The 135143-nt window shown below is 35.8% G+C and overlaps 4 protein-coding genes, 4 long non-coding RNA genes and 1 pseudogene across 8 annotated transcripts; 5 read left to right on the forward strand and 4 right to left on the reverse strand.

Annotated features, from left to right (window-relative positions):
• Positions 1-12078: 12078 nt before the first annotated feature.
• LOC131609319 (uncharacterized) lies at positions 12079-13766 on the reverse strand. The gene is made up of 5 exons (XR_009286086.1): positions 13475-13766; positions 13224-13316; positions 12981-13036; positions 12789-12870; positions 12079-12706 (listed from the first exon to the last, which is right to left on the reverse strand). It is a non-coding gene; the product is annotated as an uncharacterized LOC131609319 (long non-coding RNA).
• Positions 13767-34762: 20996 nt separating this feature from the next.
• LOC131609312 (probable glutathione S-transferase) lies at positions 34763-35851 on the reverse strand. The gene is made up of 2 exons (XM_058881000.1): positions 35443-35851; positions 34763-35329 (listed from the first exon to the last, which is right to left on the reverse strand). Exons 1-2 carry the CDS (start codon positions 35761-35763, stop codon positions 34976-34978), a joined length of 675 nt encoding a protein of 224 aa, XP_058736983.1. The 5' UTR covers positions 35764-35851; the 3' UTR covers positions 34763-34975.
• A 4960-nt stretch (positions 35852-40811) lies between these two features.
• LOC131609316 (uncharacterized) lies at positions 40812-42285 on the forward strand. The gene is made up of 4 exons (XR_009286083.1): positions 40812-41337; positions 41440-41702; positions 41798-41876; positions 42041-42285. It is a non-coding gene; the product is annotated as an uncharacterized LOC131609316 (long non-coding RNA).
• A 19698-nt stretch (positions 42286-61983) lies between these two features.
• Positions 61984-63799, forward strand: LOC131609315 (uncharacterized). Its single transcript, XR_009286082.1, has 4 exons — positions 61984-62351; positions 62454-62716; positions 62812-62890; positions 63055-63799. It is a non-coding gene; the product is annotated as an uncharacterized LOC131609315 (long non-coding RNA).
• Positions 63800-65868: 2069 nt separating this feature from the next.
• Positions 65869-67196, reverse strand: LOC131609313 (probable glutathione S-transferase). The gene is made up of 2 exons (XM_058881001.1): positions 66801-67196; positions 65869-66500 (listed from the first exon to the last, which is right to left on the reverse strand). The coding sequence occupies exons 1-2, from the start codon at positions 67119-67121 to the stop codon at positions 66147-66149; spliced, it is 675 nt and encodes a 224-aa protein (XP_058736984.1). The 5' UTR covers positions 67122-67196; the 3' UTR covers positions 65869-66146.
• Positions 67197-79620: 12424 nt separating this feature from the next.
• Positions 79621-80226, reverse strand: LOC131614132 (uncharacterized). The gene has a single exon (XM_058885758.1). It carries the CDS (start codon positions 80224-80226, stop codon positions 79621-79623), a length of 606 nt encoding a protein of 201 aa, XP_058741741.1.
• Positions 80227-82875: 2649 nt separating this feature from the next.
• On the forward strand, positions 82876-86757 carry LOC131609314 (uncharacterized; annotated as a pseudogene).
• Positions 86758-104704: 17947 nt separating this feature from the next.
• LOC131609308 (probable glutathione S-transferase) lies at positions 104705-105654 on the forward strand. Its single transcript, XM_058880997.1, has 2 exons — positions 104705-105110; positions 105189-105654. Exons 1-2 carry the CDS (start codon positions 104706-104708, stop codon positions 105531-105533), a joined length of 750 nt encoding a protein of 249 aa, XP_058736980.1. The 5' UTR covers position 104705; the 3' UTR covers positions 105534-105654.
• A 13122-nt stretch (positions 105655-118776) lies between these two features.
• LOC131609318 (uncharacterized) lies at positions 118777-119278 on the forward strand. The gene is made up of 3 exons (XR_009286085.1): positions 118777-118843; positions 118933-119028; positions 119114-119278. It is a non-coding gene; the product is annotated as an uncharacterized LOC131609318 (long non-coding RNA).
• Positions 119279-135143: the final 15865 nt, after the last annotated feature.

Raw genomic sequence — 135143 nt, forward strand, 5'->3', positions numbered from 1 at the left:
GGTTGAAAACAAAAATGGTGAAAGCCTGGTACGACATCCGATGGAAAGAAAAAGGTGAGATAAGGAACTGTATCGCTACGAACGCCTACATCTGTTGGGTAAAGAAAAGGGCAAAGGAGTTTCAAATGCCTTATGATTATGAAAAACCCATGTTCCCTGTGGTACCTCAACGACCCAACATTCCCGCTATGGAGGAATACCAAGACACTTTGACCAAGATGAGGATAGAAAAAGACGCTTGGAAAGAAAAATTTCGAAAAACTGATGTGGAAAACAGAAAGTTGAAGAAACAAGTGAAAGAACATGAAGAAACTCTCTATTATCAGGATGGATGGCTCATGAACAAAGATGAGAAGATCCGTCGGAAAGATGCCGCAATCAGAAGATACATCAAAGAAAGCAAGAAAAAGCTTGCTGGCTCAACAAGCAACGCTCCGATACCTGACAATTGGAAGAATGTGGTTGACAAGCTGAGAGCTGAAAAGGCCGAGTTGAAAGCTTACTATGGGAAAGAAATCATGAAGCTCAAGCTGCACAATGCATTTGGTTCTTCGTCTGATGAAGATGTTTAGGATTTGTTTAGATTTTCACTTATCATTTGCTTTTGTAAGGAGCTACGCTCCAATGTTGTAACATTTTCCCATTATTTCAATAAAAGAATTGTTTGTGTTCAAATGTTTGCAAGGAAATAATCTTTAAAATGTTTGGAAAAATCATAGAATTTCTCTTTGCATACATCATTCTGCATATCGAGTCTGTTGTATAGAGTCTCATCTTTTGGATCTTTCTCCATTAGATCGTTAAGCTGTCGCGTCTCAAAGTTTCTCGACCGCGCTCGCAATCAGATCACAGATACAATACTCGTTCAAATAGAAGAAGAGTAATGGAACACTCTGAACAAGAGAATATTGAGCTCCGTGGTACAGTGACCACCCTTCAGGAAAAGTTGGAAAATCTCACTACTCTGGTTGACTCCTTGATGGCCGCACAGAATTAGCCGCCACCACCCAACAGTCAAGCAACGGTAACATCTGAAGTCACTACTCCAGTTTCTACAGTTGCATTCGGTATTCCATCTTTCTCTATGCCAGAAGGTTGGGGCCCGCCTTTCAGCTTTGGTACAGGTTTCCGCCATAATTTCTCTGGGGTTCAAACAGCTACAACTGAAGCGCCTGCTGCACAAAGTTCACAGTTCACTCCAAATCAGGGGGTAACTTTTTCCCAAATCACTATAGCACTTTCTCAACCCACTATGACAGTTCCGACCCCTACGGTTCACACTGTTCCTTATGATGGCAATGAGATTTATCATGATCAAGGTGATAGCACAAATCAGCGTAATCTTGTGGGAGATCTCCAAGAGCAGTTTAACAAGATGCAGTTGGAAGTCAAAGCTATCCGTGGGAAAGATTTGTTTGGAAAGAATGCCCAGGAGCTATGTTTGGTTCCCAGTGTACAAATACCGGCTAAGTTCAAGGTCCCTGACTTTGAAAAGTACAAAGGAAGTTCTTGTCCACAAAGTCATCTTGTGATGTATGCCAGAAAGATGTCTACTTATGCAGATAATCATCAGTTGCTTATCCATTACTTTCAAGACAGTTTGACTGGTGCCGCACTGAAGTGGTACACAGGTTTGGATAGCACCAATATTCGAACTTTCAACGATCTAGGTGAGGCCTTTGTCCGACAATACAAATACAACTCGGATATGGCTCCAGACAGAGATCAGCTTCGGTCCATGGCTCAGAAAGATCATGAAGCTTTCAAAGAGTATGCCCAACGATGGAGAGAAACTGCTGCTCAGATTAATCCACCATTAAAAGAGAAAGAGATGACAAAGATCTTCTTGAATACTCTCAGTCCATTTTATTATGAACGCATGATTGCTAGTGCTCCAAGTGATTTCACCGAAATGGTAAACATGGGGATGCGTCTAGAAGAAGGAGTCCGAACCGGACGTCTAACTAAAGAAGGTGGATCTTCAAGCGGAACCAAAAAGTTCGGAAGTGGTTTCCCAAAGAAGAAAGAACAAAGTGTTGACATGGTATCCCAAGGGAGGCCAAGAGGAAATGTCAGTCGTCAACAACAGGTTTCTGCTATTGCACCAGTCGTTAATACAGCGCCAAATCCGGGATTTACCCCGCAGTATCAACAACAACAGCCTCGACAACAGGCTCAACAACTTAACAACAATCAGAATCGTGTGCAAAGAGCTCCACAGTTTGATCCGATTCCAATGACCTATACAGAATTGTACCCTGCTTTGATTGAAAAAGGTCTCGTTCAAACTAGAGCACCACCACCAGTACCTGAGAGACTCCCATGGTGGTACAAAGCAGAGGTCTCATGCCCTTATCATCAAGGAGCACCTGGCCATGATCTTGAGCATTGCATAGCTTTGAAATATGAAGTTCAGAGGTTGGTTAGATCTAATCTTCTCTCTTTCAGAAATTTGAACCCTAATGTGCAAGCAAATCCGCTGCCCAATCATGGAGGGCATGTTGTAAACATGGTATATGGATGTCCTGGCCAATACCGAGTCTATAATATCAACTTCTCAAGAGCAGATTTGGTACAAATGCACGCTACTCTTTGTCGGGGGCAGAATTTTCGCCAGCATCAATACGGTTCCTGTAGAATATGTTGTGTGGATCCTCACGGGTGTTCAATTGTGAGAAGAGATCTCCAAGTTTTGCTAGATAATGGTACTATTGAGATCTACAGAAATAGGGATGAAAATGAAGTTAACATGATAGGATGTTATCCGCATGAGCTTTTAGTCTCAGATATCAACTCGGAAATGCCTACAGTTAACGTCATCGTTCCTCATTTCAACATGCCTGAGCGCATGGAAGTTACTTACAACAAGCCGAAGGTTCCAATTGCTCCTTTGATCATTTGTCTACCTGGACCTGTTCCTTATGACTCTGACAAGGCAATTCCATACAACTACAATGCAACAATGATAAAGGATGGACAAGAAGTTCCTTTACCTACTCTTTCATCTGTCGTGAATATCGCCGATGTGAGTCGAGTAACAAGAAGTGGACGTATGTATACTCCACTACCTCCGAAGCAGCCTGTTGCTCCTGCTACCGGACAAAATCCTGTCAATACACCAGTAGGGAATCCTGTGGAAACTCCTGTCAGTAATACAAGCACTGATGTTGGTCAATCCAGTGGAACCAATGTCAATCCTGACTTTGATGAAATTTTGAAACTTATCAAAAGAAGTGAATATAAGATTGTGGATCAGCTTATGCAGACTCCTTCAAAGATCTCAATACTTTCATTGCTTTTAAACTCTGAAGCACACAGGGAAGCCCTGATGAAGGTCCTGGATCAAGCTTTTGTAGATCATGATGTGACTGTTGATCACTTTGATGGGATAATAGCCAACATAACAGCTTGTAACAATTTAAGCTTCTGTGATGAAGAACTCCCCGAGGAGGGTAAAAATCACAATCTTGCTTTGCACATTTCTATGAACTGTCAGTCAGACTCTTTGTCCAATGTGTTGGTAGACACCGGATCTTCCTTGAATGTGATGCCAAAGACGACTCCTGCTCGCTTGTCTTACCAAGGGATGCCTATGAAATTCAGTGGTGTAGTAGTCAAAGCATTTGATGGATCGCGAAAATCTGTTATCGGCGAAGTCAACCTTCCCATGACAATTGGTCCACATACATTTCAAATCACCTTCCAAGTCATGGACATTCAAGCTGCTTATAGCTGTCTGTTAGGACGACCATGGATCCATGAAGCAGGGGCAGTGACTTCTACGCTCCATCAAAAGTTAAAATTTGTAACAAATGGAAAATTGGTAACGATAAGTGGAGAACAAGCCTTGATGGTGAGCCATTTGTCCAATTTCTCTTGCATAAGTGCCGATGATGTGGAAGGAACTCAGTTCCAAGGTCTCTCTTTAGAAGACGAATCTTCCAAAAAGAAAGCATCAATCTCTTCTTACAAAGAGGCAGTAGAAGTAGTGAAAGATGGAACTACCACTGGCTGGGGGCAAGTTGTGATCCCGACCAAGAATGAAACTAGAGCAGGTCTCGGATGTTCACCAACATTCTCAAACTGCACCAAGAAGGATGAAACCCTTCGTCCGATCAAAGAAACATTCATTAGTGGAGGGTTCCTTAACCCAATTCCTCAAGAGGTTAATGTCCTTATCAAAGAATGCATCGAAGAAGATCTACCTGATCCTGAAGAAGAATGGAAATGTTATCTCAATGACTCGGGATACATATCTCAGGAAGAACCATATCCTCCTTCAGAGAAAATAAGTGCTAAAGAAATTTCGCCTGTTCCTGCAGAGGTTTGGGACACCTTGGGACAACCAAGTGGTAAATTTGATTATATGGTGAAATACACTGCACCTGAAAGTTACAAGATTGCGATTGAGCATATCCAACCAACCGGATGGGGAGATTCCTGTGAATATGATAGTCAACCAGAAGAGGCTTACCAATACTGTCAATTTCCTCAGCAGCCTGAAATTACTGAAGATTTCAGCTTCAACGCACCTGCCAAGGTTTATAATCCTGAAGATGGTTATTATCACATAAATGCCATTTTTGAAGATGAAGGGGAAGATGGTCCCGCAGCTGACTCAGAAAGTGTCGCTGACAATGAGTCTCGTCATCCTGAGGACTGGGAACTACATCCTGAAAATTCTGAAGATTGTGACTCATCTTATGCTCTTCAAGAAGTAGAAGAAGACCGTTTCAACTCTACAAAGAACAAGGGTGACAAACCAGGACCTTCAAATCCTGCTCGACCAGCGGTCAATGTCAATACTGAAGATCACTCTGGGGAGGATTTTCCTGAATACATAATACACAGAGGAGTTCGTTGCTACTGGAAGGCTGTCGACGTTCCGAATGTTGTTCGCCGCTCAAAGTAATCACCTCGCTGTTATTTTGACCTCCTGCCTTGCCCAAAGCAGAGAGATGTTTTATAGGGCTTTGCTTTTAAATGTTCCGCCCAAATAACTTTGTGTATAGGGCTTTGTTTTAAAAGTTTCCCTCTTTGTCCTGCCCAAGACAAAAGAGTTTGTGTTTAGGGCTTTGTTTCAAAGATGAATCATAAATAAAGTGTCATTTTGAATTCCCTACATTATATGTTTTATTTTTTCTTTTTTCTGGAAATGGTAATCCTAAAAAACCAAAAAAAAAAACTTTTCAAAAAAATCTGCATACACTCCTGCATTCATAAATTTTTTGAAATAAATATAAATCACATGTGCAGATTTACTATTGATAAACCCATTGAATGCAATAACCCTATGCCCTCTCCCAACTTTGAGTTTCCTGTGTTCGAAGCCGAAGAAGAGGAGATCCCGGACGAGATCTCTCGATTACTTAAGCACGAGGAAAGAGCCATTCTTCCTCACAAAGAGCCTTTAGAAAAGATCAACTTGGGTTCTGAAGAAGACAAAAAAGAAGTGACCATTGGATCGCTGCTTGATGCTGATATCAAGAGTAAGTTGACAGACCTTCTCAAAGAATATGTTGACGTGTTTTCCTGGTCCTACCAAGACATGCCTGGGTTGGATACCAATATTGTTCAGCATTACTTGCCATTGAAGCCAGAATGTCCGCCAGTTAAGCAGAAATTACGAAGGACTCACCCTGATATGGCTAACAAGATCAAAGTGGAAGTTCAAAAGCAACTCGACGCAGGTTTTCTTGTCACCTCAGAATATCCTCAATGGTTGGCTAACATAGTGCCAGTTCCGAAGAAAGATGGCAAAGTCAGAATGTGTGTTGACTACCGTGACTTGAACAAGGCCAGTCCAAAAGATGACTTTCCATTACCACATATCGACATGTTGGTTGATAACACCGCTAAGTTCAACGTCTTTTCCTTCATGGACGGGTTCTCTGGTTATAATCAGATCAAGATGGCTCCTGAAGACATGGAGAAGACATCTTTCATCACCCCATGGGGGACATTTTGCTACAAAGTGATGCCGTTTGGATTAAAGAATGCAGGCGCAACTTACCAAAGGGCAATGACTACTCTCTTTCATGACATGATGCATAAAGAAATTGAAGTTTATGTGGACGACATGATAGCCAAGTCCAGCACAGAAGAAGAACATATTGAATACCTTTTGAAGTTGTTTCAACGGTTAAGGAAATATCAGCTTCGTTTGAATCCTAACAAATGTACTTTTGGGGTTAGATCTGGAAAACTCTTGGGTTTCATTGTCAGCCAAAGAGGTATCGAAGTAGATCCCGACAAAGTCAGAGCTATTCAAGAGATGCCTGCACCAAAAACTGAAAAGCAAGTAAGAGGATTTCTCGGACGATTGAACTATATCTCCAGATTCATCTCTCAAATGACTGCTACTTGTGGGCCAATTTTCAAGCTTCTCCGCAAAGATCAAGGGGTTGTATGGACTGAAGATTGCCAGAAAGCGTTCGACAGTATCAAAGAGTACTTGTTAGAACCACCAATATTGATTCCTCCAGTTGAAGGAAGACCATTAATCATGTATCTTACTGTGTTAGAAGAATCCATGGGTTGTATGCTTGGACAGCAAGATGAAACTGGTAAGAAGGAGCATGCCATCTATTACTTGAGTAAGAAATTCACAGACTGTGAGTCTCGTTACTCCATGCTCGAAAAAACATGTTGTGCTTTGGCTTGGGCTTCAAAACGTCTCCGCCAATACATGATCAATAATACTACTTGGTTAATCTCCAAAATGGATCCAATCAAGTACGTCTTTGAAAAGCCTGCATTAACAGGAAGGATTGCCCGATGGCAAATGCTGTTATCTGAATATGAAATCGAGTACCGTGCTCAAAAAGCGGTCAAAGGAAGCATTCTCGCCGATCACCTGGCACATCAACCAATCAATGAATATCAATCTCTCAAGTTTGACTTTCCTGATGAAGATGTCTTGTACTTGAAGATGAAAGATTGTGACGAACCGTTACCTGAAGAAGGTCCTGACCCTGGATCAAGATGGGGCCTCATTTTCGATGGAGCAGTAAACGCTTTTGGCAATGGAATTGGGGCAATCATCATCACTCCCAAGGGTACTCATATCCCGTTCTCCGCCAGATTGCTATTTGATTGCACCAACAACATCGCAGAATATGAAGCTTGTATCATGGGTCTCGAAGAAGCCATTGACTTAAGGATCAAGATCCTCGACATATATGGAGATTCAGCCCTTGTGATCAACCAAATCAAAGACAAATGGGAAACTTACCACCCTGGCTTGATTCCCTACAGAGATTATGCAAGACGTCTGTTGACTTTCTTCAACAAGGTTGAATTGCATCATATACCTCGAGATCAGAATCGAATGGCAGACGCTTTAGCTACTCTATCTTCCATGTTCAAAGTCAATCACTGGAATGATATGCCTACAGTCAGAATCACGCGCCTTGAAAGGCCCGCCTATGTGTTTGCAACTGAAGCAGTCATCGATGATAAACCGTGGTTTCACGACATCAAACGCTTCCTTCAAACTCAAGAGTACCCGCTTGGGGCATCAAACAAAGATAAGAAAACTCTAAGGAGACTCTCTGGCAGTTTCTTCCTGAACGGAGATGTGCTATACAAAAGAAACTTCGACATGGTTTTGCTCAGATGCGTGGACAGACACGAAGCAGACATGTTAATGCATGAAGTGCATGAAGGGTCTTTTGGAACTCATTCAAACGGGCATGCAATGTCCAAAAAGATCTTAAGAGCGGGTTACTATTGGTTGACAATGGAATCTGATTATTATAAACACGTGAAGAGATGTCACAAGTGCCAGATCTACGCAGATAAGATCCATGTGCCACCGACTCTACTCAACGTTCTCTCATCTCCATGGCCTTTCTCCATGTGGGGTATCGACATGATTGGAATGATCGAGCCGAAAGCTTCAAACGGTCATCGTTTCATCTTGGTAGCCATTGATTACTTCACCAAATGGGTCGAAGCAGCATCTTACGCCAATGTTACAAGACAAGTGGTTGTAAGGTTTATCAAGAATAACATCATTTGCCGATATGGTGTTCCCAGCAAGATCATTACTGACAATGGTTCAAATTTGAATAACAAGATGATGAAAGAATTATGTGAGGAATTCAAGATTGAGCATCATAACTCTTCTCCTTACAGACCAAAAATGAACGGCGCCGTTGAAGCTGCCAACAAAAACATTAAGAAAATCGTCCAGAAAATGGTCGTCACTTACAAAGACTGGCATGAAATGTTGCCATTTGCTTTACATGGGTACCGTACTTCAGTGCGTACTTCAACAGGGGCAACTCCCTTTTCTCTAGTATACGGCATGGAAGCTGTGCTCCCCGTAGAAGTTGAAATCCCATCAATGAGAGTCCTCATGGAGACTAAGTTATCAGAGGCTGAATGGTGTCAAAACAGATACGATCAGTTGAACTTAATCGAAGAGAAACGTATGACAGCTCTATGCCATGGACAGTTATACCAAGCAAGGATGAAACAAGCCTTCAACAAAAAGGTTCGACCTCGTGAATTTCAAGAAGGCGACCTCGTGCTTAAAAAGATCTTGTCTTTTCAACCAGATTCTAGGGGCAAATGGTCTCCTAATTACGAAGGCCCGTATGTTGTCAAAAGAACATTTTCTGGCGGCGCCATGACTCTTGCAACCATGGATGGTGATGAACTCCCACATCCTGTGAATGCTGATGCAGTCAAGAAATACTTTGTCTAAAAAAATACAAAAGAATAGCTCGGTAAGTCGAAAACCCGCAAAGGGCGACTTAGGCAAAAATGAGCGTCTCGGTGGATTGAAAACCCGAAAGGGCGGTCCAGGCAAAAATTAGAGACAATAAACAGAAAAATTCATCCTGGTAGATTGAAAACCTGAAAGGGCAATCTAGGCAAAAATTAGGGATTTATGACAAAGTAACTGCATCAGTCCATACTTCGTCACCTGAAGAGTCTGTACTTCATCAAAGGATCTTCGATCAAATCATCGCCAATCTGAAGCAACAAGCACAGTTGGAACTCAAAGTTGTTGGGGGGAATAGTGGTTATTGCTTTCAATGTAGCCTTTTCCGCATAATTACCATTTCCAACTTTTGTAAATACTCCATGGAATCACGCCTTTAGCTGATTACCATCCTATTAAATAAATTTGAGCCTTGTGCCCACTTGTTTGCAATCTTTAATTTCTTTCAGCTTGCAAAATGACGCTTTAATTGTGTTATTCACTTTTGGAACAAAAAAGAAAAAAATAAGTTTTAAATGAATTTACTTCACTTTTCTTTTTCAAAATAAAAGCGAAATTTTCCTTTGAGTTGTGAACAACGGAAGGAACATCAGCAGTCGTCTCCACAGGATGAACAAAAGGATTCTCCCTGGAAAAATTGTTGAGACAACGGTATTCTTGTCCCAGAAAAGAATTCTTGAAGCAATTATCCCTCGAGGTAAAGAAGCTCTTCTATCCCCAGTGAAGAAGGTCTTTTATCCCCAATGACGAAGATTTTCCATCTCCAGTGAGGAGGTTCTTCCATCTCAATGAGAAAAGATGTTTATCTTCCCCAAAGAAGTTTAAAGCACGCAACACCATTCATCACCTGTGTTATCTACACCGTGTTGAAGAACATTTGCCAAGTATCTGGTTGTATTGCGACGTCGGTCCTTCTCCAGTATATACTTCATTGTCTGTCAGTATTGTCAGTGTACATGCTACATTCATGACATTCATCATTCATACATATTTGCATCATTTATGCATTCTTGCATTTTTCAATACTTACTTGTTTAGGATATATTTATCCTCAAAAAGAAAAAAGAAAGAAAAAAGGAAAAAAGAAAAAAGAAAGAAAGAAAAGAAACAGGTATGAGCGTGTCATCTCTCCAGTAGGTTGTCACCCATAAGCAGAAAGAACATCTTCTTTCTCCAGTTCCCCACTGAGATCATTCCTCGTGGAAGAAGGTTGCTTTAGCTTCTCCTCTCAAAACAAAGGAGAAAATACCCATTCGAGTTCATTCCTCATTGGGTACAAAGTCTTGTTTGACTGTTCTTTCCAATTCATTCTTGGTTAGAACCTTGTCTTTACCAGAGATTCAAATTCCGATTCCCCAAACAGAGTTGTGAAAAACAGACAATAAGCAATAGCCTCATCATCTGAGCAGCTTATGTCTCTTTCAGAAGACTTTTCCTCTCTAGGAAATCAATCGTGAAGACCATTTGACAATCAGGGCCTTATTACTGTTCACAAGGCTGAATAACCAGTAATTTCCCTAGCAAAGTCTCCAGAATCATTTTATCACTTGGCTGATAATTGATCATGTCTTCAAAACCGCTATCACGAGGCTGGTAGTCGGTAACCTTTTGTTCTGGTTATATTATTTAACATGTCTATCACAAGGCTGATAGTCGGTAATATTAACCGAACCTTTGAAACTCTTTTTACTATGGCAAGTCTATCACAATGCTGATAGTCGGTAATACAGTTTCATACCTTTCACCTTCGCATTATTAAACAAGTCTATCCCCATGCTCATAGTCGATAATGTCGATAGGTAAGCTTTTCTTACAAAGCTATCATTCCCCTGTGAAGCATACACTTGCTTTCCCGAAAAAAAAACGGATTCTCTTCCTAAAACGGATTGAGGTATCCTTCCCGATCTCTTTTCCCCAGTGGAGTCAGTTCTTGATATTCCCTCGGTAAATACATCCTTGCATCACTCGCAATTTTGGTATCTTAGGTCCAAAATTCGCGTCTTCTGATATTTAAGTCTCTTCCACCCTATCAAAACGAAGATTTTCAATCTTCATCTCTCAGGTTGAAGAAACTTAAATAGGGACATCTGTCATACCCCAATTTTTGACCTAAGATACCACCTCATATCATAGCATATGCATCATTTGCATCTCTAACAAATTGCATAGTTTGTGTTTGCTACTTGTGACTCAGCAGGGATTTAATCAAGAAATCACTCATCAGTACAAGCAAAAATCAATTAGGGTTTTGTTCTCCCTTCATCTCAAATGAATCATCTTCATCAACAATCAACATTTGGTCCTCAGAGATTCATTTCAACAAGCTCAAAGGCTCTGAATCAACCAAGTTAGGGTTTTGACTGAAGTTAACATACTCCTGACTTTTGCTCAGGATTTGATCTAATGACTTGGGACATGACCTCAAGACCCCAAGTGCATCATTTTGACCTAATCCATTGGCTTAGAACATCTCCTACACAAGGATTGATCAACAGTGAAATTTCAAATCATCAGATTAGGGTTTTGAACTATCAGGGACTAAAATCAGGGATCACATTTGGGAAACCCTAAAAATCCCCAGGAAGTCAATCAAAGGTTTCAATCACCTTCAAATAATTCCTATGACAACATCCAATGGAAATTACATCTCAATTCAAGATCCACAGTCATCAATTTCATCAGGTCGACAATTAGGATTTTTGACCTAATTTATCTGAACAACTGACTTTTTAATCAGGACATGGTGCCACAACTTAAACAATGGCTCAAGGTCCTCTAATAATTCAATGTGATCCACCTTTTATGCGCCATTGCCATTTGTGTGATTCAAGGGATTTGTTTGGAATTTATTTCGCGACTTTTGGCTTATGGATTCATCATGGTGAAGAATTGATTCATATGGATTATTTGAAAGTTGGTACAAGTTTGAAACAATTCATGGAAATTTCACCGAAATTGCAAGAAATATCTTTTAGTCCATTTGTTGAAAGATTATTTCAAGTATGGTTTTAAACCATAAATTCAAGATCATTTCAAATTCATGGTGCAAGAATATATTTCAAGACTTGAAATTCAAAAGTTCACTACTTCAAGGATATTCCACCATTTCCTTTCAAAAGGGATCATTCAAATTTTCAACATTCAAAAGGAATTCGAATTCAATTTAAGATCATTCAAGAATAATTCAAAGCTTCATGCTTGAATAACAATTTCATTCAAGTTCTAAAAGAAATTCAAGCATTTACAAATGATGTTTCTTTACATGGAACAAATGAAGGGACTTTATTTAAAATTCAAGAATTACAAAATTCCAATCATTTGCAAGAATACAAAGTTTCATTCATACAAAGTTGGAATTACAAGGAAAAGAAAAAAATAAAACTTCAAATGCAATTCTTGAATTCTTCAAATCTCCATCCTTCAAGTTCAAGCTTCTTCATGCTTTCTTCAAAGTCCTCATGCAACATGAAAAAGAAACATAAGAGGGGTGAATTTAGCAAAAGAATAATTCAAGACAAAAAGGGGTGTATTTAACAAAAGAATAATTTCAAGACAAAAAAGAGATCAAAGAGAGATTTTTTTTCCCACTTGCATAAGAAATATCTCATGAAGAATATTCTTGCAATCATTACAATTTGCCAATCAAGTTTATTATCATCCAAACATGCCCTTAACTTTTCCTATAAATAGAAGGCCTCATTTCATTGCAAATCACACCAAAGCTACTATATTACTAGCTTTCTCATTTCTCCCTCTTCTCTTATAGTTTTCATGTTTCTTGGTAAGAAGGAGAAATTCTTCAAACCAAAGAAAACTACTTGAAAAAAATAAGAGTTTCTAGTTACAAAGTTTCTTGAAAGAGGGGAGTGAAGAAGAAATTCTTCATACCTTGGTGGAGAGTTCCAACTTGAAGGCCATCTTCAAGTCTCCCTAATATCCAATGAGAGGTGGTGGTCATCTTCATCAAAGAGCCTACAACAACAAGCAAAGTTGTTAGAGAAATTGTTAGTAACAATTCAAGGTTGTTAGTAACAATAAAGAATTCAAGGCATACCCTCAACAAAATCCGGCGAAAACCTCCTCGCCGTAGGTAAGTTAATTTCACTCTTACCCTCAATATTGTTGTTGCTATTTCTCTGTTAAAACAAAATTTCCATAAAAAAAATAGAGAAAGCATGTGTTAGTATCATAAAAGAGAATTGTGTCATAAAGAACAAAATTGAGTAAAGTACACTTGGGTCTCTACCTCTGTTCGTGAAACAAATCGGGCCACTGGAAAAAATTTGAAGGCTGTTATTGTTGCTGCAAGTAAAAAAAAAAGCAGAGACAGCAACAACAAATCACAGTTCAGATTCGAAATTAAAGCTTCAGCAACCATCAATTCAAAAATTCAGTGTCACAACAATAATACAGAGTTCAGAATCGTTTCGGCAACTGAATTCAAAACGCAACGATCATAGCCATTTCCAGAAACAGAATTGATACGTACCTGAACAAAATCCGGCAAAAACCTCCTTGCCGCAAGTAAGTCACTTCTACTTTCACACTCAATTTTTGCTGTTCTTTATTGATTGTGTATATTCTGAAAATCAAAAGCAGAGAGAGTTAATCGATCAAAATGAGGCCAAGTCACTGTTGTTGTTGTACCTGCGAATTTTTTACCAAAAAGCAGAGAGAGCATGATTTGTTGTTGCCACCAAATTGTACCATGAAGCAAAAACGAAATTAAGAGAAACATACCTGAGTTTTCACTTCTGTTTGTGAGTGAAATTGGGTTACAGATTGAAAGGTGGTTCCTATGATTTCCGGCAAGCTCCTCCATGGCCGCCGTTGTTGTTGCTCGCGAGAGATGAACACCGAGAGAAGGAGGCCGCGAGATGCTTGTTGCTGGTGAGAGAGCTTTGTTGCTTGTTTTGTTCGCGGAGAGACAAAGTGAGACATCCGAGTGTTGTTGCTGTCGGAGAGTGAGCATCGAGGACGGGAGAGCAGAGAGTGATTAAGGGGGAGCTACCATTTCTGTTTATCGTGAGAGGTGAAGAAGGTTTCAGAAAAAAAGCCAAGAGGGAGCGTTGCCTCTTTTCTCAATTGTGTTTAGGGTTTTCCAACCCGTTTCTGTTAAGAGAGGGTGGATCCGGGTCACACTGACCCGACCCGGTCCGGCCCACTCCTTTTTATTTTGGCATTCAGCTTAAGTCAGTTGTGCCTGCACCCCCCATGTGTTCTTAAACACCTCCTTGGCCCATTACTAGTTTTTTTTTATAATTATCTCTTTAATTTTCTTTAAAAAAGGATTTTCATAAAAGACTTAGTATTATTTTATTTAATATAGGATTTAGTTTTATTTTCTAATCCTTATTGAAAAAACTCCAAAAAAATATTTTAGATGCATATTTGATTTTATGTTTTCTAATTATTTTCTTTTTTCCATGAAAAAACACAAAAAATATCTTTTCTTAGATTAATTTTGTTTGAATTTGATATTCTCATATTATCTTGTGTAGTTAATCATTTAAATTTTTATTTGATTATATCACTTGAATTTTCTAACTTCATCCGAGACTTCGAGATTATTTCTCTGTTGTTCTCTGTTTGTTTGGTCTTCCATTTGCTGTAGAATTCCATAAACAATTACTGGATGATCATGGAATGCTGTAAGCTGTGAGCTTATTCGATGTTCTATTTTGCTGGTGTGGATGCTTAATATCCATTGAAATCCTAATTTATTCCAAGCACATCACTCAAGGATCACGGTAACACCTCAAACTCGGAAATCCAATTTTCTCATTCTTCGAGGTAAGCCTAAAACTCAATCAACTGTTTTCACAACAGTAATCAATTCACTTTCAAACCATGCAACTCATTGTTTTTCAAAACAGGGGCCTCTCGAATATTAGAGAGTATAAGTCCCTTTTCTTTTTCTTTGTACAGTTTTTTTAAACAGGAAACTTTTTCCAAATTACTTCCAAACAGTTTTTAAAACAATAAATCTCACATCTTTTTTCAAAACCATCCACCCTGTTTTATGAAAATAAAACAGGGGCCTCTCGAATATTAGAGAGTGTAAGTCCCATTTCTTTTCTTTTTGTACAGTTTTTCTTAAACAATAAAACTTCTTCAAAAAAACAGAACCTTTTCAAATAATTTTCAAATCATTTTTCAAAACAACAAAACTTCAAAGAAACAAAACTTTTCAATATACCACGGGCCTCCATGTAGGTATAAGCCCCAAGCCCTTTTGTACATACCCACTCAAGTACATGAAATTAGGTATTTCATTGTACGCCTTTTGAATAACAAACCAAAAATGAAGGTTTCTTTAAATCTTCTCAAAAATAACATGGGCCTCCATGTAGGTATAAGTCCCAAGCCCTTTTGTAAATACCTGTTTACATAGCTTTGAATAAACTCAAGTGGACTTCTCCCCGAGTGTGAGTCCCGAGCCCTGTGTATACAAATGGATCATGCTTACAGGTATATTTCCTTCATAAACTCCATTATATACACACACTTTGTCATATATATAATTGTTCATACCTGTTCATGTTTGTTCATACTTGTTCATGTTTATTCATATGTGTGATATGTGTGCTTGTTCAACTTAGTACAACACTAGGTTCCCCATAGCCTCCTATTGGGCTTCGTGCAAAGAATCTCCACTAGTTTAGGTTAGGACATAGAGTATGGTTTCCCGGTGAAATCGCTCTAAGAGCTCAAACCAACTATACCATGCCTCCCATTGGGCTTTGTACAAACGAGTGTCCCTCCCATAGCCTCCTCTTGGGCTTACAATGCAAGGACCCTGGATTGTCCCTCCCATAGCCTCCTCTTGGGCTTACAATGCAAGGACCCTCGGATAGCCTCCTCTTGGGCTTCGTACAAGGACCCACGGGCTTCTTATAAGCATCCCCAATATCCAAATCAAATACCCTAGGAGATTAGACATTTATCATCTCTATGATAGGAGTATCTCTTCTATATCATCACAAACAATCAATCAATCAAACTTTTTTGCCACAAGGCTGGCTAATCAATCAAACCTTTTTGCCACAAGGCTGGCTAATCAATCAAACTGTTTTACCATCGTACTGGATGATTAATCAAAGTTTTTGTCACAAGGCTGACTTCATTGAAACTTTTGCCACAAGGCTGGCTGATTAATCAAAGTTTTTGTCACAAGGCTGACTTCATTGAAACTTTTGCCACAAGGCTGGTTAAACAAAAACATCTTTATCATTCTAAGCACCCTAAGTGGCATGGCCCCGGGCTTATAATGAAAAGATTTTCAAACAAAAAACAAACAGATGTATGTGATGATATAGATTAGATACATCTAGCATTTAGACGACATTTGTCTATTTTCCTTTGCTTCCACTAGCATAAGTGGGAACTACGATTGCTCTGACTTTCTCAACATCCCTTTGAGAATACGTAGGCACAAGGTCGATCCTTGGCGAGCAAAACAAAACAAAAAAAACCATTCAAACCTTAGCACCCGTAGACCCCGAGCTACAGATGCTCTGATTCCCTCTAAGGGATATGTATGCAGAGGATCGCGATGATCTTTGCGAGCATAATCAAACAAACACCTTAGGTCCCACCTATTTCACAAGAACCTTTCAATAACATGGAATGAAAAACAAAGCAAAGAAACCTATAGAGTACTATAGATACGTTGGGTGCTAATACCTTCCCTTCGTATAACCAACCCTCTTACCCAAAGATCTCTCCCCCCACTTTTAGGTTATTGCAGCTTTTTTCCTTTTCCTCTTTTGGAAACAATAAAAAGTTTGGTTCGTACAAAAGAAAAATCATTTTTTCGAGCACTCGAGCCCAGAGAAGGCATCAGGTGTCTCATCTAGAAAAGACAACGATTTTTCGCCCGCGACAGTAGGTACCGGATTGCGGGTTAAGAAAATGTTGATAACGTGCACACTTATGAACTGGTCGGGATTAGGGAATAAAACCAACCCATAAATCAAAAGAGCCACAACTTCTTCAAAGGCTAGGTAACTTCTGCTTTTTAGTAGTAATCGAGCCTTTTCCATTAAGAACTTGGCGAGCAAACCCTTGACTCCACTCTTTGTTTCCCAATTGGACTCGATTTCTGACTTTCGTAAATGTAAGGCAGCACCAATTATTTCAGGTTTTGGAATCTTTTCTAAACCAGTGAAAGGTAATTGTTCTCGAACAGGTAACCCAATCAGTTCAGAGAACTCTTCCAAGGTGGGTACTAGCTGGTAATCAGGAAATGTAAAACAATGATGTTCGGGATCAAAGAATTGGAACAGGACCCGTATCATGTCTTCTTCAAATTTTGAGGTAACCAAATGGAGTAAGTGACCGTGCTTTTTGGTGAATTGAGCATTTCTGGGAAATTCTGATATTAAGTCCTTGAGTTCAGACGGCACTGTTGAGATGTTAATCCGGATATAATCTCTGGTAGCGGGAGCCATTACCTGTAACAACAGAACAAAAGTAAACTCTTTGATCCTTGAAATGATTAGTGTGAAAATGATATGTTTATGATGCTTATGATGTCATGATGTTAAACATGTGGCACACACAAACAAATCAAACAATAGCCTTAGGTTTAAAGGCTTGCATGAGGTTGATAGGTGATACCCTCCCCACTGAAGTTGAGTTGGTTTAAACCTGTCTTAAAATAGTATTCGGGTTCTATGATCCTTGGAGACAACATCTCAATACGGCGCTCGGACAGCCGATCAAAATTGTGAATACAAGATCACACTCACAAAGATGTTTTTGATTCATGGCAAACTCAACAAGCATACAAGCAACAAGGTACAAGCAGAAGAACTCAAAGAAAAGCAAGCTTTGGTCACTCATAACAGAGCAGGTCGACCTACTATGCATACAGATCGACTAAACACAAGCAAAATAAGAGGAACTCAGAAAATCAGCAGTCAGGTCGACCTACTCCCAACACAGGTCGACCTAAAATGAAGAAATTTACATATCATTCTGCTAGGTCGACCTACACAACAACTAGGTCGACCTAATCTGAGAAAATTTCCCCAAAACGCATCTGAAGTGGATTCTGGTCGACCTACTTCTTTGACAGGTCGACCTAACTGGGAACAAATGACATCCAAAGGATATGCAGCTCTGTTAGGTCGACCCAGCCCTAAATTAGGTCGACCTATCTGATCAAAACTGACTTCCAAAGGATATGCAGCTCTGTTAGGTCGACCCAGCCCTAAATTAGGTCGACCTATCTGATCAAAACTGCCAAAATTTCTGGTTTTCTCTGCATCAACTGAAAATCTCTCATATATATTGTCCAAGGTTCAATTATTGAAAACAACACCAACGACTGAAAGATACACAAAGGCTTCTCATCTTCGTTCTTCGTCATCTCCAACACAATTACACATAATCATTTTTGCGTTGAGGGTTAGTGATCGAGTTCGATAACGTCCATGGAACGGAATTGAAGATTCCTAGTGGGTGAAGATTTGTGGGGTTTTTGGTGAATAAAATCCGAGGGTTTTATCCTCCAAGATAGGTGTTTCTTGGGGGTTTTTATCAAGAGGTTTCATCGAGGATCCATCTGAGTGTGAAGATTGAAGAACAAGGGTTCAAGGCAATTCAAGACACTGCAGAAAAGGGATCAAATGAAGCTCTTGGATCACCTTGATCTGACTCGAGATTAAGGGGGAAGAAGATTCAAAGGATCGACAAATTCGGTTTATTGTTTATCGCTTTGTTTTCTTCTTGGTATATACTACTTTCAACATTAATGGAAGATTTCCCAATTTCAATTTGGAATTGGGGGCAGACGTAGTCGTAGCGAGGACGATCGACGAACTGCCTGAACAAATATCGTGTTCTTGTCGCTTTTATCTTTTCATTTACGTTCTGTTCATATTTGGTCATAATTGCAAAATTGATTAGCGATTCAAGTGTTAAAATTGTGAATTAAAGTTCTGCATAAACATCACAATTCACCACATCTTGAATCATCATCAATTTTAACATTATCACCAAGTGTTTGTCGTTTTGCTTATTCCACTATTACTGCATTGCAAACCAAAGTTTGTCAATTTAGAAGATAATTGATTTTCAGCTGTGAAACGTATTGATTCGATAACATATCACTTCATCATTAATCTCAATTATCTTGTGGTTTTGTCACATATACGACCCTTGCAATAACGGTCCGGAATAGACGCAAGTCGATTCAGAACCGCTTTCGCTTTAGTTCGAAATAATTCCGAAAAACTCTGTGAGATCTATTCACCCCCCCTCTAGATCCTCAGGCCAGCGTCTAACAAGTGGCATCAAGAGCTCTGGTTTATTCCGTGTTACGTGAAACACTTATTGGAAAGATGGCTTCCGGACCTAAAGGGGCTCACAATAGAGCTCCAGTTTTCAACGATGAAAACTATGGCTATTGGAAGGATTGTATGTGTGTCCACATCAATGCAATTGATAGGAACATCTGGACAGCTATTGTCAATGGTCCCTTTCAGATCACCATGACAAATGCAGCTGGTGCAGTTGTTCCAAAACCAGAAAATACTTGGGATGCTGAAGATGAAAAGAGATATGCATACGATTGGAAAGCGAGAAACATTCTAATCTCAGCTCTAGGAGTTGATGAATACTATCGCGTTTCCCATTGTAGATCCGCTAAAGCTATGTGGGACACATTGCAAGTTGCCCACGAGGGAACGGATGATGTCAAACTAGCTAGGATCAATACGTTAACTCAAGAGTTCGAACTCTTCCACATGGAAGATGGTGAATCCATCGAAAACATGCAGAAGAGATTCGTTCACCTGAAAAATTGGTTAAATTCTCTTGATAGACCTGTTTCGAATGCAGTTGCTACTAACAAAATCTTAAGATGCTTGAACAGGGAATGGCAACCCAAGGTTACAGCAATAAAGGAAGCAAATGATCTAAACACTTTAGACATTACCACTCTCTTTGGTAAACTAGAGGAACATGAACAACACCTTAAATGCCTTGACATGCATGAGAAAAGGGCAAAGAAAGAAAAGAACATGGAGAAAGAGGTAGAGAAGAAGTCAATAGCTCTAAAAGCTTCAAGCTCCAAGACCTCAAGACAAGAGCTAGAGGATAGTGATACAAGTGATGACGAAGACTCCGATGATGAGGAAATGGGACTGTTTGTGCGAAGATACAACAAATATCTAAAGAAAAATGGAGCAAAACATTCTGACAAAGGCTTGATCAACTATAGAAAGCAATCAAACAAGTTCAAACAAGATGACGACAACAAAGGAAAAATCAAAGGCCCTTGCTTTAATTGTGGGAAAGCCGGTCACTACAAATCGGATTGTCCATACCTTAAGAAGGAAAAAGAGAAGAACCAAAGCAAAGGTCATAACAAATCTAAGAGAGCCTACATAGCATGGGAAAGTGATTCATCTAGTGAAAACTCATCAAGCGATGAAGAAGAATCAGCAAACTTATGCCTTATGGCTCATCAACACAAGAAAAAGAAAGCTGTAAGTCATCTTAAACCTGAACTCATAGATAAGGTATCTCATTCTCAACTAAAACTTGCTTTTGAAGAATTACATAGAGATGCAATTGAAGCTTTCAAACTTTTGGCCTCAAATAAGAAAATCTTTTCATATCTTGAATCAAAAGTTGAGAAAACCGAAAAGGATATGGAAGCTTTAAAACAATCTATGCTAGACATTCAAAAGGATAAAGTTGAAATAGATCCTACATCATGGTTTGGTTGTGAGACATGTCACATTTGGCAAAAAGAAGTAAGAGATCTAAAAGCCAAGTTAGACAAGGCTCTACAACCAAAAGTGACCTTTGCGGTTGATCCAAATAAGTTCAAAAGATCGTATACTCCTTTATATAGTAAATACACTTTTGTACCAAAAGCATCAACTAGCAAAACAGCATATTCTCATCATATTACCTGTCATTATTGTTGCAAAAAGGGACATACCATTGAAAAATGCAAATTTAGGAGAATTTTAGTTCCTAAAGGAGTATTTCAATGGTTGCCTAAGTGCAACAAAATGTGTACTCACTACCAAGGACCCAATAAAAATTGGGGACCTCCCTCTCTAAATTAATTCTGCAGGAAAAGTGTCTTGACATTGCCGAAAGGTTGTGGTTCCTTGATAGCGGATGTTCAAGACACATGACGGGAGACCTATCTCTTTTCGTTGAGTTTCAAGCAAAGAAAAAGGGGTATGTCACCTATGGAGATAAAAATCGAGGAGCCATACTTGGTAAAGGAAGTGTAGGTCCATCCACTGAAGACATTGTCAAAGATAAGGAAGACGAGAATGAAAGTATTGTAAGGAAAGATGCTGAGAGAGAGAAAGATGAGTCTCATGATGAAAATGAAAAAGAAAGCATCTCAAACAATGAAGAACTTCCTAAGGCCTGGACAAATGTGAAAGACCATCCAATTGACAATATAATAGGAGACATCTCAAGGGGCGTTACAACACGCTCAAAGATAAGTAACTTCTGTCATCATTTTGCTTTTGTTTCGCAAGTTGAGCCGAAAAACGCTAAGGATGCATTACTTGATGAGCATTGGCTAATGGCCATGCAAGAAGAATTAAACCAATTTAAACGGAATGATGTTTGGGACTTAGTCCCTCATCCGGGAGATCATCAAGTAATAGGGACTAGATGGGTTTTTCGTAACAAACTTGATGAAAACGGCGTTATTACTAGAAACAAAGCGAGATTAGTTGCCCAAGGTTATAATCAAGAGGAAGGTATTGATTATGAAGAGACATACGCTCCTGTAGCACGTCTCGAAGCTATTCGTCTCTTACTTGCTTATGCGTGTTCTAAAGACTTCAAACTATTCCAAATGGATGTTAAAAGTGCTTTTCTAAATGGCTATATAAATGAAGAAGTCTATGTTGCTCAGCCACCCGGCTTTAAGAATTACATGTACCCAACTCATGTTTATAAGCTGAAACGTGCTCTATACGGTCTTAAACAAGCCCCTCGTGCTTGGTACGAACGTTTGAGCAAATTTCTTCTTAGTCAAGGGTACTCTAGGGGTAAAGTTGACACTACTCTCTTTATTAAAAGAAAAGATAAAGATGTTCTCTTAGTCCAAGTTTATGTAGATGATATTATATTTGGGTCGACTAATGCAAAACTTGTCAAAGATTTTTCTAAGCTTATGCAGAGTGAATTTGAGATGAGTCTCATGGGTGAGCTAAATTTCTTCCTTGGCCTACAAATCAAGCAACTCAGTCATGGAACGTTTGTAAATCAAACTAAATACTGTACGGAGCTGCTCAAAAGATTTGGAATGAGTGAAGCGAAGGAAATTGACACATCTATGGCAACAAATACTAATCTAGACAAAGATGAGAAAGGTAAAGAGGTTGACGTAAAATTGTACCGAGGTATGATAGGTTCACTATTGTATCTTACTGCCTCAAGACCAGACATTATGTTTAGTGTGTGTATGTGTGCAAGATATCAATCTTGTCCAAAAGAATCTCACTTAAAAGCTGTCAAAAGAATTCTGCGATACTTACGTGGAACTACTACATATGGCCTATGGTATCCAAAGGGAAATGAGTGCCATTTGGTAGGATTCTCCGATTCAGATTTTGCTGGCTGCAAATCCGATAGAAAAAGCACCAGTGGAACATGTCATCTATTCTCAAATTCATTGATAAGTTGGCATAGCAAGAAACAAGTATTGGTTGCATTATCTACTGCTGAGGCAGAATATGTAGCTGCTGGAAGCTGCTGTGCACAAATATTATGGCTCAAGCAACAACTTCTTGACTTTGGTATTAAGCTTGATCGTATACCTATCATGTGCGACAACACAAGTGCCATAAACTTGAGTAAAAATCCTGTCTTACACTCACGCACCAAGCATATTGAAATAAGACATCACTCCCTACGAGATCATGTAGAGAAAGGAGACGTTACATTTGAACATGTAGAAAGCAAGAAGAAACTAGCCGACATCTTCACCAAACCTCTAGCAACGGAGCAATACTTCAACATTCGTAGGGAATTGGGGATACTCGATATCTCCAATTTGGGCTAATTACGTTTGTTCTCTCCTAATATTATTCCTTTACTTTATATATATTTTTTTCTGCTAACATTTCTCTTAGCGTAAAGGTAGTTCATTATCAAGCCAGGCGTCATTCCACATTGACTAAAGGCTGCCACTAAAGTTGACACCTACATATTGAGAAAGCGGTAACGTAATTGTTGTTCACTTCCAAAAATATTATTGATACTATAATATGCTATCAATTAACATGCTTATAGTGACTTCATACATATATCTCTCTTGCTCATATATGTGTCTCATCTTTAATACACCTTTAAATATATTTGGCTCTCATGCTATCACTATCTACCTTTTATCTACTATACTATGCATGCTAGCGTGTTATCTATGTTTCTCTCGTTACTCTCCTCTGCTTTTTTTCTTGTATCTCTTTTGATGTTGTCAAAGGGGGAGATAGATGCTGAGTGTACGGGGGAGCTCAGCTGAGTAAATAGATGCGGAGTGTACGGGGGAGCTTTTACCACTTATTGCCAAAGCTTCAACTACCGGTTTGCCATCATCAAAAAGGGGGAGTATGTGAATACAAGATCACACTCACAAAGATGTTTTTGATTCATGGCAAACTCAACAAGCATACAAGCAACAAGGTACAAGCAGAAGAACTCAAAGAAAAGCAAGCTTTGGTCACTCATAACAGAGCAGGTCGACCTACTATGCATACAGATCGACTAAACACAAGCAAAATAAGAGGAACTCAGAAAATCAGCAGTCAGGTCGACCTACTCCCAACACAGGTCGACCTAAAATGAAGAAATTTACATATCATTCTGCTAGGTCGACCTACACAACAACTAGGTCGACCTAATCTGAGAAAATTTCCCCAAAACGCATCTGAAGTGGATTCTGGTCGACCTACTTCTTTGACAGGTCGACCTAACTGGGAACAAATGACATCCAAAGGATATGCAGCTCTGTTAGGTCGACCCAGCCCTAAATTAGGTCGACCTATCTGATCAAAACTGACTTCCAAAGGATATGCAGCTCTGTTAGGTCGACCCAGCCCTAAATTAGGTCGACCTATCTGATCAAAACTGCCAAAATTTCTGGTTTTCTCTGCATCAACTGAAAAGCTCTCATATATATTGTCCAAGGTTCAATTATTGAAAACAACACCAACGACTGAAAGATACACAAAGGCTTCTCATCTTCGTTCTTCGTCATCTCCAACACAATTACACATAATCATTTTTGCGTTGAGGGTTAGTGATCGAGTTCGATAACGTCCATGGAACGGAATTGAAGATTCCTAGTGGGTGAAGATTTGTGGGGTTTTTGGTGAATAAAATCTGAGGGTTTTGTCCTCCAAGATAGGTGTTTCTTGGGGGTTTTTATCAAGAGGTTTCATCGAGGATCCATCTGAGTGTGAAGATTGAAGAACAAGGGTTCAAGGCAATTCAAGACACTGCAGAAAAGGGATCAAGTGAAGCTCTTGGATCACCTTGATCTGACTCGAGATTAAGGGGGAAGAAGATTCAAAGGATCGACAAATTCGGTTTATTGTTTATCGCTTTGTTTTCTTCTTGGTATATACTACTTTCAACATTAATGGAAGATTTCCCAATTTCAATTTGGAATTGGGGGCAGACGTAGTCGTAGCGAGGACGATCGACGAACTGCCTGAACAAATATCGTGTTCTTGTCGCTTTTATCTTTTCATTTACGTTCTGTTCATATTTGGTCATAATTGCAAAATTGATTAGCGATTCAAGTGTTAAAATTGTGAATTAAAGTTCTGCATAAACATCACAATTCACCACATCTTGAATCATCATCAATTTTAACATTATCACCAAGTGTTTGTCGTTTTGCTTATTCCACTATTACTGCATTGCAAACCAAAGTTTGTCAATTTAGAAGATAATTGATTTTCAGCTGTGAAACGTATTGATTCGATAACATATCACTTCATCATTAATCTCAATTATCTTGTGGTTTTGTCACATATACGACCCTTGCAATAACGGTCCGGAATAGACGCAAGTCGATTCTGAACCGCTTTCGCTTTAGTTCGAAATAATTCCGAAAAACTCTGTGAGATCTATTCACCCCCCCCCTCTAGATCCTCAGGCCAGCGTCTAACAAAAATATTCCTCGAGGATAACTAACTTCGATCAATTTCAAAGCTAGTCACTTAATAGGCCACAAGTCAAGTTCAACTAAAGGTTCTAAGACAAATTAGTGTTTAATGACATTTCGGAAGCCTAACATACTCCTTGATCGTTTTCAAGGGATATTAGTACAGACCAAAGTGTCGCACTAACGGTGACTACCAGATCAACCATATCGGTACATGTCGTACAGTTTCCTTGGTCTATTGTCACATACTTAAGGTATCTCGAGATTCGGGTTTGAATCTTTCACACAAGTAAATTCAATACCAAAACAAACCTTTGAAAAATAGAGCAAACAAGACAAGCAATTGAAAACATCGAAGTGATCTAATCTCTAAGGTAACCCCTTTTGAAAACATTTTGTTTTTGAAATCCCCAACAGAGTCGCCAGTTCTGTCGTCCTCGGTTTTTTCTCGTGAGATACGAACTGACTCTACTTTTATTTTTGAGTTTGTGAAAATCAGAGAGTCGCCACCGACTTTTATTTTATCCAATTAAGGAAAGGTTTATAAAAGAAACAGAAAAAGACCTTTAAGAGATTTTGGGTTCGGGGGTAGGTTATACAAAGGGAAGGTATTAGCACCCCTTTGTATCCATGGTTATCCGTGGGCTCTTAATTGCTTAGCTCACTTGTTTGAATGATTTGTCTTGCTTTGAAATGCTTGTATGTGGTTTTAAAATACCTTGGTAAATTAACTTTGTAATGATCCTTGTGCGGATGTATACAAAGTGTTTTATCTTTCGAAAGATGTTTTGAAAAAAAAGATCTTTAACTTCGTAATGATCCTTGTTTGGATATATACAAAGTATTGTCTTTTTTGAAAGTTTTGTTTTGAAAAATAGAGATATGTGAAACATTTGTTGTTTTGATTTGAGCAAGCAATTAGGAGATCTACCATAAATTTATAAGGTCTTTTCCTATTTTCTTTTAGAAAATTTTCTTTGACTGGATACAGAAAGAAATTGTTTGAATTGTATTTGAAACAGTAGAATTGATTTTGAAAAGAGTAACAGAGGGATTACCCTAAGAGGTGCAAGTGTGATTGTGTTTTATTTTCAGATATTTTTGTCTTTGAAATTAGTGACCTAACGCTTCAGTTTTTATCTTTTGACATACACGCAGTTTTATATGTACAGAAATTAAAGTGCGGAAAGTAAATCTACGCTATTACATCGATTGCGCGAGAAATATAAACTACGCTATTTACATGAATTTGGCAACCTATACACTTATCTATGAATTTAAATTGCAATAAGATAAAAGAAGTGTTTTTTTTTTATTTTTGGATGGTTAATTTTAATTAAAATTAATGCATAATTAATTTAATTGAAAAGCTAAGAATTAGAAATAAAATTTAAACCTAAAAAATTAAGTCTAAAATATGTTCATATTGCTTGTTAATTAATTTTAAAACAAAATTATTTTTTTTGTGATTTTTGAAATTGTTTTGGAACTTATTAAGCTAATTAACATATAATTATATAAACAATTATACACATAAGTTAAACTTAATGAGAAAAATATTCTAATTATGTACAAAATTAGTCTATAATATATAAACTAAATTTACTAAAAAGAACATATTTTTTTCCTAATTTTTTGATAGGTTGAAATAATTAAAAAGCAAATATATAAATATATACTAATTAATTAAACAATAATATTTTAATTATTAATAAAAATAAAATATTTTTGTGTCAAAAATTAATAGATTATTTTATAAACCTAAAAATATTTTTTGCATATTTTTCTGATTTTTAAAACTATTTTTAAATAATTTTGTAAAGAAAATTAAATAAAATAGAAAAATAAATTAAATTGTGATCCTGTGTGGTTGATGATAGAGTCTATGGTATGTGCGCGTGTTTTGGTGCGTTGGATGAGTGGATGGAATGATCTGATGGACACAGATGCATGGTACATGGCATGATGGTGGAGCGCATAGCACAAGATCCCAGAATTAAAAAAAATTCGCGCGCGTGTTCTGGACAATCAGATGACGCCACATCTTCATCTTCTACCTCCAGACTCTACTTTTAACAGCGTTTTCTTCCAAAAGGCGCTGTAATAAGTGAGCTTCATCCATGCAAAATAGCGAATAGGGGTAAACCTATACAAAAATGTTTCACGACCTGTTCATGCTACTAGCCCTGATTCACTGAGTTCAAATATGCATCTTGTTTCTTCTAATTTTGCTTAAATCGTGAATCCCTAAATTTGAACTCAAGAACCCTAAAATGGTGATTCCTCGTATAGGTGTCCAAACACCAATTAAGTTTCCAGAAACGATCAGAACATGAAAACAAACTCAAATATATGATTACATCGTGTTAAATATGCATGAATATTCGTATTTTTGTAAATTTCAGTTTGAACAAACCGTGGGTTATAGAGCTCGATTTAGTGAGTTTCAAAGCTTGAAATTGATCTGGACAGATTCAGTGATGTTCAGGGATTGTGTTTGAGTGTTTAGTTTGGATTGAATTGAACTGAAACTTAAAATTCGAATTTCAAATTTCTTACAATATTTCAAGCATGATACAAGTGTGTTACAAGCATGGATTTTGTTCTGAAATCGTGTGTGTGTGTGTTACTGAAGTGTTTTACTTCATTTATAAGCAATGAATGTGCTGCAAACTTAAGCTAAGAAGCATTGATGATCTTTGAACTTTTGCATTTTTAAATATTAAAAATCTTTAAATTTTTTACGATGGCTTGATTTTCTTCACCCCTCTTGCTCTAGGCCTGCTATGTACCTTCATGCTGCAGAGTGGAATCATTCTTGATGGCTTTAGCTTAAGATCAAAGCATTGTACCATTATCTTTCACCATTTCTTTTTTAATTTAACTTTATATGTAATAAAATTAAACTAAAAAAGAAATAAAAATGTTATGGGCCTTAGGTTGGTCTTGGGAGGCCCTTAGCATCATTAGAATCATGTTTGGATCATGAAAACTTGGCCCCTTTTGGAAAAACAACATTTTTGATCAATGTTGGTTTCATGCATTTTCCCAAAAAATAGCCAACTTCAACAAGGCATAAATCCCTCAATTTTGATCATATGAAGGAGTTCTTGTACTTTTTAGAAACTTCAAGATGTCCTCTACAATCTACTCTAGAAACTTTTTTTCATTTGGAGAATTTATCTTGATGTTATGGCCTTTGACAAAAAACCACTTTTTGTTGACTTTGAAAATGACCTGTAATGTCTGAGCTTATATTTTTCAAATTGTGAATCCAATGACCATGGGATCAATTGCATTTGAAAGATAATTGAATTTCCTTCAAAACAAGCTTTGGTTGGAATTTTTTGAATGAACGAGGAGAGAGTTATGGCCGGTCAAAGTTCAGTTGACTTTTAGGAGAAAACCCTAATTTTGAAACTTAGGGTTTTGTTGATTTTTGATCTTTTCTTGATGAATTATGATCAACCATTGATCAAATGATGAATCTTTTGATAAAATATGGATGTTGACAAAAAATTTCATTTTTGACTGTCTGTTGACTTTTCGGTCAAACTGGTCGTCTGCTGACTGTTTGAGCTGCTGACTGTGCGTCTGAGCGAATTGAAGTTTGAAAATTTGTCTGGTGGTACTTTGAGACATATGGAGGTCCATGAAATCCATTTGAGGTCTCAAAAAACTTGCTTCTCCTGAAAAATACAAATACCCTAGTTAGGGACTGTTTGTGTAGGAGACAGTTAAGTGTACCTGATTTTTGTGCAGTGCTGAGTCTCTACTGATCATGTGATTATCAGAAGACTTCTAGAACAAAAATCTTGGAATTTTGAAATGCAAAAGATTGATTTGATTGATGGTACAAAACACGGAGAATCGTGCTGTCAGTGGGTTTGACTGTCAACTGGCTGTCTGGGCATTAACGTAACAGTTAAAGTGAAAACCCAACAGTTAAAGTTAATTTTTTTTTTTGTTTTTTTTTTTGTTGTGTTAATGGTGAAAATTTATTTACATGAGTTGTTAGAAAAACACAAAACATAATAAATAAATACAATATACCGTACGTGAATGAAATTACCGATAATAACTTTGAAAAATATTTAATACACAGAAAAATAAATATTTAACTAGCAAAAAACACACATAATATTATCTTGATAATTAAACGACAGTACGAAAGATAGTACGATATTTAATACTGACAGTACAAATATTACATAATATAATGAACAGTACGACAAATAAAATAAACAGTACATTATTTGAAAGTGAAAGATACGACAAACTTTAAAAATGACGATTAAAAACCCATGCTATAAATAATAACATATAGATGAACGGGAGTGTAAGCAACCCAGGTCCGCATTTTTCAGGACTATGCAGACAGAAAAAGGACATGATCACCACCAAGACAGTGATGACCATATGAAAACACGTATCCATCCATTTTGCCATTTTTGCCGGGGAAGAAGAGAAAATAATTAGGTAGAAGTTTGAGAAATGAGTTGAAATTTGATGTGAGAATTTATGAAAAAAAATGAGAGGTATTTATAGAGTGAAAAGAAGGATAGAGACGTTGGGGAATGAAGTGATTCCGTACAAAAAAGGAAAATTTGAGTGGTAGTAGGATTTGAAAGAAAGTGTATGATAGGGTTTGAAAAGAGAGATGTATAGAATAAAGTTAGGATTTGATTTGAAAGAAAGAGATTTGAAAAGAAAGGAAGAGATTTTGAAAATAATAGAAGAGATTTTGAAAATAATAATATAGTACAAAAATTAGTGGGGAAACAAAACTAATAATAATTTACTTGTTACCAGTACAGTTTGAATCCCTGGACTCTGCGCCTGCAAAATTTAATTCTGTACCAATTGCGTCAGTACTATTTATCTGCAAATATATTTCAAATAAACAGCGTGTGTGAAGTGATAAGCAGTATTTGGCGTTTGTGTAAGAATAAATTCAACAGCGAACCAAAATACCGTATAAGAAAAATTCTAAAAACTGAGTATTCATAAAATCAGGATATTTATGAAATAAAATCCAAGATTATATGAAACTCCCAATTTTTAGACAGAAGTATGTTGCCTTCTTTCTGGAAAAAAAATGCGGGCAAATTTTGGGGTATAACACCTAGGATCAATCTAGTCGATCCTGCGAGTAACCAAAGTATATTCTATAGTTTGGAAGACTAGCGGTTGTTTACCGGAAATCACCGTAAACAATTACTTTTCGGTTTTCTGATTTCTGGCATTTTCAAAATATGTTTTCTTTCTCTTCATCAACAAAGGTTTTAAGACATACTTTAACAATTTGTAACTTGGTTCTTCATGGAAATGTCCTATATTTCAAGAATGGAAGTCCAACTTCATTCCTTCGAAACTCCTAGGTCACAAATTCTATGGAGGAGTTCTAGTGCTTTTCGAAAAGCCCTAAGCATCTTCTACAACTTTTATGGTTGGTGTTTTCTAAAATTCTCAAAGGATCATGATGAAAAGTGACCTCAAAGTTGGGCATTTTTAAGGAACAATGTTGTCTTGTAAAATTTTCCTAAGTGTTGGAGAAAAAGTAGACAACTTTATGTCTCCATAACTCAAAATTCATTCACTTCTTGAAAAAATGCTAACATTGACAAATTTGTAGATCTTGACTTCTTCAAATGAGAGTTCGAAGCACAAAATTTGGCCAAATATTGAGGAAGTTATGGCCTTTCAAATTTGAGTAAAAAACATATATTTATTCATGAAAAAGTCAAAACCCTAATTGTTGACTTTTGGATCTTTGATTTATTTTATTGATTTTTATTTATAATATGAATTCAATAATCACATATTCATGATTTTGATCTTCAAAAGTCCATGGTTGACCAAATTCCTCAAAAGTCAAAAGTGATCTTGAACAATTGACTTTTTCCAAATGAATTGATTTCTCCTAAACATTAATGGAATCAAGATTTTCTAGCTAAATGGATTCTATGAGTGGATTATAATGAGGCATTAGATATCCTTGAATCATGATTGAGCCATGGAACCATGCTTTGACCAAAAGTCAACTTCCCGAAGAATTAGGTCAAAAACCCTAATTGTGTACCAGATGAATTTAAAAGTTGTTGATCTTGAATTGAACCATACTTGGGCTTGGAAATTGATGAGGGGAATCACTTGAGCATATGAGAATGCTTGAGCTCCTTTGTGAGCCTCAGAACCATAATTTTCTTGAGCTTCTTGATCAGTCACCTACCTTGTGAAATAAGCAACAAGAAAACACAATTTGTTTTGTATATTTTTTGGTTAGCAAATGATGCATGAATTATTATGAATGATGACGATGATGATTACACTCTTGGCACGTAATGCGAAATGAGGTGGGATCTCAGGGTCAAAAATTAGGGTACACAAGATGTTATAACATTATTCTGTGACAATCTGAGTTATATCAACAATTCCAAAAATCCCATTCAGCATAGCAGAGCTAAGCACATTGATATTCGTCATCATTTTATCAAGGATCTGGTTGAAGAAAAAATTGTTACTATGGAGCATGTTGCCACTGACAAGCAACTAGATGATATTCTCACCAAAGCATTGGATGAAAATCAATTTGAAAATTTAAGGGGTAAACTAGGGATCTGCATTTTTGAGGAACAGTAGTTTTATTATATTGCAGAAGGAGAGAAGGAAGAAAGGGATGGTGATGCTAGAGATATCATTATAGTTGTCTAAATTCTGGCTAAAAGGGGATAGAAATGATGTGACTTAGTTTGATGTGTTTTAATGTGTATTTATGGATCTTCCCTTGAGAGGGAGTTTTAATCATGTGTTTAAGAGGGAGCATGATGCTGGTGTGTTAAGAGTTTATCTCTTGTGTGACTGTGTTGTGGTACTGTGTTACTCTTACTGTGATGTCAGACAAAATGTCATGACATTTGATCTCTGAAAGAATTATGGAGTGTGTTCTAGAGTGTGAGAGTTTTTTTTGTTCTTTGTGTTTGGCTGTGTGAGATTGAGTTTATGTGTGTTTTGTTGTGTGTGCCTCTGATCTATTTGTGGTTATATATCAAGTATGCATATGATTTATGTATCTTGTGTTTTGTAGTTGTTTGCTGCTATGTTTATTTCTTATCTCGAGCTTCATTATGCAAAAGGTGTTTTAGCCAAAATTTGCCATTGAGGGAGATGTAAGTTCCGTGATTTTACGGTTGGCAGCAATTTTGGTAAAACATTTAGCACAACAAAATATTGTGATAGATGTCTTGACATGCTGGCCAGACATCACTGAACACATATATTGTGTACAATCTTGTGACATGTTATACCAGACATCAGTGCAGGTTTAGGGTTTAGTTCTTGGAATATTTGATTTATTTATTAAGATATTCTTTTCTATTTTATCTCTCATTTTTCACAGTACAAGAAGGATTGTTTTGCAACAACTGTTTCTTTCCAACTATTCAGTTGTTTCATAAAATAGGATGTTGAGACATTTTATGAAACAAGTGATATTTGTTCCTTATTTTAGGAGAAGATTATGCAGTTGCTGTTTTGGATATTTTGAATGAAGAAACCGAAGCCCATGCCTTTGGAAGTCTATTTAAAAAGAACAACCAAAACCTAATGTGTAACTAAGTCGTGAGATTGAAGTTTTTGTTTTAGGATTTTTGTTTGTTCATTGTTCTTTGTGATCCACTCTCTTATCACTTTGATAGTAAAGTTGGATTGATTTTGGGTTATATTTTGCAATCACTCACAAGCTTTTAAGCAATAGTGGATTGTGTGTCGTTATCTTTGTTCATCAGTCATAAGCTTTTAAGCATAGCTGGTTGTGTGTCTTGGAAGAGTGTCTTATGTCTTTTGACTATCATTGTTAGGTTGTCACTGTTTTTTTACTTAATGGAAGTGAGACGTGTCTCATATCTAGGAGAGTCTTAGATAGGAATAGCACGGGTAGTGATTAGGTGAGAAGTTTGTAAAACAAGAGGTTGTTTAGAACTTCAAACTAATACTATTATAGTGGATTTTCTCCCTGGATTGGATGCCCCCATAGTAGGTGATGTTGCATCAAATTGAGTTAACAATTACCTGTGTTATTTACTTTCAACAACTTATTATATCTACATATTTGTTATTGCTTTTGTGACTGATCTGTTAATAGTATCGTGACATCTGGTTCGACATATGGTATATGTGTACCATAATTTCATGTAAGATAGATTGCAAGGGCAAAAATAATGTTTTGTTCAAGATAGAAGAACATTGGAGATTTTTTCGATCTTGTAATCCATCCTAAAGAATGATTCTTGCGAGTTTGGGGCGGATTCATATAAGTAAGGATTAAGGTAAACTTTGTTTAACAAGTGTTTTTATAGTAAAATCTGATTATTTTATCCCTCAGTTAAATAAAAAAACCGAAGGCATATATCATTTAGTTTACACTTATAAACAAATAAAAATATAAAATATGTAATAGTTGGAATTCGAAACATGTATTGAGTTCTTTTTCCCCTCAGTTATAATAAAAACCGAGGAAATATGTGGTTTTATAAAACATGACGCGCCTTGGTATTATACCTCGTTTTTTTAGTGACTTGAAAGCTTCGTTATCAAATGAATTATTTGAAGTAGTAATTTGTTATGTAATTGCATGGTTTTAAGATGATTTGGGCAATATTTGAGACACCCAAGAAAGATGACAAAAGAAGAAATTAGAAGCAAAGAAAAGAAAATTCAATTTTGTAAAAATCATGGCACAATCCATCTGGAATGCGCCACAATTTGAAACTTAATGGCATGCTAACAGGTTGATAAATGGACTAATCATGGTACCATTAGGAAGCATATAAGTGAAATTTGATGCGTTGGAAGCCTAGTATAAGGGAAAAAGGAGAGTTCTAAAGAAACGGTTTTGAATTTGAGTGTTTTATAAGCAATTGTAAGGTTAAAGACAATATTTTTGAATGTTTCTACACAATTGAAGTTCAAATTTTACTTGTAATTTTTTTATAACTTCTTAAACTTATTGACTATATGTTCTGATGGAGAAGCCTCATGGATATATTACCGACGCTGGAACTCTTGTTTAACAGAGGTATTGTTTTTTCTTTTAACGATACTCTCTGTGTGTTTTGCTCTACTGAGGTTGAATCTATGAACCACTTATTTCTAGAATCTCTTTTCTCTAAGTTGCTTTGGAAAGATATATTTTTCTGGTTCAGTTTCTGTGTGGAGCTAGGTGGGGGAGTTTGGAATTGTTTTATTCTTTGGCTTTTTGAATGCATGAGGCATAGAGTTAAGTATGGCTTGGACGGTATGGTGTGATTGCCAGTGTTGTGGGAAATTTGGAACTCGGAACAATGTTATTTGTAACGACGGAGGTTTGTGCGTTTCGGACTTAGGATGGAAAAAAAAATGAAGATGTGAAATTAGTCTTTTATTAGTAATATTTTTACTATTAAGGGTAACTTTTACGAGTTTAGCAGATATCCTTTCTTGTATTTAGTTCAAGTTTCAGTTGGTTGAAAATCTTTCTTTTTGTCGAGCTTTGTTCCCGGTTTTTTTAAGTGGATTTAAATATCCTTAATACTCCTGTCAATGAAATTTTGCTTATAATAAATTCTTATTAATTAAGTCCTAAATGAAACTTAATTAATAAAACAATAAATGATAAACTAGGTAACCACCAAAACCAAAATTCTAAGAGGAGCAAATCAACTTAAATAAGTTATAGACGTAGTTCTATATTTTATTTTTAAACATCAAATTCTTGTAATTTAATAATAGTTATATATAAAGCACACCAATAATTTAATAATGGCTATATATAAAACACGCCAATAGAAAAAATATTGTTCAACATTATAATTTGAAGACTATTAGTAACATTTTTTTTAGCAATTTCTCTAATATTCAATTTTTTTTAATTTTTTTTTATTAAGTGAAACACATATAAGTTCCTCGCTTTAAAAGTAAATTTCAACTAAAGTGGTTGGACACATGTTTCATTCAATAAGGGTGCATATCATCTAATACAACATAAAAGTTCGTTAACTAATACTTCACACAAATCTCCTTAAATTCCCTATAATCTATTTTGAAGCAGCAAGACTTTCAAAACGAGCTTTAAAGAAGGCCAAAAGTGTTTCTCTTGGAGGCAACTGTTCCTTCACAATTGGATGATTATTGAAGTCTTCACTCCATTTATAAAGCTTAGGAAACTTCTCACTAGTAAACAACTTCAACCCTGCAGCTTCTTCAATAACAGGAAACCAAAAAGCTATAAAGACAGCAGTAATATCAACAATCCCAATCTCTTGTCCACCAAAATATTTCTCCTTGAGTTCATTCTCAAGAAACTGTAAAGCCACTTCTGCTTCGTTAAAACCCTCCTCACGTTCCTTTTCATCATGAGAAGAAGTAGCTTTTCTTACCGCACCCAAAAACTGTTGTAACAAATTAAAATAATTAAAAATTATAATTAATTAATTCAATAATTAATAACCATGACAATAAAATTAATAGAAACTTAAAAATGAGTAAATAAATAATTAATTACCTTATCATCTATGAAGTTTGACCAGAAACGAGCCAAAGCTCTTTTGTAAGGATCAGAAGGTAAGATTGGATTTTGCTTCCATGTTTCATCAATATATTCAAGAATCAAAATTGATTCTGAAACGGGCTTTTCATTATGAACTAATACCGGAACTTTCTTATAAACTGGATTATATTTGATGAGTGCATCACTAAAGTTTCCTAATTTTTCTTCCAAATATTCGTATTCAATTCCCTTCAATTTTAGAGCTATATCTACCCTCGTTACAAATGGACTTCCTCTCAGTCCAAAAAGCTTCACCTCTTCTTGATTTGATGCCATCTTTATGCTTCAATTTTTGCTTAAACAATGGTTTTTGGTTATATGATTTATGCGTAACATCTACTAGTTCTATATATAGAGCCAGTATTTTATTCTACACAAATGTGAAGTCAAACGAAAATTATATTAAATTGAATTCAAGTGTGGAAAGAAAATGTAAAGTGGACCGAGTAGTGTATGTTACGTTATTCATTCTTTATAAAAAGTTTTTAAGATATGTTCTAACAAAATACAATAGTATTACGATGATCTAGATTTTAAATTAAAATTTTATAAAGTTTAATTTTTTTTATTTTAATGAAAAAACATGTCTAGTTTCAAAATAAAATTTATCAAAATTGAACTTAGTGCGGGTTTCATAAAAAAATATCATCTTTGAATTGTGCGGAAATTTTAAATAAGCAAAGAAATTGTATTTATTTTAATTTTTCTAAAAATAATTTTTTTAATTAATTGCTTTGTAAAAATTTAAAAATTATATTAAAAAAGAAAGAGAAAATATTTCATTAAAATATATGTCAAATATTAATATATTCATCTTTATAATAAATATAAAGAAACAGTTTTGTTATTAACATATTAATTTTGGGACGGACGAATGTAAAATTATTATAATATATATAATAAAATTATAATATATATATAAAAGTTTTATATATATATATATATATATATATATATATATATATATATATATATATATATATATATATATATATATATATATATATATATAAAAGTTATACTATATATATAATAAAATTAACAATGATACTTTTAAGTAACAGTGACTATTTTAATGTAAAAATATCTATGAAACTTTTCTTAAAGAAATGGAGTTGGATTCTTGACAAAGATTTAAGATCTAGAAAGCTCAGTAATACTACTATAATGTCTTTTCCACTAAGAAACTTTTTGACCACATGAATGTGCAAAAATTGATGTAAGCAATTACGTAACCATAAAGGCATAAACAATGTAAAGATATATTTTTGGACTTGAAAAAAGTGTAAGGGGAATCTTCCTACCACCCTTTAAATTGTACTTGGCACCTCTACACATTTTATGTTTTTAACAATATTATATTTTTTTTCATAAAAATTATTAGAGAAATTGAAAATCTTTGAAATTTTTCGAACATTTCACATACGCTATCAGATTTTTTGCGTTTGATGAAATGTAAGTTTGAATTTTTGCCGCACTTATATATATATATATATATATATATATATATATATATATATATATATATATATATATATATATATATATATATATATATATATATATATATATATATATATATATATATATATATATATATATATATATATATATATATATATATATATATATATATATATATATATATATATATATAGATTTTTACCGTATTAAAAAAAATCCAGTAAAATTCCAAAAAAAATTTCACATTTTTTGTAAAATTAAGTAAAAATGTATATGTTTATTCGGATTTTTTGAAAATGCAGAAAAATGCATATATTATTTTGGATTTTCTTAAAAATGCATAAAAATTTCAGTATTTTTTATAAAACCACTACAAATGCATTCATTCACTCATACATTTTGAAAATTCTGGAAAAGGGATGCATTTTACCGAAATTTTCGAAAAAATTTGAAATTTTTTTGGCATGTTTATCGCATTTTTAGAAAACGCCATTAATGTATATGCTTGTTAACGCAAATTTTGAAAAATCAAGAAAGTGCAAAAGTTCTGAATTTTTTGAAAAATCCAGTATGCTAAAATATTTTGTTTTATTTTTTCAATGAAGACCAGAGGCAGAAATGGTACGATTGCTGGTCAACAACGCGACATAGCTGTTGGGTGGGCTCGAGAGACGGAGGTGATGTGGAGGACTCACAACTCAGAGTAGGGATAGTGGCACCGACTGTTTCTCATATGAGGCAGTTGGTTGATCAAGCTCAATTTCGTGCACCCTACATTATCCAACTTAGAGAATCTCAATCTGCTTCTGGATGGACGAAAGATGTTGAGGATGAGCCAATTGATGTTCAAGCACCATGTGCACCGGTTCAAGATGACGTATAAATATTCTTAGAGCAGATGTGCCCCATCTGGCAGAGGTGCCTCATTGTTCTGAGGCAGAGGGAGCAACTACTATAGAGGTTACTCTCGAGACAAATATTGAGGCGCAAACTCCGCATACGGTTGCTGATGCGCTTCATACTAATGATGTGGAGGTTACTCCCCTATTAAGATATAAGTCACTACTCCTGCTTCGACAGACCCATTATACACACAGATGGGGGGTTTCATGGTGGGCCCAATGACACTTCTGTTCTTATAGGATATGCGGATCCTATGGCTTTCAGATTATGACGGGGACAGGTATGATTATGATTTGCTAATGATGTGACTTTATTTATTAATGATACTTTGAAAATAATTGATATTTCTTTTGTAGGTTCTTTGGCTTTTGGCAAGTTGGAAAACTTCGAGAAGGCAAGACTAATGCTTAGAAGGAGTCAAGAAGGACAAATTTGCAAGAAAATCTCATCAAGCCAGCTAAGCGAGGATTGTAGTGTGCTACCACAAGTTTTCCTTTGCAGAGAACAGGTTTTTTGACTGCGCTTAGCCCGCGTAGCTCGCTTAGCGCGGTCCCCTTAGTGGAACCAGATTGTTTTGCTAGCCTACTTAGCACGGTCAGTTGGCTAAGCGGGCTTACAATTTTTTGTACTTGTTATTTAGGCACTTGGAGATATTTTTGTGAACTAACTCTTTGTCGCTACCGCGAAAATAAACAGAGTCGCCACTAACATATTTATCCTGAAAAGGAAGGGAATGCCAGCAAACCACAAAACAAAACAACGGTCTCACGACCAGAGAAAAAAGGGTAAGGGAGTCGGTTACGCGAGGGGAAGGTGTTAGCACCCCACGCGCCCATCGTACTCGATGGTATCCACGCTTATGTCTAAACCTATGGGTGTGTAACAAATCTATGCTAATCTGGACTAAAATGCATGCAAAATGTAGGGAAAAGAAAGAGTTGTGCTCGCACGGGCCCTACCCCGCTGCCTACGTATCTGTTTTGCAGAATCAGAGCTACCGTAGCTCGGCTAACTAGTTTCTGTTTGTTTTGTATTTTTTAGGTGAACAAGTTACATTCACACTCCGCTGCTCGACCTTTGGAGGCTTACGCTTGGGAATGGAGCGGAAATAACAAGCTCTTAAGAAAAGAAAATCAAAGAGTGTGGTTTGTGTTTTAAAAGATGCATGAGGAAAACCTAAACTAAGGGGGAAAGCTTACTACCTAATGTTATCATACAAAGGGTGCAAATCTAAACTAAACTAACAATCTACGAGAAAAAGGGGAAGCACACAATAATATCACACAAACGAGCATCCGCTCGTAAAGCAAACAAACCAACGGTACTGACCGAATGGTAGAAAAGCGGTCCCGCCATAGCCAAGGGGAGCAGCTCAACCCAAGTCAACCAAGCATTAGACCTCGCGAAAATGATCGGGCCATAGACAAAAGGGCGGACCCCTCTCAGCAACCAAGCCGTCACGGATCGTAAAGGAAAATGGTGCGTGCGTACACCGAGCATCAACGTCGAGCGACGCGAGCTATAGGAAAGGCGGGGGTTCGGCTACATGAACCCTTTTCCTGACATACTCGATAACAAGATCTTGTGCAGGTTCAGAAGCGAGCGACGCGAAGCGTGCGCATACTGAACAGACTCGATGAGACTAGGCGGGGGTTGATTGCTAACCCTTTCCGCATGCCTTCTATGAGGACTTAACGGAGTGCCATATATGACTTATTACACCGTGACTCCCTGCCGCAAAGCACAAATATAAACACACCAACAAAAACAGAGCCTCTTTCGAGGGCTTGGCCAGATGCATGTCTAGGTCCTACTTCTCATGTTATAGATGATGCGGAAAGCGGTAAAAGGGACCAGGAGACAATACTGAACGGATAGCAAATCCGCAATGAGCTAGCAAGCGTAAGCAGAGTAGTCCGAAATACTTCGCGTAAGCCATCATCAAGCAAAGCAAGTCAGAAAGCGTCGTCGTGAAAATAAGTCACAAGCGACATGTGGCACACGTCGAGCATAACCACATAAGCAACCTGCAAGAGAACACAAGCCAGACAATACAGGAATATACATCTCAATGAATGAGAGATCAGATGAATCGCATCGGGAGTAAGTTCGTGTCCCACAAATAAAGTGGAACACGACGCAAATCAATCGCACAGGAAGCGAATTCGTGTCCCACAAATAAAGTGGAACACGAAGCAAGTCGAATCGCAATCAAAGGCTCTCTCGAAATACCTCGCACATCTCAGCAAACAAATTAGTAATAACAAGGAGACACACACCCGCCACAGAAAATAATAGAAGTTAAATTCTAGGTAAATTCTAAAACAAAATCTAACAAGATTAAATTGTTTTTTTAAAGACATTTTCTCAAAGAATTAGAACTAAACTATGTGCAAAACAATTAAATTCTAACAAGGAAATATTACATGTTTTTTTTATTATCTAAAAATCAATGCAAGGAATCTAATCAAACATAATATTTTTTATATCATTTATCAAAGAAATAAAACTAAACAATATAACAAAACGTCTAAATTCTAACAAGGAAATCACATGTTTTTGGTTATTTTTTTATAATGCTAAAAATCCAACAAAACTCAATGATTTTATTCTCTATTATCATGTCAAAATCTAACAAAAATATCAAGGATTTCATATGTCATTTTGTCATCTAACAAAAATAAGAAACAACACTAACTCTAATGGTGGAAAGTAACATGAGTCAGGGGTATAATGCTGAATACAGTGGTGCAGAGTAAGCAAGGGCGCAGCCCAAACATTGGTGGCCCAAACAAATTGTTTTTCTGTTCAATTTTGTTTCTTATGTCAAAAAAAGTATGGTACATGGGCTTGAGAGGAGGTGCGGTATGATATCAATTCGTGAATGCAAGGCCCAAGGTTTGTGATCCACAATGATTATTTGATTCAATTTCAGATTTTGTACTCAAACTTCTCAATCCATTTCAGTAAAATTGATTCAAATTTCCCCAAATTATCACCACTAATTATCAGTTAATCATCAGATTTAATATCTAATTCAGACATTATGCTAATTAAACATGCTGATTCAAAAAGGAAATTGAAAGAGGGGCTAGGTTACAAACTTGTGATAATCACGTCCTTCTTCTCCATCCTTCTCAGCGAACACGACGGCGCGGCACCGGTGATTTCTTCATCATCTCCTTCTCCGATCAGAAAGTCAAACCATCGTTGCCAACAAAAGCCTCAGCGTCCATTTCTCATCGATTCATCTCACCAAATCTCAACTCAGTTCGCAATCTCTCTCGGTCTCTTGTCTATCGTGTTCGCCTTGGATTCGAATTTCCCCGATCAAAAGAAACTTTCCGATTTATCATCACGATGGACAAGAAACGGAAGAACAGGAACGCTTCTCAACCAAAGATAGCGTCCGTAGCGTCTTCATAGATGAGTAAACGAAGAAATCTAGAGATTATCTGAAACAAACGGATCTATCCTTTACAGGTCCTGCTCCTTCTCCTCGATTTCTTTCTTTTTCTTGTTTCTGAATCCGTTTTCTCGATAATGCGATAATTGAAATTGTTGTTGTTGTTCCTTGCGATGAAGAGAACCGATGAAGATGAAGATTGGTTGGAGATTGAGCGATGATGATTATTGCTGTGAGAGAAGGTTGAAGATTTAAGGTAATGAACGGTTATGGCGAAGAGTTCTGTGATTTGCAGAAAGTGATGAAGAGATGATTGTTGAAGGTTATCGAGGTCGAAGAAGAATAGAGAAGGTTTTACGATTCGGTTATGGTGATTCCGATGGAAAAGAGAGAGAGAATTCGGGAAGAAACTTGAGAGAGAGGTCCTCGAGTTTGTTACCAAGTGAGTCGAGTTTGTTACGTTTTTTCTTGCGTTTTTCTACCCTCCTCCTCCATTCTGTTATGCTCTGATTCTGTTATATGGTTTTGTGGTTGAAGGTAGTGATGAATGAAGAGCAATGGTGAAGTTTTCTGTCATGAGGTGAAGATTGAAAATGGAGGTTTTCTGAACTCAGAGGTTTGTTACATCTTCTTTGGAATTCTGTTATGTGGTTTTCTCCTGATTTTCTCCACTGATCCTTTTCTTCTTGCAGTGATTTTGGCTCGGTTTTTTTTTTATTGAACTGGTCCTTTGGTCTGCTATGTGCTGAAGACTCATGGTTCAGCTTTTGAATTATGCAGGTTTTGGATGGCTCAAATTGATTGAAAGTCTTGCCAAAAAAACGTGGAGCTGCCGGTGTTGAAGACTTGAAAGCATTCCCTGAAAACTTAGTCTTAGTGCAAATATGTATGGGGTTTTTCCTGTGCAAATTTGTGTAATTTGTGGATGGACTTGAATGTTGTAATTGTAAACTTGGACTTTTGTAACTTTTGTGAAGGATTTGTGGATTTGAGTATTTTTGTAATGAAATTTGATATGGTTTGAATGACAAGTAAAAATTATGTTCTTGAAATTTGAATGTTTGATATATGCCTCTTTGTATTTGTAACTTGAGTTTTAAGAAATCCCACACCAATGCTTAAGAACTTGGATCCGATTGATCGATTGATCAATCTTGACCACAGATTTGAATTTATGGAATAAATTGAATCAACAAAACATCTTGCATTCTTAATGGCTCTTAGCTTCGATCATCAATCCAATTCACCTCACATTACAATCCAAACAAATGAGAGAATACACATGTCTAACCAATGAATGTACAAATCCGTCTTATATGCCATGACTTGCACTTGTACTTTAAATCACCACAACAATAATACATTAAAGAATCCTTGAGGAAGAAAGTATTTGAGGCATAGAGGAAACCTCAACAGATAAACCAATTAATCCTCAATCGAACCTCCACAAATTCAAGCACTCAAATGAGAAACCTTATATTATTTTCTTGATTTTTTGGCCGACGAAATAAACGTCTTTGATAACTTATAGCACAGAGAAAGAGGGCAAATTTTGGGGTGCAACAGCTGCCCCTATTCAAACTTCTTGAACCTGACGAGTGAGAAATGAAGGCTTCGAACCGTTGAGGTGGAAGGAGATTGAATACCATAATGAACTCGAAAATTTGCGCTCTTGATCAATAGAAGATTCCATCTTGCAATAAGAAGGAATGTACCACCCCGCAAGCAGGGAGAAAAAACTTCAATCGATCTAGATAATAAATATGTTCCAACTTGTGATAAGAAGGAACGGGCACCCACAGGCAGGGGAAACACTTCAATTGATCTGGGCATCAAGAGAAGGAACATCTCGGCTGATCTAAGTATCAGGCGTAGCAGATGTCTCCGAACTTGCATCGGGATAGATGTCTTAGGTCGATCTGGGAATCGAGGGAGATACATCGGTTGAATCGGACATCAACGGGTAATAGGTATCTCTGATCTGGGAATCATGATCTGGGAATCTGGGCAGACATCTCTTCTGATGCAATTAAATCATCAGGTAGATATTCCAACTAATCTGGGAATTAGCGGCTAGCTCCTTCGTAAGACCACGGGGATCCGGAGGCGGTTCCTTCAACTGAACTGGTAATCAGGATAGGAACAATATCTCTTCCGAACTGTGTACGCCGGGAAAAGAATGCCTTTAAACTGATCTGGACATGATGCCAGAAAATAAGTAGGACAATCTTCATCTGAATGAAAAAGTCAATCAGGCAAACATCTCCATCTGATCTGATGATATCAGTGGCTTGCTCCTTCGGAAGATCTTGGGAGATCCGGAGGCGGTTCCTTCAACTAATCTGAATCTGAATATTAGGATAGGAACAGATGTTTCTTCCGAACTGTGTACGCCGGGTAAAGAAAACGTCCTCAACTGATAGTAAGGTATCAGGACTGGGCAAACGAGTTTCTTCTTCTGAACGAACTAAATCGTCAGGGAGTAGATATTTCCAACTGATCTGATGTATCAGAGGGCTTGCTCCTTCGGAAGATCTTGGGAGATCCGGAGGCGGTTCCTTCAACTGAAAGTCTGATTTATCAGGAATAGGAACAAATATCTTCCACCGATCTGGGGGCATCGGGAATAGGAATGTCTTTGAACTGATCTGAGCTGTGCCAGAAAATAAGTAGAACAATCCTCTTCTGATTCAAAACATCAGGATAAGCGCCTGTAATGGCTAGGCGGATATTTCTCTCTGGGGAGCATTTGAATCTGGATATCTTTGCTGCAGAAAAGAGACAGATATGATATGATTTATGCATGATGCATGTGTGAATGTTTATGGAATAACGTTCCGGAAAAGGAAGACGCTACACGCTTTTGAGAATGCAATGCGAATGATGCATGGTTCGGACGCTGCTTAGGAGAACAGCGGAGGAGCACTGAATTGCTGAAGTAGTCCTAGAGAGAGTATGGAACTCTGCGGGGAGGACAAATTGAGTGACTAGAAGCCACAAGCTGCGAGCTGGCAAAGATGGATCAGAAATCTGCTGGAGACGATCAAATCTGGATGCGAGCTCTGTTTGGGGAACAAATCCTGCTTGGAGATAAGAACATCCCAATTGACTGCTTGGGGAATACCCTGGCAACTTCACTGGAGAAGCAAATTCTCGACACTCTGGGGATGTGGAGATAAGGGTAAGTCATGGAGACAACTCTGATGAGGAGTGACAAACTTGCTGGTGAATAAAGCATTCCGCTGGGGAAAATCCTTGAAGGACACAGATTCTGCGGAGGATGCATGTGAATCTCTGCTGAGGAAAGAAACTCAGTGGGGAAGATGGATACCTCTGCACAACGATCTGCTAGGGATATGAGAGATCCGCTGGGGATAAGGAACTTAGCATAAGAACCTTTTGTTAAGACAACTCCACTGGGGAACAAGATGACTCTCCTGGGGAAAACAGATCAATCTGTTGGGAGAGAAACGCTCTACTGGGGAGAATGAGGAATTCAGGCAAGGAACCTCATTAAGAGCTTGCTGGGGAATTAGATATCATTCAATCATGATTCTACTGGAGAGGAAAAACTCCACCGAGGAATAAGGCTTCTGAAGCACGGAGATTGCATTGAGATGTGCTTTGCTGAAGAGATGAGAATCTTGGAACAAAGAAAACCTCATTTGAATGTATTCAGCTGGGGAATGAGAATCTCTCACTTAGCTAGACCCGCCAACGCGCTGATATGGTGTACTCGAAAGGATGTACCTACGAGGTAAACAGATGAAAATGCCCCAGGATATAGCACGACGTCTTCACGAAGTTTCCTCACATGACAGAGGATAGTGATGCTCATCCACAATGGGAAAATGCAAGAGCAAACAGATTGTCAGACATCTTGGCTTTGAAACTTTCCATACAGGCAATGGATTCAATGAGCTGATAGGCAAGCAGTGATTAGAACACCAAACAAGTATCGGCCAGAGTATCAAACAGGCATTGACTTTCAAGGGAACGCCACCAAGAAGTGGGATTAATGGGTCAAGCAAGTGTCGACTTCAAAGGGACCAAACAGGCATTGGCTTTCATAGTGTTATGCATATTCGTGTTGATTGTAAAGATGCCAACAAGTAATGGGCTTACAAACACATTGGGGTGTATATGACAACCATCCGCAATTGTTGGAAATCTACGACACGAGGGTCGGAAAGGAGATAAACTCACGACTCGAGGGTCGGAAAGGAGATAAACTCACAACTCGAGGGTCGGAAAGGAGATAAACTCACGACGCGAGGGTCGTAAAAGAGATAAACTCACGATGCGAGGGTCGGAAAGAAATCAAACTCACGACACGAGGGTCGGAAATGAGATAAATTCACGACACAAGGGTCGGAAACTCACGACTCGAGGGTCGAAAAGCAAAGGACTCACAACACGGGGGTTGGAAACTCACGACTCGAGGGTCGGAAAGCAAAGGACTCACAACACGAAGGTTGGAAACTCACGACTCGAGGGTCGGAAAGCAAAGGAACTCGATGTCCACATGACATGACTCTAGTTGAGGGATACCGATAAGCAACAGTTGCAACATCTGGAAGAGATTTGAAAATTGCACTGAAATGCAAAGAGATGCCACCAAAGATTGGACTTTCAGCCTCGGATCATTGAGGATGACAACCTGATGGTTCTCAAGTTCATAAGTTGTTTAGCTCACACCTGAACTTTAAACTGAACACCTCTTGACGAGGAAAAAAATACCAATGCATACTGTCTTGCCCCAGCCTGTAAGGACTTTGAAGAAATTTGTCTTGTAAGGACCTTTTGAGATTTGTTCACATCAAACTGACTTGCCCCAGTATCGTGAACTTTGAAACCGTGCCCTGATTGATCAGTGTTGTAGTTAGCTTCAAATGTGCTTGGGTGAATGCCCCTGATTGCCTAGCACTTTGAGAGATTCTTCTAATCTTGACCTGATTGCCTCAGATTGATTGAAAACTTACTTGATAGAGTATTCAAATGCTTCTATGCCCATGAGGGTAATCAGACTTTGAAATATTGCTGCCTCTACTCAACGGAGTTCGGAAGACAACTTGTCCTTCGGGAGGATAAACGTTTCATCTGAAGTTCATGATGGAAACTTTCTTGATGTTAAGCACTTGTTCATATGCAAATAATGTTTATTATGAGAAATATAATTCTAATGCAAAGAGTATGTTTGTCTTGAAGTTTAAAGAAACTTTTTGAAAGGATGTCGTAACATCGATTTTTTATGAAAGAAAGATGGTGTGATACCAACTCAAGCATTTAGCAAAACTCCTAGGAGTCAGCTTACCGTATTCTCGTGTATAGTCTGCTTTCGAATTAACCATGCTTCAATTAGGACTTTTCAGGGTTGTAACGTGGCCAGGTTCACGGTTTGAGAAAAAAAGGATTTTTAGGCTCAAATTATTTGGTGCCCACCCCCTTCATGATGTTCTCCAGTCCTAAGTTCAGTTAACTTGACACGAGCATTCATCTTTCAAGAGGAACTTGAGATAGTTGAGGAATCAATGAGGTATTTGGACACGACAGCCACTTTACCTTTTGTTTTTGGTGTCTGATCACACGACTTTGTTCTTTTGATAAGGATTCTTATTTTGTAATCCTTGTTTGCTTTGCTTTTCTTTTTTTTCGTTTCCCTAACTTTTGCCTGGACAAATTCGTTTGAATTTTGATTTAGATGTCCAGCGGGATGCCCTAACTTTTGCCTAAGTCACTTGTTTTCAAGTTGTTGACTTAGCGGGCTTTTCTTCTTTTTTTGATTTATTCTTTTCTTTTGAACAAGTCGTGTGATCCTGAATCTCTGATTTGTTAGAAGTGATTGTGACTGCCTGAGTCTTTGATTGATGAAGAATTATCATTGTGGTATCATCATATTTTGACCTCTTGATGTGAGGGATAAACCACAGCGGCTTTGATGTTGGTCTCGACCTCCTGATGTGAGGGATAAATTTGATGTCTCGACCTCCTGAGGTGAGGGATAACCGTTGTGGATTTGACTTTCCTCAACCTTTTGAAAGATAGCCATTGTTGTATCTTTAGATGTGTGCTCCTGATGAATTTTGAATGCTCAATCAGGTTAACTGAATACTACCCTGCCCCTGGGTTAGATTTGAGGGTTTTTTCATGCATAGAAAAGAAACTCCAACTTCAAGGCTCAAAGGGGTTAACGAAGGTCTATCTCCCTTATATCTCCAGTGTTTGGGGATTTGAAACAATGCCTGTACATCATCAACAGGGTTCTACTCAAAAGCATACCATTTAAGTTCTGGGTATTATGTTCATCATCCTCCCTTCGGAGTTATCATGCTTTATGTAGCAAGAGTTAAGTATCACAAAAAGCATAGAAAAACATATAAGAGCAAAAGCGAATGGATTTTTTTTCAAGACAAACATATCCAATGCATTATGATTATAGTTCAAAAATAAACAAGTTTTACATGCAAACAGTATTGCACAAAAACAAGAAAGCTTAGACATGAAAATGCATGATGATTTAAGGAACTGCCAATGTTGAGGAGATCTTCTCCGTATGGACTTATTGTTTCAGAAGATCCGCTAAGTCAAAGGAGAACTTCAATTCTGGACTTCAGGTGCAAATGTGACAGCCTTTGAATCAATCAGGTCTTGAACCTTGTCTTTGAATGACTGACAACCTTCAATCAGATAACCAAGTGCCCCCAGAGTGGGAAGCACACCAAGCAATAGCATATGTTCCTACAGAACACTTTAAATTACTTCCCGGAAGAAGATTTTGGCGAGGCCATATGAAAGTTGTAAGTGCTCAGCTTTAGGGATTTGAGCCATGCAAGTGGTGCATAAACTCAAGATACAAGGCGTCTTGCTTATCCCTCGGTCGGGAGCCCCAAAAAATGGTGACTAGAGTTCGTGAATGCTTTAGGGATTTGAGCCGCCAATGATGCGAACTCAAGAACACGGAGTCTTGCTTATCCCTCGGTCGGGAGCCCTAAATATAGCTGCTGAAACAGAAATCACCATCATGAATGGAGAAACCTTGTATTACTATTGGTGAACAACCATAACCTCTGACGCTTGGCCATCAAAGTCATTACTTGGAACACACAACATTTGCTGAGAAGGAAGCCTCTAGCAATACCTATTTATTACAAGTGATTCTCATGAGTTGCTCCTCGTGGAAGAACAAACATTCTACTTGCAGCAGATGAAAGGAGATTGGCCAGTAGATACCAATAGGGATAAACTTGAACATCTCTGCATCAAGCAAGTCTTGGACTCTTTGTACCTCAACACCTTGTAAGGCTTGGCATTATAATCAGGTTTCCTAGAATGGAACACACCGAGTATTGTCATCGAGATCAGGAGAGTTATCTGTGGTAAGAAAGACCCAAAGCAACGAATCTTAACCGATTGAAATTCCAACAAGCAAGGAAGCAATTAAACACCAGGAATTAGGATTCTTATCAGCTTGTTTCTCTTACTCTTTCTGTCTCTATTGACAAGCAATGGCTACAGACAAGGAAACTCCAGGAGGAGGAGGTGACTCGGAGTATGAAGCTGAACCTTGAGAATGAGAGGTGTCTCTGTAGAACACTTTTGATTACTGTCTGGCAGAAGATTCTGGCGAAGTCACACGGAATTTTGTAAGTGCTTTAGGGATTCGAGCAATGCAAATGGTGCAATGCTCAAGATAGACAGTGTCTTGCTTATCCCTCGTGCGGGAGCCCCAAGCAATTTCAAAGACTTGTAGATACTAACATCACGACCAGGTGCCCCAGAATAGAACTCACACCTAGTGTCATTGTAATCAAACAGAGAATCTGTAGACATCCATACAGTGCGGAGCTTAACCAGTTGCAAATAAAGCAAGCATGGAAGCAAATGAGCATAAAACAAGTCTTCAAAAAGAACCCCAAACTGAGCTTTCATCTTGGTCACCCCACAAAGTTGTTTCATGATTGATCTTTGAACACACAACAGTGACAAACCAAGTCCGTGAGTCTGGAGAAAGTACAAAGTCTGAATAAGAGATCCTCGATCCAGAACACCTGTTATGCATGAAATGTATGAGATGCATGATATGAATGCAATTCCATGTTCATTCAATTTCCAAGGAATCCTCGTGTTTTGATTTTTTAGCAAATAAGAGATGGAAAAGCTCGACATGAGGCTTAAATATATGATTCCTTTGAAATGGAATGAACATGTATGCTAGTTATTTTTTGTACATCATTTTTTCAAAAGTAAATATGCAATGATGCAAAGTGGGAACCACAATACTGGATATATCTGGACTGCCGCCAAATCACACGCCACAGGTTCAAAGGTTCGGCGCAGCTTCAGACCACCATACAAACCACAAGTCACCAACGGAACAAGTTACCATCGGAACCAGAACATATAGTCACCAACACACTGGAATAGAACATAGATTACCATTCGAACAAGAACCATAGTACCCCATGAACAGGAACCAATAGTACACTCGAACAAGAACAGCGGTAACCCACGAACAAGGACCATGGTAACAACCCTCGAACGAGAACAGCGGTAACCCACGAACAAGAACCAAAGTCACCATCAATGTACCTGTTAAGCAATGATTGATTCCCGCCCCACTCACGGGTAAATCTAGGTCAAGGTAGGTCAAAAAGCCAACAGAGGATCGAATGTAGGCGTTATCATACGATATTGCCTCATTCCACCAAGCTCTGCCCGTGGATACGTGATCAGATCAATCAGGCATACGCCTTCTGTCCGTCACGGCCACTCTAGTCCTAGTTCCTATGGTATCACTCATAGCCTGGGTATTGGGCCTTTTACCTCTTGAAACACCCACCCACAGATAGAAATCCAGACAGTCCAGAATATGATGCAGAAAAGTAAAAGCGCACATAGAATGCAATGCACACAGGTAAATATGCAAATCAGTAAAAACACCCAAAGATAAACACACAAGCGCTAGGATCGACTCGCTAAGTCTGGACCCGCAATAGGTCAAGACGTCCCCAGCAGAGTCGCCAGCTGTCGCTACCGCGAAAATTAACAGAGTCGCCACTAACATATTTATCCTGAAAAGGAAGGGAATGCCAGCAAACCACAAAACAAAACAACGGTCTCACGACCAGAGAAAAAAGGGTAAGGGAGTCGGTTACGCGAGGGGAAGGTGTTAGCACCCCACGCACCCATCGTACTCGATGGTATCCACGCTTATGTCTAAACCTATGGGTGTGTAACAAATCTATGCTAATCTGGACTAAAATGCATGCAAAATGTAGGGAAAAGAAAGAGTTGTGCTCGCACGGGCCCTACCCCGCTGCCTACGTATCTGTTTTGCAGAATCAGAGCTACCGTAGCTCGGCTAACTAGTTTCTGTTTGTTTTGTATTTTTTAGGTGAACAAGTTACATTCACACTCCGCTGCTCGACCTTTGGAGGCTTACGCTTGGGAATGGAGCGGAAATAACAAGCTCTTAAGAAAAGAAAATCAAAGAGTGTGGTTTGTGTTTTAAAAGATGCATGAGGAAAACCTAAACTAAGGGGGAAAGCTTACTACCTAATGTTATCATACAAAGGGTGCAAATCTAAACTAAACTAACAATCTACGAGAAAAAGGGGAAGCACACAATAATATCACACAAACGAGCATCCGCTCGTAAAGCAAACAAACCAACGGTACTGACCGAATGGTAGAAAAGCGGTCCCGCCATAGCCAAGGGGAGCAGCTCAACCCAAGTCAACCAAGCATTAGACCTCGCGAAAATGATCGGGCCATAGACAAAAGGGCGGACCCCTCTCAGCAACCAAGCCGTCACGGATCGTAAAGGAAAATGGTGCGTGCGTACACCGAGCATCAACGTCGAGCGACGCGAGCTATAGGAAAGGCGGGGGTTCGGCTACATGAACCCTTTTCCTGACATACTCGATAACAAGATCTTGTGCAGGTTCAGAAGCGAGCGACGCGAAGCGTGCGCATACTGAACAGACTCGATGAGACTAGGCGGGGGTTGATTGCTAACCCTTTCCGCATGCCTTCTATGAGGACTTAACGGAGTGCCATATAGGACTTATTACACCGTGACTCCCTGCCGCAAAGCACAAATATAAACACACCAACAAAAACAGAGCCTCTTTCGAGGGCTTGGCCAGATGCATGTCTAGGTCCTACTTCTCATGTTATAGATGATGCGGAAAGCGGTAAAAGGGACCAGGAGACAATACTGAACGGATAGCAAATCCGCAATGAGCTAGCAAGCGTAAGCAGAGTAGTCCGAAATACTTCGCGTAAGCCATCATCAAGCAAAGCAAGTCAGAAAGCGTCGTCGTGAAAATAAGTCACAAGCGACATGTGGCACACGTCGAGCATAACCACATAAGCAACCTGCAAGAGAACACAAGCCAGACAATACAGGAATATACATCTCAATGAATGAGAGATCAGATGAATCGCATCGGGAGTAAGTTCGTGTCCCACAAATAAAGTGGAACACGACGCAAATCAATCGCACAGGAAGCGAATTCGTGTCCCACAAATAAAGTGGAACACGAAGCAAGTCGAATCGCAATCAAAGGCTCTCTCGAAATACCTCGCACATCTCAGCAAACAAATCAGTAATAACAAGGAGACACACACCCGCCACAGAAAATAATAGAAGTTAAATTCTAGGTAAATTCTAAAACAAAATCTAACAAGATTAAATTGTTTTTTTAAAGACATTTTCTCAAAGAATTAGAACTAAACTATGTGCAAAACAATTAAATTCTAACAAGGAAATATTACATGTTTTTTTTATTATCTAAAAATCAATGCAAGGAATCTAATCAAACATAATATTTTTTATATCATTTATCAAAGAAATAAAACTAAACAATATAACAAAACGTCTAAATTCTAACAAGGAAATCACATGTTTTTGGTTATTTTTTTATAATGCTAAAAATCCAACAAAACTCAATGATTTTATTCTCTATTATCATGTCAAAATCTAACAAAAATATCAAGGATTTCATATGTCATTTTGTCATCTAACAAAAATAAGAAACAACACTAACTCTAATGGTGGAAAGTAACATGAGTCAGGGGTATAATGCTGAATACAGTGGTGCAGAGTAAGCAAGGGCGCAGCCCAAACATTGGTGGCCCAAACAAATTGTTTTTCTGTTCAATTTTGTTTCTTATGTCAAAAAAAGTATGGTACATGGGCTTGAGAGGAGGTGCGGTATGATATCAATTCGTGAATGCAAGGCCCAAGGTTTGTGATCCACAATGATTATTTGATTCAATTTCAGATTTTGTACTCAAACTTCTCAATCCATTTCAGTAAAATTGATTCAAATTTCCCCAAATTATCACCACTAATTATCAGTTAATCATCAGATTTAATATCTAATTCAGACATTATGCTAATTAAACATGCTGATTCAAAAAGGAAATTGAAAGAGGGGCTAGGTTACAAACTTGTGATAATTGTTAGAACAAGATTTGTTCTGATCAATTATCTTAGTTTTGATGATAACAATAATATGAATTTTGCTTAAGATAATATGGTACTCTAATCCAATGCAATTTCCCTTTCAGGAAATATATAAAGAGTACGCATAATTCAGCGCTCAGAAGCTTTGTCTCAAAGGGTTCAGCATGCAACATCAGAACATGGTCTGGCAAGACATCAGAAGATGGTCGAAGCAGAATCAGAACATGGGTCTATGGAAGCATCAGAAGAACATGAGATCAGAAGCACTGAAGCTCAGAAGATGGTATCACGCAACAGAAGCACTTCACGGTCAGAAGATCAGAAGATGCTATGCACCAAGCTGTTTGACTCTGATGATATTCAAACGTTGTATTCACAAACATCAGATCAGAAGAAAGTACAAGTGGCAAGCTACGCTGACTGACAAAAGGAACGTTAAAAGCTACTAAAGGCTACGTCAGTAGACACAGCGTGAACAAGGCTCGAGGTAGTTGACAAAAGCGTATAACATTAAATGCAATGCTGTACGGAACACGCAAAGCATTAAATGCACTCAACGGTCATCTTCTCCAACGCCTATAAATATGAAGTTCTGATGAGAAGCAAGGTTGACGATTTTAACGATTCTGCACCAAAACAACTTATATCAAACTTGCTGAAACGCTGATCAAATCTAAACTCAAATCTTCATCTTCATCAAAGCTCACTACATTGCTGTTGTAATATATTAGTGAGATTAAGCTTAAACGATTAAGAGAAATATCACAGTTGTGATTATCGCTTTCAAGAAGCATTTGTAAACTCTTAGAATTGATTACATTAAGTTGTAAGGAACTAGAGTGATCGTGTTGATCAGAATACTCTAGGAAGTCTTAGGAGTGAACTAAGCAGATTGTGACTAGAGTGATCGTGTTGATCAGTAGACTCTAGAAAAGTCTTAGAGGGTATCTAAGCAGTTGTTCCTGGAGTGATCAGTGTGTGATCAGAAGACTCTGGAAGACTTAGTTGCTGACTAAGTGGAAAACCATTGTAATCCGTGCGATTAGTGGATTAAATCCTCAGTTGAGGTAAATCATCTCTGCGGGGGTGGACTGGAGTAGTTTAGTTAACAACGAACCAGGATAAAAATAACTGTGCAATTTATTTTTATCTGTCAAGTTTTAAAGCTACACTTATTCAAACCCCCCCTTTCTAAGTGTTTTTCTATCCTTCAATTGGCATCAGAGCGCCGGTTCTAAGGTGCAAGCACTTAACCGTGTTTAGAAAAGATTCAGGAAGAGAAAAACGCTTCAGTAAAAGATGGTTGATGAAAGTGAAAAGTCTACACCTACACCTGCATCTACATCTGGCTCTGCTGAGCAATACAACGGTAACAATGGTTATACTAGACCGCCGGTATTTGATGGTGAAAACTTTGAATACTGGAAAGATAAACTGGAAAGTTACTTTCTGGGTCTAGATGGTGATCTATGGGATCTTCTGATGGATGGTTACAAACATCCTGTAAATGCCAGAGGCGTAAAGCTGACAAGGCAAGAAATGGATGATGATCAGAAAAAGCTTTTCAGGAATCATCATAAATGCAGAACTGTTTTGCTGAATGCTATCTCTCATGCTGAGTATGAGAACATATCTAACAGGGAAACGGCCTATGACATATATGAGTCCTTGAAAATGACTCATGAAGGAAATGCTCAAGTCAAGGAGACTAAAGCTCTAGCTTTAATCCAGAAGTATGAAGCCTTCAAGATGGAGGATGATGAAGACATTGAAAAGATGTTTTCAAGATTTCAAACTCTTACTGCTGGATTGAGAGTTCTTGACAAGGGATACACCAAGGCTGACCATGTAAAGAAGATCATCAGAAGCTTACCCAGAAGATGGGGTCCTATGGTGACTGCATTCAAGATTGCAAAGAATCTGAATGAAGTTTCTCTGGAAGAGCTTATCAGTGCCTTGAGAAGTCATGAAATAGAGCTGGACGCAAATGAGCCTCAAAAGAAAGGTAAGTCTATTGCATTAAAATCTAATATCAAGAAATGCACTAACGCTTTTCAGGCTAGAGAAGAAGATCCTGAAGAATCAGAATCTGAAGAAGAAGATGAACTGTCCTTAATCTCCAGAAGGCTAAATCAACTCTGGAAGACCAAGCAGAGGAAGTTCAGAGGCTTCAGAAGTTCAAAGAAATTTGAACGTGGAGAATCTTCTGATGACAGAAGATTTGACAAGAAGAAAGTCATGTGCTATGAATGCAATGAGCCTGGACACTACAAGAATGAATGTCCAAATCTTCAGAAGGAAAATCCCAAGAAGAAGTTTCATAAGAAGAAAAGTCTTATGGCAACCTGGGATGAGTCAGAAGATGATTCAGACTCTGAAGATGAGCAGGCTAACTGTGCGCTGATGGCGACAGAAGATGACGGATCAGAATCTACATCAGAATCAGATTCTGAAGAGGTATTTTCTGAACTTACTAGAGATGAGTTAGTTTCCGGTCTAACTGAACTTCTGGAACTCAAGTCTCAGATTAGTCTCAAATACAAAAAGCTGAAAAAGCTATTTGAATTTGAAACAAAGAAGCTTGAGTTGGAAAATTCTGAATTAAAAGAAAAACTTTTAAAATTATCCAATAATGTTGGATCTCCTTCTAATTCAGAAAAATCCACTCCTAGTCTAAACCATATTCTGAAAGAATATGATTTAAGTTTCAGGAAGTTCTTATCTAGAAGTATTGGCAGAAGTCAGCTAGCTTCTATGATATATGCTGTGTCTGGAAACAAAAGAGTTGGCATTGGTTTTGAGGGTGAAACCCCATACAAACTTGAACCTGTTGATGAAATGAAAATCACATACAAGCCATTGTATGATCAGTTCAAGTATGGCCACTCCCATGATATTAGGCACACTTCACATGCTCAAAGTTTTCACATAACACACACCAAAAAGCATGTGACACAACCTAGGAAATATCATGAAACTCACATTAAGAATTATCATGCTGTTCCTCCTATTGCTTACAATGTTAAACCCAAGTTCAATCAGAACTTGAGAAAATCTAACAAGAAAGGACCCAAGAAAATGTGGGTACCAAAGAAAAAGACTATTTCTTTTGCAGATTCTCTTGGCGACAAGGAAGATAAAAATCAACATGACATGTCACCTGGATTCAAGTTGGTCTCAACACTTGAAGGGAAGAAAGATTGTCTTCCAAGTTCTGGTTCTTAAATCTGTTGAAGAAACTATGTTTGTAGGAATTCAGAAAAGAAAGTTTATTAGTCTTGGAACCATCTGTTTTGTTTGTCTCTAAAGCATTGATGTTTCATTCTTGATTATTCTGAATGCTCTAAATGCTACAGAATATACAACATTGAAACATTGATTGTGGACAAATCAATAAACATCTGTTTTGATGATAAACTTGTTTCTGATGAAACAAAGAGCTTAAGAATTTCCGCAGATACAGTTTTGTCTTATCAGAAGCTGTAGAACAAAGAAGTGAACCTCCAGAAGCTGTGTATATCAGAAGTAATGGATCAGAAGATCATTCAGATTTATATCAGCACACTTCAGAAGGAGTGTTTCCAAAAGAGAAACTTGATCAGATCAGAAGCAGTGATCAGAATCTGAAGGCGTAAAGTCTATTCTGAAATTTACAGCTGTCATCTATTATCTGATGGTGAACACGTATCTGTACGGTTAGTACAAAGCGTGCAGTTGAAAAGACGCCGACCTAGGTAACTGTTTTAAATCATTTCGTTTACCACGTTCTCTCTCCTCACGTCACTCATCATTTAATAAAATTGATTTCCTTTGATTCTGGAACTGTTCAATTTATATTTCTTATTTTTTTTTCCTTTTCAAATCCGTCTCTATATATTCTTTTCAAATCATATCATACATCTTTTTCGCTCCCTTGTCTCTCTCTTTCTCCTTGCATTCTCTCGTTTGAAAAGTTCTTAGCCGTTTTCTAAAAAAACCCTAATCGAAAACCCAGTTCGCTTCTCTTGCTCGTTTTTGGTCATTCTGCATCAATGGCTGCCTTCTCATCCCAAAATGCTGAGTCATCTGTTCCTCATCATCTCCAAGAAGAAACGTTGCAACTTACTCCTGTTGTTGCATGCTCTATTCCCAAGAACAAATTAGAAGTTCTATGTGAACTTATTGTTGACTTTGACAACCTTGAAGAACATGGATTTAATCTTAAAGAAGACATCATCTTTCAAGGATGGACCTCGTTGTTTGCTGAGTTCGTTGGCCCAGTTTATCCAGATCTTGTCAAGGAGTTCTGGGCACATGCTGTGGTTGCTCCAAAATCAATACTTTCTTTCGTCCATGGAAAGTTTGTTGTTATTACTGAAAACATCCTAAGAGTGATGTTTGATTTGAAGAACGCGGAAGGAGCTTTTGAAATCGATAAAAGGGAAGATTGGGAAGATGTTCTATCCACTCTCTATTCAAATATCAAGAAAACAAAACACGTCAAGGAGTTGAGAGATATCTACAAAATCTGGACAAAGATCATTCTTGGGTGCTTCTACCATAGGAAAGCGACACATGCCGCTGACTTCATAAACAATGAGCAAAAATATATTCTTTATTGCATTGCCACTCAGAAGAAGGTTGATGTGGTTTACATTATCTTCAACCATATGTGGAAAGCAGTAAAGGATTCCAGAAACGCTTTCAGAAAAGAAAATGGTGGAACAATCATTCCTTTTGGTAGAATTATTACAAACCTTCTGGTGCATTCCAAGATTGTTGAGAGTCTGGAATCTGAAGGTATTGTGAAAGACCTTGCTGTCACATCTGGGGCTTGTCTGAACGCATTCACTTTAAAGAGGATGAACGTGATTAAGGCTATCATTAAGACTCCTCAACCTCTTGCTGGAACAACAATCAGAAGAGAGCCAGTTCTAGCTGAATTCAAAACCTTCTTCAATAGTGAGGTACCACAAGTCAGAACTAAGTATCTGAAATCACAAAAAGAGGATAAGAGTCTTAAAGATCAAGACAAAGGTGCTCCTATTAAAGTGAATCGTAAGAAGGAGGAAAGGACCAAAAGAAAGTTTGATCATCCTGCTGCTACCACCAAGAAAGAAGTGGTCCCAGAAGAAGTGATTGCAAAGGCTGTTAAGGCTGTCTCTGCTGATTTTGAGAAGAAAAAGAAGGAAGCTGAGAAAAAGAAGAAGAAGTCAAATAACAATGCTGAAGTTGTTGAAGTTGTTGAGAAGAAGAAAATCAGAAAAAGGAAGATGATTATTCAAAGCTCAGATGAAGAAAATGCTGCTCAAGAGGCTGAGAATCAACCAGAAGTTCTGGCTTATGTCAGAAGGAAAGAAATCGCTAGCGGCAAAGCAAAGGTTATTGAAGAGCCGAAGAGTAAGAAGCAGAAAAAGACTGAGGATGTGGCCAAAGCTTTTCTGAGAGGTTCCAAAGGTATATGCATTTCTGAACCAAATTCTGTTCCTGCTGTTTGTTCAGAAGCTGCACCAATAGAGATTGTCCCTACACCTGAACCAGAAAAAGCCACATCAGAATCACCTGTTTATGTCCATGTTCTTACACCTCCATCTTCTCCTTTAACCATTCCTTCCTCTCCACCTACCATAAATCCTGTTCTGGATATACCACCCCTTCAAACTCTCTTTCCATCTCAACCTTCTCTCAATACCACTCTTGAACATACTCCCTCCACCTCTCAAAACAATCCTTGTGATTCTCCTTTTCCAACCTCTGCATCACATGAGCAGCTGCTCCGTGATTGCAACTACACTCCCAAGCCTCGTCCTGAAGCTGAAGTGGTAGTGTTAGATTCTGATACTGAAGCAGAATCTTCTTATAGGTTGGATAGAGAACCTCTTCCATACTTCACCTCCAACCCTGCCTTTTCAAAAACCCAAATAAAATCCCGCCCTGTATATCCTATTGGTGTAGTTTTTGAAAACATAAAGAAGAATCTCAGAAGTACTTTTGATACTCTCAGAATTGCTGAAAGTTCTGGATTGAATGATGTTGCTATGCGGAACTTCTGGAGGATCTTTCGCAGAGAATCAGATGCTCTGTTTTTAGAACTTCAGGAAGCCTGTGTAGCTGCTGCCCCACGGCCTCGTGGAATTCTGAGGAATTATGAAGACTTCTGGTTTGCTCGCCTCAAAGGAAGATATCTTTTGGAAGAGAAGCCCTTTGTGGATGAATTGGAAGTATTAAGACTGGCTGCTGAAATGGAAGCAAATCCATGCAGGGATATTGTCATCTTTGTTCCTGACTATCCTGTTCTGCTAGGAGATTTCAAGACTCTCTTTGACTATCTGAGGGAAAACCCGTCTGAGAAAGATCCAAACTTGGTCATTCCAGAAGTTGTTGACCCACCAGAAGTTGAAGGTCCTTCTGCTCCAAGGAATCTAGCTGCCATTCTTCAGGCACTTGAGAATGGAGACTCGGAAATTCCTGCTGCAGAATATGGAGATGCTTCTATGCAAGAAGCAGATCCTGAAGATCATGTTGCTAAAACTGTTCCTGTTGAGGAAATTCCTGCAAATGATCTATCCATGGAAGCGGCAGATCAACATGCTATTCCTGTGGTTGAAAGCGGTGAAGCTTCTTCTGATGAATCTTCTCGTCTTGCAAGGACTCTAGAAGAAATTCAGAAGAGACAGGATGAGCAAAGCTCACTCAATGATCAGTATAGTGCTTTCATGGTGAGGCAAGAAGGACACAACAATATGGTTCAAGAGATGCTGACCAAGATCTTGTCAAGACTAGGGCCATCTTAGATTGAGTCTGTGTTGTTTCTTTCTTTTCGTTGCATCTGTCTTTGTGCATCTGATCTTTCCTATCTTCATGTACTTCTGAATCTGCTGTTTGAAACTTCAATGAAATCAACTTCTTCCTCCGTGTGTTTCGTTTTGTTTGTCTCTGAATCTTTTTTGCTTTTTGATGTTATGACAAAAAGGGGGAGAAAGATAAATGATAAATGATTTGATTTAATCAGTTGCATTTACTAACAAGAACTGCAAGTTCTATATGGTTTAAGTGTTTTGCAGATATAAAGAAGTGAAGAAAATCTTCAAAGCAAACACAAGAAGCAAAACCATGGAATCTGAAGCAAGCCGAGTGCTGTCAAGCTTCAGAGATCAGAAGCAAGAAAGAAGAATGAATCAGAAGCACTGATAATAGAATTTGATCTATATTTGTCTATTTACTTTGACAAAATTCTATTTGCTCTGATACATTATTTTCAGCCTATATGGCTCTGATACATATAATGTTATAGCTCTGATACATATAATGTGTTAGAATATACATTTTATGTTCTAACTCGTTCATGCTGACTTTTGTCGTTTAGTTTTTGTTCTGTAACATTTCAGGATGTAGAGATGCTCTGATGATGCTCTGGTACATTCAACAATGTTCTGATACAAATCTAGCATGAAGTGAGGCTGGTAGAAATTCAAGCTCTGAAGCTATCCGAGGGAAGCAGAAATTCAAAGCTGTGAATGTTCTAAAGATCCAGAAAACTCAAGTTCTGAAGCTGTCCTAAATGGAAGCAGAAATCAGAAGCTGTGAATGTTCAGAAGATTAAAGAAATTCTAGTTCTGAAGCTGTCCTGAATGGAAGCAGAAATCAGAAGCTGTGAATGTTCAGAAGATCAAAGAAATTCAAGTTCTGAAGCTGTCCTAGATGGAAGCAGGAATCAGAAGCTGTGAGTGTTCTAGGGATCTAAAGAAATTCTAGTTCTGAAGCTGTCCTATGGAAGCAGAAGTCAGAAGCTATGAATTCTCTAAAGACAGAAGCTTATATGATCGTCTCTACCGAAATAATCAGGGAAGTCTTTTATTAAAGTTCTTCGAGTATTTATTTCAGGGGGAGATTACTTATCTCAGGGGGAGATTGTTAATCTCAGGGGGAGACATATTCATATGCTTATGCTATAGCTGTGTAATTTGTCTTTTGCCGTCTATTCTTTCTGATCGCAAATTCATATCATTTATATATGTTTTTGTCATCATCAAAAAGGGGGAGATTGTTAGAACAAGATTTGTTCTGATCAATTATCTTAGTTTTGATGATAACAATAATATGAATTTTGCTTAAGATAATATGGTACTCTAATCCAATGCAATTTCCCTTTCAGGAAATATATAAAGAGTATGCATAATTCAGCGCTCAGAAGCTTTGTCTCAAAGGGTTCAGCATGCAACATCAGAACATGGTCTGGCAAGACATCAGAAGATGGTCGAAGCAGAATCAGAACATGGGTCTATGGAAGCATCAGAAGAACATGAGATCAGAAGCACTGAAGCTCAGAAGATGGTATCACGCAACAGAAGCACTTCACGGTCAGAAGATCAGAAGATGCTATGCACCAAGCTGTTTGACTCTGATGATATTCAAACGTTGTATTCACAAACATCAGATCAGAAGAAAGTACAAGTGGCAAGCTACGCTGACTTACAAAAGGAACGTTAAAAGCTACTAAAGGCTACGTCAGTAGACACAGCGTGAACAAGGCTCGAGGTAGTTGACAAAAGCGTATAACATTAAATGCAATGCTGTACGGATTACGCAAAGCATTAAATGCACTCAACGGTCATCTTCTCCAACGCCTATAAATATGAAGTTCTGATTAGAAGCAAGGTTGACGATTTTAACGATTCTGCACCAAAACAACTTATATCAAACTTGCTGAAACGCTGATCAAATCTAAACTCAGAATCTTCATCTTCATCAAAGCTCACTACATTGCTGTTGTAATATATTAGTGAGATTAAGCTTAAACGATTAAGAGAAATATCACAGTTGTGATTATCGCTTTCAAGAAGCATTTGTAAACTCTTAGAATTGATTACATTAAGTTGTAAGGAACTAGAGTGATCGTGTGGATCAGAATACTCTAGGAAGTCTTAGGAGTGAACTAAGCAGATTGTAACTAGAGTGATCGTGTTGATCAGTAGACTCTAGAAAAGTCTTAGAGGGTATCTAAGCAGTTGTTCCTGGAGTGATCAGTGTGTGATCAGAAGACTCTGGAAGACTTAGTTGCTGACTAAGTGGAAAACCATTGTAATCCGTGCGATTAGTGGATTAAATCCTCAGTTGAGGTAAATCATCTCTGCGGGGGTGGACTGGAGTAGTTTAGTTAACAACGAACCAGGATAAAAATAACTGTGCAATTTATTTTTATCTGTCAAGTTTTAAAGCTACACTTATTCAAACCCCCCCTTTCTAAGTGTTTTTCTATCCTTCAATAATCACGTCCTTCTTCTCCATCCTTCTCAGCGAACACGACGGCGCGGCACCGGTGATTTCTTCATCATCTCCTTCTCCGATCAGAAAGTCAAACCATCGTTGCCAACAAAAGCCTCAGCGTCCATTTCTCATCGATTCATCTCACCAAATCTCAACTCAGTTCGCAATCTCTCTCGGTCTCTTGTCTATCGTGTTCGCCTTGGATTCGAATTTCCCCGATCAAAAGAAACTTTCCGATTTATCATCACGATGGACAAGAAACGGAAGAACAGGAACGCTTCTCAACCGAAGATAGCGTCCGTAGCGTCTTCATAGATGAGTAAACGAAGAAATCTAGAGATTATCTGAAACAAACGGATCTATCCTTTACAGGTCCTGCTCCTTCTCCTCGATTTCTTTCTTTTTCTTGTTTCTGAATCCGTTTTCTCGATAATGCGATAATTGAAATTGTTGTTGTTGTTCCTTGCGATGAAGAGAACCGATGAAGATGAAGATTGGTTGGAGATTGAGCGATGATGATTATTGCTGTGAGAGAAGGTTGAAGATTTAAGGTAATGAACGGTTATGGCGAAGAGTTCTGTGATTTGCAGAAAGTGATGAAGAGATGATTGTTGAAGGTTATCGAGGTCGAAGAAGAATAGAGAAGGTTTTACGATTCGGTTATGGTGATTCCGATGGAAAAGAGAGAGAGAATTCGGGAAGAAACTTGAGAGAGAGGTCCTCGAGTTTGTTACCAAGTGAGTCGAGTTTGTTACGTTTTTTCTTGCGTTTTTCTACCCTCCTCCTCCATTCTGTTATGCTCTGATTCTGTTATATGGTTTTGTGGTTGAAGGTAGTGATGAATGAAGAGCAATGGTGAAGTTTTCTGTCATGAGGTGAAGATTGAAAATGGAGGTTTTCTGAACTCAGAGGTTTGTTACATCTTCTTTGGAATTCTGTTATGTGGTTTTCTCCTGATTTTCTCCACTGATCCTTTTCTTCTTGCAGTGATTTTGGCTCGGTTTTTTTTTTATTGAACTGGTCCTTTGGTCTGCTATGTGCTGAAGACTCATGGTTCAGCTTTTGAATTATGCAGGTTTTGGATGGCTCAAATTGATTGAAAGTCTTGCCGAAAAAACGTGGAGCTGCCGGTGTTGAAGACTTGAAAGCATTCCCTGAAAACTTAGTCTTAGTGCAAATATGTATGGGGTTTTTCCTGTGCAAATTTGTGTAATTTGTGGATGGACTTGAATGTTGTAATTGTAAACTTGGACTTTAGTAACTTTTGTGAAGGATTTGTGGATTTGAGTATTTTTGTAATGAAATTTGATATGGTTTGAATGACAAGTAAAAATTATGTTCTTGAAATTTGAATGTTTGATATATGCCTCTTTGTATTTGTAACTTGAGTTTTAAGAAATCCCACACCAATGCTTAAGAACTTGGATCCGATTGATCGATTGATCAATCTTGACCACAGATTTGAATTTATGGAATAAATTGAATCAACAAAACATCTTGCATTCTTAATGGCTCTTAGCTTCGATCATCAATCCAATTCACCTCACATTACAATCCAAACAAATGAGAGAATACACATGTCTAACCAATGAATGTACAAATCCGTCTTATATGCCATGACTTGCACTTGTACTTTAAATCACCACAACAATAATACATTAAAGAATCCTTGAGGAAGAAAGTATTTGAGGCATAGAGGAAACCTCAACAGATAAACCAATTAATCCTCAATCGAACCTCCACAAATTCAAGCACTCAAATGAGAAACCTTATATTATTTTCTTGATTTTTTGGCCGACGAAATAAACGTCTTTGATAACTTATAGCACAGAGAAAGAGGGCAAATTTTGGGGTGCAACACTCTTCACTTTTCATAATTTTCTTTCAAGACAATATTATTGGGCACCAAAAGGGAGAAGAAAATATATCATTGAAGAAATTCATCAAATTTTCAAGCATTCATCTTCATCTTTGATTTTTAATGCTAGTAAAGTTCGTGTTATTGCTTGTTCTTGAAGCTACCATGGCTATGGATAGCTAAACTTCTCTTGTGTCAAGATTATAGGTAGTTAACTTGTATAATATGTATTTCTTTTGATCTTTTGTGTATATACTTGGTTGATGATTAATATATGGTGAATATCTTGTTGTTTATGTTTAATTTGTTGATTTGAATTACTATTGAGAGATATTTTTCAAACCATGATCTAAAAGGTATTCATCTATCAATGAACAAACTCTAGAGATAGATTTGTGAGTTGATAATCACTTGTATCAAGCTTTAAAGGTTATCATGTTAATTGTTTGCATGAGAGATCATCTAGTGGTTAATATGATAATACTCATGATATCACTTTAGAGATAAACAGGATTGAAAGGATACGTGATTATATTGATCATTAATAAGTTCACATGCTTGATTAATCGAATATATATGAAATAGGTTAATGAAATCTAATCATGACACGTTTTCTAAAATCGTTCAAAACACTACTTTATACAGTCTTAAACTAATTTTCATGCAATTATTACTTTTCGTTACCAAAACTTTTTCAAAACCCTTAATCAAAACATTATTAATTGTAGAACAATGGTAATATCGCATCACTCCCTTTGGAAACGATAAAGAAAATACTTACCCTATAAAAGTGTTTCAACATTATATGAGGGGAGCTCACTTTCGCCTATCTTGGCTGCGGGAAATGTATGGCGAGCTAGTGCATCAGGGTATGTATGAGGCAACCGATAGTGTATACAAACTACATCTTGTATGATATATTATATTAGCGGATAAGTCTCATGTGTATATCGATGTGAAGTACATGTGGCTGTTTAACAGACTTGAGCATTGCAGTTGGGTATTAGGGTGTGCTGCATTGACTGTTCTATATGCTTCTGTTAGAGAGGCGACTGTTTTTTAGACCAGGAAGTTTGCCGGATATTTGAGTCTATTTCAGGTATAATTATATTATTATTTTTTATTATTTTAGTTCTATTTATGACATTATTTCTGGTTGTCTGTGTCTTTGTTATTATGCATTGCTGGATATACGAGCATTTTCCGTCCATTTGTCAGAAGTGGGAATTACTACCACACCTAGGTCCCCATGGGCCAAGAGATAGAGGGATAGGCATGCACACCTGGAGGGTGTTGCGGAGTACAGGAGGAGGATTGATGTGCTGACTATAGACGATACAATCTGGACACCCTACACCGGCCATAGAGTGGGTGAGGAGTTCGATGATGTTACAATTTTTCTGGTTATCTGCGATGGGAGGGGTTAGTGGCTAGATCCTTACCTGAGAGGTTCATGCGCTAGTTTGGATATGTACAAAACATCTCACGACCAGTCCTTACTATTCCATCTAAGGGCATTGATAATTGATTTTGTGGTAACATTATGAGGTTTCATGTGCCATTAGAGATCGTGCAGTGGAGGTTCAATTTCCTGCGGAGTGTGTGGATGGGTATGCTCGACACAAATACCCCGGTCTTGGGCGACATCAAGCTGGTGTTCTCAAAAATATCTCATTGTTACGCTCTAGCAAACCTTTGAAGTAACTGTTCCGAGCCGACTGTAGGCTCAATGACCGATAGGCTCAATTATCCATCCAAATGCGTACCCACGAAAGGGTTGAGGGTTCAGTGCACCTATATCTTTTGGGCTCATACTCGATCCACCCCATATATGGTTACCTGATGTTAAGTATGATCTAACAGATCCCTGCGTTCCACGCCATGAAACGTGGTGTGGTTCTAACTGTCTCCCATATATAATGTATCAATAACAAATTTGCATGTACATTTTTAACCATTACTCAATTACTTAGATTCATTGACCTACGTGGACGCTGAAATGCTAATCTTTGCATGTTCCTCCACCCTTTCACTGCATCGAAGAGCGTCATCCATGTCCTGGTTAGTTTGACTTCAACCATTTCGGGTTCCTTGAATGAAACAATTATAATGACAGGAATAAGGCTTCTCTTTATTAATTAAAATAGTACAAATGAGGACAAAATCCTATAATTTTTTAAACAGGGAAAAATCCTAGGTTACATAAATCTAATATGACATGAAAATTCAAATAAAAAACTAAACGGCAAACAAGTAGTGTTCATATAATTCTTCAAAAACTCCCCAAATAAGTATCACCTCAAATTACTCTATTTTGAGGCAATAAGACTTTCATAACGACCTTTAAAGTATGCTAGAAGTGATTCTCTAGGAGGCAATTTTTCCTTGACAATTGGGTGGTTGCTCAAGTCTTGGCTCCATTTGTAAAGCTTAGGAAATTTCTCACTAGTAAACAAATTCAATCTTGTTGCTTCTTGCACAATAGGGAACCAAAAAGCTATAAAGATAGCAGCAATGTCAACAATTCCAATGTCCTCTCCACCAAAGAACTTACCCTTGAGCTCATTCTCAAGAAGTTGAAATGCCTCTTCTGTTTCCTCAATACTCTTCTCACGTTCTTTCTCATCAATAGTAAAAGCAGCTTTCCTTGCAGCACTTAAACACTGGTTTCACATAACAAAATAATTATTAAAAAATTATGCATGTTATAAACAAGGAACATGGTTGACCGCAAAAATGACCGCTATAAAACGATATTGGTAGGTGTTGATAATGATATTGTTATTTACTATTTTTGTGATAGAGAATAAATTGTGATTAATTCATATCGCAACAACCGCAATCAATGTCGCCGTACCTATGTAATCAAAATCGTGAAAGTCTTTACGCGACCACTACCGGTATTTACAACTTGGTTATAAGTAAGAAAGAAAATCAATAGTATAAAAGATTGAAGTTATTACCTTATCATCTATGAACTTGGTCCAGAATCGAGCCAAAGCTCTTTTGTAAGGATCTGAAGGCAAGATTGGATTTTGTTTCCATGTCTCATCGATGTATTCAAGAATCACAAGAGATTCTGATATGGGCTTGTCATTGTGAACAAAAACTGGAACTTTTTTGTAAACAGGATTGTATTTCTTTAGTGTATCACTGAAATTTCCTGACTTTTCTACTTCATATTTGTATTCAACTCCTTTCAATTTTAGAGCAATCTCCACTCTGCTCACAAACGGACTTGCCATCATTCCATAAACCTTCACGTCTTCCTGATTTGATGCCATCTTGGTGTTTCAATTATTTTCTTAAACAATTGTTTTTAGCTTACTTTTGATATATTCAAAAGATCTAGCTAGTATTATTTATAGAGGTAGGATTGTTTCTTGGACAATTAGTGGAAGGATTTTTATTCAACATGACGGAAAAGTCAAATTGAAAAGTCCTTTAAATTTATTGCAAGAGTTGAACGAATATAAGGTGACCCCTAGTCTATTAATACTTTTACATTATCAAATAAATAAAAAATTTCCTTTCAATTATAATTATTTATAACATAACGCATATGAATGATTTTGATTTTTCAGTTGTAGGGTTAAATATAGAATATTCCTGTAATATAATCAAAATGTTCAAATCTAAATCTTTTGCCCTCTAAATGGACAAGTTATTCTCTGTAATTATAATTTTTAATTGGTAAGTTTAAGGGTAAATCCAAAATAAAAAATTTAGAGGAGGAAAATCAAAAAAAAAAAAAAAAAACAGAAATAAAGCAAAAACTACATAAATTAAAAAAGGTTACATTATTCAATTATAAGCAAATTATAATATTAAATTATTAACATTTTAAATTGTTTACATGGATAATGTATGTATGGAAATTAAAGTTTTCTAATTTATTATTTATTATATAAATAATTCAAAAATACTTTACCGTATTAAAATTTTTTATTTTCTATTAATTTTTAATGCAATTAGTAGTAGTTTTATATATGTGTATACTTTAAAATGAAATTTACATTTATAAATTATTTGTAGATATATTTATCATTTAATTATTATTCTGTGTACTATTTTTAAAATATTAATAAATTTAATTTTGTAAAAATATAATGTATTATAATATAATTATTGTATTTTTTTAATCTGTGTTAAAAAAATTTAAAAGATATTTTATATAAGTTAAGTTCTAAAAAATCAGCAATAACTTTCCAACTAAGAAAATTCTGAGTACATGAATGCCAAAAAAAAAAAAAATGTAATGCCTAACAATTCTTTGGTTTTTAGTCAATGTGAAGGAGATTTCCGTCCAAGAAAAAAAATTCAATGTGAATGGAGTGGAAGAGTATTTCCACGACATTGAGTCAATATTGACGTGTTGGAAATATGCTAGAGAAGCTACACAGATTGTTCTACCAGGATCCATAGATCATAGATTTACTTTTGTCTCTAAGAAATATAGCCTCCGTAGAATGATTGTTATTTAAAACTTTTCTACAATAAAAAAAATATATTAACATTGTTATGAAATATTGTATTTTTATTAAATTAAAATTATTAATAAAGTTATTTTCTATATTAAAAAGTGAGAATGATTTTTATTTTAAAACAAATATTTATTCTTAAAGAAAAAAAATAATTATGAAGGGGAATCTAATATCTTATATATATATATATATATATATATATATATATATATATATATATATATATATATATATATATATATATATATATATATATATATATATATATATATATATATATATATATATATATATATATATAAAAAAAGTGGTTAAATTTTTTAATAATTTTTTGACGTCAAAATGAAGGATGTTTTGGTAATTTCATATTCTTATTTATTATTTATTTTATTTATGTAATTTTATATATTCATTTATTATTATTTTATTTAATTATTTTTAAATTTCTTTTATTTCTATTCATTTATTATATTTTAATACTAAACACAATAAGCATAATTCATGTTTTTTTTTAAATTAACTATCCATTTCTAATTTCTTTATGGAATAAATTTACTTGATTTTCATGTCATAAATTTATGAAGTTCTATTACTTGTATGAATGTAGATTAATTGTATGGTACTATTTTAACAATTCATATAGTTTAATTCTTGGCTTAATTGCAACTTTAGTTCTTCTATTTTATCTTTTTTTAAATTTTGATTCCTCTATTTTAAAAATAACTATTTTAGTATTTTTTTTTTAAGTTTTATGTGCAATTTGCGTCCTCCTTTTTTTTTTTTTGCAAAATTAGTCCTTATTTTTGTGTCTCTTTCAACAGAAAATTCAAAAGGGGAACAAAATCGTGATTTTAAAAATGAGGGAACGAAATCGAAAAATAAAATAAAATAGAGGAAACAAAATTGCAATTAAGCCTTAATTCTTTTATATTCCTTGTATAGTACGGTATGAGTTTATAGTCTAATTCGTATCACAAACGATGCTTCATGTTATAGATGTTGCAATGAAAATCTCTCAATTTTATTTTTATAAATTGATTCTTTTTTATTTTCATTTTAATATTTATTAATGTTTGTTATTGGTTGATTATGTTTTTTAAGTGTATTTTGAATACTTATAAAATAAGGATTGTTCATAAAACTTCTTCATTATATATATATATATATATATATATATATATATATATATATATATATATATATATATATATATATATATATATATATATATATATATATATATATATATATATATATATGACTCAAGGGAGAGAGCAATATTATATTATCTTCTTTCAAGTGTACTTTACATTGTAAATTGGGTCTCTATTTATAGGACTCAAGGGAGATAGAAAATCACACATATTAAGTATAGAATAGGAAGATGAAAAACTAGGAGAAGGATGGACATCCACTAACATAAATATTCATAACACTCCTCTTGGATGTCCATTTAGGATATGTCTCGTTAAAACCTTACTAGAAAAAACCCAGTGGAAAAAAATTTAGTGAAAGAAAAAGAATACAATATCCTTTCATTTCTCTCCCTCGGTTGAATAGTCATTTCTTCGATGAAGACCAATCTTTTGTACTAGTTGATAAAAAATTCTACTTGGGAGTGACTTTGTGAAAAGGTCTACAAGGTTATCACATGAAAAGATTTGATGGATGCTTATATCACCATTCTTTTGAAGATCATGAGTAAAAAAGAACTTTAGGGGAATGTGTTTTGTGCGGTCTCCTTTAATGTAACCATCTTTCAATTGAGCGATGCATGCAGTATTATCTTCATATATGGTCGTTGTATTTAATTTTTTGGAAGATAAACCACAAGTATTTTGGATGTGTTGAATTAAGGATCTCAACCAAACGCATTCTCGACTCGCCTCATGTAATGCTAAAAGTTCTGCATGATTAGATGATGTTGCTATTATGGTTTGTTTCACCGATATCCATGAAATAGATGTACCCCCACATGAAAACAAATAACCGGTTTGTGATATACCATTGTGAGAATCTGACAAGTAACCTACATCTGCATAACTTGTTAATTCGAATCTGGATACTTTTTTATAAAACAAACACGTGTGTTTGTACCTCTAAGGTAACGAAGTATATGTTTTACTGCAATCCAATGCCTTCGTGTAGGTGAATAACTGTATCTTGCTAATATATTAGCAAATGATATATCAGGACATGTATAATTAGCAAGTTACATTAGTGCTCCAATTTCACTGAGATATAGTACTTCAGGACCAAGCAATTCTTCATCCTTTTCTCGAGGTGTGAAAGGATCTTTCTCCACATCTAATGATCTAACAACCATTGGAGTAGACAACGGGTGACATTTGTCCATATAGATGCGTTTTAATTCTTTTTCTATATCTCCTTCTCGATGTACAAATATTCCTTTGTCCAAATGTTCAATTTGCAAACCTAGACATAATTTTTCCTTCCATAGGTCCTTCATCTTAAACTCTTTCTTTAAACAATTCATATCTTTTTGGAGCTCTTCAAGAGTTCCAATAATATTTATGTCATCCACATAGACAACTATTATTGCAAATTCCATTCTTGATCTTTTTATAAAAATACAGGGACAAATGGAGTTATTTGTATATCCTTCTATAAGAAAATATTCACTAAGACGATTATACCATATTCGTCTAGATTGTTTCAGCCCATAGAGATACTTGTTCAATCTTATAGAGTATCGTTCTTGAGATTCACAGTTGTGTGCATCGTGTATATTGAACCCTTCAGGGATTTTCATGTAAATTTCACTATCAAGTGAATCATACAGATAAGCCATTACAACATCCATCATGTGCAAATTAAGCCCTTCATGTGCTACTAGGCTTATTAGATATTGAAAAATGCTTGCATCCATTACAAGTGAATATGTCTCATAAAAATCAATTCCAGGTCTTTGGGAAAATCCTTGAGTGACAATCCGAGCTTTGTATCTCACAATTTCACCCTTTTCATTTTGTTTTTGTACGAAAACCCATATGTATCCAACTAGCATCACACCTTCAGGTGTTCGGACTACAGGTCCAAAAACTTGTCTTTTGTAGAGTGAGTTTAATTCTACTTCAATTTCATCTTTCCATTTTGGCCAGTCCTCACTTTGTCTACAAATTTTGATAGACGTTGGTTCCTGGTCCTCTTTGTCATTTATCTCATTTGGCGCTATATTGTATGCAAAAACATCATCAATGTCGACTTAATTTCAGTTCCATTATATTCCATTTTGGACATAATTTATCGAGATCTCTTTATTTTCATGAGTTTCAGGTACCTGATCAATATCTTCTAGAGATGAAATGTTTATTATGTCTGAAGGATTTTCTATATCCTCAATTGGATCATCTTTATTCTTAGCTCCCTTTCTTGTTCGAGGATTTTTATCTTTGGAACTGATTGGTCTGCCACACTTCAAGTGTGGTTGAGACTCGTTTGATTGTCCAACAGGGATATCAATTTTTAATGGAGCATTTGCAGCTGGTATGTATGATTTAGTCACACCTTTTGGATCAGTGAATGCATTTGGTAATTGATTTGCTAAATTTTGTAGCTGAATTATCTTTTGAACTTCTAGTTTACATTGTTTTGTTCGAGGATTAAGATGAGATAATGATAATTCATTCCAACTGATCTCTTTTTCCTGCTTCTTATTCTCTCCCCCAGATGCTGGGAAATTTGATTCATCAAAATGACAATCAGCAAAACGAGTAGTGAATAAATCCCATGTTTTTGGTTCAAGTTACTTTACAATAAATGGAGATTCATATCCAACATATATTCCCATCTTTCTTTGAGGACCCATCTTATTGCGTAGCGGTAGAGAAATTGGAACATACACCGCACATCCAAAAGTTCTTTGATGGGAAATATTAAGTTCTTTACCAAAAACTAATTGTAAAAGGGAAGAGGTGTGGTAACTCGCTGGGTTGATGCGAGCTAATGTTGTAGCATGAAAAATTGCATGCCCCCAAGTATAAATTGGGATTTTGCATCTCATAATCAGTGGTCTTGTGATTAATTTTATTCTTTTAATAAATGATTCCGCAAGTCCATTTTGTGTATGAACATGTGCTACTGGATGTTCAATGTCAATTCCAATAGACATGCAATACTCATTAAATGCTTGAGATAAAAATTCTGCAGCATTATCAAGACGAATTTTCTTGACAGGATAATCGGGGAAATGAGCTCTTATTCGAATCAGTTGAGCTAGCAATCTCGCAAACGCCTGGTTGTGAGTTGACAACAAACAAACATGTGACCATCTAGTTGATGCATCAATTAAAACCATTAAATATCTAAATGGTCCACGTGATGGGTGTATTAGCCCACAAATATCACCACATATACGCTCTAAAAAACTGATAGATTCATTTCCAGTTTTCGTTGGTGATGGCCGAATTATCAACTTCCCCTGAGAGCAAGAGATGCATGAGAACTTATTTGATTGAATAATTTCTCTACTCATTAATTGATGACCGCATGAATTTTCAATTATTTTTCGCATCATTATATAACCGGGATGACCCAATCGGTCATGCCAAATTAGAAATTTATCATTATTTGTAAACTTCTGGTTTACAGTTGTATGTGCTTCAGTTGTACTAATATAAGTGTAGTACAAGTCAGAGAATAAAGCTGGTAGCTTTTCCATTACACATTTTGTGTCCGAATTATATTTTGTAATACAAAGATATTCAATCCCTCAATCATCTCATGTTTCAATATGGTATCCATTTAGACGGATGTCTTTGAAACTCAATAAATTTCTATGAGACTTGGGCGAATATAATGCATTATCAATATGCAATATTGTTCCTCCACGTAATAACATATTGGTTCTTCCGGAGCCTTCGATTATTTTTATTCTTGAGAGTTGTGTGGGTTGTTGCAATGTCAGCAAGACACATATCTTCATTACTAGTGCTAGTTTTCATATTCATTCTAAGAACAATAATAATTTTTAACAATAAATTATAAGCGCGCATAAAAAAAACAAGTTATTTAAATAGTAAATGGAGATAATAATTGCAATTTTGGTCCCTCTATTATCCATTTTTTTGGGTTTTGGCCCCCTATTTTAAAATCCGGAATTCTAGTCTCTTTATTTTAGTTTTTTGAGGATTTTGGTCCCCATGCAAATCTGAAGGCATTTTTTAATGAAATGGAACTCACATTGATGACATGTTCAACATAAATCTTAAATAAAATTAATTTTTTTCAACATTTCAATGCTGAACTAACACTGACACATGAACAATGTGAGCGTCATTTCATTTAAAATTGCCTTCGAATTTGCAGGGGGGCCAAAATCCTCAAAAAAATAAAATATAGGGACTAAAATTCTGGATTTTAAAATAGAGGGACCAAAACCCAAAAAAAAGGATAATAGGGGGACTAAAATTGCAATTAAACCATAGTAAATTATGTAAACGAACGAGTAGAAAAAAACACTATATTATTATTAATAGAAAATAAAATTCAAAACATTCATAAAACTTAAAAATAAAATTTCCATAAATTTTATTTCTTGACACTTTCATCTCCAATAAGGTGATCAATTTTTCCATCTGGATCAGCAAAGAAGTCACCAATATCTAAATGGGTAACATCTATATTACCATAATCTGGAAGCGTTGGAAAGATCTTTCACTGCTCTTTATGATCTTGTTTAGATACCATGCTTTTAATGCATGTATAAATTATGGTACATGAATAGGTGTTGCATGATATTGGAATAAGCACAATTAGCCTTGAGTTTATGCCTATAAGATGCTACCCTTGTGTTGAACTTAGGCCAGGATGTTTACCTTGGTTATTAGGCTGTGTAATATCATCCTAACTTGAGTAATGGACCCTTGATTATATTTTAAGGAGTGTAAAGGTACTATGGAGATTTCTGGTTTTCCCTAAGTTAAGGATTTTCGCTTAGCGAACTTAGTTCGCATAGCAAATTGGGGGCTCGCTACAGGTTTGCGTAGCGAACCTTCCTTTCTAGAATCAGATGAAGCTTCTGACTTCATTTGTCGGAGCTCGCTACTTCTCGCGTAGCGAACTTGTCTGATGCAGAATGTGTATTTTTCCCTCTTGAGTGCAGTTTTGTTCCAAATCGGAAATCGAAAGCCTCTTATGACTTGTATGACATTATGGTGTGTGCTTCAAATGTATAAGACCATGATATGCTCACTATCCTACTTGTATGCATGTATGTTGAGAAATGCAATTGTTTGGATTATGTAATGATGTGATCATTGTCGTTCTCATTCGTTCCGGTTGAACGTTCAGAGACACTTTGCCTGTGTGGCTTGATTGTGTATTGTGTGTGAGAGGTACTGACAGGGAAAACCTAGCATGGTCGCCAGTTAAGGCGAATCATGTGTACTTCATTGTATGCTTGAATCAGAGTGGGCCTAGGCTATTAGGGGGTAAATCGCATAGAACACTTGATATCGTTGCAATGGCTTGTGAGGGCATGCGGGGCATTTCCCACTTGCAGTACACATCAGCATTCTCGGTATATTCTACGCACCTTAACTACCATTGTGATGTACATGTGGAGGTCTTATAGGGCATTTATCCACTAGCGGTTACACATCAGCGTGCTTGGTATGGTAGATAAGTAATGCCATAAAGGCAATATTACTTTCGATTCGCCTCTAGTGATGCTATGTTGGCAAGATCAGTAGGCTTTCGCCCGGTGGACTCGTGTTGTCAAGATGGCGTTTTGTACTGAGCTGGGTGTGTCCCCACACGTGCGTTTTGATGATTGACGGGACCGTGACGCCACGTAGGCAATGTCACCGCTGTAACTCATCACGAATGGGGTGCCACTTAGGACTCATTCGTTCCATCGTTCAGTGTGTCGGTACAAGTCTCTTGATGCTATGCACGGGTGTAACTCACCAAAGACGTGGATTGCGTAGCCTAATTAGCAAGCTGTAACTTACTCTTGGATTCTTCGTACATAGGCACGGATCTGCATAATTGTGTGTTATTTGTGTACTTGTTATTATCTCATTAGCTAGTTATGAGACTACTAATGGTGATATTGGCCTTGTTGTGTAGTTGCACCAGACCGTGAGGAACACCTGGATTCTTGGTGAATCTGTTTGTTTGCATGCACCTTGTAGAACCGAGCGAACCCGTAAGATAGGGGAACTCACTGAAATTTAGTAATCTCACCCTAATCCTCTTAATATTTTTCAGGAACATGTTAGAAGTAGATGGATTACTAGATGGTTAATATTGAAGATGATAGACGAGCAGATGGCAGGATGACCTAATCAGATTATCTTTCCGCTGTACATTGTTGAAGACAAGCCGATTGTATATATTTTCAGTTGGACATTTGAATTGTTTATAATTTTAATTTCTTGTCTTTATCGCTTATGTATGTTTCTTGTACCATTTATAGCATTGCTACATATTATTCTAGACATATATGTACGGGGTGTTACAAATATAATATTAAATATTACGACTATTATTTTAATATCTTATTTAAAATGGATTGCAATTTTTCTTGTATTGTGTAAGTGACGGATATACCCTATTGTGTGACATTACTTGACATGATCATTGTATGATGGAGAATATAGTTGATTATTTGTTTTATTATTTTAAAACTCTTGAATCGAAAAATTAACTATCTTTCTCAATCAAGTAGGAGAACCTAACATATCAATTCTATTAAAATGTCAATTTTATAAAAATAAGAAACAAATATTATTTTTTCATAACTATTTGTTTAATGTAGAGATTTATATTGAGATAATATAGTCTTACGTATATACGAAATTATATAACTATTTTGTTGTATCTTCAATAAAATTAAAATTCAAGTCTCTTTTATTTCCGCTGTGTGTAACATAATTATGTCTCAAGTGTGGGTCTTTACTTGTAACACTTGAGTTTTGAGTGAACTATTAAAATAGTCCATATAATCCCACTTTGCAATTTAAAATACAAGGGATTTAATCTTTTATATAAACATCAAACTCTTTTATGTGAAGGTTATTTTATTTATGAAAATTCTTTTAAGAATTTTATTTGTTATAAGGAGAATTTTCATAATAAATTATAAGTGAGCATTAATAATATTCTTAATTCTAAATGCAGAATATGTGGTTAATTATGAAACTCAAATTTAGATAAAAATCTACCATTGATAAATATAGAGTTTCATATTATTATTCTGTAACTGATGGAACAAGGGATGAAATGATGAATTAGGGTTTCTTAGAGATTGAGGTAGAAGGAGAGAGAAAGAGATAGAGGAATAGGCTTCACAGCTTTATGATTGTTTCATTAGGAATTATTTACAAGACATATGAGATTATTTATACATCAAGAGATGTAACTAACTACTAACCAACACTTAACCAATACACCTGATGTCTAAACATCCTATTAAACATCAGTAAAAGCATATTCTAACTAAAATGAATTACTGAACCAATACACCTCCTTAATTCATTTAGTTTGATGCTTCAACCATTCCAAGCTTCATCTTCAAGTAATCAAAACTGCTTGACATCAAAGGTTTTGTAAGTACATCTATTATCTGCTCATCTGTCTTGTAATGCTTTAGTTCCAATCTTCCATTGTTTACCCAGTCTCTTAAGAAAGGGAACTTGGTTTCAATGTGTTTACTCCTACCATGTGCTACTAGATGCTTTTCCAAGTTTATAGGTGACTTGCTATCAATTTTGAGCTCCATCCTTTCATTCTATAACAGTTTAAATTCCATCAGTAGTATGCTGATCCATTAGGCTTGACATGCTGCCATGGAGGCTGCAATGTACTCAGCCTCACAAGAAGATAATGCAACCACTAGCTCCTTCTTAGAACTCCATGAAAAAGATGCATTTCCAAGCATAAACACATAGGCTGCAGTGCTTTTCTTATCATCTTTGCCACCACTCCAATCAGAATTTGAATAGCCTAGTAGGTCACCATCTTGATCCTTACAATATTGAATGTCATAGCTGCTTGTACCCTTCACATATCTCAAGATTCTCTTAGCTACAACTAAGTGTGAGGTGGTAGGTATTACCATGTATCAGCTGATCAACCCTACACCATAACCAATATCAGGCCTTGTATGGCATAAATACCTCAAAGAGCCCACTATTTGTTTGAATAGAGTTGGATTCACTTCTTTCTCATCATTTACCAAAGACAATTTCACTCCTGTATCAACTGGAGTTGAAATTGGTTTACAATTCAGCATCTTAAACCTCTTCAACACATCTTATGCATATTTCCTTTGATGAATCACCACTCCTTGTGAATTCATTTCAAATTCAATTCCCAGAAAATATGTGAGATTGCCTAAATCAGACATCTCAAACATTTTCATCATAATTCTCTTAAATTCCTTCATCTCAGCTTCATTGCTTCCAGTAACTATCATATCATCCACATATAAGCAATGAGCTTATCAGTGGTGTTTCTGCAGTAAATTCTATGTTCATTTACACATTTCATGAAACCTTGCTGAATAAGAAAATTGTTTATCTTCTTATTCTAAGCCCTTGGGATTGCTTCAAACCATACATAGCTTTATTAAGCTTGTATACATACTCTTCTTTTCCCTTTATCTCAAATCCTGGTGGCTGATTCACATACACTTCTTCTCCTAACTCACCATTGAGAAAAGCAGATTTTACATCTAACTGGTACATGGACCAATTGTTTTTTTACTGCTATAGCAACAATAAATCTGATTGTTTCCATCGTTGCTACTGGAGCATAAAATTCATAGTAATAATGTCCATGCTTGTGTAGGAAGCCTCTTGCAACTAATCTAGCTTTATACTTTACCACCTGACCATTTGGCTTCAGTTTTGTTTTGAATACCCACCTAACACCAATGCACTTTTTATCAGTATGTAATTGAACAGTCTCCATGTTTCATTATTCTCTATAGAATCTAATTCTTCAATCATTGCTTCCTTCCAAAGTTTTTGCTTAAGAGCCTCCTCAAAAGACACTAGTTCAATTTCAGCCAACATTGCTAATTGCACCATGTCACCTTCATCTTTAACTGCTTGATCAGGAAACCTCTCATAATCTCTCAACCAGGATCTGATATCAATTTGATGGAACAAGGGATGAAATGATGAATTAGGGTTTCTTAGAGAATGAGGAAGAAGGAGAGAAAAAAAGATCGAGGAATAGGCTTCACAGCTTTATGATTATTTCATTAAAAAATATTTACAAGACATATGAGACTATTTATACATCAAGAGATGTAACTAACTACTAACCAACACTTAACCAATAAACTTGATGTCCAAACATCCTATTAAACATCACTAAAAACATATTCTAACTAAATTGAATTACTGAACCAATAGTAACCACTTGTATTAATAGATCTGTTATATTCATGTGCAAATAAGTGGATAAGTTTTTTTTGAAATATTTATAAATTGTACAACCACTTTTATTGATATATAATTTTGGCACTGAAAAATGTATTCAACTATTGAGTATTATATCATTGAAGTATTCATATACTAGTATGCTCTACACAATGTTATATATATATATATATATATATATATATATATATATATATATATGAACTCTAATAAAAGTCTCACTTTTGTGTATATATGCAGGGCCGGCCTTAGGGGTAGGCCACCAAGGCTACCGCCTAAGGCCTCACTTTTTTATTTTATATTTATATAATTTTATTAATTGATTTAAAAAAATTAAATTATTTTAAATATTAAGTTAATAATACTAACACCTATATAGAATATATAATAATAACTACTATTTATAGAGTTTAAAGATTTTGCATTGTCAGTGTAAAACAGTTTTACACATACAACCAATTAAAATGCTTTAATTTATTATATAATTTTAATTTTTTAAAATTAAAAATGAGATTTATTCTGATGCATGTTTCTCATTGGTTGACAGTGTAAAATACTTTACACTGTCAGTGCATTTCCTTTTTTCTCTTACTTATAATATGTATTATATAATTTGTTAACTTAAAAATTATAAGAATAAATAATAAAATTTTGAGATCTTCAATATAATAGGAGGTTTAATATCTAATTTTTTTTTTATAATTTTGATATTGTTTTTTAATTATGATTTTTTAAATTATAAGAAGAGTATTTAGACAAGTTAATTTTAGTATCAATTAAAATACAATATAAAATAAAAGCAATTATAATAACTTAATAGTTTTATATCTTAAAACATCTAAAATATATATTTTATAACATTTTTTTTTTTGACCAAAGGAAAATCAACTCATATCATTAATAAGTAAGGATTCAATACAAGGAGGTGTCAAATGAAAGAAACTACGCCTAGTCCAAGAATCGGCCGCCTTCGTTATGGCGTGAGCAACCGAATCCGCTTGGCGCTTTACAAACTTTACCTCAAAGTTAGGACAATTAAACAATAAACTACGGATAGACGATATAATAGCACTAAAATCAGACGACCCAACCACATCCCTATGGATGGCATGAACCGTATTTTGAGAATCACTCTCAAAGGTAACATTCTCTAAATTAAGATCAATAGCACACTGGATAGCTTCTTTGAGGGCCAACACTTCCGCTTCTAAAGTTGGAAATGAAACAAAATCCCAAGCTGCTCCGGCATAAACAAAAATTCCCATGTGGTCTCTTATACACCAACCTCTATTTGTGGTACCCCGATTAACATTAAAGCCCGCATCAACATTGCATTTCAACCTTCCAATTAACGGTGGGTTCCAACTAACAATAGGTTGGTGAGTTTGCTCCCGGCCACTACTTTCTTGAGCCATAAACCATTCTTGCCAACTGCAAAAAGCATTCAACCCAAGCTTAGAATACGCCTCACTCTCATTATTCCAAATCATGTTATTACAGTTTCTCCATAGAATATCAATCAGCATAGCAACTCTCCCTGCCACCAAACTATCCTCCCGACTACAAATATTTAATTTAAAATTTCGCCTCAGGCCTCGAGATGTGTTGGGCCGGCCCTGTATATATGTGTTAGATGGAAATTTCGACGATATGAAAATGCTAAGTTAAAATGATGATTGTTGAAAGAGAGTTAGTTCGAAAAGAAATTTAAGATTATTTCATGAAGATTTCGATTGACAGGCTCATGGGTAGTCTAATTTTGCTAAGTATTGGCAAAAAATTTTATTTTTGTGGATAAATGGGACTTAAGATATTAATTATTTAATAATATTATGATATGCTATAATTTATGTTTATTCGATTCAATTAAATCTATCATCAAAGTTACATCAATTAAGTTGAGATTAAGAAGAATGCAACACTACCACAAAAAACCCCCTTCACAACGGTTGGAAAAGGGGTTCCATCACGTGAATCATACTATTGTTTAGTAGGGTGTGGTTGTAAGTTCGTTGTGTCTTTAACATTCTGGAAACCCTTATTGAAAGGCAGGACACACGCCACTTATCACAACGGTTACACTTATAAATCGTTGTGATACTTATACATAGGTATTAGGTTCGAAACCCATCAACACAAATTATGTAAATCATAAATGACGTTTGATCACTGTTACAATATATAACCGTTGTGAAAAGTGCTCAGAGTTTATTATATAATATTTAGATTGCTTGTTTTCCATACACCTCACTAAAAAAATACAAGCTTTCAAATTGATGAAAAAGTCTATAATATGAAAATTAAGCTATTCTTGAAAACCAACTTAAACAAACCATTATTTTTTCTAATTGCACGCGTCTCATCATGCATTTCATGCTCTTTTACATATATATTGTGGTTTATTGGTCTAACTCCTTAGATACATCGTTATCTTCAATTATAATTAAATTTCCATCATCACTTATCATCGTAATTTTTATAATTGTAATTTTTACGATCATTAGTGTTGATGATGAGGTAGATTATCTAATAAATTGTAGTTAGAGAAATTTAACTATAATCGAAGACAACGATGCCTCTAAGGAGCCATGTCATTATACCATAATCTATATGTAAAAGAACATCAAATGAACGATGAGACGCATATAATTCAGAAATAATGATTGATATTAGTTGGTTTTCAAATACAATTTAATTTTTTAGATTATAGTATCTATGTTAAATTAAATGAATGTATTTTAAGTCGGGGTTCGTAAAAACAAACAATCTACATAAACTTGTGAGCAATGAAAAAGATATATTATAAATTTCCAAGATACACCTTTTATTGAAACTAATTGTGAAACAGGAATCAATATTAAAGTTCATCTAGTTTGTGAAGCAATGAAGAAGAAATATAAGGAGGAATAAACTTACACAACAACTTCATACTTCTTATATTTCTTCTCATTGTATCTCAAACTAAATGAAGTTTGTTGCCGCAGTTGTTTCTTCAACATATGAAAATGCAAACTTATTTGTCAAAAGAGTATGAAAAACATCTTGTTTGTGAAGCTATGAAGAAGAAATATAATATGGATTAAGTTTCTATCATAGCTTCATGTTTCTTGTACTTTTTTCATAGCTACATTAACAATGTGTATCATAACCAAAGTATAGTCTTTGTTAAGGTAGTGAAGACAAATCTGAAAAATGAGAACAATTAATCAACAAAAACAACATGCAGTAACGAGATAATGAGGAACTATCTAACAATAAGATGTAAGAAGAAGAATACCTTATGAAGCACAAGATTCACGACTAATAGTGAAAAAGAGAAAAAATAAGTGTTAAGGTTTCACTGTGAAGGAAACGACGCTACTGTCAATAAGTGAGAGTTAATTCGCTTATATAGTCATATCCCTTTAAGTTTTTTCATATAAAAATAAATAAAAAAGAAAAGGTGCGCCTTAACATTAAAGAAATAATATATATATGATGACACTGAGGTTCGAACCCATGAAAATTTTATGGTTTTATCACGGTTGGTTGTTCAACGTTGTTATATACAATTAATTTTTTTTCAAACAACAAAAATAATATGATAGTTGCCTTATTTTAGAGATGTCACAAAATGGTCTAACGAAGAACCGTGAAAATTGATTAACCACTTTTTAAAATATAATGATCACATATCATTAATTTTATTGGTATCAATAAATCTTTATTTAACTATCCGTAATTTATCAAAGAATAATCAGGAATGTTGTTATTATTATTATTATTATTATTATTATTATTATTATTATTATTATTATTATTATTATTATTATTATTATTTAATTTTTGAAACGTACTATATAATACACTCAACATTTTTACAAAAGCCTAATGTTTTATAAGAAATAGATTTTTGTATCCCTCTTATTTTGTATAAATCTTTTTTTCTCGGTCTCGTTACTGTAACAAGAATAATTTTTTATTTTATTTATAGTTTATCCTTAGAATCTGATTCGAGTAAGGGCAGTTTCACATCTCACGTTATACTTCGATTTGGTTCTTTTGGAAAGACTAGAATATACTCGTCCCTATGTTACTCTTTTTGATCAATAAAACAAACACATTCTTCAACGATAGTTTAAATTACATTTTCAATTACGTAAAATTTTATACCATTTTATAGACTTCTGAAATCTTCATATACAGACTATAATTTAGAGTTATGATTCATACATTAGTTTCCAAAGTCAAGAGGGTGCTTCAAGGATGTGGTGCAACAGCTGCATCTGAGGAAGAGGTAAAGCTTTTGGGTTCTGTGGGAAGCCCATTTGTGATTAAGGTTCAAATTGCACTGAAATTGAAGGGTATTGAATACAAATACGTGGAAGAAAAATTAGGCAATTTGAGTGAAACACTTCTCAATTATAATCCAGTTTACAGGATGGTTCCTGTTTTTGTTCACAATGGAAAATCCATTTCCGAGTCTCGTGTCATTCTTGAGTATATTGATGAGACTTGGAAACAAAATCCAATCTTGCCTTTTGATCCTTATCAAAGAGCCTTGGCTCGATTTTGGTCCAAGTTCATTGATGATAAGGTAAGTAACTCTTGTTCATATATCATACATCAATACTCTTCATGATATTAATATTTGATTTAGTTAGATATATTATCGTCTCAGAGTCGTCTCAAGTTTTTGGAGGTCTACAGGTTAGCTATGTTATATATCTTATGAATTTTGCTTGAAATTATATTATTTTGTAATATATATTACTATGATTTTGAAATCAGTGTGTGGCTGCTGCGTGGAAATCTGTTTTTATGTCCGATAAGAACGAACGAGAGAAAGCTACCGAAGAATTATTCGAGGCTTTGGAGTTTCTTGAGAACGAGTTGAAGGACAAGTTCTTTGGAGGAAAGGAGATTGGATTTGTGGATATTGCTACTCTCTTCATCCCTTTATTTCAAGAAGTAGCAGAGTTTCAGTTGTTTCCCAATGACAAATTTCCAAAGCTGCACAAATGGAGTCGAGAATTTTATAATCATCCGGTTGTTAAGGAAATTATGCCTTCGAAAGATCAACAATTTGCATATTTTAAAGCTCGTGCTGAAAGCCTTGCTGCTCAATCAAAATAGAACTATTTGGTTGTTTGAATTCCACTTTATAGAAAATATAGTATATGATTTCTCATTTGTGATAAAGATTATGAAACGTTGTTCTCATTTTCAATGCTTCTGTTAAAGAAAGAAATGTTACGTTTAGAAAAACTCGGTTTTCAGTTGAGTTCAATTTGTTATAGAAGATAAGAATTCGATTTTTTTTTCTTAATACAAAAGTTATATTTATATTTATATATAAATTTATAGTACTTTAAAAAAAATACTAAACATATTAATTTTATTAATTTTAGCTAGATCTCAATTCTAAATATTTCAAAAATATTCTAAAAAAATATTACAATCATAAAAAATATCTAAACACTACAAGAGTTTCTAAAAATATTATCTAAAATTACCTAATCTCAAAATAACCAATCCCAAAAAACCAAATAATAAAATTAAATCCAAATCAAGTTTAATATTTCAATGCATCATTTAGGGTGGAAAAACACCATATAAAAATCTAAATTTTTTTTGTCAAATTTCGAAAATACATCTCTAGACTCACCATTTTTACAACAAAACACTTTTTAGTTAGACTCATCTTAAATTTATTCGTGAATGAAAAAAATGTCCGAAAATATATTTTCGAAAAACATCCAGAAATATACTTTTGAAAATTCTTATGTGATTCAAACACATAGGAATATATATATATATATATATATATATATATATATATATATATATATATATATATATATATATATATATATATATATATATATATATATATATATATATATATATATATATATATATATATATATATATATATATATAACATTGTGTACACACTCCCACTAATCTTAAATAAAAAAAATTATTAGAGCATACTAGTATATATGAGAAATGCTAGCAATACTCTCTTCTCAACACTCACTTTTTTATTGGTTAGAACTTGTGTGGGTACTAGTGGGATCCATTTCCAAACTTAGAAACCCACACGTGTTCTAACCAATAAAAAAATGAGTGTTGGAGAGAGTGTTGAAAAGAGAGTAGACATAATATTTTATACATGAAATTTAGGGACTTTCTGTTAACCCTTTTTAAATAGAGATTTTTTAGATTCTAAAATATAGATTATGACACTCAACATATCATGGTGGCTTCCTGTTAAATTTGGATAATTGTTCCAGGACTCGACATGATCTACGTCTACTTTTTCTTCACAAAAAGATTTCTTGTGAGTTGAAGTAAACATTAGAGGAGACATTATAAAAGTCTTTGAAAGTGCACTTTAAACAAAGATAAAATATTTAAAAAAACAAAAATTTGTCGACAATTCATAAAAAATACTGGTTACTCCAAAAAGAATTGTTACGGAAATATATTTACGAAATAATTCTGAAAATGTATTTTAGAAATAAATTTAGTTATAAAATTAATGTGATGTTCATAAATGAATGAATTGTATATATTTGAGTTGCCTCCCAAGACACTCTCTAAAATCTAAGAGTATTTTTAAAATTTTACAAAGTGGACTATTAAACCATAAAATTAAGAAATTCCTTAAAGTAGATTAGAGGTTTGTTTTAGCCCATACTCATTGCTTATGGATACGTAATCCCTTACATCACTTCTTAGTGCATTCGCATCATATGGCCAGAAATCGAAAGTCCAATTATTAAACAATGACAGTATATAAAAAAATTAGTATACAGTATTTGAATTCAATATAGTATTCTAGTTGACTATAAATTCTAACTCTTTATATCAAATAAATATTCCCTGCTCCCTATGTATATACAAGTAAACATTAGAAATGAATCACTGAGCCAAAAACATTTATATTAGTAAGAGAATTAAAGTGCTAAAATGGCATCAAATAAGGAAGATGTGAAGCTTTTTGGAATGGTGATAAGTTCATTTGTGACCAGGGTGGAGATTGCCCTAAAATTGAAGGGAATTGAATACAAATATATAGAAGAAAAGCCTGGTAACTTGAGTGAGAAAGCCATCCAATACAACCCTATTTATAAGAAAGTTCCTATATTTGTTCATAATGAAAAGCACATATCAGAGTCACTAGTGATTCTTGAGTACATTGATGAAACTTGGAAACAAAACCCAATACTGCCTTCTGATGCTTACGAAAAAGCCTTAGCTCGTTTCTGGTCAAAGTTCATAGATGACAAGGTAATTATTACTCTCCTCTTTAGGTCAAACTCAGGGTGTGCAAGTGTAAGTAACCTATCAAGCACGGACACCAGATACATGATACCTTCCACACTTATAATAACTTGAAAAATCAAATAATTTTAATGTAATCACAAATATTAATGTTAGTTTTAAACACACATATCTTTTTTTAGAGGTCTCGGTGCAACTCTATTATTTTATCTTACATTTAACATGCATAGTTTAATAACTTTCTTGATTTGTGATACCAGCTAATGAATGCTGTAAAGAAAGCTATTTTCTATCATGATGAGAAAGAGCTTGAGCAAGGTATTGAGGAAACAACGGTTGCTCTTCATCTTTTTGAGAATGAGCTCAAGGACAAATTCTTTGGTGGAGATGAGATTGGATTCGTTGACATTAATGCTGTCATCATAGCTTACTGGCTTCCTATTATACAAGAAGCATTTGGAGTGAAGTTGTTCACTAGTGACAAATTTCCCAAGCTTTACCATTGGAGCCAAGACTTCAACAATCACCCAATTGTTAAGGAAAAATTGCCTTCTAGAGAAACCCTTATAACAAATTACAAAGGTCTTTATGAAAGGCATGTTGCTTCAAAATAAATCAATTTAAGAAGAAATATCTATATTGCTTGTTTGTCATTTTAATTTATATTCGAATTTTAGTTGATAAAAAAATGTTGTTGATTTGGAATAAGATGGGTGGATGTCACAGCCTGGAATGTTTCCTTGTTAAAACCATTGGTTCTGCGCCCAATTGCTATTCATCACCGTAAGTCCAGTTCACACCCCCCTAACTCTTATTTTATTTAATTTAGATTTTCTTTTATTTTTTTAGTAATAAAAATACAATGAAAATGCTAATTCCCTCTTATTTTCTTTTAGACTTTAATACAACTTTGACATAGAAAAACAGGCAATAAAAAATATTAGTTTTTAGGCTTATTGTCTTATTTTTTTTCTTGATTTGAATTCTTTTTTATATAAATTTTCTTATAAAAATAATAGTCCTTTTAATCAATTTTTGTACAACTTTTTTGAATCATTTGTTTTCATGCTTTGGTACTATATTTTCAAGTCACTTTAATTCAATTTTTGTACTAATTTTGCATCATTGTTTACGTTGATTTTTGCTTGTAATTGTGATCTCCCATTTGTACATTCCTTTAGATTTTAGGATTTATAATTCTCACATGACACTTAGGCTAGTCTTTCCCCATTTAAAATCCTAACACTAAGAAACCATGATAACATTAGGATCTAGAAATTCTCATTTTAACATTAGGCTAGTTAATTCATATTAGGCTAGTTTCCCATTTCTTTTCCTTTTCAACTTTAAAACACTTAACAAATACTTGATTTTAATTCCCTTAAAAAATACCAAGAAAATACCTAAAAAATGCTTAATAAAGGTCAGACTAATAAAAAGGGAACGGAAGCTCTCGTCTCCCTTGTTTAAGGGAATCACCTGAGTGGAAGTTCCCAATCATAAAAAACACCAACAAGAGTAGATCAAACCTCACTTGTTTAAGGGAGGTACTTGAAACGCTCGACAAATTTCTCTCTTCTCTCTCTTGCCTTCAGGGGCATTCTTTCCCATTAATCAGACATGTTGCTTCCTTTCGATCGCAGACAGGTAATGCATAAGACTCCACTCAACGAGCTGCTATCCTAATGCTAGATTGCGAATGTAACTATGTCCACTAAAAAACAAAAACATGTGAGCCAAACTACGGAGCTCTGATCCCTTAAAAGGATACGTAAGCATTAGGTCGCGGGGCCTAAGTGAGCACAACTATTTATAAACCTTATTTTCCCCGTATTTTCTTCTCTTCCTTTTGCATGCATTCCATTAGCATTAAGCTTTAGATTTATAGTACACACCCTTTAGATATAAACAAACATAGGTGGATCCCATCGAGTACGATGGGCGTGAGGGGTGCTAGCACCTTCCCCTCGCGTAACCGACTTCTGTACCCTACCTTTGGTCGCAAGACCTTGCTCTTATTCGTTTTAGGTTTGCTGGCGTTCCTTTCCTTTTAGGATAGATATGTTAGTGGCGACTCTGTTGTTCACATTTTCGTGAGCGTGCGACAGTGATGACAAGCAGCTTTCGATGTCATGTAACACCATAAACCATGTTTTAGGTAGTGAAGCTAAAGCAAACATTAAAATTAAAGAGTGATTTATATTAAAGCATGAGTAGAATTCATAGAACGTCATGACCTATTTAGTGTTAGAACAAAATTGAAAATAAGATTGTTAGAACAAGATTGTCAGAATCTAGTTTTGATGATAACAAACATATATTTTGTGAGTAACAATTTTATTACTAATGGTTTCACTTAGTGTGCAGATATTATACTATAAGCCTTATACAGGATTCATCAGAAAAGAGTACAAATGACTACATCATAAACTGGCTCAGATATGAAAGAAGAATCAAACATCTAGAAGATTGAAGAAGCCAAAATTCATCAGATTTTCTGATTAAGAACATGCAAAACAAGCCCACTCAGAAGAACATACAACTACAAAAGTATCACAAGGAGCTAGATTTCAACAAGACAATCTTCAAAGAGGTAAACAGAAATATCAACGTTCATGTACAACAAGCACATAATCAGAAAGTACATCAGAAGCTTCAAAGGAATTGAAAAAGAAATATCAATATGCATAAAGATCCGTTACAGGAAGAAAATCACATGAACAGAAGATTAGAAGTTCTGACAGAGTAACGCAGTGACATATAAAATGCAAACAACGACATAGTCATTTGTGAACTAATGAAGAATCTACAGCTCAACATACAAATTGAATAAAAATACAAAGATTAGAATCAAATGGAAAACCGTTACAAACATCATCATTAGCAAAACGGTTGCAACATTTAAAAGGAACAACTCCCAAGGTTGATTGAAAAAACAAGCCACATGCAGCGCGTTGGAAATACAAGATTAACTAAAGAAACACACCATCAACAGTAATCATCATATTGGAGATAAGGTTCTGCCACAAACACGTGCAACCAATCAAGACATAGCTTTCAAATCCATCTTCAAACGGTTTGCAACGACTATATTCCAACGGTAATCACTCATCAAGCTATATATAAAATCAAAATTCAAACTTAAAGATGTGTGGAATCTATCTATTCATCCACCTATCCATAATGGAGAGTGAGTGATCATCCATCCCTTGAATGGATCCGGAGAGAAAAAGAGAATATCCAGTAAGGATCATCCACGGAGAAAGAATCAAGTGTGCAAACAAGGAAATATCTTGAACAAGTGAAGTGAATGAATCTGCATAATGCATCTGTGCATTTGTAGAGAAAGCTGCTGAGCATGAACACTAAACTAAAGAAATGTGAAGACATGCATCAAAAGACACAAGAGGCAACACATACTCAGTATGTGATAATCAATTGTGTTGTTATACACAAACCACATGCCTAAAACAAGTGAAGAAGAAATATCTGCTGTTAAGAAGAATCCTCTAATGGAGTTACAAGAAATCCACTAACACTTGATCAGGTCTAATATTGTTCATATTGGATGACTAAGGAAACTGAATACACTAAGTTGTTGCTCGAAGAGTGTTTCATGTTTACTGATGTTAATCAATATGTTATCAGCTGTAACAAGCTCCATGATCAGTAGTCAAGAAGAAGATGAAGATCTACAAGCAAGAAGCAATCAACATAGGAGTTGTTGCTCCATATCTGCTTATGAAAAAGATGGTCTTAAAAGAAGGAATTATGTTAAAGAGTTGAAGCTCTAATCTCCTTATTAAAGCCAGAGAAGATCATCAAGAAGAAGCAACCATACAAGAGCTGCTGCTCTTAATCTGCTTTCAAAAGAAGAAGATCTCATCCAGAAGTTGATGAAAAGAAGACTGCAAGATATTTGATTCTTGTATTTAAATTTAAAACACATAGAGTTATTGATCGTATTGTGCAATATCTTAGAAACCTGTGATAGATTGTTAGGGGCTCGGTACTAGCGCCATGATTTTTTGTAAATTTCAAAACATTTCAAATGGTTCTATATCCCAGTTATTATCTTCAAGAGAACTTCTTTGATTACGAACATACAAAACATGGTTACCCATTCTCCTCCTTTTTTGATGATGACAACACATCTACCAGTGAGGTGGTTATAGAAACAAAAAGTATATGTTTAGAGTGATTAAACTCTCCCTTAAATAATTAGAGAGTATACTTCATTCCCTCCCGATAGTATACTTCTCCCTCTTTGTCAAAATAAAAAGGTGGATAAAGATGCATTTCCATAATTTAAATATGCAATCATATTAGCATGTAAACATTTAGGAAAGGAAAAAAGTTACTATTTTAATAATTTGAATTAGCTGAGATTCAAAATACAAAGGCAAAATTGCATAATTAAAAGTAGTATGTAAAACAGGAAATTTTGGAATAAAAACAAATATTACTAGACACAAAAGTGAGTCTATTCATTGCCATAGGTATCATCATCCCTTGAGATGAATTTCTCAATGTTCTCCATATTTAGGGCTAAGTTTTGATATATCTGCAAAACTTTGTTAATCTCTGCGTCTTCTAATTCTCCTGCCTCTTCTACTTCCTTGAATATTGGGTCATCTTGCAATAATCAATGTTTGATAAGAACCTTTATCTCTCTGGGAGAGATATAGGTAATACTTTTGTTGGATGAGTCTATGGTTTCTCCCATGATATCAACATTGAGTGTTCAAAGGATTTTGATGATTAGTATGCTCCATAAGGAAACTTTATTGTCATGGCTTTCTTTAGATCGAATGATGTAGAGAAAAATTCCTGCTACCCAGTTTGATAGAACTTTCGTTTAAGAGCTAGAGGGGTACCATATAATCTCTGATGACATAGTTAGGTTAACCTTCTTCCTAAGTAACATTCTTATTATCGCTTCACATACTTTAACATATTAAGAAAATTAACACAAAATACGAGAAAAATTTAGCAACCTTAATTCAACCCTTCTTAGATTGCATCTCATAGTTACAAGAAGTTTCTTGTGCAGCGTGGACATATGCAAATATGCTTTTTCCATGATATTCAACCTCAACCTCGAGCAGGTGCTCAAATATAGCCATCACAATCTTATACCTAGAATCTGAGTTGGATGACCATACTTGGTCTCATCCATCTCTTCCAATTCCTTAACTTGGAAAATATTTTCCACATTGCTAGTAACAATAACCTTGACACCCAAAAAAATTATGAAACCCCCTTCGAGGTCTTTTTCACCCTAGACTTCGACCAACGTATCAACCTTAATTAGATCAATCTAAGAGATGCCAGCCTCTAGAGCAACCAACTGAACTTCAGAGAACAACTCTAGAAAATTGTCTGAAATCATCATGGTTAGTTAATTCATTAGCTCATTGACCCTACACTTAGGGATGTTCAAATTAACCGGTTATATAAATTATCCATATCCAAATCCGTTTTTGAAAAACCGGTTAACTTTAAAAAGATTTTTAACCAAATCCACATTTAGGACATTTTACAAATATGGTTTTAACCAAGTCCATATTTTGGACATTCATATCCAAAATAAAAACTAAATTAAAATATTTTCTGAAAATCCAATTTTTTCATAAATACGAATAAATCAATTTTTTAGAAAATGCAAAAAATTAACATTTTTTCGAAAATACAAAAAAAATGATTTTATTTCTAAAAACATACAAAAAATGAGTTTTTTCTAAAAAATACAAAAAAAAAATCAAGTTTTTTCGAAAATATGAAAAATCAATTTTTTTTGAAGTATAAAAAATTGAGTTTTTTGGAAATATAAAAAAATCATTTTTCTTAAATACGAAAAAGTTGATTTTTTTTGGAAATACGAAAAAAAATCGATTATATATATATATATATATATATATATATATATATATTTATATATATATATATATATATATATATATATATATATATATATATATATATATAATTTTTTGATAACAAATCGATTTTATATCTAAATTCATAAAAAATTGAGTTCTTTCGGAAATACAAAAGGCAATACGAAAAAATTGAGTTTTTAAATCAATATGAAAATCGTATTTTATCGGTATAAAAAAATCAATTTTTTTCGAAAATCAAGTGTTTTTGAAAAAAAGGAAAATCAATTTTTTTAAAAAAATACAAAAAAAAGATTTTTGGAAATACATTTTTTGGAAATATGAAAAATCGATTTTTTTTGAAAAAATACAATTTTAAAACTAACTGTAAAAAAAGAATATCCAAATATAAATAAATTATTTTGATGTTCGAAATTGGTTATTAATTTTGGCACCGGTTATAAAATGCGGTTATGGATAAACCGGTTTTATAGCCAGTTATGTAAAAAATATAAGCATTTATATGGATTTGTTATGATATCTGGTTATAGTAAATGATTATTAATTGGATATGGATTGATTGTGTGAATAATCTGTCCATGAGCACCCTTGCCTACACTCCAAGGAAGATATTATGCACTTCAGGGTTTTCACTTTTTTTTAGTCCCACGATAATGGTACTCAACTCATTATTCATAATAAAGATATCAATGATTTTCATGTCGATTGTTTCAACATATTTAAAAGCCTTACACATTGAATTGACAAAGAAGAAAAAACCTAGGATGGTTATCCATTCAAGGAACACAAACCTACTGTGAACTAAACTCGAGGTAAAAAAATAGAAAAAAATAGTAGCAACACATAGCATTTTCCAATACAAATACCAACTCAAACCACATAATATTGATAAACTATTAGGGTGAAGTTTGGAGTGATGGAAGACATACAAAATAATGCTCCTTGATAATATCCAATAACCAATAATACCTTAACAAGTTGCTATCACAAAGTTTTTATTGGATCTATACAAAAGCACACAACGTGATAGTCCAATTTCATACTTGTCTGCATAAGAGGATGAGGCAACCTTGGTCCAATCCTCTTCAAAAAATTCTTCAATTGTTGGAAGCAGTAAAGGTTATTTCATAATCATCGATCTCGTCCATATTATGATTTATCATTCTCACAATGCAAACATGAAAAGAAAAAGAAGAATTATACTTACCAAGATACATGAGGGAATACCAATTTGAGGGACAAAGATGACAAACAAAAGAAGGAAATATTTTTTTTAACAAACATAAAACAAGAAATGGAATGATGAAAATGCCTTATCATTAATTGCAAACTCGTCACATTCAATCATTGCAATCATACGATGCCTTATGAAATCACCAAATTTTACTGTTATAGTATATGAAAAAAAAACCAAACACATCACTACTTCATATTTAGAAATAAATAAGGACGCATGTTGCATAACATATTGTTGTGTCATTTTTTTTACCTCCCCGTTTCACCTAGGAGGACGGCACGCTGGACCCTTCACGCGAAATTTGGAAGGAGAGAGGCGCCCTTGTGGGAGGAATTTTATTTCAGTTCTTCCTACGATAGCACACAAACTTTTTAATTATCCTAAGAGGAGGAAGGGGAAAAAATCTCAAATAAACCCTAAGAGTTTACTAGGTGTGGGGATTTCACCTAAACAGATGTTCTGGAATCCGGGAGGTCGGCTATACATAGGGAAGGTTTTAAGCACCCTACATATCCGTAGTAATCTACGGGAACCTTCTCTGTATCTATGTGTTTATGTTTGTTGCTTCTTGATTGGGAAAGTTTCTCCTTTGTGTTCGGAGAGAGAATTGAATTGAAACACAGATGAACTGACTATTTTTGGTTTTTTATTAGCTCGTTGAGATTCCTTGTGAATCTCATGCCTACATATCCCTAATGGAAGTCAGATCTTTTTGTAGTTCGAGGAACTAATTAGAGAAATGGATTGATTTTGGGTGCCTTGTTTGAACTCAAGGTTGAAGTTTGAATTAAATCTCTGTTTGCAGAAAAGAGACGAGTCGTCATCTTAACGGAGAGATATTTCAATTGTTTTGCCACAAACATTTTAAAAGTGGATGAAAATGAGGATTCTTTCATGATAAGAAAGGGACCTTACTTGTGTGTGCATGTATGCCAGTATCATCTTATATGAAAGAACAATCATAATGAAAAGTTTACTTTATGATGAGAGAGGGACCTTACATGTGTGTGTGCAAGTATGCCAGTATTATCTTATATAAAGTAAAAGATTTCAATCATTAGAGGAAGACAGTAGTCTGGACGTGAAGTCGACAGAGCAGACAGTCTTATATCAATCTAAATGGGAAATGTTTTTAAGAAAATGATGTTTGTTATGTTTGAATGTGGTATAATAATTAAAAAGTCTATTCATATAGATGAATAATGTCTCACTTTTGTAAGAAAGATTTAGATTTTGACCGGCTTGTACAAGGCCCAAGCTTGAGGCTTAAAAGATTTTTGATTGACCTTGGGAGATGACTCCACTGGGGATTGACTTTAACTGAAGAAATTTGTGTTCTGTATGAAGCCCATAATTGTGGCTGACTTTAGCTGGAGAATGTTTTGTTTTATTTGACTGAAAGATTTATTTGGTGTTCTGTATAAAACCCAGAATTGTGGCTGACTCTAGCTAGGGCGACATTATTTTCTGCCTTGTACAAAGCACAGGGTTGTGGTTAACTCATCGGGGAAAAGACCCAAAGGTTATGAGTCTTTTGACACGGGAAAGGATGTTTATCTGTCTTGTACAAAGCCCAAGGTTGTGGCAAAATTTGAGGATTATTTTGAAAGTCCAGAACTGAGGATGACTTTACTGGGGATATTGTTCTGTTGAGGACTAATTGATGGAGGCTAACCCTTTCTAGGGTGGTTTTATTTATGAAGGAATGAATGATGGAGACTAACCCTTTCCAGGGGATTTTTATTTATGAAGGAATGAATGATGGAGGATAACCCTTTCCAAGAGGTTTTTATTTATGAAGGAATGAATGATGGAGGCTAACCCTTTCCAGGGGGTTTTTATTTATGAAGGAATGAATGATGGAGGCTAACCCTTTCCAGGGGTTTTTTAGTTATACTTCTTGTTTAAAGCCCAAAATTAAGGCTGACCTAGCTGAGGATATTCAGATGTGGAATCTTGACTCTACTAAGGAGAAGACTTACTGGAGATTTAAGATATGGGTGACAAAGACTGTCCATGTCTCTCATTCCAAAAGGTGAACTCAATACTGAGATTGAGACATACTTGGCTTATTTGAAGTCTGGTTTGAAGAATAGAAGAATCTCACCAGGGTAGGCTAAAAGGTGACTAAAGACCTGTTCCTATGTTTATAAGAAACCTGATGGGTCCTTGTATACAAGCTCAAGAGAAAGATGTGAATATGCTTTTAAGAAGCCCGTGGGTCCTTGTATTGTAAGCCCAAGAGGAGGCTAATCGAGGGTCCTTGTTATAGCACAAGAGAAAGCTATGTTGGCTTTGAACTTAGTTTGGCTCTAGGCAAATGGGTAAGAGGTTTCACCGGGAATAATTCATCTTGGGTGGATGTGCCCTATTTTTGTTTTAAGGCTCTTTTCAAGATGTTTCGCCGGGAATAATTCATCTTGAGGTTGAACTATAGAAATCTAATTAGGAAAGAGCCTTCAGAGGGAAGACATTCTCAATCCTAGGTCATAGTCCTATAATATATACATATATATATATATATATATATATATATACAGTTTATTTGTCCTAAGGTTTTTCTCAGCCGGAGTTCTAAACAGTGTATATACAGTTTATATTTGATAGTAAATTAATGAAAGCTGTAAATTAAAAGTTGTAAAGCCTAACCTGGATGAAGAGGAGGCCTTTGAAAGATGTATGTAGAAAAAGGGGTTGGGACTTAGACTCAAGGAGAGACTCATGTGAAATTGATTTGAAATTGAAGTTGTTTTGGAAACAGATTGAGAGTTGATTGAAAACAGTTGAATTGTTTATTGAAAACAGTTTTGAAGTTTTTGTTTTGAAAACAGAAGAAGTGAAGATGGACACTAGGTCACATAGGTATATGAAGAGTTTCACTAGGAATAATGCCCTTCAATACCGAGAAGAAAGTTTTGAAAAAACAGATGAGGAGTTTACTGTTTATTTAAAAAGAAAGGATTTAAAAAATGTATGTACAGAAAAAGGTGTTGGGTCGTACACTCTTTAATATTCAAGAGGTCCAAAAAGATTTGAATTGATTACAGTTATGAAAACATTTGATTAAAAATGAAATTGAATGTATTAATAAAGGGGTTGGGTCTTACACTTTATTAGAGGCCCAAAATATTTATTGATTATTGTTATGAAAACAATTGATTGAATGTATTTTGAAAATCTGAAAATGGAAAGGGTTGGGTCTTACACTCTATTAGAGGCCCAGAAGATTTATTGAATTGATTATGAACAAAGTTTGATCACAAAATATTTACAAAATTAGATTTGAAAAATATGAAGAAAACTATATTTTAAAAGTATTAAAAATACTTTAAAATACACTATTTTAAACCTAATAAAAATATATCAAATAAATAATATTTTTGTGATTTTTTTAGATATTCATAAAATAGGTATGATAAATGAAAAGTGTGTGAAATATCAAATGAAAATGATTTATTTTGATAGGTGAATTAATTGTGTGAAGTTGTGAAGAAAATGAAGGAATTTAGTGGTAAAAAAGAAGGTTTGGTCTCACCAAGGTTTGAGCTTGCGCCCTTTAGGTCACCATCACAAAACACTTACCCACTGAGCCATGCGCGTGGCTTGTTAAAATGAGGAGTGTAATTGATTATATGTGAAACAAGTGTGATAAAAATGAAAAAATAACAAAATGTCTGAGGGGAGGATCGAACCCCAGACCTTATGGCAAGAGAATTGTGAAGCACATGTGACCAAGTGAGCTATACGATGTATTCGTTTAATACACGCTTCCAATTAAATATATTTGAAACTTGCCTCTGAGTTTCAAAAAATGGCGCCACCCACCATCTTCTTCTTCAACCTAAAGCTTGTTTGATTTTTGAATTTCCAACTCTCTCGTTTCTCAATCATTTGCAAAGATGTAAACACCAAACATGCTCTAAATTCACTCACGATTCTAGTTATGTAACTAACATAGATTGACATTGACTAAATCTACTGAATTAACTGAAATACGTGATGAACCCAAAATTTTGCAAATAAAATTAAATGATGATGCTAATGAATAAATGAATGATGATAGAGGGCTTTTAATCCTCTGATGATGCTGAGCAAACTGGTATCGAGTAATAATGGAAAGGATACTTGAATGAGATTGTTAGAGTTTGAAACAATACCTCTGAAAATGGAGGTCGATGACTATGGTGAAGGACTCTCAGCAATGAATTGATGATTGTAACAGCTTCCTGGTACCTTGTTGATGCTATCTGGGCACTTACTTCACTTTGAACACCTCAGAGTTGTTCTACTCAACCCCTCTTATTTGAGCTTCAAGTGAACATGGAGGATGGTGATTCTGCACTTACAGATGAGCTGCGACCATCTGGATAGCTTCACTACACCTCAAGAAACACGTTGGAATGCTTGGACTTGATTTACACCTTTTGGATTGTTCTACAGACCTCCAACTATTTAGGCTCCAAATTGAAATTGGCTATGGTGTTGCTCCACTTCCAGAAGTGTTCCAGGTGCTTGGGTCACTTCTAATGAACCTCCTTGAGATGTTAGAAGGTTTACTTTCAAATGAAGAGCCCTGGTTTGAAGAAGTCGATTCTTCTTGCCAAAGAACTTTTGAAAACCATAAGCATGAGGGAAAGAAGAAGAAAGAAAGAATTTGATGTTGCTTTGGTGTCTTGAATACTAAGTAGAGCACTTCTATTTATAAGCAAATAGATCAGAGTAGTTGAGGGAGTGAGCTTGCTTAGTGAAGTCATTTTGAGTTTCTTGGCCATGAAGGAATTCAAAGAATATCCAAAATGAAATGATGGTATTTTCGAGAAAGCTCCCTAACCATTGATCTTTTCTAATCTTAGGGGACAATTCTACAGAGCTCTCTAATTGGCATAGAAAAGATTCCAATTGATGAATCGTCATTTGCCATAAATTCCTAAATGTAATGATTACATAATCACATGGCTTTGATTTTTGGATATTTTGGAATCTTGATGCAAATGATTCAAATGATTCTCTCCAATCTCTTCTGATATATTTGTAGTGTAGATGCACCAATTAGTGTAGGCCTTTGCACAAAAATTACCAAAACCAAATTTGGTCATGCCTTGAAAATTCACTTCATGTGCCTTACTTTGATCAATCATAAATCTTACCTCAAAATGAATTTGGAGGAGGTTGAGCATAATTTGGAAAGCCCTTGATATATACTTCAATTCATTAGTTTGGTGTTTCTTCAGAATCACTTGAAAAAATTATGAAAAATAGGCCTAAAGTTGGAAGAAAACTAGGTCAAAAACACTTAAAATTTCTCTAAGTGTTTTCACCATAATCTTTCTTGATTCAAAATCTATCAAAAGTTGGGAGAAATCTCACCATAATCTTTCTCTAAGTAGCATTGTGATGAGTTGTTTATTTTGTCAAGATCTACAACTTTCATGTTGGGAGATTTTTGAGTGTGTAAGCAAAAATTTGAGTTCCCAAAATGCCCTTAAAAAACCTTAATTTTGACTTTTGTTGACTTTTTTATCCTTGATTGATTTTCTTTGGCCAAATAACTTTAATAATCATATGTGTGTTAGAACAAAAAATTTTCTGATCAATATTCTTAGTTTTGATGATAACATTATATATGAATTTTGTATAAGAGAATGTGGTACTCTAATTATTCACGTTTTCCATTTCAGGAAAAGTCTAAAAGAGTATGCACAAAATCAACGTTCAGAAGCCCTGACCCAGAAGATCTGGATGACTTCATCAGAACATGGTCTGGAAGACATCAGAAGATGGTCCTGCAGTATTCAGAACATGATCTAGAAAGCATCAGAAGATGGCAGTCAGAATCAAAGCTCTGAAGATATGATGGTATCACGCTTCAAAGCACTTCTAAAGTCTGTAGACAGAAGTTGCATCTGCACCAAAGCTGAAGACTATGATATTCAAATGTTTATTCTACATATTCTGAGTTCAGAAGCAAGTACAAGATGAAAAGGCTATAACGTCAAATCTCTGACTGACAAAAGGAACAATAGAAGCTACAAAAGGCAAAGTCAGTAAAAGCAGCTGAAGCATGGCTCGAGGTAGTTGACAAAAGTGTGAAACATTAAATGCAGCAGTGTACTATTCACGCAAAGTATTAAATGCTCCCAACGGTCACATTTCCTCAACGCCTATATATAGAAGTTATGATTCAGAAGCAGTAACGAACTCTTGTGCAAAAGAACCAAAACGTTGTCAAACTGAAATCACACAAAAGAAAAGAAGAACTTCATCTTCAACCTCAAAACTTTGTAATATCTTAGTGAGTGTTAGATCTTAAACTTAAGAGAAAAATCACTTTGTGATTATAGCTTATTAAGAAGCATTTGAATCTCTTGTAATATTTATTTTACATTGATTGTAAAAGGAAGTTCCTAGAGTGATCAAGTTGTGATCTGTAGACTCTAGAAGACTTAGAGGGTATCTAAGTGGAGAACCATTGTAATCAGTTTGATTAGTGGATTAAATCCTCAGTTGAGGTAAATCGCCTTGTCAGGGGTGGACTGGAGTTGTTTAGTTAACAACGAACCAGGATAAAAATAATTGTGTTACTTATTTTTATCTACCTTTTTTTAGAAAGAACCCTTATTCAATCCTCCCTTTATAAGTGTTTTTCACTCCTTCAATGTGAATGATATAGATCTTTAAAAGTCCATGGTTGACCAAATTTCTTAAAAGTCAAAGCCAATCTTGTATAGTTGACTTTTTCCTAATGAAAGGTAATATTGGATTTTTGTGATGAATCAAGCCCTCCTACTCAAATGAATGAAGTGAGTGGATTATATTGAGGTGTTAGAGGTCTTTGAATCATGGTTTGAGTTGTGGAGCCATGTCCTGATTAAAAATCAACTGTCTGGGTGAATTAGGTCAAAACCCTAATTTTTTCGCCCAGATGAATACGAGAATTATTGATCTTGAATTGAAGTATATTTTAATTTAGACATTGATGATGGAATCATGTGAAGGCAATTGAGGTATGTGACTCATGTTTTGAAACTTGAAGCTCTTCCTAGATGAAACCCTGACTGCAGTTTCTAAGGATCTCAAAACCCTAATTTGGTAGTATTGATGAGCTGGAGGCTTGATGCCTTGAGGCTGGAGGTTATGTTGAGATGAATGAACATATTGACTTCTATGATTGTGTTGGGGATCATGTTGATCATTGATCCTTTGCTTGAATTTCATAGATTGGAAACCCTAGTAGAATACCTAGTGAACAGGTGATTGCTCTTGGTATCTGTATTGATCTGACTAGGAGATGTGTAATGCCAGGTGAAGTGACATCTTAGGGGGTCAGAATTAGGGTATAACACATATCACAAGAAAATTCCAACAAAAACACGAGTTACAAGTATGAAGGAACAAGGTACTTCTTTAGTATAAAAGGATGACATTTGAGCCCCATTAAATACTCCTCTTGTGGTGAATGTTAAATACAATTATGATGATCATAATCTTTTTCCTTAACCCTTAATGTATTTGAAGCTCATCAATAGCCTTAACCACTTGACTATTACTCACCATGTCATTTCTGTTGTTACTCTACAAGAAAGTCAAATTACGTGATATCCATATCATCTCCACTTGGCCACAGTCTATCATATAACTCTATAATTGATGGAAACTACTCATCACGGTCTATGTTTTCCCATTGTTATAACTCATAATTTGAATATTTATAGTGATGTCGGTAAGCCATGTGTCCTGAAACTTTGCGCTTTATCATTGGTTGTGCATGGTTCTCTATCCTTCATTGATCTCATGAAAAGAAGCAAGCAGAGTCTCTAAATCTTCTATTGAATTTTACTATCGATCATGTTTGTTACTTACTCTGAAATCATTTGGCTTCGTTGTCTTTTGTATGAACTTTGATTTCTTCAAAACAGAACGAATATCAATTGATGCTAACAATACAATTTACTACAAGAAAAATCTTGTTTAGCTAGGGGTCAAGCTCCTCACAAATGCATAAAAAAACCCTCACAAAACCTTTTTTGTGAGGCGACAAGTCCCTTAACTAAATATGTCGTCGTAAATTATTTGCGAGGGGACTGTCGCCTCGCTAATTTTCTTGGGGCTTATCCCCTTACAGATTAGGTGGCGCAGTGTGTTAGTATTTTGCTAGGGGTTAAGCCCCTCGCAATTTTGTTAATTTTTATTAAAAAAATACAACAATATTTTAGTAATCGCCCCTCACCATATCTGAAAAAACAACACAAATTTGCTTACAACAACCAAACATAATCTCCATCTTTATTTTCAAACTAAACATCAATAGCTTACAACAATCATTAACATCCACAAATATGAAACAAAAATAAAGAGAAAGAGTAAAAAGAACCACACAAAACCATTGTTGCAACATATAACACAACAACTACCGAAAACACAATATCAACAATATCGTAGAACAACAACCATCAAAATAGAAACGGAAAAGAGTAAAAAAATTAAAATAAGTGAGAAGAAGAACCATAACAGATCCGGAACACCCTTATTTCGCGTTGGCGACCCAATTTTCTCACACCACTAATAGATCTGGAACAACCTTCAACCGCCATCACCACCCTCTCTCAGCGGCGTCACCCTAGTTGGTAGCCGCTTCCTCCATTTTCCATGTTCTAACTTTATATTTTCTGTTTTCATATTGTTAAGAAAGAGAAAGAGTGGGAAAGAGAAAGAGAAAGTGAGAGAAAGAGAAGATGGGAGAGAGAGAGAGAGAGAGAGAGAGAGAGAGAGAGAGAGAGAGAGAAAGAGTGAGAAAGAGAAAGTGATAAAGTAAAAGAGAAAGTGAGAGAAAGAGTGAAAACATGTTTTGGACATTTAAGATTTAAAAAATAATTTATTAGCGCCTTTCCCTCGCAAATGATAAAGCAATAATGACATAAAATAATTTTCTAGGGGTTGCCCCTGACAAATGAAAAAGGAATACTCACAAAAATGATTTGCTACGGGTTGCCCCTAGCAAATGCTTGTCATATTTTTTTTTTGCGTTGCGAGGGGATTAACCCCAGGCAACATATTAATTTGGTAAGGGTTTTTACCCCTAACAAATACCTCTGGCTTAACAAGGTTTTTCTTGTAGGGATTGTTAGTCAAATAGAGAAAATCTTTTTTTCCCGAACGCACAAAGTACATTAAAATTGATTGTCACTCAGAACATTCATAAGTTGTTCTAATACAAGGGCCATCAGAACATGAACCAACACTGAAAAGAAAAGCCGCTGAAGTTCTAATGAAGTAACTTCTAAATGCACCAATTGCTAAAAACAAACTCTATTAGAAGTTATACTCAAGTCAGAACAGAAGTTATGAATAAATGCAAAATTCTGAATCAAGATAAGATGCCGTTAAAAACATAATGATTAGCAAAATGGCTGAAGCACTCAAATGGATCAATTCCCAAGGTTGTTTGAAGAAGCAACGTACATGCAGCACGTTGGAGAAACAAAAAAACAAAAAGCAAACACGCAAGAATTTAATGCTCTCTCCAAAGATCAAGATAACGGACAGATTATTGTAGCTATATATATAGAGGAATCTCTGAAAAGAAAAGTGTGAGCTTGATATATAAAAAGAAAAATGAAGAACATATAAAGCTTACATACAAAGAGGAAAGAACACTTGCTCATATACAAACGAAGAACTCTTACGCTGAGTTCATATCTATTGTACTAAAAACTTAGTGAAATATCACGATTATGATTAAAGCTTTTTAGAAGCAATTTGAAAACACTATTATTGACTTGTAATCGTTCCTTGAGAGAATACTTGGGTCAGATTTCTCAAAAGGGCTAGGACTAGTTTAGTCTTAGAGGTAATTAGTCACAAGCAGTTGGTTTGTGCAAGGTAGTTAGTCACAAGCAGTTGGTTTATGCAAGGTTGTTAGTTACGACAGTTGATTGTGCTTTGTATTGTTAGTCACGACAATTGATTGTGCATTTGTAATCAATTTTAATTATAGAGGATTAAGTCTTCGATTGAGAGAGGCGAAATCACCTTGGCGGGTGGACTGAAGTAGTTTGAGTTGCAAACGAACCAGGATAAAAATACCCGTGTTTTGTGTGCTATTGAGAACAAAAAAGAAACCACTTATTCAAACCCCCCGTTCTAAGTGTTTTCATAACCTTCACCATTTTTCTTAAATAATAGATTTTTTCCGTATACAAATATTATTTTTATTTAAGTTTCATTTACAAAAATATTTGGATCAATATTAAATTTGTGTATATAAAAATATTTAGATCAATAATAGATTTTTTGAATGAAATTTTCCCGTATACCATTTTTTACTAAAAAATATTTCGATCATAAATACCATTTTTCGTATATAAAAAAAATATCAATAATAGACTCTTTTTTTTTGGAAGAAAGAAGTGAGGAAGAGATGAAAGAAAAAAAATTAGAGAGAGATTTGATAAGTTTGATAAAATATGAGGGTTGTATTATTTTAATAATAAAATTAAAAACTTTATTGTGCAAAGACTAAATAACCACAATTTTAATGTGGTGGCAAAAAGAGCATTGCTATCTTGACACCCCATTTTGACACCAAATACTTACACCGTATAAACTATTCATCGTATTTATACGGTGAACAAATGTATTTCTATTAAAATAATATTATTTTTAAAAAATATTTATTTTTAAATTTTATTTTATAACACAAATATATGGTTTTGTCATTAACCAACTTCTCAATTGTATTAACCACAAAAGTGTACGTCATTAACCAATTATTTTACTTATAATTCATTAACCACTTTCAGTACTTCATTAACCACTTTCAGTACTTCATTAACCAATAAAATATATTGTATTAACTATGCGCTGACACTAAATTATAAATGTATTAACCAATTTTTATACTCTATTAACCAATTTTATTTTACTATTTAATATTTTTTAATGTTTAAAAACTCATTAACTAAGTTATGAACTGTATTAACCAACTTTATACAAACTATTAACCAAAGAGTGAACGCTATACATATTAACTTTTTTATATCAGAATATATATTAATCAAACTTAGAATTGTATTAACCAAGTTTTAATATTTCATTAACTAAAATAATTTTTAAAAAATAGAAAAATATATCAAAATATTGAAATAATAATAAAAACACTATTCAGATATTTGTGAACCGTGTATAGGATATAGGTGTAAGTTTGTGATGTCAAAATATTTTTTTCTTAGTTAAAAAATACTACTACATGAATTGTTATATTTATTATTTATTATTTGAAACGTAGACATGTATTCGAAATTAGGTATTTTTATAATAAAATCCCTCTTTTGTTTTTTTAATCATGTTCTTTTCTTTCCTTGAAGCACCATGTTCTCTCATATTTATGTAACGAGAATCATTGCTTTATGTAGTTTACACTTCATTACTCCACCTTGGAATGTCACTCGAGTTTGAAGTGGACATTACATTCTCACGCTATACTTTGTTTTTGTTTTTTGAAAAGATTAGAATACTTGTCACTTAAATTATTCTTCTTCAATCTATATAACAAACACATTCAATGATAGTTTTCAATTCACAATTTAATACAATGATTAATACCTTAGTTGCCAAAGTAAAGAAAGTGCTTCAAGGATGCGGTGTAATAGCTGCACCTGAAGAAGATGTGAAGCTTTTGGGTTCTGTGGGAAGTCCATTTGTGATAAGAGTTCAACTTGCTCTAAAATTGAAGGGAATTGATTACAAATTTGTTCAAGAAAATTTGCCCAACAAAAGTGAACTTCTCCTCAAATACAACCCAGTTTATAAAAAGATTCCAGTTTTTGTTCATAATGAGAAACCTATATCAGAATCCCTTGTGATTCTCGAGTACATTGATGAGACATGGAAACAAAATCCAATATTTCCTTCTGGTCCTTACCAAAGAGCCATGGCTCGTTTTTGGTCCAAGTTCATCGATGATAAGGTAAGTAACTCTAGTCCCTATACATCAATACTCTTCATGATATTTTCTAATATATGTAACTTTGAGTTTTGAAATCAGATTGTGCCAGCTGCATTGAAATCTGTTTTTAAGGATGATGAGAAAGATCGCAAGAAGGCTAGTGAAGAGTTGTCGAATGGTTTACAGTTTCTTGAGAATGAGTTGACGGACAAGTTCTTTGGAGGAAAAGAGATTGGCATTGTGGATATTGCTGCTCTCTTCATCCCTTTAATGCAAGAAGTAGCAGAGTTTCAGTTAATCAGCAGTGAGAAATTTCCAAAGCTACACAAATGGAGTCGAGAATTTTACAACCATCCAATAGTTAAAGAAAATATGCCTTCAAAAGAACAACAACTTGCGTATTACAAAGCTGTCGCTGAAATACTTGCTGCTATGTTAAAATAGATTAATAAACTGTAACGCATGGAACTCTAAATAACTAGTGTGTTATGAGTTATTGTTGTTTGAGATATGCACAATCTCTAATTTCTCATGTATCATAATCCTCGTGTAATATTGTTGTCAATTTCGTTATTTTAATTTATTAATATTATACAATAGTTGCTTGTTTCATTCAAATACTAGAACAGAAAAAAAAAATTGAGTTTTTTTTTTTTTTTGGAGTGGAGAGGGCCGAAGCACAAAGAAAGAAAAAACACTCCAAGGAAATTACTGGGAGAACAGCCTGTAGCATCTATCTCAAGCAACTCAGCTCTCTTAGTAGGGAACTAATGATAAATTCTGAAACCTAGCCCATGTCGAAGGCTAAGATTCGCCAGGGTGTCTGCGCAGCAATTTCCCTCTTTGTGGATATGCTTGATTCTCACATCCCAATCATTACTCAACATGTCTTTGATTTGCTGAATAATGCCGCTACCTTCTCTATTGTAGGACTTTCGAGTATTGACATATTCCACTGTCGTCCTGTTATCAGTTTGAAGTTCAATGCCTTTCTCCCAAGCAAACTTCAGACCTTTGAAAACCACCCAAAGCTCAGCATGGAGAGTGTTGCACCGTCCAATGTTTTTTGAAAAACCTCTTAGCCAAGCCCCTAAGCTGTCACGGCAAAGACCCCCACATCCTGCATAACCATTGTTCTTTGAAGCCCCATCCACATTCATCACAACTATGTCACACTCTGATGGCTCCTATCTGATATGTGCAAGGACCTTGCTACTTATCTTGACTCTTTGCCTCATCTTGATACTAGAGAAATAGTTATTGGCCCTGTTGCGGATCTCTCTCTCGAAATCGAAAGGCATCACAAAATTGTTGTCATGCTTCTCTTTGTTTCGCCAATAACACATAGAGTGACAAGCCGTAGCCCACAAGGCTTTCCACTCCTCTATCCCTCCATGACCAAGATTTTTGCATAGGCTCAAATTAATCCACTCTTCCAAACCTGCAGCAAAAAATCGAGACCAGCATGCGTCTCTAACAAGAGAGAGTCAAATGTTCTTGATAGCAGCACAATCTCTCAAGGCATGTAAAGCGCTTTCAGGCTCGCTGATACACTCCGAACAGAAGGGGTCATTGATATTCATCTTGCTAAGACGCCTATTTGTCAAAAGAATGTCGTGCTTGACAGACCAAATAAACGATCTAATACGCTTTGAGCAATTCAGGGTCCATATATTCTTCCAAAGATTATTGTTCTCATGAACACACCTGGTAGAATTTAACACACTATATGCCCGTGCAATAGAAAAATTTATAGTTTTAGGCACTTTCCACAGTCGGATATTTGCATCACCATCAATTCTGGGCAGAGGGATCTGTAAAACCTCTTCAATAATATGGTTGGGCAGTAAGTCAGTAAGGAACTCAATGTTCCAATTTCCATTGTTCAATACCAATTCCACAACTTTAATGGGGGGAAGAGTATCATGAGTGTTTGACGTATACTTCGTAATCGCTCCTGACGGAAGTCAAACATCATTCCAAGCATCCACGATTTTCCTATTTTAAATATCCCAGTATGTGTTTTTCTACATTAGCTCCAAATTTTTTCCCATGTTTTTCCATAAGCTAGAATCGGAGTTTTTTGTTATCGCATGTCGCATGTCCTCATTGCCTCTACCATACAGCCCTTTTAGCACATTGCACCATAAGCAATTCTCGCCGCTCATGAACTTCCAGCTCAACTTAAGCAGACACGCTTCGTTACTTGTAACAAGGTTTTTGAAACCCATGCCTCCCGCTATCTTGGGAGTTGAAAGAGTGCTCCATTTGACAACATGATAATGCCTTCCTCCATTGGTATCGCCCAAAACAAAGTTCCTTTCTAGCTTCTGGATTTGTTTAAGACTTTCTTTGGGAAGAGCATACGAAATCATTGTGTAAGTCGGGATGGCTTCAATCACAGACTTGGCCAAAACTACTCTCCCTACAAAGGACAAATTTTCTGCCTTCTAGTACGTAAGCTTTGCTTTAATGTTCTCCATAATGTAATTAAAGTCCTTGTCCTTAGGAGTTTTCCGTGTTAACGGTACCCCTAAATAGTTCCCCGAATCACTCGTTTCCTTGAACCCGGATAAGTGCAACAACTCCCTCTTTACTTGTGTCGGGGTGTTATTTAAGAACCTAACTCTAGTTTTATATGTACTAATGCGCTGACTAGATCTTTGATAGAAGGTTTCGATAATCTGGGTCAAACACTCCATCTGATTTCTCGATGCTTTCCCTATGAGGATCATGATCAAGTCGTCAGCGAACATTAAGTGGGATATCACTGGACCCTTTCTCCCAACTTTAAGGCCCGTCTAGTTACCTTGATCCACTACTTCGCAAATTGTATGCGAGAGTAATACACAAACGAGATAACAAAGGGCATTAATAAACCTTGTCATTTTACCCCTTGGTTTCTGATTAACTGAGGAGATAGTTGAAATTGTCATTGGTTCGATCCACAACAATGACATTTTTATATTTTCAAAACTAACGCCACATTAATTTCTAAATTACATTGTTTACATATAATATTAAATTAAATTGTTTCCAAATATACATTTTTTAATGAAAAATATAAATTTTCTTATTCTCGGAGAAAAACAAATTCAGATTTTGACAAATCAGATTCATCACCGTCGTTGTTGTTCTTGTACAGTAAGAAATCCAAATTTCGTTGTGTTAGATATTGGATCGAACTCTAGTATGGTCAAAGGATTCTTTTGGTTCGACAGGAAATAAGGATGAGGTCGAAGCTTGTTCGCATGCTGCTGTCGAAGTAGTGCGTGTTGTAGTCGAAATTGTTCTAACATGCATTAGTCGATATTGCTAGGTTTGTTAGCATGTCAATTTGGGCGTATTTTTTAAGCTCAATTATTTAAGTTAGCTTGTACCCTAAGTTAGCTTGTAATGTGTATTTCTGAAAAAGGCCATTAGTTTAGTATGTTAGGTTTATTATAAATAGCATACTAGTCTCTCATCATTTCATACTGTAAATCCTAATTTAGGGTGAAAGGGTTATTTGTTATTCTTGTAACACTTGTAATCTTAAACAAAGAGAAAGTAAAGAATAGCAGTTATAACCAGTTCTTTATGTTCTTATTGCTCCCCTATTTTTTCTTACCCTTGTGGGTTTCTTGCTGAAAGAAACCTATTATACTTTATGATTCCTGCATCATTTTTCACAACAAATTGGTACAGTGAGCATGGAGAAGATGCCTTCAAAAAAGTATGAGATTGAAAAGTTCACCGGAGTGAACAATTTCGGTATGTGGCACCTGAAGATGAAAGCCCTGCTGGTCCAGCAGGGTTGTTTGGAAGCGTTGAAGGGAGCGACAACTATGGACACTGAGTTATCGAAAAAAGAAAAGACGACCATGATAGAGAAAGCTCACAACGCAATCTTGTTGAGCCTTGGTGATAAGGTTCTTCGGTAGGTATCAAAAGAGACGACGACATCAGGTTTATGGGTGAAACTTGAAAGTTTGTACATGACCAAATCGCTGGTAAATCGACTCTACCTAAAATGAGCTTTGTATGCATTCAAGATGATTGAATACAAAGAGTTGGGTGAACAGTTGGATATGTCTAACAAGCTGAATCTTGATCTTGAAAATATTGATGTGAAGATCGATGATGAAGATCAAGTGTTGTTGCTATTGTGCGCTTTGCCTAGAACACGTGCTCACTTCAAAGAAACTCTCTTGTATGGAAGGGAGTCCCTTACTTTTAAAGAGGTTCAATCATCCTTGTATTCTAAGGACTTGAACAAACGAAAGGGGCATAAACCTTCGAAGGTTGGTGAAGGTTTGACCATTAAAGGAAAATTCTTGCGAAAGGATGGTATGTTTGACAAGAAGAAAGGTAAAAGTCAGCAAAAATCTTACAGTGGCGAAGCATCTAGTATTCGATATTATCATTGTGAGAAGGAGGGTCACCCAAGAAAGGTGTGCTCTGAACGCCTAAAAGATCATGGAGGTAACGATAATGGCAACGCAACCATTGATCAAGGTGATTTTTACTCATATGATGTCCGTGTGATTTCAAGCTGCGACTCAAGAAAAGAGTGGATTATGGATTGAGGTTGCACTTTGTACAAGACTTCAAACAAAAACTAGTTTGAGGAATTATGTGATCAAGATGGTGGGTCTATATTGTTGGGAAACAAAAAAGCTTGCAAGATTGAAGATGTTGGATATGTGAGATTCAAGCTCCATGAGGAGTCAATAAATTTGTTGGCTGAAGTCAGGTATGTACCTGATTTGAAGAGAAATTTGATTTTTCTTGGTGAATTTCACAAGAAAGGATATGTTTTCCAATGATAGAGGAGTATCCTAAAAGTCATGAAGGGGTCGAAGGAAGTATTTAGAGGCGTGAAAAAACAAGACTTGTATATACCCTTGAGGCTGAAGTTGTAAATGGCTCGACAAATGTTGCATCCACGAAACCTTTGTCGAAGACAGAGATTTGACACATGAGATTGGTGCACGTCAGTGAAAGGAGTCTGGTCGAATTAGGGAAACAAAATCTCCTTAGTGGAGACAAAGTCTACCAAACTTGAAAAGAAAAAAAATTGAAGCCACTACGCCAAAATTAAGCTGTAGCAGCGCAGCTACTAAAGTGCTTTTAGACAAAAGCGCTCTCGTAGGATTCGCTAAAAACAAATTAATAAAAAAAGGGAAAATGATGAAAAAAAGCGCTCTGGTAGGGGGGGTATGAGAGCGCTTTTAAAAAGCGCTCTGGTAGGGGGGTGTATGAGAGCGCTTTTAAAAAGCACTCTGGTAAGGGGGGGTATGAGAGCGCTTTTCAAAAGCGCTCTGGTAGGGTTGTCTATTAAAGCGCTTTTCAAAGCGCTGCTATAGGGGGGTTTAATGAGAGCGCTTTTTAGTCAAAAGCGCTGGTATAGACCAGGCTATGAGAGCGCTTTTCAAAAGCGCTTTAGTAGCCTTTCAAAATTGAAATTAAAAAAAATAATAACAATCAGTATCGTTAATTTCTTTCTTCTCTCACGAAAATCTCTTATTCTTCTCAAATGATAAACCCTATCTTCTCACAAAATTGCTTCTAAACCCTACAGAAATCACGAAATCGTTTCTTCTCTCACGAAATCGCTTTTGAATCGCACGAAAAATAGCTTCTGAAATCGCATCTGGGTTTATATCTTCTTCTTCGGCATTCGAGGTATGTTTCTTCTTCGGCATTCTGAAATCGCTTCTACTGTAACTTGTTTTTGTTCATATAACTGAAGGTAACCTGGGTTTATATTCTTATGCTTATATGATTCGTCATTACGAAAAATACATTTTACAGAATCAATACATTTTACAGAATCAATTGATCACCCTATATTAAGAGAAAATCTTGATTTTGTTTAATAATCTATTTTTACAGAATTAATTTGTTGTGTTGCTGGGTTGTTGTTTCTCTCACGAAGTCGTGTTGCTGTGTTGCTGTGTCAGTTGTGGTGCTAACATCTTCTTTTCTTCGTTTTCGGTAAGTGTTAATCCTATTAACATGCATATTCAGTTAACACCATTGGTTTTACTTTATCTTTTTGAGAATGAAAATGCTATCTTTATTCTAATCCATGATCGTTGTGCACTATGAGCATGTTTGAATGTAATACAAACATTTCAACTCTTCCTCTTGCTATTTTGTAAATTGAAAAAGGTGTCTTAGTTTGGTCTTGGATTTAATGTATGAGTTCATATTGATGTCTCTACTTTATTGCAACTTGGTTTATGGAATTCTACAAGTTTTGAAATGGATTGAACTATATTAAAACATGCTCATATATTAAATTGACTTTAAGAGATAAGAAGGAAATATCTATATTTATTTCTGAAATGAAATGAGATGGGAAACATTCACATTATTCTCTTTCAAATTTTACATTATTCTCTTTCAAATTTTTACTAGTGATTTCATTTTCAATATCCTCTCTTACTACTTTCTTTTAATGGTTACGTCCATGGTCGAGTTTACTTTCATGTGAATTGTGCATATCTTCCTTTATATATGCAGTATGACTTATTTATTGGTTTCACCAACTTAATGATTGAGTTTTCATTTAACAAAATTGTTGGTATGCTTCTGTTTTGTCTAGAAGGAAATAACTTGTATATAAATATCATGGAAGCTTATGATTTTCTTTTATTCAATATTCTCTGAATGAGATATGAATGTATGTGTCTGCACTATTCTGAAACTGTGTTTTATGGAATCTGGTTTCTACTTCTAAAATCATTGTAGTTTGTGCTATAGTTTGCATATACTTCCTTCACTTTTATGATATTTGTATTTAACTGCATCGTGTGTGTGTGTTTAATTTTACAGTTACTTTGAAGTCTCTGGTTTCTACTTGTACAACGCCGATTCAAACCTACCATCTCCCACATCAAGTCTAACTCAGGTTACTATCCCTTTCTTCTTGCTTATAGTTTGTTATTTTCTGCTTATAGTTTATTGTTTATGGTTCTATTTAATATCAATTTAGTGTCTCTCAACCAATTTTTTGGTTTGTGGACTTATATTACCTTGAAATAAGGTAATGTCTTCTTTAAGAAATCGGGTATTCTGATTAGGTATTCTGATTAGGTATTCTATTATGATGATAGCTATTTATTATCTTGACAGAATTCCTTAGTACCTGATAGAGAAACCAAGAAGCATTTGTTTAGCTTAATTAAGACATGGATAAGACATGGATGAATTCAAACCGATTGTCGAAAGAGTACGAGAAAGGGGTATGGGAATTCGTTGAGTTTGCGGTTGCGCACTCCAAAGACCCGCTTCGAATGCCGTGTCCTTGCTTAGGTTGTTGTTATGGGGGTAAGTTTGACGGGAATAAGTTGGCATCCCATTTACTACGGTTTGGAATTGATAGAAGTTATACATGTTGGACAATGCATGGTGAGAAAAGTAACGGGAATGCTGAGTCGAGTTGTAATAGGAAGTATGCTTCAAACGACGATTGCACAGACACATACGATTGCGATCGAGTCGAAGAGATTGCAGAAGCGCTTGAAGAAGATCTTGCGGATTGTCCCAAAATGTTTGAGAGGTTGGTAAGCGATGCAGAGAAACCGTTGTATGATGGTTGTTCAAAATTCACAAGATTGTCTGCGGTGTTAAAGTTGTACAACTTAAAGGCGGACAATGGATGGTCGGATAAAAGTTTCACAGAGTTATTAGCCCTTATGAAAGATATGCTACCAGAGGATAATGTTCTTCCCAATCGAACGTATGAAGCCAAAAAGATGTTGTCCTCTATTGGCATGAGTTATGATAAGATACATGCATGTCCAAACGATTGCGTTTTGTTTCAAAACGAGTATGCAGCGTTGAATGAGTGTCCTAAATGTGGTGCCCCTCGATATAAGAAAAAGTTGTCTCCTGCTAAAGTCTTATGGTATTTTCCTATAATTCCGAGATTTAGACGCATGTATCGTAGTGAGACCGATTCAAGACACTTGACTTTGCATGCAGATGAAAGAATTATTGATGGAAAGTTGCGACATCCGGCAGACTCACCACAATGGATGAAAGTTGATACTGATTATCCTGAATTTGGAAAAGAAGCAAGAAACCTTCGGTTGTCATTGTCTACTGATGGAATGAACCCGCATGGTATTCAAAGTATCTCGCATAGCACATGGCCTGTGATTCTTATGATCTATAACCTACCTCCGTGGCTATGTATGAAGCGTAAGTACATGATGTTATCTATGCTAATTTCTGGGCCTAAACAACCAGGGAATGACATAGACGTATACTTGACACCCTTAATCGAAGATTTAAAGTTTTTGTGGGAGCATGGTGTGGAGGTTTACGATGGGTATAGGAAGGAAAGTTTCAACTTGAGGGCGATGTTGTTTGGAACAATTAATGATTTTCCAGCATACGGAAATCTATCCGGGTACAGCAATAAAGGTCAAAAGGCGTGTCCCGTTTGTGAAGATGAAACCGATACGACACGATTGGAGCTTTGTCAGAAGAATGTCTTTCTCGGCCATCGTAGATTCTTAAATTCTAATCATCACTACCGTGGGTGGAGAAAAGCATTCAACGGAAAGGCCGAACATGGTACAGCCCCGCCTTTTTTGTCAGGTGATCAAATTTTTGAAAAGGTGAAAGATGTGAGCACTCAGTTTGGCAAGCCTTTTGCACATTCACTTGTCAAGGGTGGGTGGAAGAAGAAGTCAATTTTTTTTGAACTTCCATATTGGAAGTCGTTGTACGTAAGACATTTCCTGGATGTTATGCATATTGAAAAAAATGTATTTGACAGCGTCATAGGTACGTTACTCAATATACAAGGAAAGTCTAAGGATGGCCTTAACATAAGGAAGGACATGGTAAACATGGGAATGAGAACTGAATTGGGACTCGTGACGAAAGGAAGACGAACATATCTGCCACCTGCTGTTTACACTCTATCTAGAAAGGAGAAGAAAACATTGTGTAAGTTCCTTAGTGAAGTTAAAGTTCCAGAAGGCTACTCTTCAGATATTAGAAGACTTGTGTCCATGAAAGACCTCAAGTTAAAGAGTTTGAAGACGCATGATTGTCATGTTATAATGGAACATTTTTTACCAATAGGTATACGTTCTATTCTGCCAGAAAAAGTAAGAAGCGCAATAACTAAGCTGTGTTTCTTCTTCAGGTCAATTTGCAGTAAGGTGGTCGATCCCGCGATCTTACCAACATTGCAAAAAGAGATAGTTGTTACTTTATGTGATCTTGAAATGTATTTTCCTCCCTCGTTTTTTGACATAATGGTTCATCTAGTCGTTCATCTTGTGAAAGAGACACAATTGTGCGGACCAGCTTATATGAGATGGATGTAGCCTGCTGAACGTTATATGAAAATATTAAAAGGATACGTGAAAAACAGAAGTCGACCGGAGGGTTGTATTGCCGAACGATACGTTGTTGAAGAAGCGGTTGAGTTTTGTACTGAATATCTGTCAAATGTTCAATCAATTGGACTCCCCAAATCTCATATTGTCGAAAAAAAAGAAGGAAAAAGGCTAATTGGAAATAAAGTTGTGACAGTATCAATGGTCGAACGGGATCAAGCGCACTTGTATGTTCTGCACAATGAGGTTGAGGTTGAGCCGTATGTTGAAATGCACAAGGTTGTTCTCCGAGATTTAAATCCAAATAGAAATGAGAACTGGATAGTACGAGAGCACAATCGAAGTTTCATACTGTGGTTTAGGGATCATATTTATTCAAAGTATCGTTCAGATCCTGCTTCAGTAACAGAAAGGTTGAGATGTTTAGCCTATGGTCCAACTGTAATTGTGCTTTCTTTTAGCGCATACGCTATTAATGGATACACATTTTATACCAAAGAACAGGATGATAAAAGTACTATGCAAAATAGTGGTGTTACCTTGGTAGCTGAAGCAATGCACATATCAAGTGCGAATGACTTAAATCCGAAATTTGCAAATTTGTCATATTTTGGGGTTATCGAGCGCATTTTGGTGTTTGATTACGCGAAATTTCAGATTCCTGTATTTGGTTGCAAGTGGGTTGAAAATAATAGTGGCATATGAATGGATAAGTCAGGATTTTTGCAAGTGGATCTCAATAGGGTAGGGTACAAAGATGAGCCTTTCATTCTAGCCTCTCAAGCTAAACAAGTGTTCTATGTCAATGATCCGACAAGTACGAAATGGTCTATAGTGCTTTTATCTAACAAAATAGTTGATGAAAACATTGAAGATCAAGGTGATATTGGTGTTGGCATTGAATCTTGTACAAGAAACGATCAAAATGAGAATGAATCTTGTACTAGAAATGATCATAATGAGGGTATTTGGATCAATCCAACCGTCCGCGTTGTTAAGAGACGCGTAGAACACAATCCTACCAAGAAAAGAAAGAGACGTTAGTGATAAAGGTAATAGTATACATATTCCGACTAATTTGTTTTATTCAATTTGTACCGATTGTTTTAATCAATAGTATAGTACTTATTCAATTTTGGTGCATATTCTCGTTTTGTACATAACTTTTGAACCATGTATCCGTTTGTCGACTTCTTTACATGTAACTATACTATTTTGACGATTCCGGAGCTGCTCATGCACTTATCTTTACATTTCGGGACTGTTTTTTTATCGGTTTTGCTTCTGCCCGTAATCAAAAGTCGGGCTTAGGGTCTGAATTTCGGAAAACCGACTTTATTTTTGAGTCCGTGGGGACGTTTTACCATAGCCATGTAAATTTCGTTCAATTCCGACAACTTTCTTTTTTGACGCTTATTTTGATTTGTACCGATTTCGTTTCCGATACACTTGTACATGCATGGTTTGACTTCCATTTGACTTGTATAGATTGTTAGCTTATTAACAGTGTACTAATGTGCTTTAGTTTGTTTGATACAGGTTAAATGGCTCCAGATAGAGATGCTCCACCTGAAAACTCACAAGAAAACTCACAAGAAAGAGATAATCAAGAAAGAGATGCTCCGGATACAAATGCTCCACCTGATACTGAAGCAAAAGAAGTTGCACGAGGCATCACCATTATGAAGAGAATCATTCGACATAGAGACCAAGGATTAGTATACCCTTTGGAATGGAATTCTGAATTACAGCCAATTGGTCCTAATTCTGCAAAGTTGACAAGCTACATTGGTACACTTGTTCGTATGCATATTCCAGTCTCCGTAGCTAAATGGAATATAAAAAGCGAAGACTTGGATGCGAAAAAAAAAGCGATTTGGGAAGAGCTTCAAGTATATACCATATATGGTTGTTTTTATTATCTTGACGATAAATTGTTTACATTACTTATACTAACACACTATGCGTATGTTTTTTTGCAGAGGACTTTTGACATACCAGATGAGCGTAGACGCTACATACTTAGTTTGGCCGGAAAAAGATATAGAGGGTGGAAAGCTTTTTTGACAAATACCTATCTTAAGGATAAAGATGGAAACTTTCTTGAAGAGGCGCCAGGACGGCCAAAAAAGTATGAGATCTTCATTGACGAAGAAGATTGGGTTAAGTTTGTAAAGCAAAGAGATGAAGATTTTCGGAAAAGGAGTGTCACAAATAGCGCGAGAGCATCAAAACCCGCATATCCATACAAAAAAGGGCGTTTGGGATATGCACGCTTGGAGGATAAAATTGTAAGTAAATAGAAATGCGTTTTGATTAATTGTCTAAATGTGTTTTATTTGACGATTTTATCATTTGTGTCAATGCATAGTTAGAGGAGACTAAAAGTGAGGAAACCTCACTTCCTGTACATGTGTTGTGGAGGGAAGCTCGTGTGGGCAAGAATCAAGCTGTCGATCCCGAAGTTCAGAGAGTTTTTACTGAATGTGTAAGTATAATACTGTGTATTTAATTAAATCAAATGTTTTTTAATATATAAATGATTTTTTAATGTAAATGAATTACAGGAGACCTTGTCGCAATCGGCATCCACCGGTGAGGGGAGTGTACTTAGTAGAGCACTAGATGCTCCTGAGTATCCCGGTCGGGTGAGGGTTAAGGGTCATGGTGTGACTCCAACCTCTTTTTACAAGAGTCCTAGGAGAAGAAATCCTACCAATGAAGAAGTGTTGCAAAAGTTGCAGGAATTGCAAGCACAAGTCTCTGAATTGCAAAGAGATAAAGAGATGTATATGAGAGAAAAGTGCAACACTTCATCGGTGAAAGAAACTAGTGATAAGGCTAGTATCAACTGTCAAAGGAAATTTCCCGAGGTAATTATAACTTTTTTTCCTTACAAATTGTTCTATTTTATCAACGATAATGACTTTATATTTACTATTGGTTTAGGGCATTTCTTCTTGCCAAGTATACTTATCCGCACCGTATTATCGCCTAGTTGGCAAGGGAAAAGTGCACAACACTGTGGGAGATTTACTTCACCATAGACCGCTCCCGGATGGACACCTGAAAGTATCGGTGGATGTTGTAGTAGATCATGATGCGATGCTACCGGTACCTGACATGGTCTCAGAGACGACATTGCTGCGAGATGCAATAGGATCATTTGTTGCATGGCCCTCGGAGCTCATTACCATTAGTGATGAGGTATATTGAAAACGATTATGAATCATTTAGTTTTCAAATGTCAATTCTAAACCTTTTATTAATTATTTTTTACATTTTAATTTTAGACTGCTCCTATAAAACCCGCAATTAAGGGTAAAGGGATTTTACAGGAGGAGGAGTTTGTTGCATCACTAAAAGAGGTACATTTAAAGTGTTAATATATAATCTTAATTTAAATCTGCATGATTTTATATTTTACCTAACTTATATGATTTTTAGGCATCCGCTCGGGAGTCACAACAAGTGACGCAGCAAGTTCGTAGCGTACCACCCACTGGTCCTCCGAAGCCAGCGGCAAAAAAAGGCGGTGCTTTTGTGCCTCGATACCGGTCGACGCTCGCAACAATGGTTGATATGTCCGATTTGAAGGATGGTGCTTTACGTGAAATCGATATGGATGAAAGTGTCTTCGGTATTGAATTCAAGTCACTTATTACAATTGATGATTTGGAAGAGATTTTTAGGCATGATCAACTAGGTGTCAGTAATATGCACTCATACATCCAGTAATATTCACTCATCCGATATATTATTTAATTAGTCCCACAATATAATTTATTTACACATTTCAATGAAAATAATCTAATGTTTATTATGTTTTTATTTAAGGTTGTTGTATGACAGAGTGTTGCGCGGGAATCCATTGTCTAACAGATTCCGTTTCGTGTCTTCCGCCCATTGCAGCGGAATGGCAATTGCTTCGGAACCGGAATCAGTTAGACAGCGCTTAGTCGATAGATTCATGTCCACCGGCAATACAGAAAGTCTGCATCTTTGGGCGTATAATACCCGACCAGTAGGGTTAGTTTCTCATTCTTTGTTCATCTAATCTCGGTTTCTTTTGTGTATAGCAAAATTTTCATATAACCTATTGTTTTAATTTATAGAGCACACTGGTTGCTGCTTGCTATCAACCCTATAAGGGAAGTCGTGTATTATCTGAATTCGGTAAATGGTGAATGGACCAATTATCCGGCTATGAAGGACATCGTTGATTTGTAAGTGGGATCGTTCTAAATATATATTCGTGTATATTTATATATTTACTTATTTGTGGGATTGATCTAAACATATGCTTTTATATATTTGTTAATTAGATCAATACGAGTGTTCCGAAGTCAACGGGATGCACAGGTATCCCGGACTAAATCAAACAACATTACTTGGATCCAAGTGCAGGTACATTATTTTTCACAATTTTGCTTATAATATTTATGCTACTTGATAAAACAAGACAACTATAGAATCTTATTTGTTTTTCTATGTAGTGTCCGCAACAGCGAAACAGTTACGATTGCGGATACTTTGTTTTGAGGTTTATGAAAGAAATCCTTCAGGCGAATCAATTAGAGATTCCGCTCACGGTATGAATTTATAACTTAAGATAAGTTCATATAATTTATTACATTTAACTAAATATATCATTCATATTATGTTTTTGTTTTGTAGTACCTTGACGAATTCCGTGCTGCTGGGTACCCGAGACTTAAGTTGGAAGAAATAAAAGAGGATTTGTGTCAATTTTATATTAAGCAATTTTTCATGTAGGATTTGTGTCGATTTGAACTATAATATTATTGATGTTGTAATGATGTATATATATAATTTTGGATATTATAATGGTATTATATTAGTATATATATTGTCTTACTGATGGCTGAAATAATATCGTCGAAAATAAATTACAGGTCGAACATATTACAGGTTGAAAACATATTACAGGTCGAAAATGTCGACTGGGAGGATTAAATTACAGGCTGCACATTAAAATACCTCATTTAGCAACGACAGCGCTTTTAAAAAGCGCTCTTAAAGGTCCACCTACTAAAGCGCTTCTTAGTAAAAGCGCTGCCAAAGATTAATAAAAAAGCATAAAAAATAAAAAAAAACGCAACATACGAAAGCGCTTTTGGAAAAGCGCTCTTATAGGGGGGGCTATCAGAGCGTTTTTTCCAGAAAAAGCGCTCTCATAGGGGGGGCTATCAGAGCGCTTTGCTGGAAAAAGCGCTCTTAAAGGGGGGTCTACCAGAGCGCTTTTTCCAGGAAAGCGCTCTTATAGGGGGGGCCTACCAGAGCGCTTTTTCCAGAAAAGCGCTCTTATAGGGGGGGTCTACCAGAGCGCTTTCAGAAGCGCTTTTGTTACCTACGCCAGCGCCAGCTTTTACAGCGCTTTAAAAGCCCAAAATAAGCGCTTTTAAAGCCCCAGCGTGTTGTAGTGAGCCCTAACTGTCAAAGGTAATATTATTATTATTTTTTAATTCTTTTCCATTACGCGTGTTGAATTATAATATTATATTTTATTAAATTATCAAATAATCCCTGAAGGATTACAAAACAATGTGTTTGTTATATAGTTTATGAAGAACTTAACAAACATCCCCGAAGGATAGTAATGAGTTTGTTATATAGTTCCTGAAGAACTTTGTTATATAGTTCTTGAAGAACTTACAAGCAATCCTGAATGATAGAAAAATAAAAATTTATATTATAATTTCTAAAGAACTTATCAAACATCAATGAAGGATATAAAAATAATACTTTTTTATATAGTTCCTAAAGAACTTATCAAGCATCCTCGAAGAATAGAAAAATAATAATTTATATAATTTATATAATTTATAAAGAACTTATAAAGCATTCTCAGATAATTGCACAGAGAATGTTTATCTTTATTATTGTTTGAAGATCTATGGTCTAACTCTTGAAAAATATATATATATTATAAAGGATCCCTAGAGGATTGCTAAAGAATGATTTAGTTTTATGCATTGATCGAAGAATGATTATCACTTGAGGATTGATAAAAAATGACGAATCTGCCTCCTTTGATCGGTTAAACAATTCCAGAAGAATTGCATCAATAAATTCTAATTAAATTGTATGGCATTTAATTTTAAAAATATATTTTATACAAATAATTTTACTATTTACTATGAATTGAAACAAATTAGAAGAATAGAATTATATCTATTATTGTAAACAAGAAGCTTACAAACCACACTTAAATGTGTTATTGGCAAAACCGGTCAGGTAATCTCGGTTGTACTATGATGCGGCAACTAGTTTTGAAGAACTAGAAGTTTCTTCAATCAAATAAAGTGTGCGTTCCTAGAGAAAATTTTGAAAAATTGAGTTTTTATGACATTAATTATTGCGTCGACTAAAATATCATGCATATGTTTACTCATAAGCAGAAGTTTCTGAAGTTGTTTTCTCAACTAATTAGACTAAGATCTTATTTTTTTTAATTTTTTTCAGAAAATTATTGATTAGTATCACATATATTATTAAAATTGATATTGAACATCATGTAGCATATGTTCATACAAATGGACGTGAAGATCCATTCTTTAGACGTCTTAAGTTAATTATATGGTTGATAAGATTATCATTTCTAAATTATATATTTGAAACACACAAAGTATGGTATTAAGATATTTATTCTCATTCAACCAACATGTTAATATATGCTAATTCTCCCCCATTAACTTATAGCTTATTTTAGGTTAATAATCTAATACTTCTCATCTAAGTAAATTTTTGGATGTGTTGTGTATAATTCAATTGCTCCAATATAGTACATTAAGATGAATCATGAAAGAATATTAGGGAAAATGTATTTTTAAATGAACTTCGTATTTGAGGATGTATCTTGATGCAATAATTGGATAGTTGATTATATTGCAGTATGGTAAACTGGTTATTAATTGAGAAATTAATTTTCCCAATATTAGGGGAGAGAATAAGCGGCTGAAAAAGTGAACCAGAAGTTCAAATGAATAATTTGAAATAAATTGTTGTCTTGATCCTCGTATAAACCAATATGAACCAAAAGTTCAAAATATTATTCATTTACAAAGTTTATGAAACAAATTATTTGTTGGATAATCTAATATTTCAAATGAGTTATAATCGCGCCTGAAATGTGGTATGAAAGTCGGTTCTAATGTTAAAAGTACTCTACCTAGAAAAGAAACTAAAGCTAAAGATGACCCAAGTTAGGATATGAAAATTCTAAGAGAACTTTGACATAATTCATTTTTCATTTTCAGAAGAACTAATGAAGTACTTGAGATGTGAAATAAAGAGATTTCAATAAATTATGTCATGAAATGCGATGGAACCGAAATGAAAATAGCCAAAATAAAGTCAATATTGACAATGTCTTTGTATATAATATAACGCTAAAAGTGATAAATGACAACGAGGATCATGAGTCAAAGTCTTTGTATTCAAATGTCTTCTTGTAGGTGAAGAACTACAAGATTGGTCTACATCGTCGAAGAAATAATCGTTCTGCTGAGAGGGAGAAATGAATTAGTTTAGCTGAGGGAGAGAAATGAATTTTTCTTAAAAGGATATTGTATTATTTTTCCTTCACTAGATTTTTTCCCACTGACTTTTTTCTAGTAAGGTTTTAACGAAGCATATCCTAAACTAACATCCAAAGGGAACTATTATGAATAATGGATTATTGTATGCCTATAATTTTCTTTCTTATTTGTAATATTATGTATAGATTAGTAACGAGGTAGATCCCTCACAAAGAATATTGTACTATTTTTCCTACACTAGAATTTTTTCACTGTGTTTTTTTTTTCTAGTAAGGTTTTAAAGAGGCATTCTCTTTTTGGACATCCTCCATTATACACTCAATTTAAAGTTGTTAATATACTTATCAAGTCGGTGTTAGTGCTCAAGGTGACGAAAGCAAATCGAGTATTATATTTAATGCAATGACGACTACAAAAGCTGTAAGAAAATGATTAGGTTTTAATGTAGCTACTAGTAGTCTATTTATACATAGAAAACTAGGGCCACTTAGGAAACAAAATAGAAATTCTAAATTACCCTTCAACACCATATCTTAATTTAGGGTTTCCCAATCAAAACTAATAACACCAATTTCATCCCTTCAGTGGAGAAATTGATCCATCTTGATCTCCTTTGTCAGAATATCTGCCAGCTGCTTCTGGGTGCTACAGTGCATACCTTTTAATATTCCATTCTGGACTTGATTTCTCAAGAAATGATATTTTGTCTCAATGTGCTTGCTTCTCCCATGCAGCACTGGGTTCTTGGCAAGATTGATTGCAGACTTGTTATCAATCATCAACTTCAGTGGCTTATCTACAGTAGGTTCAAAAGCGAAACTGCTTGACATGCAGCTACAACACCTGCGATGTACTCAGCTTCCCACATTGATAGTGCAACAATAGGCCGCTTCTTGAAACACCAAGAAATAGGACCTCTCAGAAACTTAAACATGTATCCAAAAGGACTTCTTCTATCAACTCTATCCCCACACCAATCAGAATCAGAGTAACTCATCAACTCTGCATTTGTCTTTCTTCCAGAAGAGAATAGTAATACAAACTTCAGAGTTCCCTTGATATACCTCAGAATATTGACAACAACTTGATAATTAGACCACTTAGATTTACCCATGAACCTACTAACTATTCGATGTGCATAGAAAATATTAGGTATGGTATTACACAAATACCTTAGAGAACCAACCAAATGTTTGAAGGTTGTAGTATCCACATCCTCACCATCAGAGTCAAAATCCAATTTATGATTGGTTTCTGATGGAGTGATTGCATCCTTACAATATTGCAACTTAAATCTCTTCAAAAGCTCAAGTTCATACTTCAACAACTACAAAATTATACCCTTCTTAGGATACAATACCTCCATCCCTAAAAAGTATACCAACTTTCCTAGGTCAGTCATTTCAAACTCATTCATCAGAACCTTCTTGAACATTGACTACCTCTTCAGGACAGCTACCTGTCAGCAATATGTCATCAACATAGAGACACACCAGAATCATATTGCCTTTAGAATTTTGTACATAAATTCCATATTCCATCTCATATTTCTGAAACCCGTGTTTCTTGAAAAATAAATCAATCCTCAGATTCCAAGCTCTAAGCACTTGCTTCAGTCAATACAGGACTTTATGTAACTTGTACACCATTCCTTCGTGATTGTTTTCACAAATCCAAGAGGTTGTGACACGTATACCTCTTCTTGTAACGGACCATTCAGAAATGCAGACTTCACATCCAGATGCATCAGAGGCCAATTCCTTTTTGCAGCTAAAGCAATCACTAGTATGATTACTTCATGTCTAACTACAGGTGCAAACACCTCAAAGTAATCTAGCCCAAGTTTCTGAAGAAAACCTCTAGCCACTAGCCTTGCTTTGAGCTTGCCAATTGATCCATCTGATTTAAGCTTTATCTTGAAAACTCATCTGACGCTTATGGCTTTCTTCTTATCTAGAAGCTTGGTTAACTTACAAGTCTTGTTTCTTTCGATAGCCTCAAGTTCTTCTTTCATGGAATTTAGCCATACTTTCTTCTTGAGAGCTTCTTCAATACCCACGGGTTCAGAGTCTACTAACATGGCACACTGTACAACTTCTCCTTCAGATTCTACTATATGTTAGAACAAGATTTGTTCTGATCAATTATCTTAGTTTTGATGATAACAATAATATGAATTTTGCTTAAGATAATATGGTACTCTAATCCAATGCAATTTCCTTTTCAGGAAATATATAAAGAGTACGCATAATTCAACGCTCAGAAGCTTTGTCTCAAAGGGTTCAGCATGCAACATCAGAACATGGTCTGGCAAGACATCAGAAGATGGTCGAAGCAGAATCAGAACATGGGTCTATGGAAGCATCAGAAGAACATGAGATCAGAAGCACTGAAGCTCAGAAGATGGTATCACGCAACAGAAGCACTTCAAGGTCAGAAGATCAGAAGATGCTATGCACCAAGCTGTTTGACTCTGATGATATTCAAACGTTGTATTCACAAACATCAGATCAGAAGGAAGTACAAGTGGCAGGCTACGCTGACTGACAAAAGGAACGTTAAAAGCTACTAAAGGCTACGTCAGTAGACACAGCGTGAACAAGGCTCGAGGTAGTTGACAAAAGCGTATAACATTAAATGCGATGCTGTACGGAACACGCAAAGCATTAAATGCACTCAACGGTCATCTTCTCAACGCCTATAAATATGAAGTTCTGATGAGAAGCAAGGTTAACGACTCTTAACGACTCTGAACAAGATTATTCAAATTAACTTGCTGAAACGCTGAAAAACTCAAAGCTCAGAATATTCATCTTCATCAAAGCTCACTACATTGCTGTTGTAATATCTTAGTGAGATTAAGCTTAAACGATAAGAGAAATATCACAGTTTGTGATTATAGCTTTTAAGAAGCAATTGTAAACTCTTGAATTGATTACATTAAGTTGTAAGGAACTAGAGTGATCTTGTTGATCTGTATACTCTAGGAAGTCTTAGGAGTGAACTAAGCAGATTGTAACTAGAGTGATCGTGTGGATCAGTATACTCTAGAAAAGTCTTAGAGGGTATCTAAGCAGTTGTTCCTGGAGTGATCAGTGTGTGATCAGAAGACTCTGGAAGACTTAGTTGCTGACTAAGTGGAGAACCATTGTAATCCGTGCGATTAGTGGATTAAATCCTCAGTTGAGGTAAATCATCTCTGCGGGGGTGGACTGGAGTAGCTTAGTTAACAGCGAACCAGGATAAAAATAACTGTGCAATTTATTTTTGTCGTCCAAGTTTTTAAAGCTACACTTATTCAAACCCCCCCTTTCTAAGTGTTTTTCTATCCTTCAATTGTCATCAGAGCGCCGGTTCTAAGGTGCAAGCACTTAACCGTGTTTAGAAAAGATTCAGGAAGAGAAAAACGCTTCATTAAAAGATGGCTGGTGAAACTCCAACAAATACACCTGCATCTACATCTGGCTCTGCTGAGCAATACAACGGTAACAATGGTTATACTAGACCGCCGGTATTTGATGGTGAAAACTTTGAATACTGGAAAGATAAACTGGAAAGTTAGTTTCTTGGTCTAGATGGTGATCTATGGGATCTTCTGATGGATGGTTACAAACATCCAGTAAATGCCAGAGGCGTAAAGCTGACAAGGCAAGAAATGAATGATGATCAGAAAAAGCTTTTCAGGAATCATCATAAATGCAGAACTGTTTTGCTGAATGCTATCTCTCATGCTGAGTATGAGAAGATATCTAACAGGGAAACGGCCTATGACATATATGAGTCCTTGAAAATGACTCATGAAGGAAATGCTCAAGTCAAGGAGACTAAAGCTCTAGCTTTAATCCAGAAGTATGAAGCCTTCAAAATGGAGGATGATGAAGACATTGAAAAGATGTTTTCAAGATTTCAAACTCTTACTGCTGGATTGAGAGTTCTTGACAAGGGATACACCAAGGCTGATCACGTAAAGAAGATCATCAGAAGCTTACCCAGAATATGGGGTCCTATGGTGACTGCATTCAAGATTGCAAAGAATCTGAATGAAGTTTCTCTGGAAGAGCTTATCAGTGTCTTGAGAAGTCATGAAATTGAGCTGGACGCAAATGAGCCTCAAAAGAAAGGTAAGTCTATTGTATTAAAATCAAATATCAAGAAATGCACTAACGCTTTTCAGGCTAGAGAAGAAGATCCTGAAGAATCAGAATCTGAAGAAGAAGATGAACTGTCCTTAATCTCCAGAAGGCTAAATCAACTCTGGAAGACCAAGCAAAGGAAGTTCAGAGGCTTCAGAAGTTCAAAGAGATTTGAACATGGAGAATCTTCTGATGACAGAAGATCTGACAAGAAGAAGGTCATGTGCTATGAATGCAATGAGCCAGGACACTTCAGGAATGAATGTCCAAAACTTCAGAAGGAAAATCCCAAGAAGAAGTTTCATAAGAAGAAAGGTCTTATGGCAACCTGGGATGAGTCAGAGGATGATTCAGACTCTGAAGATGAGCAGGCAAACTGTGCGCTGATGGCGACAGAAGATGACGGATCAGAATCTACATCAGAATCAGATTCTGAAGAGGTATTTTCTGAACTTACTAGAGATGAGTTAGTTTCCGGTCTAACTGAACTTCTGGAACTCAAGTCTCAGATTAGTCTCAAATACAAAAAGCTGAAAAAGCTATTTGAATTTGAAACAAAGAAGCTTGAGTTGGAGAATTCTGAATTAAAAGAAAAACTTTTAAAACTATCCAATAATGTCGGATCTCCTTCTGATTCAGAAAAATCCACTCCTAGTCTAAACCATATTCTGAAAGAATATGATTTAAGTTTCAGGAAGTTCTTATCTAGAAGTATTGGCAGAAGTCAGCTAGCTTCTATGATATATGCTGTGTCTGGAAACAAAAGAGTCGGCATTGGTTTTGAGGGTGAAACCCCATACAAACTTGAACCTGTTGATGAAATGAAATTCACATACAAGCCATTGTATGATCAGTTCAAGTATGGCCACTCCCATGATATTAGGCACACTTCACATGCTCAAAGTTTTCACATAACACACACAAAAAAGCATGTGACACAACCTAGGAAATATCATGAAACTCACATTAAGAATTATCATGCTGTTCCTCCTATTGCTTACAATGTTAAACCTAAGTTCAATCAGAACTTGAGGAGAACTAACAAGAAAGGACCCAAGAAGATGTGGGTACCAAAGAAAAAGATTGTCTCTTTTGCAGATTCTCTTGGTGACAAAGAAGACAACATTCAACATGTCGTGACACCTGGACTCAAGATGTTCTCAACACTTGAAGGGAAGAAGGACTGTCTTCCAAGTTCTGGTACTTAAAGCTGTTGAAAGAACTATGTTCGTAGGAGATCAGAAAATAAAGTTTGTCTGTATTGAAACCATTTGTTGTGTTTCTAAAAGCAATGGTGTTTCCTTCTTGGATACTCTGAATGCTCTAAATGCTACAGAATATACAAAATTGAAACATTTATTGTGGACGAATCTAAATGTCTGGTTTGATGATAAACTTGTTTCTGATGAAACAACACTACTTAAGAATCTCTGCAGATACAGTTTTATCCTATCAGAAGTTGCAGAACAAAGAAGTGAATCTCCAGAAGCTGTGCATATCAGAAGTAATGGATCAGAAGATCATTCAGACTTATATCAGCACACTTCAGAAGGAGTATTTCCAGAAGAGAAATTAGATCAATTCAGAAGCAGTAATCAGAATTTGAAGGCGTAAAGTCTACTCTTGATACAGCTGTCATCTATCATCTGATGGTGAACACGTGTCTGTACGGTTGGCACAAAGCGTGCAGTTGAAAGGACGTCGACCTAGGTAACTGTTCTAAATCATTTCATTTACCACGTTCTCTCTCCTCACGTCACTCATCATTTAATAAAATTGATTTCTTTTGATGCTGGAACTGTTCAGTTTAATTTTTTTTTTATTATTTCTTTTCAAATCCGTTCCTATATATTCATTTCAAATCATCTCATATATCTTTTTCGCTCCCTTGTCTCACTTTCTTCTTGCATACCTTCCGTTTGGAAATATCTTAGTCGTTTCCAAAAACCCTAACCGAAAACCCAGTATTTGTTCTTCTTTTTAATCATTCTGTTTCAATGGCGGCATCTTCATCTCAAAATGTTGATACAACTACTCTTCTCCATATGCATAATGAAACAAACCAGGAACTCACTCCTGTTGTGGCATGCTCTATTCCGAAGGATGAAATGGAAGTTCTGTGTGAACTCATGGTTGACTTTGACAACCTTGAAGAAAACCAATTTCACCTTAAAGAAGACATCATCTTTCAAGGATGGACCTCGCTGTTTGCTGAGTTCGTTGGCCCAGTTTATCCGGATCTTGTCAAGGAATTCTGGGTACATGCTGTGGTTGCTCCAAAAGCTATACTTTCTTTCGTCCATGGAAAGTTTGTTGTTGTTACTGAAAACATCCTAAGAGTGATGTTCGATCTGAAAAACCCTGAAGGGGCTTTTGAGTCTGATCAAAGGGCAGATTTGGGAGATATTCTATCCACTCTCTATCCGAATGTCAAGAAAACAAAACACGTTAAGAATTTGAGAGATATCTACAGAATCTGGACAAAGATCCTTCTCGGGTGCTTCTACCATAGGAAATCAACTCATGCCTCGGATTTCATCAGTAATGATCAAAGGTATATTCTGTATTGCATTGCCACTCAGAAGAAGGTTGATGCGATTTACATTATCTTCAACCATATGTGGAAAGCAGTAAAGGATTCCAGAAACGCTTTCAGAAAAGAAAATGCTGGAACAACCATTCCTTTTGGTAGAATTATTACAAATCTTCTGGTGCATTCCAAGATTGTTGAGAGTCTGGAGTCTGAAGGTATCATCAATGACCTTGCTGTCACCACTGGAGCCTGTCTGAATGCCTTCTCTTTAAAGAAGATGAAAATAATTGACACCTTTCTCAAAGTTCCTCAACCTCTAGCTGGAACAAGAACCATAAGAGAACCTGTTCTGGCTGACTTTGAAACCTTCTTCAATAGAGAGGTACCTGAAGTCAGAACCGAATATCTGATGTCTCTTCAAGAGAATAAGAGTCTTAAAGATCAAGACAAAGGTGCTCCTTTTAAAGTAAATCGGAAGAGGGAAGAAAGGACTAAAAGAAAGCATGATTATCCTTCTGCTGTCTCTAAGAAACAAGATGTTTCTAAAGAGGCGATTGCAAAAGTTGTTAAGGCTGTATCTGATGAGTTTGAGAAGAAGAAAAAGAAGAACAAGTCAAACAACAATGATGAGATTGTTGAAGTTGTTGAAAAGAAGATAACCAGAAAGAGGAAGATGATTATTCAAAGCTCAGATGAAGAAAATGCTGCTCAAGAGGCTGAGAATCAACCAGAAGTTCAGGCATATGTCAGAAGGAAAGATATTGCTAAAGGCAAAGCAAAGATTGTTGAAGAGCCTAAGAGTAAGAAGCAGAAGAAGACTGAGGATGTGGCCAAAGCTCTTCTGAGAGGTTCCAAAGGTATATGCTTTTCTGAACCTGAGTCTGTTCCTGTTGTTCGTTCAGAAGTTGCACCAATAGAGGTTGTCCCTACACCTGAACCAGAAAAAGCCTCATCAGAATCACCTGTTTTTGTCCATGTTCTTACACCACCATCTTCTCCTATAACCATTCCTTCCTCACATGCAAACAAACCCAATTCTCTTCCTCCCTCGCCAATTCCCTTTACAAAAACTCCACCCTCTCCTCAATCCATCCCTTCTCCTTCACCCTCAACTAACCTTGTTTCTGACCAAGCTGCTGATGATCATGTTCTGAATATACCACCCATTCAAACTCTCTTTCCACCACACTCAACTATCTCCATCACTCAACCACCTCCCCATGCCAACTATAAATCTGTCCCTTCCACCTCCCAAAATAACCATAGTGACTCTATTCTTCCAACCTCTGCATCACATGAGCAGTTGCTCCGTGATTGCAACTACACTCCCAGGCCTCGTTCTGAAGCTGAAGTGGTAGTATTAGATTCTGATACTGAAGCAGAATCTTCTTATAGGTTGAATAGAGAACCTCAACCGTACTTCTTTCCCAATCCTATCTTTTCAAGGTACCCTATTGGTGAATTTTTTGAAAGAGCAAAGAGGAATCTCAGAAGCATATTTGATACCCTCAGAATTGCTGAAAGTTCGGGATTGAATGATGTTGCTATGAGGAACCTCTGGAGGATCTTTCGCAAAGAATCAGATGCTCTGCTTTTAGAACTTCAGGAAGTCTGTGCAGCTGCTGCCCCACGTCCTCGTGGAATTCTGAGAAACTATGAAGACTTCTGGTTTGCTCGTCTCAGAGGAAGACATATGTTGGAAGAGAAGCCCTTCTTGGATGAAATGGAACAGTTAAGATTGGCTGCTGAAATGGAAGCAAACCCATGCAGAGATATGGTTATCTGGATTCCTGAGTATCCTGTTCTGCTCGGAGATTTCAAGACCCTATTTGACTATCTGAGGGAAAACCCTTCTGAGAAAGACCCAAGTTTGGTCATTCCAGAAGTTGTTGACCCACCAGAAGTTGAAGGTCCTTCTGCTCCAAGGAATCTAGCTGCCATTCTTCAGGCACTAGAGAATGGAGACTCTGAAATTCCTGCTGCAGAGTATGGAGATGCTTCTATGCAAGAAGCAGATGCTGAAGATCATGTTGCTGAATCAGACCCTGTTGAGGAAATCCCAGCAAATGATACTTCTATGGAAGCTGCAGATCAAGTTGTCATTCCTGTGGATCGAAGCTGTGAAGCTTCCTCTGGTGAACCTTCTCGTCTTGCAAGGACTCTAGAAGAAATTCAGAGGAGACAGGATGAGCAAAGCTCACTCAATGACAAGTATGATGCTTTCATTGAGAGGCAAGAAGGACACAACAATGATGTTAAAGAGATGCTGGCCAAGATCTTGTCAAGGCTAGGGCCATCTTAGATTGAGTCTGTGTTGTTTCTTTCTTTTCTTTGCATCTGTTTTGTTTCTGTGCATCTGATCTTATCATCTTGTACCTCTGTACCTGTTGTTTAGACCTTAATGAATTCATCTTCTTCCTCCGTGTGTTCTGTTTTTCATCTGAATCTTTTCTATTTTTTGATGATATGACAAAAAGGGGGAGAAAGATAAATGATAAATGATTTGATTTAATCAGTTGCACTAACTAACAAGAACTGCAAGTTCTATATGGTTTAAGTGTTTTGCAGGTATAAAGAAGTGAAGAGAATCTTCAAAGCAAACACAGAAGCAAAACCATGGAAACTGAAGCAAGCTGAGTGCTGTCAAGCTTCAGATATCAGAAGCACTGATAATAGAATTTGATCCATATTTGTCTATTTGTTTTTGACAAAATTCTATTTGCTCTGATACATTATTTTAGCCTATATAGCTCTGATATATATATGGCTCTGATACATATAATGTTATAGCTCTGATACATATAATGTGTTAGAATATACATTTTATGTTCTGACTCGTTCATGCTGACTTTTGTCGTTTAGTTTTTGTTTTGTAACATTTCAGGATGTAGAGATGCTCTGATGATGCTCTGGTACATTCAACAATGTTCTGATACAAATCTAGCATGAAGTGATGTTAGTAGACATTCAAAGTTCTGAAGCTATCCGAGGGAAGCAGAAATCAGAAGATGTGAATGTTCTAAAAGATCCAGAAAACTCAAGTTCTGAAGCTGTCCTGAATGAAAGCAGAAATCAGAAGCTGTGAATGTTCTGAGGATCGAAGAAATTCAAGTTCTGAAGCTGTCCTGAATGGAAGCAGAAATCAGAAGCTGTGAATGTTCTGAAGATCAAAGAAATTCAAGTTCTGAAGCTGTCCTAGATAGAAGAAGGAATCAGAAGCTGTGACTGTTCTAGGGATTTAAGGAAATTCTAGTTCTGAAGCTGTCCAATGGAAGCAGAAGTCAGAAGCTATGAATTCTCTGAAGGCATAAGCTTATGTGATCGTCTCTACCGAAATAATCAGGGAAGTCTTTTATTAAAGTTCTTCGAGTATTTATTTTAGGGGGAGATTATTTATCTCAGGGGGAGATTGTTAATCTCAGGGGGAGACATATTCATATGCTTATGCTATAGCTGTGTAATTTGTCTTTTGCCGTCTGTTCTTTCTGATCGCAAATTCATATCATTTATATATGTTTTTGTCATCATCAAAAAGGGGGAGATTGTTAGAACAAGATTTGTTCTGATCAATTATCTTAGTTTTGATGATAACAATAATATGAATTTTGCTTAAGATAATATGGTACTCTAATCCAATGCAATTTCCTTTTCAGGAAATATATAAAGAGTACGCATAATTCAACGCTCAGAAGCTTTGTCTCAAAGGGTTCAGCATGCAACATCAGAACATGGTCTGGCAAGACATCAGAAGATGGTCGAAGCAGAATCAGAACATGGGTCTATGGAAGCATCAGAAGAACATGAGATCAGAAGCACTGAAGCTCAGAAGATGGTATCACGCAACAGAAGCACTTCAAGGTCAGAAGATCAGAAGATGCTATGCACCAAGCTGTTTGACTCTGATGATATTCAAACGTTGTATTCACAAACATCAGATCAGAAGGAAGTACAAGTGGCAGGCTACGCTGACTGACAAAAGGAACGTTAAAAGCTACTAAAGGCTACGTCAGTAGACACAGCGTGAACAAGGCTCGAGGTAGTTGACAAAAGCGTATAACATTAAATGCGATGCTGTACGGAACACGCAAAGCATTAAATGCACTCAACGGTCATCTTCTCAACGCCTATAAATATGAAGTTCTGATGAGAAGCAAGGTTAACGACTCTTAACGACTCTGAACAAGATTATTCAAATTAACTTGCTGAAACGCTGAAAAACTCAAAGCTCAGAATCTTCATCTTCATCAAAGCTCACTACATTGCTGTTGTAATATCTTAGTGAGATTAAGCTTAAACGATAAGAGAAATATCACAGTTTGTGATTATAGCTTTTAAGAAGCAATTGTAAACTCTTGAATTGATTACATTAAGTTGTAAGGAACTAGAGTGATCTTGTTGATCTGTATACTCTAGGAAGTCTTAGGAGTGAACTAAGCAGATTGTAACTAGAGTGATCGTGTGGATCAGTATACTCTAGAAAAGTCTTAGAGGGTATCTAAGCAGTTGTTCCTGGAGTGATCAGTGTGTGATCAGAAGACTCTGGAAGACTTAGTTGCTGACTAAGTGGAGAACCATTGTAATCCGTGCGATTAGTGGATTAAATCCTCAGTTGAGGTAAATCATCTCTGCGGGGGTGGACTGGAGTAGCTTAGTTAACAGCGAACCAGGATAAAAATAACTGTGCAATTTATTTTTGTCGTCCAAGTTTTTAAAGCTACACTTATTCAAACCCCCCCTTTCTAAGTGTCTTTCTATCCTTCACTTTAGTGTCTTGCAACATGTCAAACTCCACAAACCTTCTTGGTATTTGTCTGATTTTTTGTGGCCTCTGAACAATATCAGATGCTTGACCACCTTCCGAAATTGGATCGCCTTCAGAAGCTCTTTCTTCAAAAGTTCCAACTTCAGAGTCATGATTACCACCAGAAACATGATCATCTTCAGAAGCTTGTCCTCCAGAGCCTATGTCTTAAGATTTTTCCCTTCCAGAAGCATGATCACCATCAGATTCAAAATCTAGATCAGAATCAGATTCACCATCTAACTCATCTTCAGAGTCTCCAGAGGATTCTTCTTCTCCCGACTCTGACTCACCTTCGTAGCTTTCAAGTTCTGACTCATCTTTAGGACCTTCAGGTTCTGATTTATCTTCAGAAGCAGAATCTTCTTCAGTTTCTTAATCATCTTCTGATTCTCCTTTAGACTCAGGATCACCTTCGGATTCTGACTTGTCTTCAGCTTCAGAATCATCTTCTGAATCTTCAAAATCATCTTCTAATTCTGACTCGTATTCAAACACTCCTTTAGAATATTCAGAGTCATTTTCTTTCCCTTTGGAATCAAAAAACGACAATCGCACAGGTTCCTCATCAAATTCATAAGTCATTAACAGGTTCATCATCAAAATCTCCTCTGGCTATTTTTACTTCTTCTTTGTTTGACCAACAATGTTTAGCAAAATGGAAAAACCTATTACAACAGTAACACTGAACCATTCTCTTGTCATACTTCTCCTTTCCCTTCTGATGTTTCTTCTCATCAGAATAGAACACTTCTGACTTTTGAGACCTACCATGTTTTCCCTGCTTCTGGTCCTTCTTGACAAAATAATCTTTCAGGGCCTGCTCAACCTCCCTCTCAGAAGTTCCTTCAGTTAGACGCAACTCTTGCGCCTCTAGACTGCTTTGCAGCTCTTCTATTATCAAGGTATCCAGATCTTTAGAATGTTCAATTTCTACAACAATGTAATCAAATTGAGAAGTAAGAGACCTCAATACTTTCTTTATGATTACTTGTTCAGAAAGGGTTTCTCCATAAGCTTTCATCTCATTAGTGATTAGAATCACTCTAGAGATGTACTCAGATACCTTTTCGTTGTCCTTCAAGTTGAGATTCTCATACCGATTTCGTAGGGACTTAAGCTTCACCTTCTTCATTGATGTGTCACCACCATAACACCTAACTAGTGTGTTCCACGCAACCTGATGGATCACTGATGTGTCACCACCATAACACCTTCTTCAAGTTGAGAATCAATGATTTTCTCAAACACGTTCACATCTACACACCGATGGATGTAGAACAATGTCTTCTGATCTTTCTTCCTCAGGCCACTCTGAGCATTTCTCTGTGCATCAGTTGCCTTTTCTAGAAGTGCAACTGAAACATAACCATCGTTGATGAGATCAAGATCATCTTGAGCGCCAAACAACACACGCATCTGAATCATCCAACGATTCCAATTCTTACCATCGAACACTGGAAGTTTGGTGCTCAGACTACCGTTTCCGTTCATCTTCAACCTTGTGCAAGTCACTCAAATCTCACCAAACACAATGTTTCCTAATATCGCAGAATCAAAAAATGTGATTTTGTTCATATTTTGTTAAAGGTTCAACAAGAATTCAAGGACCAAAATTAATCACACAATGCTTCGTGTTTTACTCGTGTTTCCCGTGTATCACTGTGGATCTGAACCG

This window comes from Vicia villosa, linkage group LG6 (genome assembly GCF_029867415.1).
Source record: "Vicia villosa cultivar HV-30 ecotype Madison, WI linkage group LG6, Vvil1.0, whole genome shotgun sequence".
Classification (NCBI taxonomy): Eukaryota; Viridiplantae; Streptophyta; class Magnoliopsida; order Fabales; family Fabaceae; genus Vicia; species Vicia villosa.

Coding starts and splice junctions, on each gene's coding strand:
- LOC131609312 (XM_058881000.1), bottom strand. CDS start 35,763: ATGGCATCAAATCAAGAAGAGGTGAAGCTTTTTGGACTGAGAGGAAGT. Junction 35,330..35,442: donor CAAACTTCATAGATGATAAG/GTAATTAATTAT, acceptor TTGTTACAACAG/TTTTTGGGTGCGGTAAGAAA.
- LOC131609313 (XM_058881001.1), bottom strand. CDS start 67,121: ATGGCATCAAATCAGGAAGACGTGAAGGTTTATGGAATGATGGCAAGT. Junction 66,501..66,800: donor CCAAGTTCATAGATGATAAG/GTAATAACTTCA, acceptor ATGTGAAACCAG/TGTTTAAGTGCTGCAAGGAA.
- LOC131614132 (XM_058885758.1), bottom strand. CDS start 80,226: ATGATTTGGAATAATGAGAGTGAGGCGTATTCTAAGCTTGGGTTGAAT.
- LOC131609308 (XM_058880997.1), top strand. CDS start 104,706: ATGATAGTTTTCAATTCACAATTTAATACAATGATTAATACCTTAGTT. Junction 105,111..105,188: donor CCAAGTTCATCGATGATAAG/GTAAGTAACTCT, acceptor TTTTGAAATCAG/ATTGTGCCAGCTGCATTGAA.